The sequence below is a fragment of the Acanthopagrus latus genome, chromosome 9, assembly GCF_904848185.1.
Source record: "Acanthopagrus latus isolate v.2019 chromosome 9, fAcaLat1.1, whole genome shotgun sequence".
NCBI classification, from domain to species: Eukaryota; Metazoa; Chordata; class Actinopteri; order Spariformes; family Sparidae; genus Acanthopagrus; species Acanthopagrus latus.
This window is the reverse complement of record NC_051047.1, coordinates 1,522,225-1,644,120: the sequence shown is the minus strand read 5'-3', so window position 1 is coordinate 1,644,120 and position 121,896 is coordinate 1,522,225. Positions and strand designations below refer to the sequence as shown.

Here is a 121,896-nt window from a genome sequence, read left to right as displayed (position 1 = left end):
TTCTATTATAAAAAGCTATACTTAAATACTCTTCCAGCTCAAGTTTTGGATTAGGGAGTGTAACCTGGTCTGTGTGTTGGGGTGATTTTTTTATTCTGTCAATAAATGTTCCAGTGACTTTTTGCAGCTTGTCTTCACTCCTCACAACTTTTCATGGAGTCCATTAGCACATGGCTGCTCAAATATTCTTTTCCTGGGGTTCCCTACAAGGCTAATTTTGGCCCTTCTTGCAGTCCTCACAGCCCAGTGGCCAGGTGGCCTGGAGTTAGTGGAGCACTGATGGGTTAACTTTAGATGAGCGCTGGCTAGACGTGATGTCGTGGTGGAGCCACTTAGAAGTTGCTGTGCCAACAAGCTGTATCATATTGTGTGTTTTTGTGGTGTGGGGGCCGGGCACATGCCGACTCAAGGGGGGTCCAGACATCCTTCCTCCCTCATGGCTTCACTCCAGGATGACTTGGAGCCTCTTCATCACATGCCTTACAACAGACAGAGACAGACAGATCTCATTAGAACAAGACTCCCTGGCTTCCGGGTTGCTAGTTCTATTCACAGAGTGGCAAATGTTAACAGTTTTTCAGACTGGTCATTGTAAACACTGGTAGCGCTAATAAATGCCATTCTCCAAAGCTAACATGGGGCTGGCTGACTGCCTAACTGGCTGACTGAATGTCCAGATTTACACAAAGACTGGATGCCTCCGAGATGTGAAAGATGGACATTCAGTGGCTGAAACACAGAACAGAGGAGAGAAGCGGAAGGAAAAAAATATGGAAATGAGGGCAGCGTTTCAGCTCCCACTCCTGTCTCATTCCATTCCTGACATTTACAGTTGGAATTTCAGCCCAGGTTTGCACCAGCACACATTCCTTCCACTCTTACTCTGATGCAGGTTCCAACACTTACAAGCCCCGTAGTAAAGATGAAGACAAATAAGGCATGTATGTCTATTACCCATGATGCTCTGTAAGATTACAGTTTCATTCACGTACATACGCAGAGCTCTATGTCTCTGTTGTGCAATAAAGGAAACAGGGATGAGGGCAAAAAAAGGACGGGACAAAATAGAAAACCCAGAGTCCTCAGCACGGTGTGGTGTGTGTACACTGCTTTGTGTTTGCAGCAACACTCAAATCTACCCTGCCTTTCTCTCCAGTGTAACCCCAGATGCCTCCCGATCCACATAACATGCTCCAGCATCAGCTCCTTCATATACCTGACATATGATTGTTTCTTATAAACCTGAGGGGAGTGACTGCTGTGTCACTTGATGAGTGGTCATTAGCATAGCTGGGAACAAACGCTCCTGTTAATCCTGAGCAGCGGGCGGCGCCAGCACACAGTCTAATTCATCAGTGCTTCTGACAGCTAGGTTGCATTAGCACTTACTCTCTAATGTCTTGTCAAGGTCGGCGATGAAGTCCTCCAGTTCTTTAGTGTCGCCCAGTTTGGCTGCAAGGGAAAGGAGAGATTCACATTTCAGCCTAGTTATTATAAACATCTTCAAATCACACGTTATAGACGACAAATAAGACTGAGGTTCATGGTATGTAGAAACATTCAACCTTAATCGATCTGCTGTCTTACAAAATCTTCAATTATATGATTTATACTTATATATCACGTTGACCCAGGTATCCTAACAGTGATTTGATTCTGTCTGTAGCACGTCTTTACCAGAGTAAGTAAACCTGGATGTTTTTTGTTTTTTTTGTTAAGTGTGCAAAGTCATGAGTGTTTTAATTTGCTTTCATTTGTAAAATATGGCCAGAATCAGAAGGTAGTTCCAAAGCTATGGGGGCCAGCGTATCACCAGAGTAACCAACAACTGCATCGAATTTACCCAGATGGAGACCATGTTTGCCAAAAATATTCTGACCACACTTCCCAAATTTCTCCTTTAATCCTGAGGACTGTAACTCACGTTTTGGTGACATAAGAGCAGGTGAGCTGGTGGTGGGTGACAGCACCGTGGGGGAGTTGAGCCTCTCATCACTAAAGCTGAAGCTGTTTCTGTTGAGCGACTCTGCACCTGTTAGAAAAAGAGAGAGAAGACAGAATGCAAACAGATTAGATTAGAGGAGCGCTCACTTCTCTGTGTACTGTATTCCACAAAACACACTCAGATCTGATCTGTGTCAGTCGATCATCTTCAGGGTGTAATCACTGCATTCTCCTCTAATGACAGCCTTCCTCCATGGCCTGTCACATGCATGCACGTGCTTGTATACACACAAACACATACTTTGACAAAATAAAAGAGAACAAGCCTCTGGTGCGGAAAAATGTACTTCAAAAAGATTATCGCTGTATTGACATCTTCTGCTACACTGGACAACGCTGCACAAACACCGTTTACAACTACCTCTGTGACTGAATCTCCATTGTGGCTGTTGGTGACAGCAATATAACAGGTTGTCCAGTTTATTTAAATCTCTGATATGTTTAGATTCTGACACGAGAGAGCACATTCTTGCTCTGGCTGCCGTCTCTGTCTCCCCTGTACCACCCAAACTATAAACAAATGGTTACATAAATGATATAATGGCCACTTTGATTGTGCCAGATCATATTTCAAGCCACCACATAACACATCACATTATCATTGTTCATGTGTCTGTCTTTGTAAGAGGAAGAGAGAGAGAGAGAGAGAGAGAGAGAGAGAGAGAGAGAGAGAGGCTAGATTCCAGGACAGAAGCAACTTTTATGTCATCAAAATTTGGCAGTTGAAGCATAAAATCATGGTCGGTCCTCCTGATCATGTTGTCCATGTGAGTATGAAGTATGTGTGTGTGAAAAGAACAAGACTGGGCAGAATTTAAAACAGTCCTTGGCTGTCTCCCTCTTCTGTACTGAATTCTAACAAACCCTAACAGGGTCTCAGATGACCACTTACTTACTCCCCCCTCTCCGACCTGCATCACCCCCACTACTCAACACTGAACACACAGCGTGAGAGAAGGGACGCCACACACAACAGGGAGCACCCAGGCGCCAACACACACACACACACAGAGCCGTGGCCCTAACACCGACATTTGACTTGGATGACAAACCCTCTCATTTCTGTTTTCATTCCCGCTCTTATATTCACTTGTGTTGCTCGCGCTCTCCATCGTCCACCTTCTTTTAATCCCTGCCCCTCGCTCCAACATACTCTGAGACCCTGCACAGTTTGTGCCATTCATCCGCATGTCGAACAGTCCATCCATCCATCAGGCCACAACACAATAGGCCGTCCCTGCATGGGACAGGTCACTCTTCATTAGACTGCTATGGAGAGGACAGAACTCAAGCAGGAATCTGATCCCTTGAGCAAATCAACAACCTCATTAGCGCCACAGAGACAGGTCTAAACACCTTCCTGCTGCCTTCATCACTGATGCTGCTTCCTGAGAAGCTCTGTGGTTATGTGGTAATCACACATAAATTCTAGCTGGATTAGTAGACATTATGGGCATTGATGATACTTCATAAAACCACGGGTATCCCAACCATCATGCAGTTGCAAAATTGCTGTCCCAAAGGAAAAAAAAAAAACAGACTTAAAATATATTTTAGTCTCATAAGATTCTACTTTGCTTACTTTTGAATGCAAGTTGATCAAGTGTGCAGTGAACTGGGCAGCCTGCTAAATGGTTCCACAGACAGCTTTCTCCCAGACTGGAGGCTATAAAGTCCCAATCCAGCCACACGTGTTCGGGAAACTATCTTTGCTCACGATGACCTGAAGCATATTTTTCTCCGTATATCAGTAAATGAGGCTATATCCCATGTGGATTAGAGGCTGTAACATGTGACAGTAAAACTTTAGACAAGCAGTCACAATATAGGGGCAGGTGCGCTAAATATGCAACAGTAGCTGACAGTAATCTGATGCCAGAATCTCTGCACTATGACAGCCAGAACTCTCTGACACCTTCTTTCTGTATTCGTGTGTGTGAGTAAAACAGCAGGGGTGCATGTGCTACAGTATGCCTGCTGACATCTTGATGGAACATGATCAGGTACTGCACAACCTTAATGAGGCAACGTTGTAACAAAGACCAACTTCCTGGCGCTGTATCTTCAGACCATCAGTCCTAAGTGACAGATGAAGAGAGAAGCCTCCATGACTGTGTCATTTCTACAGTACCTGATCTCCATTCTGGAGTCTCGGTGTCTAACAGGGAACTTTTTTTTTACTGTACAATTTCAAGCTGCTGTCTGGAACCTTCCTTGCGTTACGACACACAAATGTATCCATACGACACAAATTGCAGTCTTTCATAGTTCCGTGGTGCGAAATAATAAGATATGCGTCACATGGTTCCTAATCCGAAGAATACGGCTGGTAATTCGTTACTAACTCACTCTCGGAGTCGCTGATGCCGCTGTCGCTGACGCTGGCGCTGCTCCTCCTCTTCACGGTCTTCAGGTGTTCGTCGTACCTGAAGTGTCGCTTCTCCACCGGCGACGTGAAGTCTTCGATCACCGCGTCGAACTCACACAGCACGTCGCTCAGGTCCTCCTCGTTGACGAACTTCGCTGTAACAGACGATGCCACGAAAAGAGAAAACATGAAGACAACCGTCTTTACATTATGAGCAACATTTTTTTTTTTTTTTTTTTGACCGGCCAAGGTTTGAATTGAATCAGGTATGGACAGAAAAAAAAAAAAACATCATCAAATATCACTGCTGTGTTAACAGAACATTATATTATGGCAGAAAAATGCTCGAGAATCTAAACACATGAAACATATTAAATGCAGCGTTATAGGCTAATAAAACACAGTATTTTTCACTCAAGTACTCCCTAGAAGAACGTGACTAGAACGTGTGTGTGTTAATTGATGGAGGTTGAGGAACAAAACAAGTTCATATTTACCTTGAGTTTTCAACTTTGGTGACTTCATTATTCCTGTAATAGGATTTGAGATGATCCAGTATATCAAAACGTGTGTGTACTGTATATATATATATATATAGATAGATACTGATGTCCCTCAGTGTTATGTCCGACCACTTCCCTCTGCTGCGACACCCCTGGCTGTCTCCTCCAGCCTGAGCACTGCCGCGCTTTAATGCGGCCTGCTCAGTGGGGCGGTGACTGAGGCACAGAGGGGAGGGGAGAGCAGTGTGTGTGTGTGTGTGTGTGTGTGTGTGCAGCGACCAATAAAAGTCTCCCGGCTGAAGTTACACTCTCCTGACGTCTCCCTCATAAAAGCATGTTTGTAAACAACTTGTGTGTCACTTGCCAGCAGAGGTGTCACACACAGATATTTATAATCGCTTTTCAGATTTTATCGTCAGGCAGACCATGACAGAACGAGGCCAAACTGAGATTAACACTCAGCCGGATCAATGGAAGGACAAGGATTTTTAGACCCTTGTCTTGATTGATTGCCTCACTTTTAAATGACACTGGACCTCATAATCAAGCTAACAGAATTATGCTTAGTAGTTATGGCAAGCAAACCACAGTGAAGTGAACACCTGATGGCTGATATCATAAATAATATTTGAGGTTTTTAGGTTCATTTGCGTGTCACTTTACAACACAGGGTTGTACAATGGAATGTAAGTTGTAGTCTCCTTAAACTGCACCAGAAAGAAAGGCATCATTTTCATCGTGGAGTGTTGAGGATGAGTATGAGAGGGGAGAGGCTGATGCTATGGCAGTGGGTACTTCTGTATCTGTTGTCAGATGGCAGCAGGGACAACAGACTGTGGCTGAGGTGGCTGTTGTCTCTCAGACATCTAACATGAATTTTACATACAAAGCGTTTGATCAGCTAATAAAATATGAGACATTGTTAGAGATGAACTACGAGTGGGTAAAAAGCATACATTTTGTTTCACCTTGGCCGAAGTACTTTTACCTTCCATTTATGAGCATATTTTGCTTCTGTTATTTCTCTCAAGTTAAGTTTTGACTGTAGGATACTGCATACATGAAGAGCTTCTGGGTCCCAACAGTCCTGGTGAAGTGAGACAATATTTCATTAGCATATTTGTACAGTAACATCATTTAAAATAGCACAGGAATGAGAATACTCTCCAGTTTCATTCCCGTAGGATTACTACCATGAGTTTGTCAGCTTTAAATGATGAGGATTTATCTGTTTATTCTTACACCCATAGTCATTACCCATGACCCTATTTATATATATATATGACCCTTTTTAGTTCATTTTAGTTTATGTCAATATATATATATGTAATTGACAATATAACAAAAAAATATATATATAAAAAAAAACCCATCACACTGACATAAAAATGAAAATAATTTGTCTGGGTCTGATCCTCAGCAAAGGTGAAGTTGGAGTGACATCTGGTGGTGAACTGTCACAGTTGCGTCCCATGATTTGACCCTTTGAATCTTGGATATATAACAAGGGCGTCACTTTGTGTTGAAAATTATTGGGGACATAAGGGTTTTGGACATTTGGGATAATATCAAGACAGTCTATATAGTTACAACAATGACTGCACCAAACTGCTTTATTGTTTCAATGCTGCAAACTTTTCTGTTTGAGAAGCAGAGTGATCATAAGCTCTCATGAGTCAAGTTCAACCGATGATGAATCATTCTTAGCATGAGGTTTATATATCTATATGTGAGAACATGGATTATGAAGTGTAAATTACAACTCTGGTCAAACAATTGCTTTTATGTGTGGTGCACTGACTGTATGTGAAGTGTAGTTGCCTACAATATAGCACACCAATACATAACAGAGCAAGTGAGTCCCCAGTCATTTGGTCTAAGTCTCAAGCAAGTCCATAGTTTGTGAGTCAGGTCACAGGTTGCGTCAAGGCAATCTTAGTCTTTAGTTAGGGTTAGGGTTAGGGTTAGGGTTAAGTCAGGTCTTCCCAAATCACTTTTTCTCCATCAATATTTTGCAGTCTTGCTTGCAGTATCCAGTCTTTATAAATAGGGATGGTAGGGAAGGTATCAGTAATTTTGTTATTGGTCAATTTACCTAACCTGATCAAAAGAATGACAATGAGTTGAGTTTGTATTCCATTCCATTTTCTTTCCGCTTATTTGCAAGGGTCGCGGGATGTTGCCGCTTTTATCCCCCCTGGGGCCAAATCCAGTTTTACTCAAAGGGCAAAGGCCAAGGAACACCCTGGATGATCGCCAGCTCATCGCAGGGCCCTTACCGATGGCAGTGGCTGCCACACAAGGTGCCAAATGCACATCGGGAGCAATTTTTGGGGTTCAATATCTTGCTCAAGTGTACTTCAACACGTAGCTCAGTCCCTCAAGTCATCAAAAAATACACAATGAGTTGGGCCCCACTTCTCTGAAAATAAGCTGACCTTATCAGTTTGAAACAGCAGGTGACAAAACCATCTTAGTTTATTTGCTTGTTTTTAAGCATTAAACATTAACCCACAGTCTTCATCAGCAAATGTGATACAGTGGAAACATCTGATGTAAGCAAGTAATCAGGTATACCTGCACTGGCTTGGTGTCACTTGTTTCTCAGGCATGGAGTGAAATCTTCCCAAGATTGAGTCTGAAGCCTGGATGAGCAGCCGGGTGGCCTTTGATCAGGACCCATTCAACCAGATAATCTCCTGTTAAAATGTCCATGAACACCTACCAGATGTGTCCTCTGCAAAAAGAGAATTCCTGAGCAATTCAGGTATTGTACAAATGTACTATTGTACTGTATTTTAAATACAGATTTGCAACAATCAAACTAAACAGAGACTAACAGGTGGAACTCATCAGAAGTCCCAAAGCCTGAGACAGCCAGTTGCCCAATAAAGTTATTTGTGAGTTAATTTGTCTTCACAGATCAGTAGCATGCAGCACAGCCATGCTGAGACGTTCACACCTCCAGTGCCCAGTTTAACATGATTAGCAAATGGATAAACATGCCATGTGTTTGCAGCTGCACGTGGCTGTTGATTCTGGAGGCCCCGAGGTGCTGCTTAACGACAGGCCTGGCATTCACGGAGGTGCTAAAAGTGACACCTTCAAGACACCATGAGAAGATATCAGTGTTCACGTACTCATACTTGGCATAACAAGACTCACTATTTGCAAACAGGATCCGTTCATTTATGACCTCATAAATCACTGGAGTGGACACTGAAAAATAAGAATGGTAATCATATTTATTGAAAAATAAATGACATGATCTCTACTTACATATTTACATTCATTTTTATTCATTTCAAGAGAAAAAATGGCATATATCAGCTTAAAAAAGCTTTTAGTATTTCAAAAATACCCTCCAAACTACTGACAATATGGTTAAGATTACTCATACTTAGTGTACTCCTATGAGTTTTGAAACTAATGTTAACTGGACATATATTTATATAATAAATCACTTTTCTCTGTATTCATTTGTAAAACACTAAATTCCTTTCTGCATCTGATTACCGAATTTGAAAAAGAACATTTCCTTCCATACATGACCCTATGTTTGGTAGCGAATGTGCATATATCTGGATTCAGATGACATATGTTTCAGTTTGCGTGCGTGTGTGCGTGTGTGTGTGTGTGTGTGTGTGTGTGTGTGTGTGTGTGTGTGTGTCATTCAAAGTCACAGCCTAGTAGTTCTACTCTCATGGTGATGGAAGTCATCCAACTTTTGGGGATGATTCTTATGAAGCGGGAGAAAATCGGAGGGTAGATGTAGTTCTTCACGTGGTCATTGTTATCCGTATTTCCTAAAAACGTCTGGATTTAATAAGAAAGAGACATTGTTTAGAATCATCATTTCTCTGCTGTTGTCAAATAAATCTACAGTTCCCACTGAACTGGTGAAAGCCAGGATTGATAAGTTATTCTAAATGCATTGTTTATTATCCTTAAAAAATAATAATAATAATTTGATATCCTGGCAGCAATCAAATACATCAAATGCTCAAACAAATAAAGGAAACCATCCAGTATCTGTAGCTGCTGTAGGGCCATCCAGTCGTCTCAGTCTGTCAGTGTAAAATGACTGTTTATCTAACTCTGTACCTGCCTGCCCACACTGCCCATAAATGCACTGGTAATGTCTGACTAGTGTTCACCAGGCAAGGCAGATGTACAGTAATGCTAAAGCTATTAGTGAGCAAGTCACACAAAAATAGAAGAGAAAATACAAAATACTTCCAATACTAACATACTAGATTTAGCGCAGTGAGTATTAACACTAGCCATATTTGTGTTTATATTCATTATGATTCATTTTTTTATTCATTTTCCTCCGTGTGAGTGAGACATGAGGTAGGTATGGTTAGTGATGCTACTGTGCTCACAGTACACACTCATTGAGCCTGCTGTTCAGCTTTAATGTCAATACAATTTCATGTGATTCTGCCAGAGCTCACCTTGAAAGTGAGGCCCTCGTCATCAGTGTAATGGTTCCAGTGTATCCCATTGTCGCTGTACTGCAGAGAGTAGGAGATGACATACATCTCCGTCCCCAGAGACTTGGCTCCTTGTGTTATGATACCTGTGATCTTCTTAATTTGGGGCAGCTCTACCTGCAGCCACTGGTTCATGTCATTATACTGTGGAAGAGACGGCACAGGGTTGTACTACAGGTTGGTCTGAGCACACATTTGTCAACTACAAAAACGTATTTGTGTGCTCTATAAATCAAAATAATTTAAAGTAAAAGTTCAACCCAAAATGATTGATGATTCTGTCATCATCACATACCCCCACACAGATGGAAAGCTGGAAAAAAAAGTTTAGTAATCCACAAAACATTTCTGGAGCTTCGCAGCAAAACAGTGTTGCAGCATTCTCCTAAACAACCGATGTAGGTGGGGGACAAACAACCAAACAGCTTAGTTGGTGTAATTAAAGTCACATCGTCTCTCATCGATTTTAAAACACTCTTTTAGAGCCTTGACATGCCGCCATTTCTTTTGCACCCACTTGAGACAGTATGCTTTTAGCTAAAGAGCTACAGTGGAGATTTGGCTTTAAAAAGGATGTAAATAATGTCTTTTCAAAGCAAGTTTCTTCCAGAAACTTAGGGTTTTCAGAGGCTGGGGTTGTCTGTTATCAGGTCACTCACAACCTGCGTTACAAAATCAGCAACATTCAACCTGATCAATACTATAAATTTGAATGCATTCATTGACTGGTCATATTAGTTCTAGGATGTGTACCTTAGCCTGCCAAGCATTGATGGTGCCTTGTCTGTTGAGGCGTGCAAGAGCAGGGTTCCAGGGTCCTGAGTACCAGCTGGAAGCTATGGAGCTGGCTGTGATGCGGTGGTCTTCTATCAGTCCGCTCTCCATCCCCAGAGGCACAGAGCAGCCTGAGTCAGGAGGTTAATATGGTCACATAAGGAGTACATACTTGACATACATACATGAATTTATCTTCCGTTTGGAGAAAGTATTTGGAAACCAGTGGGAAAAAAATAAATAAATCACAGTGCCACCTATGTTTAGATATTAAATTTAACTTCATTCTTTATATTTATTTCAAAGATATAGTACACCATTTTCACCAAATGTTAAAAAGTAAATCCAAGATTATAATGGATGTGCCGACTAAAACTCATGCACTTTGAAAATCTATTAGTGAGTGAGTTTTCCAAAAAATGACAGAGTAGAGAGAGAGAGAGAGAGCAAAGTTACATGGCTAGTAAACAATGTCCAAACTCAACAACAATAATAATTCAGTGAGGATGTGGTTTGATTTAAGTTTGCCCCCAATGCCTGTTGCGATCAAAATACTATGTTTTTCACAAGCTAAAACAGTATTTCCCTGGTAAAATCTTAAATACTGTAACATTGCGTGTAGTTGACGCAGTTATTCTGTTGTGTTCGGCCTGTAGTGAAAAGTAGACCAATGAACAGGATGTGAGATGATGACTTGATGACAGTGTCAGCTACTTCCTGTAGCTTGTGTGTTACAGGTACTGCATCCTGTGGTGTTCAGAGGATGACGGACTGAAGGACTACACTGTGTTGGAGAACTATTATAAAATATATTAAAATGAAATATAAAATACTATATAATATGAAAAATATTCAGATTTTTTTTCCCTGTGTGCAGACACCTGATACTAATGCCATTCATTCATTAGATATATGCTACAGCACATTAATTCAGAACAGTGAACAGAAAGTTTCACTGGATTCCATAGCTGTCCATATATCGCAAATAAAATCGCAGCTAATCAGAATCAAGTACAAACCAAAATGATGATATAACAGGAGAAGAAGCTTCAAGAATGAATGGATGAACGTGAAGTCCAAATTTTCAAGACTTGTGGTGTGGCTTGCCCACATCCACCCCCACACACACGCATACCACCATCTTACCATCAAGCTCACAGCCGTAGAACTCCATGCGGACTGTAGCCTTGCTGTACCAGTCGATTGGGTGGAGCCTAATAAACCGTCCAACCACAGGAGGAAAGAAAATGTTTTTCTTTGTTTCATAGGCCTCCTGGTTCCCAGGGAATACCTGGTGAAAGATGGAGACACACATAGAAAAGAAATGAGGTGATCACACACTTCTCTCTTAGTGTTGTAGCCATTTCTATGGAATTATGGATATTAATACTTCACCAGTGATGTTTGGAATGGCATTTGATTGGCTGTTTGACTTAGAAACTTCGCAAAACAGTCAGAAGCCACTGGACCTTGGAGCAACACAGTCTTTTGTCCTACACTTAGTTAAACTTTGTAGAAAGTCGAGATCTAAAGTTTTTTATTGTGTATGATTTAAGTTCATTTGTAAACAGATGAACAAAGACTTTTGGTTTCCATTTTATTTTCTGACTTTGGTGTTGAGTGCAAAGAACTGTGAGGTCCTAAGCTAGTGAGTCAGCGTTGCTGCACTCACACTTAGTTTGTGGCTGTTTGCATTGATAAAGGCGGGATCAGTCATTCCCCACCTTCCTGAGGTCCCTGCTGTCGCCCTTGTAGAAGATCCACTTCCTGCGATCTGTGCTGTAGGAGATAGCATACTTAGTCACAAACTGGGACTGGAACATCTGCCGGGCTCCCTGAGTGGCCACTTGGCTGATCACAACTGGTCTTTGGAAGTCCACCTGTATAATGGGTAGTCCATAGGTAGTTAATTGTAATCACATAGAAAGCAAATCCCATCAAACACACCCTTATTCCCCTACAGCACATACCTGAATCCAGCTGGAGCTCTGTTCTGTGCTCCACGCATTGTATTTACCCTGATTGTTCAATCTGGCAAGATGGGGCTCCCAATATCCTTTAAAGATGAAAATATAGTCATTACTCAAGTGACTTATTTCCTATTTCAATACTTAGTGTATTTGCAGTAGGACCACAGTGGTGGTTTGGCTACCTCTAGTGTTGACTGCTGTAATTTGGTTGTCTTTTACACTGTTTGACTGTAGACCCAGTGGACGGTAGCAATCTTGGAGGAGATAAGCAATATCTCAATATTAAAACACAACATAACAATATGGCAATGTATTTAGAAATCCATAATGCTACATAGTGTTTCATTGTTCGTACCGTTATCTAGAACCAAAAAGAGGGTCTGCATGCCCTTCTGTTGGTTGAAACCAATTTCTGTCTCCAGCTGCCATAGGCCAGGTTTGGATGGGTACATCTCCAGAGTATCAAAACTCCCTGCAAAGATAGTTGATGTAGTAATTAAGCTGAAACCTATTGTATATGCTGCGATATCAACATCAAATACACTTTAGACTTTGGACTTTTATTCATCCCACATCAGGGAAATTCACTTGTCACAGCAGCAGGTAGACAGACATATAGACACACAATAACTACAAGACTTAAAGTACTAAAAAATACTAAAAAAAAGATTTAGACAAAAGATAAAAATAAAATATAGAAAGGACTATACGTTATGTGCATTATGTATACAGGAGGCAAAAATGTGCATTATATACATTTAAATAAAGTGTCAGAGTATTACCTTGTTGAAGGTTGGATGCATACAGTGTTTAAATACAGTTTTTGAAAATAAACAGACTCAGTGTATGAATATAAATATGTAAAAGAAGAATAGTATTACTGCATGGATTGCACAAGATGGCGAAGGTAGAGGCGGTAAGTAGTGCAAGATAAGTAGGTGCTTATGCTACATTAAGGGTTATTGTTATTTTTGTAAATCTTACCTATGCTATTCTCTCTGTGTTGTGGTATCATCAATCCAAACATTAGAGGGAGACTTATTTTCTAAACTTAAAAGCACAAAAGATATTATTCTGAATTAACTTAACAAACATTGTGTTTCTCACCAGGCAGCAGGGGGTAGACTGCCTGTCTGTAGCTGGTGATCTTCTTGTGAAGGAACGTCTGTCCGTGGAAGTGGACACTCTGAAAGTCCTTGGGAGAGCCCATGTTGATCAGGTGCCAGCACGCAAGCTGGTTGGTGTACATCCTTAGGCCCTTCAAGTTGTAGATAATGCCATTGATGGCTGAGGAAAGAACAGGCAAGAGACATTTTTTATCCAGTTAGGTAACTTTGTTTCTGTTCTGTAACAGACAACTCTCACATGCATGGAGGAATATGTATTGCAACATAATGCATTACAATGGAACTTGAGGGTCTCCTTGAAGTTTGAGTCCATAACTCTCCTTCGGTTTTTCCTCTGCATGGTCTCAAGGTTCTTCTCATAGTACCAGCTCTGCGACTCATCAAAGGTCATGAAAAGTAGTGTGAACTCCCTCATGTCTACTAAGTCACTTTTCAGGGCGCCCTCTCGACACACCAGCAGAGGTCCGATCAAGCCGGAGTGCACGTCTCTTTCCTAGGAGATAAAGCATAAACTAGGTTTAATATTAGATTTAAAATGTTTAATATATTCCATTGTGGTCAATCTAAATGCATAGTTTTGTGTACCAAATTAAGTGAATTCTTCATTTAAAGCTCCTATGTGTAGAATTCTTCATTTAACGCTCCTCTGTGTATGTGACTTAGCATCTTTGTAAATAGTATTTATTCATCTCCTGCCAAACTAATATAACTTACAAGTAGTTCATAATAAGTTTCTAGCTTTTTTCAAGTTACTCACAGGATTAACACCCGAATAATAGGCCCAGGTCCGACACTGAGACTCCTCTGGCTTTGGCCCAACCATAGACTGGACCTTCCATATGTATGTGAAGTTGGTACCAGGTTGAACCTCATTGTCGTATTTATACCAGTACTTAGAGCCATCCTCATATTTGAGACCCTCTGTTTGCTTGGTATAGGAAACCCCATTAGGATGTAAGGAGTATGGACGGTTGGCATTGTTCTTGAACACCACCTATGAGACAAAAGGACACATTTTGTGATTGGTTGGTGATGACTTTAAAGGAATAGTAATACATTTTGGGAATACGCACATCAATCTATCAATACAACTGTCATGTCTGTATGGTAAATAATTACAACTTCGGTTCCTATTTTTTCTTACATATATATATATATATATATATATATATATATATATATATATATATATATATATATATATATATATATATATATATATATATATATATATATAGATAGATAGATAGATAGATAGATAGATAGAAAATTTGGGACAATTTTCATTCACAATCCCCAACATAATGTTAAATGTAAATTTATCATAAATAGCATACAGATAATTTTTCTCTAAGTCTCAAACTGACATTTTTAGTTAAGGCATGGATGCAATAATTGACACAGAAACTGATGACAGTCTTACCATGATGGTTTGTCCAACCTCCGCCTTGATGACAGGTCCCAGGATGCCAAGATGCTCATCTAGCTCTCCACGGATTTCAGGTGTGCTGAAGCCACTGTCCATGTAACTTCGGAAGACCACTTTGGTGAACTTGGTTTCTCGGCTGTTGTGTTGCAACTTATCTTGCCTCCTGTGGGATTACAGGACCCTATTTCAGCTCTGTGTGTGTACGATGTGTAACTGCTGTACAGTCAGAATAGTCATATTAGCTTTTGTTATGACTGTCTCTGAGCTTACCTCTGTCCGTAGCCAGCATAGTCCCATTCAACCTCCTCTGCAGCAATGAAATAAGTCTTGACATTTGTGCCGAAGATTTTTAAGTAGTATTTAGTGGTGTCGTCCAGGTTGAGATTCTTGATGTCTTCATGACTGCTGTAGGGGTCTTTGTACATCACATACTCATATTCATCTGCTCTCACGTCGTGCCCATCAAGCACTTGATGATCTGGTTCATCTCCAGGAACGTACAGCTCATAGTCACTGAAATCAGGCCGGGGTACACCAATAACAACAGGGATGTTAATGAGCTCCTCTTCATCAGAGACAGGTTTTGGCACATGGGGTCGTGACCCACGTGGGGTCATGCCTGGATTGAATCCACGAGGGGAGAATGGTAGGCCACTCCTGGCCTGAGGCTTGTATTCCTTCCTCTTCCTTGTTTTCATGCCTTGGCCCTTCTGGGGCCGCTGTCGAATGTTCACCTTCCTGATCTGTTTTGGGGTTGGAGTTGCTTTAGGGATTTCTCTCCCAAAATATTTTTTCAGGTCATCGGGAATGTCCTTGGGTACCATTTGATGAGTTCCATCGTAAGTCCAGTTGTGACCCTGGGTTTTGACTGAGGTGGTCTTGATCAAATTTGTACTGTTCTCTTTAAGGTAGATGAATACGTCTTCAGTGATATCTGAGGCACTTTGCTCATCTCTGGAGAGGGACAGGTTAATTGAAGTCTCATTGGAGAAACTTTCCACACCTGTGTGGTTCATCTCGCCACTAAGAGCTGTGACATTCTCTCGATTGTGCGAAATCATCTCTGATGATGAATCTGATATGGACGTGTTCACTGTGACATTCTGTAAGGGCCTGGTTTTGAGCAAAACATCAGTTACATTTTCAAGGCTGGAGTTGACTGGAATAGTCACAATTTCAGAGAAATTCTCTTTTCCATACCCAGGCTCTGCTGTGGTGATCCGAGAGTCATTGCCATTGGTTTTGTTGCACATGCTCATCAAGACGGTCATGTTGTATCTGCCTGTGCTGCTGACGTCACCCTCTCCAGCCGTTTGAATAGACATTGAATGGTTTAATCCATCTGCTGTCAGGTTAACTTGCTTTTTCAAAATGTGTGACAGAGAGGTGACGTTGCCTTCTTGTGCACTGTTGAGATTGTCGGTGCTTGAAGTGGGTGGAGGCACATCCCCACTAGTGAGTTTCTCCACCAAGATTTGTGGACAATTGATGGTTTCTTGTACTGTTACAGTAAGATTGGTAATCCCTGCAGATACATTTCTGACCACTGGTGATGATGTAACATTGTGAACTGTTGTGTTGTTTGTGTCAGAAACTGCTAAATTATCACAATTTGAGGCATTAGCAGAAGCACTGCTACTTCTTGTTAAACTGTCATTCTTTGATAACATATTTGGATTATAAACAGTTTTATTTAGTGGCTTACTCTCAAAAGTTGATGGCATACTGCTGTTTTGCATATGTGTTATATTCTCACTGATGCTTTGGGCTAGCAGATTAACTGCTGTGAGGTTTAGTCCATCCAACTCTTTCCAGTTTGGGAATAATGTGTCATTTAGTGCATTAGGCTTTAGAACAGAAGTCTCATTTTTTCTCTTTGTCTCTGTGAAATTAAGTGTGATATTTGTATCTCCATCAAACACATCATTATCATCGTAGTCGAGGAAAGAGAGGTCCAGCTGCTCAACATCTGTGCTACTAGATTGGATCCTCTGAGACCTGAGACCTAATTCAGCTGCATACATTGCTGTTCGATCATCTGGGTCCACCGGTTTCTCTTTTACAGGTTTTGGCTTCTCCTCTTCTTTCTTTATTTCATCCAAGCTCGGAGGCTTCCACACGTCAAATTCTTTTCCTGCTGCTTGATCATCAGTGTCACTGTAATCATACTGGTAGTCACGATAGCACTCAACATCCTGAAACTTTAAGCGCATTCCTTTTGTTGTCTCATGGGAATTCAGGGAGGCCAGGAGCCAGACACCTAGTTCAAGAAAGACATACAAAAATCCTTCAGGAAAGACCTTTAAAAAACTAAGCAGCTATCATTATTGACATACTGAAGTTCTTAATATAACTCATTCTCATATATAAAGAGCATATGGATGTTCTGTTGTCATAATAGTTAAAATTATCCCTACATTTGACATTAGAAAAATGCATTGTAAGCTCTGACTGACCAATGTTGTCCATGTTCATACTGATGGTCTCTCCAGTCATGGGGTAGAGGCTGAGAAAGTCCTCTGTCCGCTCATTCAGTGTAAATGTATGGCCATAGAAAGTAGCTGTCTGGATGTAGTCCTGTGCTCCAATACTGGACACATGCCACGTTGCAACCTCACCATTGCAGAAGCCTAAGAGTGGGCCGCTCTCAAATGCATAACCGTTAATTGCTGTGAGGAGACAAAAAATATTATGAACAAATGATGCAGTGATATCTAATTTCTTTTAGGATGATCTGGTATTAGCTTCAATCTGGTTATGACTAAATTTACTGTGCATAACGTTGGACTTATAAAAGTCTGGGTCTGCCTTGTTGACTCTGGATTGATCGCAGTATTGGCGAATGTTGTCATCCAGGTACCAGCTCTTGTTCTCATCGAACACAGTGAACACGGCATGCTGCTCCTTGTCGGCTTTCAGCTATAGAAACAAAAGAAAACAAATATGAATTTTGAAATATTGTACTTTAATAATAAAATATTGAATTTTGACTCTGACTTTTAAGCTAAAATCTTTTAACATACAGTGTCCAGTAGTAAGTTGTACATTTTTAGAGTAATATCAGTAGTCTGTATGTAAAATAATCTTAAAAAAGGACTATATAAAATTAGTGTTAAGTTATTTTCTATTATGTTGTCTTGCTAGAAATTTTGCTCCCATAACATAGAGTTGAAAAACAATCTGATCAATGATCAAAAATACAGTAAGACGTCTTTTACTCGGAAAGGATAAAAGCTGCATACACGGAATTTACTTAATCTTCATGCTGAAAAATCCTGAATCTTTCATGTATAACATAATGAAATAAGTGATTGCATAAGTATTGACCCACTTCCAGTCAGTATTAAGTGGATACACCTTTGACAGCACACCACTGAGCCTGTGTGGATTGGTCTCACAAAGGCTTTCAGGCTTAGACCATCTGGACACTTTAACTTTTTTACACCACTCTTCTTTGCAAACCTGCTCAAGTTCTTCCAGGTTGCATGGGGATCAGGCACGAACAGCCCTTTACAAGTCCAGACACAAATTCTCTATTGAACTGAAGTCTTGGCTGTGACTTGACCACTAGTTTTCGTTGGCTTGTAGTTATTGTTCTCTGTTGTTCTCTTGCAGATTGAATTGGTTGTCCTCCAGGATGTCCCTATACTTTTCTGCATTAAGTTTACTCTCTACCTTTACAAGACTTCCAGAGCCTGCTGCCAAGAATCATCCCCACAGCATGATGCTGCCACCACCATGCCTCACAGTGGGGATAGTGTGTTTGTAGTGATGTGCAGTGCTGTCCGCCAAATATAGTGCCTAATCTAATGGGCAAAAGGCTCAATTATGGCCTCATCAAATCAAAGAACCTTCTTTCAGTTGACCTTGGAGTCTCCCACATGCCTTTTGATAAACTCTAGTAAAGATTTAAAGCGCTTTCTTCAACAGTGTTTTTTTCCTTGCCACTCTCACACAAAGCTCACAAAACATATGTACGCAGAGTGTCTTTCCCATCTCAGCTAATGAAGCTTTTAACTCCTTCAGGGTAGTCATAGGTGTCTTGGTTGCCGCCCTGACTAGTCTCGTTCTTGCACAGTCACTCAGTTTATGAGGACGGCTGTGCCATATTCCCTCCATTTCTTAATGATGGATTCAACTGAACTCTGAGGATGTTCATTGAATTGCAAAAGTTTTTGTATCTTTTTGTAACTTTTCGGTAACCTTTTCACAGAGTTGCTTGGAGTGTTCTCTTGCCTCCATGATGTAATTGTATCCAGGAATACTGGTTAACCATTGACTGGGCCTTCCACACACAGATGTCTTTATACTAGGACCACATAAGACACATTCACTGCACTCAGGTGATCTCCATTTCACAAACTGTGAAACTAGCACCAATTGGCTGGACCTCATTAGGCTGTCACCAGTAACTTTAAAGGGGATGAAGTGTTGCAATCACTTATTTTAAATTATATATTTTTAATTATTTGACAAAAAGCTAATTATAATGACCGTGATTCCATATAAAAGCAATAAAAGGGGAAAACATCCAAGGGGATTAATACTTTTATGAGCACTGTAAATGTTATTGTGTTATTGTGTTATTGTTCATAGAAAATTCAGGTATCGGCAAGTCAGTATGGTTGCATTCTGTTGAGACCCTGAATGAAGTCCATGTAAAAGTTGTTGAGATATTTCAGTCTGGACCAATGAAATGGACCAACAAATTGACAGACAGACTGACATGACCATTGCTTATGCTATGCTGCCAGAGTGGCTCGGAATTAAAGTTGAATCTTTCTACCTGCACGTTCCTGACATTGAGGGACTGGCTCTTGCAGATCAGGATAGGTCCTATCAATCCTGAGGCAATGTCACGCGGCGTGTCCACTGCACTGTGGTACTGGCGTGTCAGACATCGAGAGTCGTCATCAAAAGGCTCATCCTCTTCAACCACTCTCCATACATAGGTGTGTGTCTCGCCTGGCTTAACACCATGAGACTGGTTACCTGGCAAAACCATTGTAATATATCGCATCAGTTTTATTTGACTAATTTTATATAATCAAGCAAGAATGGATAATCCACCAGACCCAAGTGTTCAAACATTTTGTTTTACAGTAAGGAGATAGTACCTCCTGCTGGGTAGTTGACTCCCTCCTCCGACTTCTCTATTGTAAGTCCATGTGGATAGATACTGTAGGGCCTGGATGCCATGTTCTTGAAAACTATCTGTAATAAGACAGAGGGATGTGTCAGGACATGCAGCCTGTAGACAATAACAGATGCTATGAAATAAAAATATTAGAATGACACATGATTCATGTATTGTGCTCACAGTCATTTATTTAAAATACCACAGACTGGGGTTAATTTTTCTGACACATTTCATTCCAATTTTAGGAGACAGTTATTGGTGTGAACCTGAAAAAAACTTAAATCTTAAATCTTTATTTTAAAGCCTTTGCAGTCAATAGCTGACCTCTATTAACAATAAGAATAATAAACTTTATTTCTATAGAGCCTTTCAAAACCAGACTTTCAAGGTTTTGAAATTCTTCACAAAAGGCAAAACCATAAAATACTGCAAATACAGCCGAGTCATAAGGAAATAAAACAAAATGCGGTAGAACCAGAAATTCACAAGCAAAAAAGTATAAAACTTAGAGAGATTAAAAAAAAAAAAAAAAAAAAAAAAGAAAGATTATAAATGAATAAAAGAGCAACAAAACCTTTTGAATAGACATTATCCAAATTCTTGGTCTTGTAGATGTTTTCTTAATGTTTTTTTTAAATTGAGGCACTGAATCAGCTGATAAAATATTTAATATTGTAAGACAATTGATACCTTTCCTGATAATACACCACCAGAGCACCTTTTAATTTTAATGTGCTGGAGCACAGAGCAAAAATAGTGCTTTCTGACTACACAGTATTTCAAAGGCACTAACCCTTACACAGTTTTCATCTATTTTAAGGTTTCTTCAACAGGTGCCTGTTTTAGAATATACTTTGTGTTTTGTATTAAATCGATACACTGTACGCTTGATTTGATTTCAAGTGAATGCGATCTCACCTTGATAACATCCCTGATTTGTGCTCTGATCACCGGGCCCAAGATCCCAAGTTCATTCCTCCTTTGCTTGGTCTCTGACCTTTCGGTGAATGATGCATTTTTGTACAGCGTGTAGACGGCCTTCTTGTATTTCGGACCTATGCTTGTTGGTGACCGTCTCAGGTACTGTAACTTGAAGTCCCTACACAAAAAGATTGAAAGATTGATATTGTTGCATTCATCAAATAAGACCATTTAGAACACTGATGCCTCACGGCCTCAACATGTCCTTCATGCTGTGTGGCACCAGTGTTTTCAGAGGTGTTGGTGTAACATAACTTATAGAATTGAGGGATTCTCTTAATGGATGCAGCAGAGTCAAAGAAGCAACATAACTTCTATGTTTAGCTTCATCGATGGAAAAGTGAAAAGATAAACAGGTTTATTGGGAAGAGACACACTAATCAGCAACAATATCGTAATCTCTTTTCACAGTAAAGAGAGAAATATATGTCAGGTCATGCTGATAATCATAAATGAAAATGCTACAGTAGCACCTTGAATTAAACATCAACACAAAGGTCATATGTTATTATTTCTGATTAGTTTGCATGCACACCTTAGAAATGCTATCAAACGTATATAATACATATATGTAAATGCTGCTCACTCATCAACATGTTCGTTCATGGTAGGTGCATAGTCCCAGACAACTTCCTCAGCAGCTATGTAGTATATCCACTCCTTGCTTTGTCGCTTTTGTTCAATCGTCATCCTTCGCCTGGGAGCTTGAAAGCCATCACACTTTGTCACATCCACAAAACCATGCATGCCAGCTGGAACAACAGAAGTGTAATTTTTCTTTTAAGGGTAGTAAGACTGGTAAAAAACACTTATCCATGATGGATGATAGATGCATTTGACACATAAGAAGAGAAACACCTACCTTCCATGTGCTTGATGGTATGTGAGGATAGCAGCCATCGACCTGTGTGGAGAGCCACCATGCTGGCAGTGGTAGAGGAGCCGCTGATCAGGCCCACTGATGACATTTTATGCCCGTTCTGCTTCAGCACCTGCCCATTCATATGTACAGAAAATACCTCAGGCTCTGAACTCATCCCCACTAGATGTAGGCTCACAGAGGCATGGGCACACAGACTGACATCTGGGAGGAAAGGAGGAAATTGTTAGTCAATTTGTGTATTTTATCTTTGCTTAGTTTAGTTTATACAGAATGGTGTATGTCTTTCCACCACCTGTAAACCAAAGAAACCACTGGGCACCATTCATTATACATCTGTACATGACAGCAATAGTGGAGGAAGTTTTCAGATATTTCCCCTGAGTAAAAATAGTGTACCACAACAGTAAAGCTCAGCTAAGCAAGTAATGTCATTAATCTGTGAGAATTAATTGTAAAATTCTGTCACAGAGAGACATAAAACGTTGTCTGACAAAGAAGTGGAGGGGAAAAAATATGCAGAGACTGCAGTAATACTACTACAGTGACAGACTAAAGGGGCTTTTCTTTTTCTTTTTCTGTTTCTCTTCTCTCACCGACTTGAGCCACGGACACTCTGACTGCCCTGACAGTGCCTGACAGTTGACTGCCTGGCGCATAGGGGCCTAAACTCAATGAGTGACAACATGACTGACCTGGTAGTGATCCCTCTGTGAATCCATTGATGGTGTATTTCACATGCTTGTCTGGGGCATAGCTGTTTGGCTTGTACTTGCTCTCTTTCTCATCGAAAACCCCAAAGAGGAACACATACTCCTGGTGGACGCCAACCTGTTTTCCAGACTCATCCAGACTGCCTGCAGAGAGAGAGAATAGGGGGAGAGAGCCAGAGTGATTGAAAACAACAAACAAATCATTGTTTGGAGCAGCAGCATATTTTGTGATTTTTCCATTAGCTATAAAATCAGTTTACTACCTACCAGGCTTGCAGATGAGTAAGGTACCAATGAGACCCGAGTTGTAGTCCTCCACAACATTTTGGTGGGAGACATAAGTGTAAGTGAGACAGGTTGGGTCATTTGGCTGTGGAGAAACATCTGGTGTCACTTCCCAGTAGTAAACGTGTTCTCTGTTGGGCCGCACAACATCATCCTCTTTCTCTCTCTGTGATGTGTTGTCAAAGTAGTTGGCTCCTGCAAAAAACAGAGGCATTCAGTTTGAAATGGAGGACCACCAAAATGACCTCATTAAATGAAATACCTTTTGCTACAGGGGTCTGAGAACATTATTGACTTTCCTAACACAATTTGATCCACTTAATTCCCCCCAAATAACAAAGATTAATGAATAATACACTGTGAGCTCCTTTAATTCTGAACCTCTGCAATGAATTAAGAAGTGCTTAATGTGCTTAATTTCCTGCATCTACAATAGCAAGAATGTATTGTTTTTTTCTCTTGATATGAACAGACACAGACAGTGATTTCCTAGGGCTTAGCAATTCTTCCTGTTGGACTTCAGTACAGTGTACTTTGATAATCTGCCTGTCCCTGGTTAATATTTTAGAAAAAGACAAACAACCTTGTTTGTTGTGTTGGCCAACATCATGAGTACCCACAGTGACCCCAACAGACAGGAAGACAGCATGGTAGAGTGTAACTGGTGTGTTCTGGTTTGTCACAGCTGTCAGACTCATCTGCAGCTGGGCTAGAAGGTACCCACCCTCTGACTGTTTCCCGTAGGCGACCCCATGTGCGTGGATGCTGTGTAGTCCAGTCGCCATGTTTCTGAAAGTGACGACAATCGTCTCCCCCTCCTCTGCCCTTAGTGTGGGTCCAAGCAGCCCTGCAGAGAAAGACAGGCTGAAGTTTATTTAGACTACACAACACTTGGCACACCATCATGAGTCACAAAGTGTCATACTGACTCATTACGGGATTTCTGTTATTATTCCTGATTCACTAACTGTTATTGAGCAGTAAATGTCATTTCAACATCACCCAAAAACTAGATAGCCTTTCTTCTGCTTGGTATTTTTCCGAGAAAGGAAGTAATTTGTAAAGGAAAAGGTACTTTACTGGTTTCATGAAAAATGGAGAAAGCAGTGTAACAGTAGCCTGGTTACTTTTTTAATGGTGCAAAATGTAAGGAAAAAACAATCATAAAGAGAATATGAAGAAATAAGACACAAATTTTGATGTTATGTCAAAGACATCTATGCATTTTGTTGCAGGGTTATCTATAGAAATTAGCATGCTAACCAGCTAGCCCCTAGCCTGTCCAACAGCACACCATACCAACACTCCCCTGCTGCTGAGAGCTCCCAGTCCAGGCAGACTTAGCAAATATGAGAACTGGCTGCATGGTTAACTGATCTTACTAGCTAACAGGAATAAGCAGCAGTTAAGGATTACTGATATGTTTGTTGTATGAATTTGACAGGTAGTCAATTCTTACATCTTTGTATAAACCTTTATGTTATTAACAATTCTACAATTCCTCAAGGAAGTTAATCTAAAATGAACAACTCACTGTATATTCTTCACTGACTTTACTGACTAGCTAACTTAAAGGCTGGTAATATCTCCTTGTGCCTGAAGAGCAAATCTGGTGCGTATAAAGAGCTCAGGCTCAGGCTAGAGTCACATTATGTTCATACTCAACACACTATTCAGTGAAACCTAGTTCCCTGTATGGGCATTAACAATTGTTTTGTTTCTACAGTCATCTATTCAGGTTTGTCCTTTAGATTCATACGTGTCTGTATAATATGTCTAGTGGATATGTTGTTATTTCTTTGCATAACTGAAATAAATCAGCAGGTACTCACTTAGCAATGTTTAATCACATCTTAATCTCCCTCTAATTAGTACCAGATTACATAGTACTTTTTAAAATCTGCAAAGAAATAACAACTATGCATATATCCATTCCTTCCTAGGACACTTTACAGAAGAAATGTGTGTCTTAGTGTCTAGTGTCCTAGAGCCAGACAGACTTTACTCATGTAAACCCAAAGTTTACCTAACCAGGAGGGATGAGTCTTAGCCTGTTTGAAATCTTTCTCATACTCCCGAAAGACCACTTTCTTATAGGTGGGGCCAAACCTAAGAAAGAGAAAACCACAACATATGAATCAACAAATGAGCAAAACTCATCCTACACCATCTCACTGTACATTAACAAGATACTGCCTTCCAGATATGAAGTTACACGTTTACTTATATGTGTGTTACCCACTGTGTGTGTGTGTGTGTGTGTGTGTGTGTGTGTGTGTGTATAGTCTTGTTTTTGTTTTTTGGGGGCCTAAAACCTGGAATATACTGCAACACCTTTATGTGGACCAAAATGCTGCACCCTATAATGCCATTTTTCAAATTTTAGGGTAAAGGCTAAGGTGAGGCAGATATTTGTTATGGTTAGGGATAGGTTAAGAAAGTCAGCGTAAGTCTATGTAATGTCCCCATAGCTGATGAAAACATACGTGTGTGTGTGTGTGTGTGTGAGTGTGTGTGCGTGTGCGTATGTGTGTGTGTCACACTAACACTGATACTATCATAGGATGAAGAACAGACTGCCAAGGGAATTAAACAAGGACAGACTGGACTGTTCAGTACAAACAACTTGAACTTCATAGATGAGGTTACACAGACAGAATTCAGATAAATAAATGAAACAGAACTACAACATAAAGGTATACAATTTTCGAAGATTGTCGGAAATAAAATGTTGTCTTAATCTTTTCATTTAATATCATGAATCCTCCAAACATTATCTTACCTCTGTGTGTCATTCCCAGAGTAGTTCCAGTCTATTTCAACAGCAGCTATATAATAGTGTCTCTCCCTGGCTGGATGCTGGTCTGCTTTGACATGAAGGACAGTCAGAAGAGTCAGGACTAGCAGGAGACACCAGGCTCCAGCCCATGAACAGAGCCTCATATTCTTGGATCAGTCCCACAGGTGAGACCGGTCTGCTCTGTGAGTGAAGAAGCTGTGATCTGACAGAGAGGTCCGCTCTGCGCTTTATCTGTCACTGACACACAAGCACACACACACACACACACATGCACGCACGCATGCACGCACACACGCACACACACACACACACACACACACACACACACACACACACACACACACACACACACACACACACACACACACACACGCGTGCTTAAACACCCAGGGCAATGAACTCTGTCTCTGCGTATTTTTTTCACTCTTGTAATTGACACCGTATGTGCGTTGCTGTGAGTCATCCCTGAGGGGTGTGTTTATTCCCAACATCTCTAGAAACGCACAGTGGGGATGAGTGTTGTAAAATTACCCTAACCTCAAAATGTCCCAGGAAAAGTCATCCCATAGAGAAATGACATAATTCAAGAGCAAAACATTATTGTATGTAATATAGATGCCATATGCCAGATGTGACCCATCACAAGCTTGGCTTAGTTATATTTGTTGAATAAAAAAAGTCATAATGCAAAGTAAACATTAATATTGTCCCAGCACACATCAATTGTGGCAACCTATCAAACCTAAGTAAGTTATATGATGCCCAAACAACAAAAAAACTCTGTGACGAATAACTTTTGTCATTTAGAACTATTACTACATTTAAACATACTTTTCCTTTAAGAATTTTGAGTAGGTTTTGTGGGAGCTGGTAAGCTTTATCTCCCCAGCAGTTCATCCAAAATGCAGCACAAAGACTTCTTATTCAAATATAGATACAGGGCTATCAAGTTTGATACTGGATTAGACTTGATTGAATTAAAGGGGACTGCTGGGCCTCATCTGGTATATGTGCCCTGCTGAGTGCCATTCTAGTGCTATTTGTTTTTAGATCACTACATGGATTGCACTATTGTCATGTATTGTTTTTTATATGATGAATTATTATTTCTAATGCATTAAAGTATAGATCACCCATTATTTTGAAATGAGTAAAAAACATGCCCTGAGCTGAAATAGTTGAAAGGTGTCTCTTGAACCTCTGACCACACCAGACATCATTGCTGGGTGTGGGCTCTAGTCATTTTGACCACACCCAACTGTGATGTAGCATGGTACTATTAGTTCAAGAGCTGCTTATCATAAGCAGTGTTTTAATGTTAAGGTTAATGTTAAGCCAATTAAACCACTTTTTAATGCTATTGGGTGGTAAATGACATTACATTTTTATAAGCTGATCATATGTTTTGGACATAAAATCTATCTGCAGTGTAACTATTAATAGCTTTTAAACTATCTTAGTGTATCGCACTACCCTGATTTCAAAAAAGATAAATGAGAGCAGAATGCAATCATTTGAAAATAAACTGTACTTACGAGAAACTGTTTATGAAGTGTTCATGAGCCCATGTAGTAATGTCCTTTATGCAATCATGTGTTTCACACAGTGGTGAACTTCACCCAATCCTTGCTTGTGATTGATTGAGCCTTCCTAGGTTGTCCCTTTCATACCCAATCACGGCACTATTTGGATGCATATTTAAACAAAGGGGACCTAAATGCAGGCACAAAATCAGGCAGGTAACTAAACGAAAGGCAAACTTTAAAGACATAAAGTCCAGGTAAAATACATCCAAAATCCAAATATGTAGCAAAAAAGTAAACAAAACACAAGAAAACCAAGAAACAAAAGCAAAGAAAGTACAGAACAGAAATAACACAAGGAATTAGGAACCAAAAGCAGGAAACACATGACAGGAAGATGGACAGGGACACTAGGGGACACAAGGGCATCACAGAACAAGAAAAGACACATGATAATGACAGCTGTCAAAGAGAGAGATGACTTAAATACACCATTTGTAGGAGTAATTAACTAATAGAACACAGCTGGAGAGTGAATAGGGCAGGTGAAAGGACAACAGGATGAAATGAAAAGCACATGAGAACAAAACTTCAAAAATAAAACAGGAAATAACTGAACCACTAACTCAAACAATTACACTATCACCTGTTACCAATAAACCCCTTTACCCACAGAAATTTTCAAACAAGTGTTTTGTTGCCTCTGTCCCGACTTGTCTGAAACATCGCTGCCATTAAATTCAGAACAAACACAAATTTACAAAAATCAATGAAGCTGATAAAACATAAACTATGTTATCTTTTTACCCTTTTCAACTGATTTATATATCAAACAGTTAGCAAATTATCACAGTCTGTTTTATGTTTAAGACAGGTGTCCAACTTTTTTAGAAATGGGGCTTCAGTACTTTACCAAATTTTGGTGAGGAGGAAATAGAAAGGTAGTGGTTTTTGTACTCATTCTGCAATCAAAAACAACAGAGAATGAACAAGACATTACAGAGACACTGTAAAGCCCCACAGTACTGACAACAACAACAGCCTTCAAGGGTAAACATGATATTAGCATTACTAAAAAACGCTACATGTGTTGTAATAATGGGCTATGAACAGCACCTCTTGTCTTTGTTTCAGGTGTTTCCACTTATCTCTTTCTTTCTTTCTTTCTTTCTTTCTTTCTTTCTTTCTTTCTTTCTTTCTTTCTTTCTTTCTTTCTGTCTTTCTTTCTTTCTGACAGTCGCTACACTAGTTTAAAATTGTGTTAAATATACCTCCGCCTGAACACAGAACATCTCTGTGTGTGTGTTCCTCAAATATCTCTGCAGATCAGGATCAGACTGACCTGAGAGTTTCAACATGGCTGCTGCTTGGTTCAAGGGTGTGCAACATAGACATATAAAGATATGTCTATGTGTTGTCTTATGTTTATGTCTATAGTGTGCAACGTTGCATTTGTTTGGACTGCAATGATACCGTTAATAAATGATTTCATAAATGCTTTACAAACACCACTAGCATTGTCAACCATAGCCACCATAGTCACGTGCACACCAGAGCCAATCACTGCAGAGCTCACTTCCACGACACACCTTAAGAAACAAACAGACTTATACCGAGCTGGACCGGGATTTTGCCGGTGGTTCGGTCCTGTTCTGTTCTGTGCACCTACACTGACTGTTGTGGATTAATGAGACTAAACGAGTCCGGACTGAATCTGTTCCGGTCTGAGGAGATCCGGAGACATAAGGACAACAAAGTGGAATCAAAATCTGTGGATGTTCGTGTGTAGCTAGCTGCTAACCCACCCCCACGGCCCACCTCCTGAGTCGACAGACGCACCTGCACATCCAAAACCGGACTTGGAGTAAATAATGTCCACAACGCTTTTTTGCGAGCATTGCCGTCACGTTTGCTTTGTGTCTGGTGCAGGACTAAATGGTAAAAACGGGCTTTTGTCACGAAAGTGTCCAAGCAGCAAGTTTGGTTGCTGAGGAACAGGAAGTTGTGTGAGGGACGCCGGCGGTGATACAGACAGTGACAGAGATGGCGAGTTTTGAGAGTTGAGAGATTTGTGACATATAGCGTGTTTGGAGTGTATAGTTAGTGTGTTATGTAGTGTTTAGTGTAGTGTTTTTTTTTTGTGTGTGTTGTGAGTCAAAAAAAGGAGGAGACTTCTGAATGTGGAACAGGCAGGAATGAGCTGAGGAGCCCTGAGCCTGAGGCATTGCCTGCATTTAAATGTAAATAGTTACATATAACTTTGTAAATTTCAAAAACTTATGCACAAATTTAGCAAACATCAATTTATATTTGCATTACAACTAATGCATTTGGTTCATTAAACACATTTGTGGTTTTCACAGTAAAAAATCTAACTTTTTCTTTTATATTTTATGTTATTTTGTGATTTTAGGTCCATAATGTTAATATAGTATGTCAAAATGAAAAAATAACTGTAAAGTCACACATGTGAGGTTGTGCTGAAAATAATGACACCAAACAAGGCAAGGTAAATAGCTTTTAAGGTGAAATATAATGGTAAAATCAAAAGTAGTCAAAAATAGCCAGTTATATCCCTGATGTCCCACCTTCAAACACAACCTCATTTGGCCATCCATGAAAAAGCTGCTTCACCTTCCACTTTTCTATAGGAATACATGCTTCCTACGGGCACTGCACTAGTAGCATTCATCATATTTTTCCTTCACATACAATTTGTGGACACGGACCTCAGTCTTCTCAGCTGGAGACGATCGTAAGTCCGTATAAAGGGCTGTCACGTGCATTTGCAGTGCGTGAAGGATGACGTCAACGCGTCGCTTGAGCCAGTTCGCCTGCGCAGATTAACCAGGAAGCGCAATGGCAGTTTGAAACAACAACACAAAACACTTAAGCTATGTATTGGAAGAAAGGAGAATAACAAGTAAGTCCGTTTAAATTTCACACATTGTTGGCGGTGACCTATTAAATATATACAAGGCCAATGAAAAGACGACGGGTGTTGCTTATTTTGGAAGTGTTTAGTGACATGACAGCTGTGGTGCAAACGATGCTAGCTCTGAGCTGACAGACTTCACTGCTCGGTTGGTTTAACTCGTGTGTGAACTGTATGTGTGAGCAGACTGACCCACGACCCTGACAACAGTGTAACTTTTGCGCTACTGTGGTGCGTACTGTAAGAATACTACACCATGATCAATACATGTTTGCCATTATGTTTGACTTGTATTTCTATAAGATACTGAGTCAGAGATCAGTGAGGCAGTGACCAGTCACCAACATGGTGACTGACTGGTCACCAGCAAGACCAGCATATGTTGTGTTTTGGTGCCGGTCTATGCTGTTTTTTCCAGCAGGGGAGGAAAGCCGAATTCTCTTCATGTTGTTCTTTTTGTCCTACCAACAGACCAAACCCGAAACCCAAACCCGAGGAAATTACAAATAGTTTTATTCTCTGCTACTTAGAAATTTAGCATAATGTTGCTGAGCCTTGACCATGACACCATGACATCTTAAACAGTTGATGATAATGAAAGCAGCCGTTTGCTGCATTCTAAGTTTTAGCTAGATGTACCTTATGAACTGGTACTGAATATAATTTAAATAGTCATGTATTATATATTTTCTAGCATTTGTTGTGCAAGGTAGAACTGTTAGTGCTTCTATGTAAAATGTTCTACTGATTTCAATAATTTGATCTTTTTTGATAGTCAAGTGTGATAAAGCTTTTTTTTTTTTGACATATTGAAAACTCCTGATTAGCTTTTCAACACATATGCAATCATGGGAAATATTCACCCCTAAGTAAAAACCAGTCATAACATTTCTACGTAGCTCAGTCTTGTTTTCAGTGTTTCAAATTTGTTTTACTAATATTTTCTTCATTGACAGTCACTTTGTCATCTCTATAACCTGCAGAGCTCTGACTGAAGATTGTTTACAGATCTTTTTTTATTGAAGGTGCTTGAGCAAAATGACTCTGTTGATCTGGTGGGATGGAGATACACCAATCTCACCATCTCATTTGCAGTATGGATTCTGTAACAGAAACTCAGTCTGACACCAGCACTGTGCGCTCATGTGCTTAATGTGCTCCAGCAGGTTTGATTGCCTCCAGTCCCAGTCCCAGCCATGGTGCGCTGCCAGTCCTGCCCCAAGCTGTGCTCCCGCTCGTCAGCTTACACACTGGCCCTTGGCCTGGGCTTTGTAACCTTGGGGACCAGTCGTGTAGTGCTGCTCAAATTCTCTGCCAATGCTGGTGACTGACAATGAGACACATTACACTTTTTGTTTCAAACAGATAACCTTCAAGTCAAAAGCACAGTTATAAAAGACATGCTATAAAATGGTTTTAATATTTCCTCTGTGTATACCACTGAAGTGCATCTTGTTGACATTGTGTCTGTTTGTGTTCTATTTGCAGAGAACAAATATGACTTCCTCCCTGCATCGGTCAACCTACTTGCTGAGGCACTCAAACTGCTCTTCTGTCTGGTTATGTCAGTCAGGGTCGTAGTCCGAGGTAATCATTGAAGCCTCAGATGTCTCGCTGTGTGTGTGTGTGTGTGTGTGTGTGTGTGTGTGTGTGTGTGTGTGTGTGTGTGTGTGTGTGTGTGTGTGTGATGGTAAGGTTTATTGATTGGCTCTTTTCGTCTGTTCCCTCAGAGGGACGATCATGCAGAGAACTTGGCTGTTCTTCCAGCGCTTCGTTCCTCAGTTCCCTGAAGTGGGCTGTGCCTGCTTTCCTCTACTTTCTCGACAACCTCATCATCTTCTATGTGATGGTTTACCTGCAACCTGTTAGTCAAGATATCAGTATTTAATTATATGATAAATATTTTTGTATGACAGTTTTACAATGGGGTTTCTGTATGACATACATTCCAGTTATTCAGATTGTGTATTTGTAATTCTTTGACATCCTGTTGGGAGTTTACTGAGAGAAAAAAAGAGTACGGTATATCAAAGTTTCACAGTATCTTTTCATATCACACAGGCTTTTACAGAATGTTCTGTGCAGAGTCTTCTGCTATCACACTACTGTATTATATTCAGACCAGCTGTTCCTCCTTTTGTTCCCAGGCCATGGCAGTGTTGTTCTCCAACTTTGTTATCCTGACCACTGCTGTACTCTTCAGGATTGTTCTGAAGTAAGAGGCTCGACTGACAACTCTGTAATGTTTAGTTCTTTTATAGGATAATGTGATTATCAGCTGATTCACTTTTCTCATTGCCCATTTCACGTTGTTGCTTTCCATACCTTTTACAGATTTGGGAGACTTGTTTGGAATTACTGTCTTCCATTAAACAGATTTATATGGTATCAGTCAAAAGTTTGGACACACCTTCTCATTCATTGGTTTTTCTTTATTTTCATCATTTTCTGCATCGCAGATCAATACTGAAAACATCGAAACTATGAGGGAACACGTATGGAATTATGCAGTAAACAAAAAAGAACAAAAAAAAAATCAACCTAGGATATGTTTTATATTTTATATTTTCTTCAAAGTTGCCACTTTTTGCTTTGATGACAGTGTTGCACACTTATAGCATTCTTTAAATCAGATTGATGAGGTAGTCATCTGGAATGGTTAATATATAATTCCACAAGTGCTCCTTTTAATTTTGGAAGTATTCAGTATTGAAAAACCACAAATGAGAGAAGGTGTGTCCAAACGTTTGACTGATACTGTATGATATTAACAAATATTATAAAAGTGTCTATGAAGTCAGATTTGACTTTACTACACAGTAGGGCAATATAACTGAATGTGCTGCACTGGTTACAATGTAAAAAGCAAAAAAATAGAAGACTTCTACAAGTCAACTCGTAGATATCTACAGTTGACTGTCACAAAGACAGCATTAGCAGCATGGCTAGTACTAACTGGTGGGCTACTGTCCAAAGCAAAAAACTGTTTTCCAGTGTGACATTGAAACCGTTATCTCAGCACTATAAAAAGGCAGAGCACCCAGTTGTATTAATAACTATGCATGTCTTGATTTAAAAAGCCTCAAGTCCTTGTGGTAAGAGGAAACACATATCAGCTGGGTAACAAACTTTGACATAACACTGGTGCTCTCAATTGAGTGAATGCCCATCCATTCATTCATTCTCCTCCACTTTCTATCACTCTTCCTCAATACCTTCTTTCTTGAGCTTCTATAGCTGTTCCAGTTATTCCACCATTACCTGAGTATAGTGACCATGGAAAACAATTTCTTTTCCTGGTTTTGTTGGGCTGTGGCAGATGCACTTCCTTAATTTGACTTTCATTTTTCAAGAAAAAATCCAGTTCAGTGGTAGACTGATTAGCATAGTGAAAGCAAGTCTTATAGGGAGACAATCTATCTGTGCACAGATGGTGCCATGTAGCCTTTACACTGTGCAATCAGTATTTACTTCTGAATCTTCAAGCAAAAAACATTGTCTGTGTCTAGTTTAAGTCACATTGAAGTTAAAAGAAATTCAGACTTCTAGTTTTTGTTGTTTCATCATTTCCTCCACCTTCATGTTGACTCCAGATGAAACTGAAATGTTTGTTTCTCATCTTTTCCCTCAGGAGGCGCCTGTCCTGGGTTCAGTGGGCAGCATTAGTTGTCCTCTTCCTGTCTATCGTTTCCTTGACGACAGGATCAGGGGGAAGCCAGAAAGCCCTAGCTGTACCAGGTCTCCACTCAAACCCCCTCTCTACCCCTTCCAACTCTTGCGTACTCTACACACAGCTGCTGGAGCAGATGAGGAACAGCAGGTAATATGAATGCATTATAGGTGATGAATGGACAACCTGAAACGAGAATGCAGCAGAACTAGTGATACTGACTTATTTATTCCATACATTCTCCTTCCTTGTCAAAACCTGCTGCCTACATTACTCACAATACAACTTGACCACCAACAGTTCATCTGGAGATATTGATGTTAGGTGAAAGTAGTGGCTAATGTACCTTTAAGGCAGCTAGCAACCACATATGAAGATTGGGCTACAGAGGTCACTTATCGAGCAAACTTATCATGCACCCCAAGAACTGAAATCTTACTTTGATGATCCTTTGAGTTCCCCTTCCACAACTTAATATAAAATCTAGTGAGGATAATTTTTGCCTCATAGGATATACTATTTACAGGCTATCTGGGTATTATACAGGTGTTAATCAAATCCGTATGAGTTTCCAGATTGCAGTGAGACTTTCACAGCCTATTGTATGCCTCATTTTGGAATCAATTGAAGTCAGTTTTGTTGTTTTAATTTGTCTTGTTTGTATTTTCTCTCCTACCACACTGCCAGCGAATCATGGGCATCGTCCCTGTCTAGACCGGCCTGGAGGGACAGGTTAGTGGGGAAGCTTCAGTCGCTGGGTGTTGGTCACATCCTGCTACTCCTTCAATGCTTCATCGCCGCCATGGCCAACATCTACAATGAGAAGATCCTCAAAGAAGGAGACCAGCTCACTGAGAGCATCTTCATCCAGAACAGTAAATTGTGAGAACAACCTAAGGAAAAAATTAGAAGCTACAGTCAGTTGTTCCATTCTAATCTTAGTGTGCATCATTTTGTAGGTATGCCTATGGAGTGGTGTTTAATGGTCTGACCCTTGGGCTCAGCAGTGAGGCCAGAGGGCTTGCCATGCACTGTGGCCTCCTCCATGGACATAACATCTACTCCCTGGGTCTGATGGTGGTGACTGGTGAGTTAACAGTGGAGAAGTTACAAGTCATCATTTTTCAGTCTCCACTGAAAACAAATGAGGGATCTGATGCCCAAGTGGTTAAGTTGAGGCGGCTTAAACTTCTCAATTAAAGGAAGAGTATGACATTTTGTGACAAAGGAGTATTTGCTTTCTTACTAAGAGGTAGCAAAGAAGCTTGACCCCTTTTTTCTGTCTGTTGAATATTAAGCTCCAGCCAGAAGAAAAGTATCTTAGCTTAGCAGAAAGGCCAGAAGCAAGGGAAAACAGCCCTGTATATGCCCTGATTTTGTCCAAAATTAAAACAAAAACATTTTTCAGTTCACTAAGTAACATGTAACATGAGAAAAAATGTGTTCATTCCACATCGACAAACTTAATATAATGTGTTAATGTGTGGCTGGTAGAGGGATTCCTTTTTTCTTTGGATGGAGCCAAGCTATCTGTTTTCCATGACTTCCAGTCTGTCTGCTATGCTAAGCTAACCAGCATAAAAGTAGTATTAGATTTCCAATAAAACTTCTCATAAAACCCAACCTTTATGGCCATGATCTTGAGTTTTCATGTCTAACACATTCCAACAACCAGTAACCTTATCCCCAGGACTGTTTGACGTGACATGACAAAATCATGCTTTATCCACCCTTTATATAAAGTAACTATAAACACAGGCTGTTTACACAGGAAAAAACAGGACCACACAGGCTTTTTGCTGTTGTTTATACTTCTTTGCTGTCCACAGAATGCGAACAATGTAAAAAGAAATATATGCAACAAAAATATACAAAATAAAGCAATTTCAAAAGGCAGCATGTGAAAAATAAATCAAAAAAAGTGACAGCAGTGATAAAAACCACCCAGCTGAGTGGATATCTCCGCCAAGGCCAACAAGCAAATTTCAACCAATAATGTCATGTAATCCACCCATCAATCAATATTCACAAGTGGGCAAGTGATTTCATGTCAGATAGACACTGCTGGAGCAGAGTGTTTCTTGGGGCTGGGGCACAAAAATACTAATTTATAACTTTATTTAGGGATTTTCATAAAACTGGATCATACTTTATGGAGACAGTATTTTCTGGTTTTACTTCTAATGTCCTCTGGCTGCTCTGCCTGGACCCTCTGTGATTCATGGAGCTTCCTGATGAACTGATGGTTTAACCTGTTGCTAAAGTAAACTCTAATTGTGGCTAACTGTACTGGGCTCCAAGTGACTGAGGTTGGAGTCAGGAACCAAACCCAAACTCTGAGACAAACTGCAGCCAGTTTGACAAAATGAATTCAGTACTGAGGTGGTTTACAACTTAGGAGTTACAGCTTGCTCACTTAGTCATGAAGTTAATGTTTGCAGACCTCATAACTGGCCAAAGTTAGGCCGCTGGTTGCCAGGAGCAGAATCCAGCAAGGAAACCACCTTGGACCCCTCATCACTTAACTGGGCACCCCCAGTGACCTGGTCAGACACAGTCCACTACTTTGACATAAAGCTTCATGGCAGGTGTCGTAATACACACTGAGCGCTAATCTTACAATAACTGCCAATCAGTATCCTCTAATACGTAGTCCCTCCCTCCCTGACAGTTTTGACATTAAGCCTCATAAGTAGTCTATGAGTGTCTGATTTGATAAACTAAGACTATTCTCTATCTTCTCCTCAGCGGCCCTGGGTTTATCTGTGGCCTTCATCTTGAAATTCAGAGACAACATGTTCCATGTGCTGACAGGCCAGATCACCACAGTTATGGTTACATCACTCTCCTTCTTCTTCTTTGACTTCCACCCTTCGCTGGACTTCTTCCTGCAGGCTCCCATGGTCCTACTGGCCATCTTTATCTACAATGCCAGTCGGCCAAAGGACCTGGAGTACAGCCTGCAGCAGGAAAAACTGCGGGTCATCAATGGAGAGGTTTTCGAGCGGTCCAGAGGGGTAGGGAGCAACCCACAAAAAACACATATCCCCACACAAAGTTCTCTGTTCGAAACTTGACTCTTTTTTTCTGTAATGTGATTTCTTCAGAGTAGGAGGAAACATGATTGTCTTCTCAACTAACAGAATTCAGACTCATGCTGGTGCTTTACCTCAGTTAATTTCATTAGGTCAGTGTAATCTTTAATTGGATTTGGAATAGGAAGTTATTAAGCAGAACAGATTTCTATGAGGGCCATATGAGGACACTGTCCTGGACATAGTAGGACTTGGAGGTTGTATCCATGACCCACACTCAACTTAGAAATAGTACGATGCTAAATGCTTTTGTGTCTGCAGGTTTGTCCACTGAATTCCATCACATCTCCACGCATTCTGATAAGATCTTTTTACATTTTCTTCTATAGGACGGCGAGGAGCTGGAGCTCCTAACAAAGACCAACACAGACAGTGAATCTGAGGAGGAGTCTTTGTAGCATTGACTTCCCCATTGGACAGAAGAGTTTTTCTTCACTGCCTTTATATTCCTATTAATCATAGACCTGTGGTCTTGGACATAGCATGGTTGCAGATTCTTTCAAACCATTTACTTGAATGATGTTCAGCAAGTGAGCTATGAATGACAGAGATGAGATTGTGTCCTGAACTCTGTCAGACTCTTGTGGTAACTAAGGCTATTGTGTATATTTTGAAATGTGCCTGTCCGTGTATAAGCGCTGACAAAAAACACCAGACAAACATAATTTGAAGGGAAATCATTTTTACCATATTTGCCCTTTTGGATCAATGAGGGATTATGTTGTTGATAGTTTACTCCCTTAAATGATTTCTGTTGTTTTTACTGCTATTTGACTACTTGCAGTTGATTTACTGTTTAAGTTGAATGACCAGCAGCCACATTTCAGACAGTTTTATGATTGTAAGGCTTTATGCTATTTGTATTTGTTGTTGAAACTGTGAAAGGAGTATTTATTAAACAATGGTCAAATTTAAAAGGTTGAAGACTTAAGCACAGTACAGCACAAATTCACCAGCCGTAGCTTAAAAGATTTCCAGAAATGTAAACACATCAGGACAGTTGTTTCAAATCCAGTACAGGGCTTTCTATTTTTTTTTGGATCAAACAGTGTATTACTTAAACATGAACCATAGTATGAGCTTTAACATAATAGACCAGTTAGTATGCGTGACTTTCTGAAAGCACAACAAACAGGGTCTTGGTTTTCTACTTGGCCCTGAACCTTTTTAGATTTTTGATTTTTGTTTACCTTTTTTAGTATTGATGTATTACACCTGTGAAATAATATTATTTTCTTTTTCTTATGATTTTTGCTTGTGCCGTGAATTTCTATCATGTCTGACTGTTGTTCTGAAATAAATGCAAATAAACTGCTTTAATTTTGTCTGAGTTTAAGTGACATCAGTGGCGTCTTAAAGTTGAAAAACCCCAGCCTTATAGGAGAGAAGATGAAAATGTGATGGAGGACACATTTTGTCATTACCTAGTCAATTTCAGACTTTGCATTATTTTGCTTACATAACATCTTCAGTCAGATCATTGGCAAGAAAATGTCCATACACATTTTTATGAGGTATCCTCATTGCATATTTTAAGTAGAATATTAATATTCATTCATATTCTTTCTATTCTGGACTTTACATATGCCAAGCTTTTCAGTGTCACTTCTATCTGAAGGAGTTTTCTGATAAATCTGACTGTGAATGAAATGACGGCACAAAATGACACACTATTCAGAAAAACATGGTGGTTTTGTCAAACTTTGACTCTTATGTCAACAAAATACAATAATTGTAAGCCTTGCTTATCCAATCTTTGTGCATATTTAACTAGATTATGCATAATTTGCACATTTAGAATATTTGTAAGAAAAAGAATGTCTATGTAAGCAATTCACTTTGAAGTTTAATTATAGTGTTTAGGTAATTAGTTACATTTTTCACTCTATTCACCATTTTTTGTCTGAAAATGTTTTGAATTTTATACCGATTAATACATAATACATACCTTTTAAGGTGGGTTTCTCAAAATGAGTCTTCTTTCAGGCTTTGAGGCAGCAATCTCCACCTCAGCAGCACCTAAATATGCCACACCCTCAAGTTTGTTCCCTGTGGTGTCTATATTAACTAGGGGTTGTTCAATATATCGTCCATCATTTCTCCATATGACTTATGGGGTAGTTAAAACAGATATCCAAAATTCCCTCAATAAGAACTTTGACTAATGCGTCAACAAAATGAAATGGAAATTTTGAACCTGATCATAAGTTCAGATTTCCAATCTGGAAATCAATTTCTATATTTGCATATTTAAACACATTTGAAGGTATCAGTTCAGGAAACTCATACAAATATCATCTGGGGAAGTTTTGTTATTTCTATTAGTTAAACTTTTTTGTGTGTGTTTTCTTTTTTAAATATTGGATCTACTGAAGAGACCATGGGGTTGACAGGGTTAATTGCCATTTTTGTATTTTACATTCCTTCTGAGGTACAGCAAGCATTTTTTTTAAATGTATATATCATATTGTTATTTTTATTAAATGGCCAATAAAATATACTGTCAAGTAATTTCCCTTTATCATCTTAATAAGCCACTAGGAGGAGATGTAGCTTAAAAGAAGAGTTTGAAGTGAAACTCAACAGTTGAGTACTGATATACTGTGCACGAAGCAATTCCAAGACCATAAGTGGAAGTAAACAAATGTTTAATCGCATTGAACAACTGAGTATAAATAAGAACATTATGTAGCAACAGAAATTTTACAAAAGAGAAATAATGTGACAGCTTCTTTTCATAAAATACTTGATAAATGCACCTCAAATGCAACAGATGTCCAATAAATACATATATGTCTTATTTTAGCCCATTATCTACAAAATAAAGTACTGTGCTGATAACATGAATAAGTACATTTGACCTGAGAGGCCAGTGAAGCAGACAGATAATATAATGCAAAACGTGCAAAACACTCTTTGTCTGAAGTCAGAATCGACTTGTTTGAATCCATAAATCAAGAACTAAGTAAACAACAGATCCCTGAACCTCCTGGCTCATCTACACAGCACACACTAACTGGCTCTGACTGAAGCCCCTTGCAAATTACCATCACTTGCAGCATACTATGCTACATGCTATATCAAAGAACTGGATAGGTGAAAGCAACAGTTTTAAGGCTTTCACTAAGTGCTACAAAACATTCAAGGACCTCATTTCATCTGAGCCACCTGCCTGCTGGAGGAAGGGGTAGGAAATATGTTAGCCATTAGTAACCATAGCCCTGGTGATAGCCATCCTGGTAACCATGTTCGTATCCATGTTGATGGTAGCCATAGCCACCATACTCATCCTCAGGGCAGCGCATACCCAGTGACTGTTGGATGGCCATTTCCTGTCTGCGCAGCTGCATAGAGTCCACCAGGTCATAGATGATAGCCATGGACCACATGGGTGAGGGGTACCAGGACTTAACATTGCCATCCTTCCCTACCAGAAGCATGGAGAAGTATTCCGGGCTGATCTGGAAGTAATTCCTCATGTCCTTCACCAGGGTGGCTGACAGCCCTTCACGTTCCACAGTAGCACTCCCTGGATGGAGCAGAGACTCGGGTTAGGAGTGGAATATTTGAGACAAATTTTTCTTTCTCTCTTTCCTTTTTACAGCAGAGAGAGTAAAGCCATATTCCTTTGCTGGTTTATTTGACATCAACTGTATGTCTACATGCTGAGCTCAATTTTTTAGCTGTAGTATGAGGAAACACAGCTGTTTTTAAATAAAACAAGTACAGTGAATGTGAAGTATTTTGTGTCTCATAATGTGTTTGCTACACATGCTTGACCCACAGTTACACTAATTCTTTTTTTATGAGAGAAAGCTCTTACCATTGATAGGATACAGTTCCAAGACTCCACCCATATCCAGCGGCTCTGTTCCGACCAACCTCAGAATGGCAATGTGCCTCAGACCTATGTAACCATGACAACAACAACCACAGTCACAACACACATCAGAAAGAAGCACATATCTTCCACTAAAAGTCAGACTGCAAACAAGGACATTGTGTCTGTAATATGCTGACCAAATGTTTTTTATCCTTTGCTTATCTCAGCTGATTTCACTGTGCTTGTTTATTATTTGAACCATCCTCAGCACAGGTTTCTAGGTAAAGGGAGGAGAACGTGGTGGTCCGGAGAGTCCTGCCAAAGAGCTGTTTCCTCTGAAGCGAGAAAGCCCACATTAAACGCAGGAGAACGCAGGCTTTACTTGGTGAGAGCCAAGTGCTGAATACCAGGATCAAACCTCTCAGGCCTTCAGCCCAGTCAGCAGGACAGGCCTTTGTCTGGGGCAGGGAGGGAGCAGCCGTGGGTGCCAACCCAGCCAAGAGCAACACATTAGGGGAAAAAGTGCTCAAAGGCCCTGGTGTGGGCCTGCTGATAAGCAAGACAAACTTTTTATTCAGTCATCTCATGGAAAAAGAGTGTACAGACATACTGATGTCACAAATGGGTTTTCTGATAGAGAGACACTTCTTTTGTGAGCTGTAAGTAATTGCTTATTTCAGTGGTTAAAGCTAGGGATGGTAAGTTATTCTGGAAGCATTTTTGTTATATTTGTAGAAAATCTCTTGATCATCACAACAGCAATCAATAAATCAAATGCTATGACAAATACGACAAAAGAAATCAGTATCTGTAGCCTCTAATAAGCTCATCCCAGCGTCACATTTGGGTCTTATGAAAAGATTGGAGGGCTACCTGTCGGTCAACCACCGTACGGGCTCGTGGCATGAAAATGGCAGAAACTGTGTGGCTTTTCAGAATCTAGCTCACTCTGTATCCAAGGAGTGGGTGAGCAGCAGCAGTGGCACTCATTCAGCAGCTAACTGAAGCACAAAGCACACAGCGCCTGAGCCTGCAGCAGCAGCACATCCCTTTTCTAGTTGGATTTCAAAATGTAGCTTGCTCTTATTGGTTTCATAATGAAATGTGCTGTGGTTCATTAACAAAGTATCAAAAAGACACCTGTTAAGGTTGCCAAGTTGCAAGAATACCTGCTGCTGTTTTATCTGTTTGACCACTTATCTGTGAGAAAAGAGCCACAGAGGAGCAAAATCCTTTCATTCATAACATTTACATTTCCAAATTTTAGGGTTAGGTCATTATTTTAGGAAAGAGGCCTTTAGATATTCTTAAAAAATCACTCAAGACCCCTGAAAATCTTGTTTTTGCTGACCTCCAGTGGGTGTGGTTACAGGTGCAACAATGCACACTGCTCACCACACCCAATTACTATTCGCTCATCATGATGCTGAGTGTGGCAGGAGGTGACACAGGTTTAACAGGGCAGTAGAAGACAGATTTTCAGCCTGGTGTGGTTAAAGACAGGAACTGGCCATAGTGTCACTGACTGCCCATTTCATTGTTTGCTATAAAGACACAAGAAAGATGAAGAATCACTTCAAATGGTCATGAGAAATCCATGAAATGAATGGCTTTCTCCCTGTCTAATAAATCATGAAGTATGCAGCTGCAAATAATAATAAATTGTTGCCCTGGTGAAATGCTCCACTAATAGTCTAAAGACAGAGCAAAAATCCATTAGTTACAACCTATAAACCTCTACAAAGCATGCCATATCAGAAAGCGGTACTGATATTAGATCAATGAAGGCAGTCGAGTAAGTTAAAATTCCTGTTGAAATTCTTGTTTAACATACTACAATATAGTAGTACCTTAGGGGCCTTACAAACCAGGCGGCTTTATCGAAACAAGAGTTTGTATATCCAGAGTCCTGAGTCTTCCACTTGGCAGCACTAGTTTTTTTGATGTTGGTTTCTTTTGCCTGGCACCCTTGTGGTAAGTGTCTTTGGCCCTAGTTGTTGTGGTGTTTCTTGCACGTTGGCACTAGTCAGCTCTAGACTGCAGCTTGTTGGAAGGATCGGTGGCCAAGACATTGCTGAAAGAAATCACTCCGACTGGCTGTTTAGTCTAAGTTTAGCTTGAGGTGCAGGTGGAGTGAAAGGGAGTCTGCCACTACAGTATCCATGATGTCACTCATCAAAGTGAAACTCTCACCAAAAAGCAACCAAGGCTTTATTTGTGATTGAATATGAGTCAAACCTTCGTGTAAAAGCATAATTACGACGAAAGAGGCACTTTTAAGATTTCCCGTAGTTTAGTTTTCGGGCAAGCTAATTTTCGATAGAGTGCAGGGACACTCTTACGCTAGGATCAAAATCTCTATTTTTAAAACAGTAAGAAGGCTCGACACAACATGAAACTTTGCTCGTAGTATCACCAGGGTCTCCACACATCAACACCAGCATTGAGAACATTGTTTGTGTACACAGAGTTTACTAAAAAGAGAGTTTTTGGACGACTCACATGAGTGGTAGCTTCTCTGGCGGGCTGCCGTTCATGGCAGACAAAAAGTGTCGAATCCCGAGCGCAACCTAACAGGAAGGAGATCCAGCAATACTCTCCTTCCTGTTAGCAATGCTAACATCAGAGTGCCCCTGCACTCCATTGAAAATTAGCTTGCTGGAAAAACAAAGCTACAGTCTGCCTCTAAAGTGCCTCTTTTGTCGTAATTATGCATTTTACACGAAGGTTTGACTCATAAACATTCACAAATAAAGTTTAGGTTGCTTTTTGGCGAGATTTTCACTTTAAGTGCGGTTTCTCCTTATTTTTCACCTCTGCCACTGTCGTACGCAACTGTCCATCTGACATGTTCTTGATTAGAGGTGGCTATAATGGCCAGAGTGGTGGAAAAAAAACTCTTCTTCATTTTAATAACTGTTTTTATATCCTCATGCCACTTCCGGTTTCCATTTTGGAATGACGAATACAGACTACTGCCACTTTATTACTGCCACTATGGAGAGGTATTTCATACAAGCTAGTTGGCTGCCGGCTGCAGTCTTTGCTGTGTGTTCAATTCCAGCTTTTTATTTTGCCAAGACACAGCCAGACATGAGGCTAAGCAACTGTCAGTTTTTTTCAATGCTAGTTCTTTGAGGTCTGGTGTTTATGGGGCTTAAGGCTCAAAGGTTTTAAAATCTAGTTGAATGTGGGCATCACTGGAATTAAATGGCAGAAGGTACAAGAGTCAAAGTCAGAAATGTGACAAAAACATATACGTCCCCAACCATCTTAAGCCTTTTGAGAGAGCACCAAAGAAAGAGGTAAGAGTGACGAGAATTGTAAGAAATTTTGAATTGATATGAACGAGACTGGAACACGAGTTTCAAATAAGGGAGAAACTCCAGATGACAGCATTTATTTGGTTTTACTGAGAGTTCACTGTGGGCTATATAAAGTTTACATCTATCTCAAGTAAATCTGTTAGACACATCAGCTTACTGAAATTTGCAAAGTTTAGATAAATCACTCTTTGAGATATACAACTAACTGCAAAAATTGACTGACATGCTAAAGAGGTCAGTGTCAGAGAGAAAAGAGCTCATCAGCCTCAGACAGAAAACGTCTGTCATCTCTCTGCGCACACATCTTACATTTTCTCCTGGTAGGTCTTTTCTAGGAGGTTAAGCATACTTTGTTTCTGGCTGCAGTAACAGGAAATTGTTTGGAGCACAAGAGTGGAGCCACTCTTACTGTCTCATAATTCTGGTTTTGAAATTCTGGTTTCCTGTTTTATTTTGCAATTTGTCTTGCTTTTCGTTTCCTCCAATTGTGTCATTTCCCCTCCTGTTTTCTTGCTGTCCACACCTGCTCTGCATCTCCCTCTTTAGCCTTTCCCCCCTTCCTTCCCAGCCCATCACCCCCTTCCCTGTTTTCTTTCTGTTTCTGCATTTTACAGTTATTTCCCTCACCTGTGTTGCTCCACTGTGTACATATAGTCTTTGTGCTCCCTTTTGTCTTTGTCAGTTCATTCTGTCACACTTCATGAAAAGATGAGGACCCAAACATAAAGATACACAGGAATCAGGTAGGATAAAGAAGCAAAAAGGCTACCTTTAATAACTAAAACTGAAATAATCTAAAATTTAAGACGTGCAAGATGGCTAAATACAAAGTAGCATGTAAAAAAGCAAAGCAAAAACCAGAAAACAGATTAGACACTAGAAGACACTGGAAATAACACAAGTGAGAAACACTGGATGCTAACATCCATTTTTAGAATCATTTTAGTCTATAGTTGAACAAAGGTGCCATACTCTTCTTAATACCTCTGGAAGAGACACTGTCAGCATGCCAAGATTTAATGTTGAAAAATGATTGTTTTTTGAGGGGAACTGAAAAATAGCATGAAGATTACAGGAAAGTGAGTTGACTGGCCAGTTACGGGTTAGTTTTGGAGTGACTCACCAAGATTGCAGGCCTGGCTGCTCAGGCCATACAGCTGCTGCTGATAGGCCCACTCCTCGTCGCTGGGGGAGGAGATGATGAACAGACGACGTCTCCAACGGAACCTACAATCACAGAAACTTTTAGCCTGGATTTAAATGGCACTTTGCAGCAGTGAAAGCTCTGTTTTAAAACAAGGAACTTGTGCTCATACAGTAACACATCCCTATACTATTACTGCCAGACGGTGACAACCCTGAATTATGGTCAAAAACCTGCCAGATCTCAGCACTGATCAAGAGCTGAAATTCAGCTCTCCATGGTAACAAAAGACAGCCTGTCCAGTTGAGACATCTAAGGGAAAAATGTGATTGCAATGATTCAGCCTTGAGCTACAGCAGTGTTTATGCTATTTTTAATATCTGTGGAGCACACACAGTCTGCTGAAACCTGCCAATGCTGCTTCTAAATGGTATAAATTGTGGTCCTGCTGATTATTGAGCAAAGCAACAGATGTTGGACGGGGATGGAAACAATCTGATGGGACCACCCAATAATTCTACCCACAATGGTTTTATTAAAGTCAATTCCACTGAAGCAGAGACATACATATACAGTATACCCTTTCAGGTGGTTGGGAGGTGTTGTTATGATGGGATCTTTGCCAATTTTCAGCCAGCTTTGTGTCACTACAGCGTTGGTCGTATATTCAAATGTACAATGGTAAACCCTGAGCACCCTACCCTTTGTCCGATGATGTGAATCATTGGCCAAAAGATTTTAAGGGGTGTTCAACTACATATCACAGCTCTGTATGGGTGCATCAACTCTCTAACCTTTATTGAGTGAGTGTTGTCTCACAAAATTCCAATCACTATCAGAACTAGGCAGTGCTAATAAACTATCAACCAAGATCCTGTTATTACACTGCCAGTTTCTTACCTAAAATGTTATCAGAGACAAATTATATTTTTGTTGAGTTCCAGTAGAGAAAGTTTGTGAACCTGGCACGGCCACCATATCATTCACATATTGTGAAAACGTAGGCCACACAAACTGTACAACAAGGCACCGTGATCCTCTTCATTGTCTATTTCGCTCTTAAAACATTCTCCCAAACAGACTCCAAGCCAAAAACCAGGCAGCACCCAACTGGCAGCATGTTACCCATCAGTTTTTGACTGTGGAGTGTTTATTGGTCCAGTGTGGTGCAGTGCATTCTAGTTATTGTAGGTTTTCAACCTTTTGAGTAAAAGGGAATACCACAACCTTTTTTCTCTGGCACCAATTTCAAAAATATTCAATCTTTCTACTGCATAGACAGCCCACTTTTATGCTGAGTAGCAAGATACTTTTAATCAACTAACACGGTCTACAAACATGGAGGGAGTCTAGAAGTAGGGCCTGAGCCAGCTTTACTCCAGAGAAGCTCAGGGGCTTTAATGTTTGCAACCAGATGCTCCAGATGTTCTACCAGACTCTTGTTCCGAGCGCCATCTTCTTGGCTGTGGTGTCCTCGGATGCAGCATCAAAACAAAGGACGCCAACGGACTGAACAAAGGTTGTGCCAGGATACTGGAAAAACTGCTGGCAATTATGGACAATGTCAATTACTACTTAAGCATTTTATTGTATAAAGTACATTATTTTTTTCTATTTTTGTATTTTGATTGTATTTGTACTTGAATGTACCTGCTGCCATGATATTTTAATGTCCTTTGGGGATAAAAAAAAGTTATCTTTCTTCTGCGATTTAAGCAAAACTTGCTGCATCAATATTTAAGACAACAGCGTGTATCTAACTGTATTGCAGCAGTTGCAGGAAATCATCAAACAGCAATGACAGTGAGCACAAATACAGGTCCATAAAGAGTGTTATAAGGAGGAACTCTAATCTCAAACAAATCCAATATCTTTAGGAAGAATTGGAACAGCAAGCCAGACCTGACCACCCAAAACTGGTGTTCGACCACAGTGTGCTCTTGTGGCTGGATGGAAGTTCCAAAATCTTGTGGAAAGTCTTCCCAGATAAGCAGGCCATTACAGATCCATATTGGTGCAATGTTTGGGTGTCCACATACGTTTAGTAATGCATTTAAAATAGTTTGAAACAATTGTACCTGGAGAGGAAGTTTTCCAAGGATCTGGGTTTATCCTCTTTCTTGCAGACAACCCCATCCCTCTTCTGCTGCTCCATCTCTCGGATACGGGAGGAGAAGGTGTCGATGTAGTCAAACACAGCCTTCATGGCGATGGGAACCTCATAGGATTGCTGAAAAAAGAGCAAGAACCAGTTAAACTCTCCCAGAGGTTGATTTGAAATATGGTGCAGTCACAGGATAAATAAACCAATATGCTCATGTAAAAATGACAGAAGATATGAATATAGCATTCTGTTGCTTCAAACAATGGTGAAGCTGTTTCCAATAAAGGGATGAAGTGAAGTTTGGGACAGGCTTAGCAGATGTGGAGTGGGCTTGGCTACATCACAAGCATTGTTCATAACTTCTGGGAAGAAAGCACACAGCATCCCATTTAATTTACAAAATTGCTGAGCATTCTCAGACACATGCAATAAATGGAACAGAGCCACACACTCTCACACCTTCCTCAGGATATGCTGAATGTGCTGCACAGCTCGTTCTCACTCTTTCACACCTCTCTCCACTCTGCTGCCTCTGCCACTTTATGTCTCATGCCCACACCCACATCCTTGCATGTTCACAGACTTCCCTGTCAGCGCCTCTGTCAGCAGAGAGCTGAACACTGGCCTCTTTGATGAATCTGTTCAAAAACAGCCTGCAGATTTACCCTGGCATGCACACACAGATACACACAGACGCGTTGGGCAAACGTCATGTTGTATGAATTAAAACAGTGTTTTAGCGAAGGCAATGTGTTTGCAGTGCAGGACAAGTCAGTCCACATTTAAAGAGAAAGAGGAGATGAAAGTTTTGGGCAGATGGTAGTGAAACTGTAAACAGACAGTGCAGACAAACAAACCAACAGTGGTGCTGTGAATAACGCAGAAAATCTTTATTTAAGGGAACTCAGAAGTACAACATTAAAAAGACTAACCATTCTAGGGACTAGCTATAGAGGGAGTTTCTTTTTGTAACTGATAATGGTGCCAGATTGGAAGGCCAGAAGTGAAACTTCCTGTAATAGGGGGCCATGGGCCAAAAGCAAAATCTTCTGTCTAATAAGCCTGCAAGTCCTTACCTTGACTCTAATGTCAGTGTCGGTGAGGACCATATAGAAGTCCTCATATGTCATACTAAACTCTTTCCTCAGCTCTGTGATCAGATCCTGGTTCACCAGGTCCTCCTGACGAAGACCCTTCATAGGCTTGTCATTTTCTGGAGAAGAAAGAGACAGTGGTAAGAAACAGTCAGACAGTTTGTATTTGTCAGTTCACACTACTCGTGTGGAGTGAGGTGGAGGTAAATGAACAGGGAAGTTTTTTTTTTTAATATTTCATGTAAAGAAAATGCTTCCCATCCCATGAAATATCATCATACAATAACTTGTGACATCTCAGCTCTTTCTCAGCGCTTTGATATTTTTACTCCCTGACAAAGTCTTTAGTCATGAGACAGTCAACTGTACCATCTGACAAAAATACATCTCTTACATAAGTACAGATGTTTTGATTTCCCATCAGCTGAACCATTTTAACACAAACACAACGTGAGTGTTCAGCACACATTGTATCCAAAGTAAAATGTGTTTTCCAGTGCTGAGCTCAAAACTCTGAAAAAAACTCCTCTGAAAAATGACTGTGACATGACAGTGAAGTCGACTCGGAGTGGAAACATGCAGAGTGAAACAGGGACACACTCCTCAGAGAGCAGCTTTTATAGACCGATATCTTACAGGGTTGAAATGTACTGCTGCTGCCATTTATACAGGCCAAAGCAAAAGCCTTTAATCACCACTCCCTCCATGCACGTTTGCATAGCACACAAACACACACACACACACACACACACACACACACACACACACACACACACACACCAATCTTTCGTGAAAACGGGTGCAGATCTGAGCGCAGAGTTGGTTGTGCGACAGAACACATGTGTGATTTATGAAACATTTAAATGACAAATTTAAAGTGAATTAAACTTGTTTATTGTTATTTGGCTGTAAATGAAATGCTTTATTAAGCTATTGTAAAGGTTTAAAAACATCAGATTGAGATTTTATAATGGCCATCCAAATAATGTTTTGATAGCCACACTTGGGAATCATTGTTACAAATAAAAATGTCTCTACTTCCTAATATTGATGTCCGCATCAGCCCCCAGAAATACAGTATCAGTCAGGTAAAAAAAACAAAAAAACAGACCCACATGTTCCACATAGAACCCACGCTGTTGACCAACCAAGCAACTGAAAACTCCAACACTATGAGGTCACCCTAAACTGAGGGAGGGGCAACACTGAAAGAACCAGTTGTATACAGTACATAGACACACATACTGATACACACACACACACACACTGAACTTCTAGCCGGTGGGTGGAACAAAACTGTAATCAAGTTCTATCATGGGTGGGGGTGAGTGACGTCAGCTCTGTACTTTTCTCAGCATTCCATCTGGGAAAAACCTTGTTGTCATGTGGAGTGACAGACTCACAAACTTTTACTAAGTGGGTTTGCATGTCCGGATGTTTACACACAGGCGGGTTTGAGATCATAAAATGTCTCAAAATATAACTGGCTGCCAAGCACAAATGACACAGCACAGCTCATAAAAACAGCAGTGTTCGTTCCATTTGAGCAAGTCCTGAGCAGTTTAAACAAAAACTGTGTGTGTGTGTGTGTGTGTGTGTGTGTGTGTGTGTGTGCGTATGTGTGTGTGTGTGTGTGTGTGTGTGTGTGACTGTTAGCTACACATCATCTCTACAGGAAAAAGTCTTGTTTGTAATAATAAACAGGGAGGGTATATATTCAATGGTCGCCCTTCTCCTCTGATACATGTGATACAGACAACTGCACTGCTGACCTCGCTTTTTAGCAAAAGATCCACAATCCACTCTCACCACTCAGTATACAGTAAAAGTGTAACATTTCAAAGTGATATAAAAAATACGCCACATGGTTACATTCACATTAACGTCACATTAACGAGTACAGAAGAAAAGGATTGCAGGAGTGAGAAGTGAGCTCTGTCCAGTATCACCTGCACAGAGGAGTACACAATACTGTGGCTTTGGCAGAGTCGGTGATCATTCTGAATGTTATACTTGGAGCAGAGTTCGCTTCTGAAAGCCTCTACTTTGAAATCATGCAAAGAAGGTAAAACAAGGACAGGACAGCAGACGTGGCAAGAGGCACCTCTCCTGGCCTCCCTTTCAGTATGGAGCACATTCACACAGTAAATTTTCCCTGAACTTCTGTAGCTTCAATTGACTGACAAAATATCAATGTTCTCAAGCCACTGACTGCTACTGAGTCTTAAGATTGTAGTTTTTTTTTTTATAATAAATCTTCATTGAATGTTGTTAAACATACAGTAACTGGAACAAACTCTATGTCTTTTCCAAATTAAAGAGCTCCTAGATGCTATCTGGTATAGTTGGGCAGTATGGCCTTTAAATAATAATGTAATATTTTTACACTTTATATTGACACACAATATACATCTCAATACTTTGAAATCTCCCAAAAGCAGTTCATACTGGGAGGCAAAATCCAATAATACAATACTGTAGGTATGACTATTGATACCGTCATACCGTCACAAAAATAAACATAACAAGATTTTATTGAATGATCATCAGTAATGTAGTTGTAATGACTAAGTGGGTAAAGGCAAGTATTAGAACTGTCTGGTATTTTTTAAAGTTACATCACTTTACTGAGATGCAGCCTTTACATATATTTTAATATATAGGAATTCTGAATTAAAATGTCTAAAAGTTGAGCAGACCTTTGTTGTATATGTTGATGATTTGTGTACTTAGCATTATCCCAAATGTTGCCGTAAAGTTTTCTTTGGGTGGCTGTCACTATTAATTCAAGGAGAGAGTCAGAGGAAGGAAGTCAGCGAACAAGACTAGATGTAATGTAAATAAAATCTAAGCTCATATGTGAACCTTTTTGAGTCTGAGTCACATCAGATGGTTGTTTACCAACAAAGAGAGAAACTCTTAGGTCTCCATACTGCTGAAGTCTCTCTGTTTGTTATGACTGAGAGACCCCTAGTGGCAGAAATGGCATACTGTATTTAAAACCAGGAAAAGAAAGCACTAATGGTATCATCAAACTCGAAGCTGATACATAGTCCCATTACACGATAACGCTATATATTGCATATGATGCCCAGCCCTAGCTCCCACCCCATTCATTAGCACAAAGACAGATGCCATTTGATGATAAAATGCCACATTTTGACTCAGTTTGGAATGACTTCTGCAGACTGAGAAGAGGAGAGCCAAGTGCAGTAGAGCGTATGACTCAGTGACTGCTAATCACACTGTCTAGTGAAGGATGCAGTTGCCTGACCAGATGGAAGGCTCTGATGGGTTAACGCTGATGTCTGAGAGAACTGACAATCATGTACTGCACTGAGACAAGCAGAACTGTGTGGGAGTTACATACCCAGCTGGTAGTGGTCAATTTTCATGGTGGAGTTGGTCAGGGAGCCAAAGATGGTGATGATGGAAACTTTCCTGATGGCCATTTCACACACAGACTCCAGGTACTCATCCCTCTGCTGAACATACATACTGTTCTCCTCACTGGGGGACGTAATCAGCTGGAGGGAGAGAGCGCAAGGGCGGTTCCAGTGTCATGTATATGCAATTAAATACACACACTTGTGCGCGGAAACATACACACACACGCACACACACACACATACAGATACACACAGTGGGCTGCAGAGGTGGTGTTTACATTAACCTGCAGGCGGAGGATGGGGCATATTTTCCCAGCCTGCCCACCGCACTGCTGTGATAAGAATCTGTGCTGGCTGCAAAACAGAGACACAAAGTCTGTTAGCACACAGCTGTGCAGCCTGCCAGATAGCTGGAGGATGGCTGCTCCACATAGTTTATGCCGGTTCACATTACATACCACTACGGCACATACAGCCATTGCATTAGAAAGAGCGTAAAGGAGTGAATCATTTGCTGCCCCAAAGCACAGTAGTGTTTACTGGCTTGTTGACTGGTACAAACCAATCAGCAATGTTTTACGTATCCAGATGTTGAGATTCTTTGGCTTTTATGCTGCTCTTTCATTCCAGTACTCTGTTTTGGGAAACAAAATCCTTCTTATTGGGGGTTTAACATCCTGTAGATCATCTCAACCTGCTCTACATTCCCACATGTTCAGTGATGGAGTCAAAGGCAGTGACCAGCAGCCTGTTAGAGAGTCAGCATAAAGACTAGAGGCAGTGGGAAACAATCAGTAACATTAAAGCTTACGGTTTAATTTCAAATAGTGCCATCCACTGGAACTTTTTATAGTCTCTACTGGCTGGCCATAGACTTATAATGAACACAATGATAAGAAAGTGCTGTCTGTCCACTCACTGAGCTCTCAGTAAGAAAGCAAATTAAAAACCCAATCAAAGTGTTGTTTTAGAACTGGTTTGCATATGTACTAGGAGTTGGTAGATAACACAGTTTGACAGTTCTACTGTATCTGAGCACTAATATTTCCCTCTGACTGAATCCTCAAACAGGAGATTTGCCAGGAGACAGTGGGTAGTAAGTCTCTGATGAACTGTGAGTTATGTCATGCTCTCACCAGCAGCCGCCTCCTGTTCTCAAAGTAATCCAGGAAGGAGGCCAGAGACCCCTTCGGAGGGGGAGTTGGCTTCTTAGTGGGCTTTGGGTAGTCATCTTTTTCAGTGTACTTTAACATCTTCTTTCCATTTTTCTTTCCACCGATCTTCCCCTCTTTCCCTGCTTTCCCTCCTCTCCTCTCTGCTTTCTTGGCAGCCTTGTCACCCTTTTTCTTCTTCTTATCAAGCTTATCGTGCCTGCCCTTGACCTTCTTGGTGGGACTGATGTCAGTAAAGGTTTCTGTCTCCTCAGGGTCACTGACTGTTGGCTTGCTGGGTTCATACTTGTCCTCATACTCATTAGTCAGCACCTGCACAGATAAATACATGTTGTTTATGAACATTTTTATATCACACAGTTAGTTTCCTCATTAGAGCAATACCCAGTTCACAAGAATATTAAAGGAATACATTACCAAAAATTAAAATTCAGTCATTATCGCTCCCCACACAAAAGCACCTTTCCAGAACCATATAAACTCTTTAACCAAATAGCTTGTTCTAAGATGATGAAGAAGAGTATAATCCTGACAGAATCTTCATCAACGCACAATCTGATAAGATAAACCATGTCTGGGAAAGGGCAAAGCATGATGACCCTTAAAGTGACATTTTAATAGCAAAAATGTCACAGATTCAAAAGGAATAGTCTTTATCCATATTCCTGTGCAAATACAGTGCATTGTGCAGTCAATCAACATAAATGCAGCTACATTTTATTGATTCACCTTCTCTCCCCCGTTCTTCTTCCTGGTAGGTTTGATCCTGGAGGGTTTATGTGTGGCAGGTACCAGCTTGCGGCTGTGTGGATCCCTGTTGTCTTTGTCAGTGCGGTTATCTCCAGCTGGAGTGGTTTTAGCAGGGTATCTCTCCCTATCTCTGCGGTTGTAGTAGTAAGGATCAACAGTTGTTCTGGGGGCTGGGAGCCACAGGGCTGTGGTGTGGGCTCTGGTTGGTCTCTGGGTGGTGGTGGTGGTGGTGGTGGGTGGGAGGGTTGTGGTGGTTCTTCTGGTGGTGGTAGTGGTAGGTTTGGTGGTTGTTGTAGTTGTTGCTCTGGTTGTAGTGGTGGGCCGGGTTGTAGTTGTTGTGGTGGTCACTGTAGTTGTTGTGGTTGGTCGTTTAGTTGTTGTGGTGGTGGTTGTGGCAAGTGTGGTTGTTGTCATGGGCTTTCTTAATATCTTCTTCCCTGGTTTTCTTTCGACTGGTGTATCTACTGCTCCATTAAACACAGATAATAGATACAAGATTTCCTTCACATACTATCTGTAATTCGATATTATCAAATTAGTCCAACAAAGTATGACTTCAATTATTTTGTCAAAATGCATTCTGGTGTGAAAATCTTTTGTTATTTCAAAATGACCATTTTCAGGTGTTGCCAGGTCTTATACACACAACAACACACCTAAAATATTTGAGGTAACACTTCACTTTACAGCTCCAGAAATGTAATGGTAAATAGATGGTTACTAAGCAACATGTTGGAAATATATTTCAAACACCAAAAATGATGACAATAATTACCTGAAGATTTATTGTAAATTTCCCCAGCATGATTTAGTAATACCATTCAGCTTTTTAAAAAAAACACAAAAAAAAAACTTAATAAACAGCTGGTACGTCCTTTAACAGACCTACTTTTCTGGAAAACATCCAGCTGGTTTCCACTGTCTGTGGCTCCACCCAGTGGCTGTTATTTGATTTGCAAGAATCCACCACTCCTGGTGCAGTACAACCAATCAGAGCCAAGGGGAGAGTCTGAGAAGTCAATCACTTTTGTGCATAAGCTGTTGGCAGACTGCCCTCACTCATACAGTGCATACTCAGCAGTGCCCCTCCTTCAGTGACCAGGTAGTTATGATAATGTTATTTTGTGTTCAGGACACTCTGAAGTGGTTAAATTGGTTTAGAGAAATAATGTTACTCATGCCTCAGAGACGTAGCATGGCGTTGCAGCGGGTAATGATTAGCTGGTAACTCCACTTACCGTGATGTGAGGAATATTGGTTGTTACTACAGTGATCTGCATGAGGAACTCGTCATTGTAATTTAGTTGTTTTGGTCAGAAAGAGAACAATCAGTGTTGTTGTTGTTGTAATTTTGAATGTGCCATCTTGGTTATCTGGTGTCCTCTGTTACCGTGGTTACTGCTCTGTGGGGAGGGGCTTTGAAGGCAGGGCTGCGGCCAGCAGAGAGGAAGAAGGAGGGACCTGGGAGCTGGATCATTCAAATATTCTGGCCACTTTTCCCCCAAACTCCAGATTACAGCTTTAAATCATGTTTTCAATACATTTTAATGTAAATATTGTCGAAATTTCAAGTATGTTGCTTGGTAATCACCAACTACTTACCATAAAATGTCGTAAAAATTTGAGAAAATGTATTTTTTTTTCTCCATCATTTGAACTGTCCCTTTAAATATATGGCAATGAAGAACTTCCCTTAAAAGGTGTGACCCATGGTTCCCCCTACTGTGATCACTGTAAAAAGTATAAATGATCAACATAATTACCTGTGAGTGTTCCCTCCTCCACTTGGCCCTCCACACCTGCTCCTTTACACTTCTGGACAAAGCCCTTCTGTCTGAGCTTCTCCAGCTTCCTCATGGGGGACTGGTCAATCACCTCATACATGGCCTCCAGCCTCACCGGGTAAGGGTACCTCTCCTCCACCTGCAGGGTCTTCTTCAGCAGCACCATCCCAAACTTACCTACAGGTCATCACATCACTGGTCAGATTTGGATACAAACAATGTCAGGTATTGTGGCGAGCTGAGTGTGAGGTGTTTGCTGCCTCTGCTAACATTCACACATGATTTCTGGTGAGGATCCCTTGAGAAGAGATATAACTAACCCACCTTCTCTTAACTTGATCTAAACCTGAGCTGCTTTCCAGAAAGTAAATGAAGTCATGACTCGAGAGGAAAAACTCAAAACATGCAAAAACTCCCTCAGGACCCCAAACACATTCTTGCCTTTCTCCAGTTTTAGGAAGCTCATGAGTCTGGGGATGAGTGCTGTGTCCAGCGGCTCCTCCATCACCTTCCCCTCAGTGGTGATCCTCCTCACCCTGCCCCCCATCTCCCCCTCCTGATGAAACATGACAATCTGGTGGACATGTCTCTCGGCGAGCTCGCAGTAAACATCTGGTTTCAGTAGAGACATCATCAGTCGGTAATAGCCATCTGAATCATGTGGCGCTGAGATCACCAGGACGCGGTTCTTCCCTGCGAAACTTGCCAGCAGGTTTGGTGACCCGGCGCTGCTGGGCATCCGGGTGACCCTGGCTCTCGCTCCTGGTGTGCCCTCATCTTGCAGCATGGCCAGCTGACGGGGCAAGCCGATCTGCCCGGTCCCCCTTCTCCTTGGCACGACACCCTGACCTTCTGCGCTCTTGCCCTGCACAGAACCTGCCCGGGCGGAAGCTGGCACACCCTCCTCGTCAGCCTGCACATCTGCCCCGTCCCTGGAGCCGTGCACCGCGATCGCCGAACCAAACCCAGGACGCACACGTCCGACGAGGGGCTCTTTGTCGGCTGCTCCCGACTGGACACGTCCGAGTCTTGCGCGTCTGTGCAGTGACCGCTTGAGGTGAGTCTGTTTGTCGGCTTCACCTGACCATGTTAGCAGACATATCAGAGCTACGCCGAGTGTAAAAGCCCTCCGCATTCTGGCGAGGTGTCGAAGAAAGTAACACTCACTGCGGGAAGGATACAGATCCAGTGGTGGAGCCGCGATCCAGGCGCGCCTTTACTGCATCTGTGGCTGGTAATCAGCTAATTAAAATTGAACCCAGACAGTGAGCAGGGTCAGCTGCCACTGATGCGTTTCAGAGCATGCCTTCTGCCGAGGAGATCCACTTCACTGTCTGCTCCTAGACAGACGAGGCGAACGATAAGAGAAAGACGAGATTGGTGGTGGGTGAACAGTTTACATCCACAACTTCATCGCGGCAGCACTTCCGTTGTCAAAGTATTATAATCCCTGATCAGGAGGGAAGAGCATCTCTTTTATACAGACACGTCAAACTCTCGATAAGTTCCTCAGCCCCCAGAGGAAATAACATGAAGTTCTGAACACTCACTTAACGTTTACATCCTAATAAGTTAACCTATCCACATGATCTTCAGGTGTGGCTTAGATCCATCGAAGTGTGAGGAATCTGAGACAAAACGTCAGGAATCTGCGCGGACTCCGCTTCTCCCCAGGTTCTCCTTGGCAAAACGGAGCTTTGGAGGCTTTCACAGAAATGTCCAGTCCAAACCTCAGCCTCCGGACTCTTGGCGACGCAACAGCAGGACCTGCCCCGGGACTGTTCGCTGCCAGTCCAGTACTGCAACACCCACCTCAGTACCCGAGCTTCTGTCCCTGCGCTGGGACAGTTTTAGGTTTCACTGAAGCGCAGCGCACTAAGAAGCTGACTCAAAGTCAATATGTCAGGAAAGTTAGACACGCTGCCCCCCTGCTGGACAGATTGCCGGGAAGAGAAATGACCATAATCAGACTCAGTGTCAAGTTCCTCCTTTACAGCCAAACAGAGAAACGCCCCCAAGTCTCACTCCCATCCTCCATGGTTCCCTCTCTCTCTTTCCCATCCGCCTCCAGAGAGCTGCTCGTTATTTTGGAGCGCTGTGTCCACAAAGACATGATTTAGAAGGAAATGCAGCGCTGGTGTATATTTAAACTTAGAGGCTGACCCTGCATTTACTTTTCTCCTAACTGAGAACAAAGAACAACTGAATGTTGTCTTTGCCTGTTTATTGCAAAAATAATGTAATTGCAGTGACCGTCTTTGCTCTCGCTGGCGGCTCTTTGGCCAAAATCAGACTCTTTCCATTTCCTCTAAGAACGTTTCCCAGTTTGGCTTGTAATTAAGGTCTGAGTAAAGGAAAGTAAACCACTCGGTCTGAGCCAAATCCACTCTCGCTGCAAATGCAAAACACTGTATGATATGAGCCACTGCTGCCTCACGCTGTGTAGCTGCTAGTTTATTTAAAACGTCTGTTTCCACCTGCACACAATCTTTCATTTTAATATAATAACCACAGCTTGTATTATTAGAGAAGTCCCATCACTTATCCTCTTGTTTTCTCCCACAGCGCTGCAGGTGACATTTGTCAGTGGTGAGATGCAACACTGGATCTGAGTCATCCCGAAACAATAGTTAGTCCTGAGTGATGCTGTAAATTATTAAAAAACAATTGAAAGCATCTGAACTGTGAACCAGCGACACACACTACTTCAGTCTAAATACATTACATTACACAAGACTCACCACTTGACCACATAGGCCCTGTTCACACTTGGGATCATCATACATTCTGATTGATCGCATCACAAATGGACAGCATTAAAGCAAAACTCTCGTCAAAATGCTTTTTGGGAATGTACCCGAGTCAAACTTTCATTTGAGACTCATTTTCAGTGGAGTGCTACAGGGAAAATACTATGTTAGCATCAAAATTAATATTAGCTATTTTTTGAACAGTAAGAAGGCTCGACACAACATGAAACTTTGCTGGTAGTATCACCAGGGTCTCTACACATCAACACCAGCACTGACAACATTGTGTACACAGAGTTTACTAAAGAAGAAGGTTTTTGAACTACTCACGTCAGCAGATGTTTCTTCCACTTGCAGCCGTCTTACCAGTCAAGAAGTGTCGACCTCCGAATGTGTTTTTTTTCCATGTCCCCAAAATCATCTGGAGGCAGCGACCCACCCCAGCAGCAAGGTTTAGGAGCTTTACTCTCCTCCCTGTTACATTGGGTACATTTGGAGATCGACACTTCTCGACGTGTTGAATTTTACAAATTAAGTCAACAGTAATCAATATAGGCTTCTTCTTTGTTGCCAGAGCATAAAGTCCCCAGACTCCTTTGAAAAAATAAATCACTTTCTTTTGTGAGTTGTTGAGTTAAGAGAAATTTCGTAAACTTTGTGCAACGTTTTCTGCAACACATTCTTAACTATCTTGGCCTTGTTGTAAATTTGACAAATGTAAGACATATTTATTTTTGTTTACAAGATATTTCTTTCCTTGTGAACAATGCCATGTCTGTTCGTCCCACTCTTTACATGTCATATTTGCATATAGAGCAGGGAAGTGAGATCCCTTCCATTTGAGAATCATGCTGAGATGCATGTTAATGCCAGGTGTGAACTGACACCTTTAAGCTGTTCGACTGATTGGATCACACCATCACACCAGGGAGTCAACACATAGTCAGCTGGCTACTGGGTTGTGTCTAGAAAACAAATGGAAGTTGTACAGTTTATATCAGAGGCACAAGAAGGTTTCCCAGACAGTGGAACTACCATTGAGTAGATGTGTTTTTGTATGATGGGAGCAGCAAAGGGGCCGCGAGCATCCTGTGCTCCTCCTGGTGTCAGCAGATATTAACAGTGTGTTACTGCTCATGTGATTTAAGCATTTTTGGATTCAAGTCAACTAAATGACAGAGGCAGTACTCCTGCTATGGTGGGGCCAAACTTGCCAAGATGGGCTTGGATATGCTTGATCTCTCTCTTTATAGTAGCTTGTTGTGCTGTAGCATTACACAGAGCACTGATTGCTGCATGCATTCTATTCTAAAGTCCAGAGAGTATCTATGGTGTACTCTGTAATTACATTCTCTGTGTGCAAAATCACTGCAGTCCTCTGCCCACTACACTTCGCTCTGAATGAGCCAGAGTGCAAATCATTCCCAGGACTGCCAGCTGAACCTTGTATTTTACTTCCATCAGATATTTATTACGTTGAGACAGACCAGTAAAGACACAGAAGTGGTGGTCCACATCCCATGCAAGTACAGACACATACATGAGGGAAGCAGATGTGTAGGCCATAGAGGAAGTTTAAGATGCAACTTAAATGTTCTGCATGTGGTGTTCACCTGTGCAACTGATACTGATCCATTGACCCTGACATCCAGCAGAGCTGATAAAGTGTTCATTCATGTTGTGAAATTTTACAACGTGATTTTTTTTACTAAGCAGGTCACAGGACATGATAGGTGTGGCACATACTGTGTATGAGATCTGTATCTCTAATGCAGCGTTCCTTTTGTGTCCACAATGTTTTTTTTGTCGCTGTAACGGGAACACATTAAAACTGGGTTTTGAGTACATTTTAACAATATGAAATGTAAAACTATTTTTAATGGACACTATTGTCCTACAAAGCACAAAGGAAATGGTGGAGATGCTCACAGATGGAAAATATTAAAAGAATCTGCAAAAGGTTGTGAGACCATGGAAAACCAACAGCACAGTATGAACTTGGGGCTTGGAAAATCAGCTTGTTGTTTCTGTAAAGATCAACTTCAGTCTGATTTACATCACTAGCATAAGTGTCAATTTCCTGTTTTGCTACTTTTGTAATTTAACTTTATGTATTTTATGGAAAATTCCTACACAGGATGCTGTGAAAAAGATCATACAGTAGATATTTTATGGTATCAGGATGCAATATGGATCTTTGCACAGTCCAGGACTGAGTTTTACTTCTGCTGTACCACCCTTTTTCTGTTAAAATCAAACTCTTTACTAAGTCTGGCGTTTTAAACCCATCTGTCTATTACATGTGCTGTTCAAAGGGTTTCTAATTGAGAATGACATGTCTGAAACCTCACTGACAATCTGTCTGAGATTTAGAGCGCAAAGGTCCACATAATACTCACATGCCTCACATAACAGTTAATGGGGTGTAGATGAATGGCAGCCTGCATCATCCATTATTCCAAGATGGTCTGGGTTCAGTGGATAGTTAACCCTATCTTAGACTCTGACCCAGTATATAAGAATGTCTCTGTATTTTTGAGGTGTCAGACGAAAACATCACCCATTCAAGGCATTTCAAGGACAGAAGAAATCCTGCTCTTTCCAGAGTTTGAGATTGAGAAATTTAGACATATCTTGTACATCAACTTTGCCACCGTCCAGCCTGCTTGAAACAGTGTCCCGCACTACAGTAACATCCTGTCCTTAATGAATTTTTGTTGATGCAGCACATCCAGTCTAGGCCTCATACATAAACACGATGACCTCTGACCCTGCCTCTTGAATTTTGAACTCTCCTTCTATTTTATCAGCCTGCTGACAGGTCAGTGAGAGAGTAACCTGTCTCTCAGTGAGATTGTAACCTGTAACCATGCTACACACAGACACATTAAGACACATAAGTGCACACAGACAAACCTGTCTAGATTTTGACTGGGAATTCCTTAAACTCAATAATGACTGAGTGGACTGGCCTATGAGGAACCAGTAACCATTAAGATATTTACATTTAGATTTGCTTTTGGGGCATTTAGCAGACGCTTTTGTGCAAAGCAACTTACAATAAGAAGTACATTTGTCACAAGAGAGAAACCACAACATATCACCGGAAAACAATTGTCAAGCCCTCATCTGAGGATCATAGCTGCTATTTATCAAAGATTCTTTAAGTGCATATTAAGTGCTATGACTGAAGTGCTAACGACACGAGCATACAAGTGCATACATTATTTATTTATTTATTTATTTTGGCGGGGAGTGGGAGGGAGTCATGCTAGGCAGGGTCAAGGTGAAGTCTGAACAAATGAGTCTTGAGTCTTTTGCAGGAGATGGAGAGTGTTTCTGCTGTCCTGACCAGAAGTCCATGTTCATATGGTGACCATTTTCCACTGACATCACGCTCTGGGAGGGAAGCGCAAATGTCCTAACATTGTGTTACCAGTTGTAAGTTGTATAAATATAGGGAATCTGACAAATGATTATCATTTCACAGCGTCTTGATGTCTTCATGCTACATAAACATAGAACACATATAGTTATTTATATACCTATATGCATAAACAGGTAGTGCAATTTTCTTCATTTGCGTCTGAGTTAGTGTAAACAGCAGTAAAAAGCGCTGAGTTTGAAAGTGAAACTGTGTGGCCTGAGTCTAGTCAGCTGTCTGAATGAGCTGCTGTTCTGAACTCCAAACCTGCACTTTATTCTGCTGTGCTGATGAATGTATTACCATTGTAGTGTAATACTTGTTTTCACAACAGCCAAAAAAGGGCTTCTGGCTGTTATGAGCGATCTATCATTTGCTGTAGGCCTTCCATTCTACTTAGAACAGTTCAGTATATATGTAAGGTACAACAGGGCACATTTAAAATACTAGGTAGAACATTTTATTGATACAACATTACTTACTGGCTAGAGACAGTAATACAAGAGATTGCATTTACGTAAAAATAATAACTGATTAAAGAGGTCAACAGTGTCCTTTAATTGGCATCTGCTATATTCCTCCCAGCGTACTTCAGAAGTAGACTCCTTGATCAACGCCACCAACACAGTTTTTAACATGGAACTTAATGAAAGAGAGGAGCTGGTTTAGATATAAAAGGGGAGTGCTTACACGTGACTGCAGTAACCTAATGAATCTCATATGTCATCAGTGTAGCTCTGCAGGAACATAAAAACTATTTGACTGAGCAACACACAGTGGTTGTTCCAAGTCTGACTGACTTGAGTGGGAAGATTGTTCTTTTTAACTCGCTTTATTTCTCACCCTCAGCCCATTGTTCATTTTGAGGTTGTGTCCTCTATGCAGTACTGTTGTTTTCCACCTCAGCAGACCATTTCACATGTGAAAACACAGAGCAGCTATGGAAGTATGTGAGTGTGCATATGTGTGTGTGTGTGTGTGTGTGTGTGTGTGTGTGTGTGTGTGTGTGTGTGTGTGTGCGTGCGTGCGTGCGTGTGTGCGTGTTGATGGCTCCTGGGTGAGGAGCTTAATCCCAACCACCAGTGTATTGCTGAGACCAGAGAGCCCATCCATTCCTGTTGTGCAAGCACTAACAGCATGGAATGGAAACCCAAAGGAGACTATAAGAAAGATTTACAATATTTTCTTTAACATTTTAACTGTTTATATTGTACCGTAGAGGGAGAGATAGAGAGATGAGGCCGTGGCCAGGAGAAGTACCTGAAAGTCTTCACAAGAAAAACAGCAAATGCTGCAGTTCAAGTTTTGTTTCTGTTTTTTTTCTTATGGCTATGTTATTATGATACTTAACATTCCACTTTGAAGATGAGCTAAACCAAAGTTAGACCAGTCATCAGACTGAATTTGGGTTTTACTGTGAATTTACTATTTGCATTACTGAAAAAATTACAGATGTGTATGATGTAAAGTTAATTATGAACAATTCATTCTGATCATATTTCATTCTTACAATCTTATTTGCTGACTCCACAGTGTTGTGTGTGTTTTATTAAAAACACACCAATTAAATTATATGTATGCATGGTCTCTTTTTCATCATATAAACTAAACAAATGTTCATATTTTCATCTTCATCAGTTCATTTTTTGATAGAAAAAGGCCAAAATGTAATTCATTTTTGGCCATCAGAGGACCTTTTAAGGGGTCCAATGTACAAGGATGAAACTATAAGAGATAAAGGAATTATAATATCGGCATAATTTGGTGGCATTTAAAAACTCTGCAGAGAAAAAGCAATAAAATGATTCTCAGTGCCAGCTCTCAGGTATTAGATCTTCACCATTCTGAAAAAAACCTGTAATTATATCAACCAACATGGCAGACAACCTGCCCATTGAGACATGTGAATAGATTCTTCAGGGAAGTTTGCCTAGCTAAGTAGCCTCTAAGTGTGTTAACCCACTGCTGTCTATATTAGCGTGATTATGTTCACATGTGAAGCAAGCTTGGTCCGTCGACCTCCTGGCTGTGACTCGTTTCCCCCGAGCTGGACCGCAAGCCTATTCATCATCTCAATACTGAGCCTTTCATGGGGTGAAACATCATGGAGGGCCTGTGGTGTAGGAGGACAGACTATGACTCAATCCCCATATGGGACTGCTCAGGCCATGGCTTCCCAGCTAATGACCTGAACATGTGGGACTTTCAAATCCTACTTGTTCTGTTTGCTTTGTGAAGCATAGCAGATACTATGTTGAGAGAAAAAACTTGTTTTAGGGCAGACTATAGGCTCTATTGAGGTCTTCTTACCAAATTAGCTAGCAGATGGTGGCAGCAGAACGCGTACTATTTAATTACCTGATCATATTTAGTGTTGGTCATCAGAGTGAGCACTTTGTGAACAGGTGTGGCGAGCAAACACTCATCTTCTCAACATATTCAGCCAACACCAAGCTAAACAAGCAAGCTAACCTTAGCTAGCTTATTACTGCTAGCTACTGCTATAACTGAGGTGGCTGAAATGGATGGCATGCCAAGCGAGCACAAAGCTGTGTCTCTGGGCTAGGCAGAGGGGACAGGCCTGGTGAACAACTGTGGACTGCCCCTCCACATGCGACAAGCTAGTGCAAAACAAATGTTACTTGGCTTTGGAATGGCAGGTTTTGCCACAATATTGTTGTGAGCAGTGTAATATAGGAGCTATTTGTTGTACATTAATGGTGTCACCCTCAGCTCAGTGGTAACATTCACTAGCAGTTAGCTAGGCTCTCATCCATCCGTAGTAGCTTACTTTACCAGTATCTGCTGGCAGGTGGACTTGGGTAAAATAGAAATAGTTCCCACATGAAGCTGCACACAACAAGGCCTGTTAATTAACCAAGTCATGGTTGCTGCTAAGAGACACTGCTGTTGAGTTTTGAGAATGTGTTTTCTGGCGCTTTGAACACCACAGACTGAGTGCCATCTAGGACCATTATAGTTCAGAGAAGGCAGACTTCGCTACAGCTGATATCCCCAAAACTCTGCAACTCACATTTCAACTATTTAGATGGACAAATAGCACCAACAGGTCATGGCTACACCACAGGTTGTAACCACACCACAAGAGTTCATCAAATGTATCTGTTTAAACGTTCACCTCCAAATCTGTATCTGACAGATTTAAGGGAAAACTGAATATACTGTAATTCAGTTAGGTGGTGTATAATGTGGGTGGAGTTGTGACCACTTCAGCAGAGCATATTGCAATGAGCCACATCCCCAGACTCAGCAGGACAAAGCACATTCCTGCATTGTATTAGTTTTGAACAAAAAGGGAGAATAGAATGTTGCCTGATTTATCTTGGGTATAGGATTGACTCACTGAGACCACACTGTATCCCATATCCATTCCATGTGCACTTTTGTAACTGATATGCTAATGGTTTTAGTGCAGTGAAAGCCTGGAAATGTATGAGGGAAGCTGTGGAACAATAACAAAATGATCTTTGAAGAAATAGGAAGCCATTAAACTGGCACTGTTGTGAATTGTTTTATGTGACAAATCACTTGCAACACAAAATGAAGATGTATCTTTTTATTCACCAGTGATTCACCAGGTAGTTGTTAGATGTATACAGACTGGCTCAAAAAATGGTAATTTTAAGAAATATTGAATGATTACCATGCGACCAGTACCAGCACACACCAAACAAACAAGAGAATAAACATGAATCTACAGAGGGAATGGAGCTCAAATAACCATGGGCACTGACTCAGAGGAGGTGTCTTTTTTGTGTATATGAAATATATGCCATGAATATGTGCTGTTTCTGTTCTCAGGAGAAATCTAGTTGTTAGTTAGTCTACAGCCCAGATTGGATAATGACTTGCAGACTTCCCTGTTGGGAGAGCATTGGGACTATTAACCTTGAATAAATGCCACATTGACACACACACACACACACACACACACACACACACACACACACACACACACACACACACACACACACTTCTAAATCCGAACGCATATCAAAATAGAAATCCCATGCCTTGCGGAAGGAAATTGCAGATATTTAATGGAGCACAGATGAGGATGATAATAAAATCTGGCTGCATTGCAGTTTCAAGGGATCCAGAGATGACAATCAAATCCAGGCTGGACAGCGGATGTTTTTGTTGGATTATAAGGTTGATGATACATGATCTTTAATAAACCTGTAAATGTGTTAGCCTTTTTAACTTGTTGAGTCCTTGGATAATTCTAATTGAGAAGAAAATCTCCCTCTCCCTAAAGTTGATTGAATAATTCCACACTCTTTGGAAAAAAATACTCTGCTTGTTTAAAAGGTAACACATATCTTCATAAATTTCCTCATCTTTTTTTCATTGCAAAAAGCTGTTTGGATTATGAACTGTTCAGCATCACCTTGTGCTCTAATTAAACATTTATAATACCTTAAGATTCCTGATTTACAGCAATGATTGTGCACAGCCTTTTTTGGGACAGTTCATGAAATAAATGAGTTTGAGGTAGCAGATGGATAAACTTGGAATCAACGTGTACAGGTATGCATTATTTGTAATTACACATTATAAATACAGGAGCTCTTGTACCCAGTGATAACGGTGTTAAAATAAACAGCGTTACTAACGGCCAATTTTTCAGTAACGGGTAATCTAACTAATTACTATTTCCATCATTACAGCACTGTTACCATTACCGACAATTAAATGTGGTGCTTTATAAACTGAAACTACTCATTGCAGCTGTTGTAATCCGATTTGGCTCTCAGCCACTGGAGGGAGGAGGGAGGGGCCAGACCAACACATAAGTGATGATGATTGGCTGAGGTAGAGTAAGAGTTTGTAAGCCAATCAGAGGCAATGTTCAGTTTACATACAAACCACACAGGCTCACAGCAGCCTCACACACACAAACTAGAGGTAAGCTGCAGCGGAGGGAAAGTTGGCGTTTTCAAAGTGGAAGTAAAGACACTACTTTAATCTCCTTGAGGTAAAAGGCAAGAATGTACATGTGAAGTGTTCGTTATGTCCCAGAGCGAAGTGTTTGTCCACGTCCGTTGTAAGCAACTCTAGTCTAATGAAGCATCTCTTAACGGCACACACTTCTACAAAACTAGTGGGCAAAAACCTTGTTGTTGACACTGTTGGTGATGATAGCAGGCCAGTGTGGCTAACATGAGCTCCGCTAACAAAGAAGGACACAGAGCCATCCAAGCAGCTAAAACTGGATTTTTCTGCTCCAGCTTCACAAAAACCTGTGACACAGATTGAAGGTTCTGTGTAGGTACCTGTCTGTGCAGTTCTGTTCTTTTTTTTTCTTTTTTCTTAATTTTTGGAAGAAGTAACTATAAGTAATTTTACTTACTTTATATTTAAAAGTAACATACCCAACACTGCTTGTACCATATTAGGGATGTAATGGTTACCGGTGTCACGGTAAACCATGGTAAATTTCCTGACGGTGAAGGTTACCATTTAAGTTTTAATTACCACGGTAACCTCAGTGTGGAAAACTTGCGAGATACTTTATCTAAGTCTCACTATGCAGGTGCAGCGCGCAACGTGCGCTTGTTATGTAGTGAAGAAGACATGACAGTAGCGGTGCTCAAGGCATTTTTCTGCCTTCAAGGAAACCAAATCTGAAGTCTGGGCATATTCTGGTTATTATAAGAATGCTCAGGGACAGCTGGTCGAGGATGGCAGCCCTATCTGCAGGAGCTGTGAGAAGAAAGTTGTTGTGAGGGGCGGCAACAAATTTTTTACGCGACCATCACCCTCAACTGTTCAGCGCATGCAAGATAAGCTAACCTTAAGCTTGGGTGCATGATGTATATATGTCAAGTTTGAAGCTTTTTTAATTTGCTGGTGTCACTAATGTAAACACACCAGATAGTGGTATAACTGAACAAAGCTGATCAGTGATTTGGCACATTATCTGAACCACTTATTGATTGCAGATTTCACTTTTTAAAGTCGACCGAATAATTCCCCAAATATTGATGCAGAGCTGCAGTGAGGAGGATCTGAGACAAACACATACTGGGTGGACTGAGTTAGTGGACACAAACTGACTGAGATGACTGACTTTCATCTCAGCTCCATTCACCGGAGCAGCGTCTACCTGTGGCTCAGCAGCCACCTGACCAATCAGATGGACCGAGTCCACTGACAACAGACTAGCAGGCAGACAGAGAGACAGACAGCCAATATATATAAGTATATATGTATATGTATATAAATCAGAAATATATAGTACTTGTTGATTATTTGTAGAATAGACTATACATAAAGAATAATATAAAATGGTGAATATAACACGTATCTAGATAGAGATAAGAGCCAAAATAGAGTATTCATAATTCATTCAACAATAATCCTTTTTGTTTTAGTCTAAAAAAAGTATCCAACCTCTTTCACAAAAATGATATCATCTAAATTGTGAGTTTTGTGATCTGTTGGTTGCACCCTTAGTATTAAGTAACAGTGACAGTAATAATTAATAATGACATTTTCTATTCATTATCTTCACAGAGAGGGTCTGCTGGCCAATCGAGTTCTGCTGCCACTACATATCAATCTACCTCTGTAACGCAGACATTAAAAAAGGACACGTTTCAAAAACAGGCTGCCTCATCTCAAAAAGCCAGTGATACAAAGAGTGATACATTCTTTTATACTTGTTTAATGTTGGTTTTGCAGCATTTTTTTATGGTTTTGGATTTGACCTATTTTAATATATAATAAATCTATTTGAATATAAATCTTGGTGACATTATTTTGATTTATCAGTGTATCAGTGTTTTTTCAACATTTTGAAGACTTTTTTAAAATACCACGGTATACCAATAACCATGATAATTTTGGACACTATTACCGTGGTGTGAAATTGCCTTTACATCTCTATACCATATAAGCATTTAAAGCCACTGAAAACATTGTTTAAAGAATGCAATGTTTCTATAGTATAAAATAATAATGACCAAATAACCAGCAAGCGATGTTAAAGTTAGGAAAAACACCCCTAGTCATAATTTAAGAGATCTCAAAATTCACTGAATCAGGATTGTGGGTTTTGTACCTTCATTAGTTCCTTCCTGTCCCTTCCTGAGTTCACTTGTTCCTTTCCCAGTTCCTTTGTACCTTCCTTTGTTCCTTAGATCTTTCCTGAATTCACTTGTTCCTTTCCTAGTTCCTTTGTACCTTCCTTTGTTCCTTAGTTCCTTCCTTCATACCTTTGTTACTTTCTTTGTTCCTTCTGCACTCTCTTCCTTAGTTAATTTGTTCCTCCCTTAGTTCCTTTCTTAGTTCCATTTCCATTAATTTCATTTTTTAATTTCATTTAACAGACACTTTTGTCAAAAGCAATTTAAAATAAGTACATTTATCACAAGAAAGAAACCAAAACACTAAACTAAAAAAGAAAAAAATAGACTGGAGGAATCCAGCCAAGAGTGAGTTGCAGAGGTCCAGGCGGGAGATGACCAGCGCTTGGACCGGGACTTTCATTGGGTCCATGAAGACCAGATCCTGCTAACATTGTAGAGGGCATTGAATTACTTGGACTTCCTTGATAGACTCCCACAGAGAGACTCCCTAAGTCTTTGTTCAGCTGTCCTGATGCTGTAGTGACTAGCCCATATGTGCTTGTTTTACCTCATGTAGGCTTAGCTCTGCCCTGCAATTAAGCTTATTTGCTACAACTTGCTTGGCTGAAACTGACCGATAACACTCAGCTTAAACAGTTTCCCAACAATTTACCCATAAGGATCTAGACACGTTTAAAACTAACCCTCCTCACAGAATGCCTTAACACTGGATCTACAATTTCTTCGTACTCACCAGCAGTGGTTTCACAGCTTCTATTCCCTGGACAGAATGTATCTTTGTTCCTTCCATTGTTCCTTAGTTTCTTCCTTTGTTCTTTGCTTTGTTCCCTTGTTCCTTAGATTCTTCCTTAGTTCCTTTATTCCTCTGTTCCTCAGCTCCTTAGTTCACTTCTTTGTTACTTTGTTCTGTAGCGGCACAGCAATGAGGAGTAGGCAGAGTGTAGTTTTGCTAGCTCTAGCCAGAGATTCACCATTTATTGAACATGCAAGAACAGCTTAACAGACGGGAAGTGTCTCCAGGCAAACACCCCTTCACTCACAGTGCCAACATTTTTATCATCTTTGTTAACTCAACACCATTTAACTGCAGAACAAAGGACATGAACTAACACACTCAGTACTTAGTCACATAGTCAGTACTCAATACTTAGTCACATTACAGCCATAGTTCGACTATGTTACTCAATCGGACAACTGCAACTGTCCGAGTATACATGCTGGTGAGAAAATCGAATTATTGGCAGAAGCATGTTATACCCCGGTACAATGGGTGGCACTGAACCCATTTCAACTAATAATAATACATTTTATATATATAAGCGCCTTTCAGGTCACTCAAGGACACTTTACAGAAACAAACAGTAGTCAAGCAGCAAAATGAAATATACAATTAAAGTATACATAAAACAAATAAAACATTACAAATCATCAGGGTAAGCGATTTTAAAAAGGTGAGTCTTCAGTTGTGATTTAAAAGTAGTAATAGATGTGCACTCCACAGTGTAGGGCCAGCGACACTGAAGGCCCTGTCACCCATAGAGCATAGTCTAAAGGGGGGGAATGGAGAGGAGATGTGCATGAAGACATTTAAAAACCACAAGAAATGTTTTAAAAGTCATTCAGTATTGGACTGGGAGCCAATGCAGGTGCTGAAGGGTGGGGGTGATGTGTTCCTAGGACCGGGTGTGAGTTAGGACTCCGGCAGCTGAGTTTTGGACATACTGAAGTTTTTATAGTCTTTGGTTGGGCAATCCGAGGAGAAGGCTATTGCAGTAATCCAGTCTGGATGTAACGAAGGCATGAATGAGTGTTTCTGTGACAGAGTGAGATAGAGAGGGGCAGAGTCTGGAGATGATCTTAAGATGGAAGAAGGCAGTTTTTTTTTTTTATGTTTTTGATATGTGATTCAAAGCAGAGGGTAGAGTCAAAGGTGATACCTAAGTTTCTAACTTCAGCAACAGAGGATGTGATAAAACCAGGAGAAGCTCAGGTGGGAGGTTTTGCTGAAAGTGGCTGGGGAAGCAATGAGGATGACTTCAGATTTTCCTGGTTGAGTTTGAGGTAGTTGCAGTTCATCCAGTTGTTGATCTCATGAAGGCAGTCAATCAGGTTGGATGGCGGTAGAGTATCAGACGGTTTCGAGTGAATGTATAGTTGTGTGTCATCAGCATAGCAGTGAAAGTTGAGTCCATGCCGGGGGACGATGTGACCAAGAGGGAGAATGTAAATGATGAAAAGTAATGGGCCAAGAACTGAGCCCTGTGGAACACCATGAGAAAGGGGAGATGTGAGCGACTTAAAGCTGCTACTTGACACAAACTGTTGTCTGGCTGTGAGGTACGACTTGAACCATGAAAGAGGGGTGCCATTGGTGCCAATCAATGTTTCTAGTTGGTTCAGCAGAAGGGTGTGACAGACAGTATCAAAGGCAGCAGTGAGATCCAGGAGGATGAGTATGTTCAGGTGACCAGAGTCAGCGGTTAAAAGCAGGTCATTAATGAGCTTAGTTAGTGCAGTTTCTGTACTATGTTTTTCCCTAGACCGGATTGAAACTCTTCCCATAGGTTGTTGCCTGACATATGGACCTGTAGCTGACAAACAACTGTGTGAGTTTGGTGAGAAAAGGGAGATTGGAAATTGGTCTGTAGTTGTTTAAGTTCCAGTTTTTTTTTCAGTATTGGGGTGACAGCGACAGTTTTTAGACAGGTGGGAACAGAACCAGACAGGAGAGTTGTATTAATGATTTTTGTCAGGAGGGAGCAGACCACAGGCAGACAGGATTTAGTCAGCGGAGTGGGCATGGGGTCCAGAAGGCACGTAGTGGGCAATTTGTGACGAGGTCAGACACAAACTGTTCATCTACAGCAGAGAAGGCTGAAAAACAACAGAAAGGAAAAGGGCAGGGGGTGGTGAAAGCATTAAATTGAGATGTTGCATGGTGTAGCAGCTGGTAGATGTTAGTAGTTTTACTGTCGAAGAAGTCCATGAAGTCACAGCACAGTTTAGTGGAGGCAGCCAGTGGGAATTGTTTAGCCGGTTGGAGTAGGTTATTGATGGTGCGAAAGAGGGTTCTGGGGTTACCTTGTCCTTTAGAAATTATAGAAGAGTAGTAGGTGTTCTTGGCATGATTCAGTGCTTCTTTGTAGGTGGAAACATAGTCTTTGTAGGCTAAGGCATGAACAGTTAGGCCAGTTTTTCTGCTGAGATGCTCTAGTTGGCGACAAGCGGCTTTCATTTTGCGTTGCTCAGCTGTGAACCATGGTGCAGAGTGGCAGAAAGACACATTTCATGATGTAAGTGGGGCAGGGTGATCCAGTGTTTCAGAGAGGAGGGTATTATATGTTGAGACCAGATCGTCTGTTGATGAGAGGATGTAATCACTGCTGAGCTGAGTGTCCAACATGTCCAGTACAGACGGTATACTTATGTTCTTGAGATTCCTGCAGGTTATAGTACGAGATGCATGTAGACGCTGAGGTGGGGCAGGGAGTTCGATATTAAAGAGGACGGCCTTGTGGTCCGAGACTGCAAGGTCCAAGCCATGAAGGTTGGAGGGAGATATGCCAGAAGAACAGACAAGGTCAAGTGTATGACCTTTTGTGTGAGTAGCAAAGTTAATAAACTGCGAGAAATCTAGTGCATGGAGCAGGTTTAAAAACTCAGCAGCAAATGGGCAATGTTTAGAGTCAACATGAATGTTCAGATCACCAACAAGTAAAACAGCAGGGTACAGAGGACAGACAGACATAATTAGCTCAGAGAGTTCACTAATAAAAACAGAAGATGAACTGGGAGGACGGTAGATAAGTAAGAGTAACAGAGGCTGGGGACCAGAAAATTTTAGGGCAAGACATTCAAAAGATGCAGCATTTTGTAAGGGCACGGTCACGACTTCATGCATCTGGCGATAGAGCATAACTAGTGGTAATAGAGCCGCCTCCGGCTGACCTCTTTACATCACCAGCAACAACAAACTCATCATTGGAGAAAGATGGCATACGAAGAGCAAGAAGAAGCTACAACTTTGTACATTTCATATATGGTGCACATGATAATTACACAAACTAGATGCACAGTATAGCACTCTTGCTTGCAGTGATTTTGGAGGAAAGAAGCTGCCACTGCCACTGTCCTTCTACTTTCAGCTCACGGCCCCGGGAAAAAAAATCTCGAGCCTGTGCAGAACACAAAATCCAAATCCAATCTGATAGAATGTATACATGCACGAGTAATGCGACTAGCAGTTGAGTAATCTAGGTGTTTTAATCCGACTATGAGAAATCCGATCTGGTCCGATTTTAGTCAGACTAAGACGTATACATGCATCTTAAAAATCCGATCATATTCAGTCTAACACAGTAATTTGGTTTTCTGGAGTGTCATGTAAACACATTAACTGTTGCAGCCATTTTACACATACTGTACTGCACAAACTGTAATTACGACACCAACAGAATACCCACAGGTCATTGTTAGCGTTACAGTTCTTTAGTCCCTTCCTTTGTTCTTTGCTTTCATTCCTTCTTCCTTCGATCCTTCCTTTGTTCCTTTCTTAGTTCCTTTATTTGTTCCTTTGTTCCTTCCTTTGTTCCATAGTTGGTTCCTTAGTTCCTTCCATTGTTCCTTTGCTCCTTCCTTTGTTCCATAGTTGGTTCCTTAGTTCCTTTGTTCCTTCCTTTGTTCCTTCCTTTGTTCCTTAGTTGGTTCCTTAGTTCCTACTATTATTATTGGCTATTATTATTATTATTATTATTATTATTATTATTCCTTTCTGTTCCTTCCTTCCTTCCTTCCAATGATTGGTAGATTTCATACTGTAAACCAACTTTCAAGCTCCAAACACACACCTACTGTATTACAGATTGTAGATGGGATGCTACACTTGCAGCTCTATTTATGGGCTAGAATTTCACTAACACAAATGAATAGCAGATTATGATAATTTTCCATATTTCCTATTATATATTGTGCCTCCCTAAAAATGTGAAAGAGGCATATCTTTTACAGATATGGTGAAGTAGAAGACTGTCATCCCGAGACAAAGGACAGCATCAGTTGTTTTCTCAAATGCCCCAAAACATCACATTTATCTTTGATTGGCAAAGGCCCTAGTGTTACATTTCCCCAGAAAACAGTACCTGAAAGACAGGGGTCACAGGACAGGAACTAACAGCGCACTGCACAAATCACAAAAGGTTAATAGCAAACTGGGAATACAACCCGCTGCCAGCCACTAATTCTATCAAACTGAGAAATGAACAAAAAACATTGGACCCAAAAACCAAAGGTGAAGTTTGAGTTACTGATCAGGGGGGAAACAAAATGTATATAAATTGTCCGCACTCTAATTCTATCAAAATGATAGATGAACAAAAAACATTGGACCCAAAAACCAAAGGTGAAGTTGGAGTAACTGATCAAAATGTATAGAAACTGTCCAAAAGAAAGAAAGCTCAAACACTCAATCCAGATTTTCACCCCAAACAGAAAACGCAGAGAGCCAGTTGATGGTGTTGACTCCCTGGAACACACAGCCAACTGAGCAGCGGAACTGCAACCCCATTATATAGTCTCCCAGCTGACTGACTGCAGCCAGTTGAGGGAGAACATCACGGGTGCACCCAGTAGCTTTTGTGTTTTGTGTTTGGTTCCTTTTAATCATGACTATGCTCTGCTATGTCAGCTTTCCTGATGTCTGGAGAGGTTCTTGACTGAGTGAACATTTCCAACACACCTGTTTCTCTACGTCCTTTCTTATCCAGCCTTTAGTCCAAGCTAACCAATGTGATCCTCTACACCTAAGCCACACAACCACAAACCTCCCTTATGTGGCAACACTCAGAGATTGATGGCTCAGAGTATGTAGATCTGTCTTTGACAGTTATATTATGGTACATTATTATGTATACACATGCATGTTTTTTGAAATACTAGTAGATAACACTCCCTGACATGTGAGCTGTTTTCATTTACTGTATAGACCAGTTCAATTCACACATATGAACAAACATGAATAAAATACTACAATTCATACTATTTAAGTGTTACCCTGATGTTTTCAATCAGCATTTGAAGGGAATGCAGTACAGAGTGTCAGTAGGACTATAGTGTTTGAACAGTGCATTCCACGGTCAGGCTTTAGAATAACATTCCCTTCATGCACAGCTGCTGGTACAAATAACTCTAAGTGCCCTGTCAGCCAATGATGCAGGCTTATAGATTCTCACACACATACTGTACCTGTGCAGACACATACAGTCTATCCATGAGTTCATTATACTCACTGAAACAATAGAAGAATCCATTCAGTGTGAAGTATAGGTCAGAACATGCACACACCGCAATACAAATCATCACACACAGGGTTTAGATGCTTTAATTATTCACTCAGTTTGATCCTGAGTATTAGCAGCAGTGAAAAGACATGGTCACCTTATGACTTACATGATACATGATCGAGAGTTATGTTTCATTATGTTTGTATCCCAGTTTGAATGAAAATAAACTATGATAGATGATTTATTTCTTCTTAGGCATGACAGTAATGTTTTGATATGTAATATTAAAACTCTATAATCCTGATTAGAATCACATTTGGAAATCAGATTGCAGAAACCTTATTATTATTACACTTATTATTAATTATCAATATTTTCTCATCTTTCTTGTTACCTTCTTACAATCTGAATCTGCTCTAACCAAGGGTTGCTGAATTATGATCTTGAACTTGAGTCATGTGGCCAATTGTTTGTAATCAGCATAGGTAATGCATGCTAAACACCATGTAAGGGCAGGTGTAGTTCAGTGTTCAAACAGCTGACACTAAAACAGCAATTGGAGAGATGCTGCCAAAAAACGATAGTGAGAAGATGAAGAATGTCATCAGCAATACAACTGAGTTCTTGTTAAATCAAATAAAACAGAGTAAAGGTGTGATCTTCCAAAGCGTTAGCAATGGTGTCACAGGAACATCAAAAATACTGTACAATGGCATGAATGATGTTGTTGCTTTCAGTACTCTTGTAAGTGCATGGCTGAAAGAGGACTGTGTGAAATGCCTGACGTCTCTCATATCTCTCACAGGATTTGACCGGCATATGTTTCGCCTAAACTGAGGCTCCAGGTTTTTGCACAAATCCATAAGCAGTGCTCGTGGCAATCCGAAGCAACTCAGCAGCCGTTCGTCTATCTCATCAAACACATCTGTGTGACCTCTACAAACGCCCTCTCTCACTGGGGCCTGGTTTGTCAAAGCATCTAGAAGCAGTGTTTTTTCATTTTGCTATAATTTAACAATGTTTCCTTGCATTAGACAAACAAATTGTGGATTGTGTAAACAAATGTTTTTGTCACCAAAAAAAGAGTAGAAATAAGAAAACATTGGTGAATCCCACAAATCAGTGGGTACTAACAAAATAGGAGAAAATCGCAGATAGAAACAAAAATAAGACAAGATTTGTTAACCTATAACCAGAACCTTATAAAGCCATTCCTGCATATTAGTTAGCTCACAAAACTGACTTTTACATGGAAACCCTGAAGATTGAGCAGAGACTGCTTTGAGCTGAGAGCTGAGAGGCTGATTAAAGCTGCAGAGACCACACCGACTGCCCTCGTGTTCATCACAGATCGAGAGACTGATGAACCTGCTTTTCTGTGCAGAGGTGACAGCACCTCAGTGTATATTGAGCGAGACGATGTAGGTACTTTACTATCAAACTACCTCAAACTATGACTTTCTTGTTCAAAATGATTGCGAAATGATGTCAGTGGTGAGAGACAAAAATGATCTGTCTCTCACCATTGACTGCTGTACAATTTCAGAAGGGGTAGGACTTCACCTCTCTATTAAAGATGTGACTAGTTTTTAGCTCCAACATAGTGTTGCATTTTTGTATGATGAAGTTAAATATGCCATGATATGTTGTTACACCCCTAAATGGACAGAGATCCAGAACCAGAGCTTTTTTTCTGTATGCCTGTCTCCAGTTTATGTGGTTCCATGTTGGCTGATTCTCTGCAGTGCAGCTCCCACTGCCAGCATGCTACACCAAGACCAGTGTTCAGGTCCTTGAAAATCTGGAACACCAGTTTTATGCAGTCTTCTCCCTGCATTCAAACCCACTTTACACCCCAGATGGTAAAATATACTGTATTGTTTAAACTCATATATTTTCTTTACGTGCACTGTAACTTCTACACATGGGGAAATAACTAATGAACAACCTTCCCCCTTAAAAAGCAGTCCAAATCTATTCGAGGTCTGTTTAAGTTGAAAAACATCCCAATTAGAAATTAGAGCACATTAACTTATCTGAGGAAGTAGGAGGAGGTATTAACGTCCTGTCTGGTGCACAGTATCCTTAGGCCAGGGCAAATCTGATAGTCAAGTTTACTTTGGGGAGGATTAAGGATAAGAATGTTCATTCTCTCACTGAGCATCGCTAGAGTTCCTCAGCGTCTCTACTCACCCCAGCCGACGTCTCCTGGTGCCAAGTGCCCCTGCGGCAAAAAGCTCTGACAAACACTGGGCACCAAAACATGTCTGATGTCTGGAGGAGAGTGGGTAGAGCCCTAATACCAGGTCAAAGATCTTATAAAAGATCAGGCTGAAACTGGCTTGTGTTCTATCAATGCCACACACATACACACATGCTCCTGTGCAAACACACACACACACAAACATGTTTGAGTACACAGAGACTTTAAGAGGTCAGCAGACAAAACGAGATGTCCAGCCAAGAACCACAGGGAAATTGTATCATGGATCCTGTTAGAAGGCCCTCTATTGTTTCACTCACTGGCAACAATGTACCCAGTAGGTTGATGCTTAAATATAAGCTATGCCACTCTTTCCTGAGAAGTAATTATAGTAAATGTATCAGAATTTTCCAAACATGGAATGAAATAATTTGCTTAAAATCAAAAGTAAATCATCAGGCTCTTAACAAATGTTCCAAGACACAAAAAGTAGTGTGTGTTCTTCGAAATACATAAACAAGACATATGTTGCTCTATTTAGGCGGCTGTGGCTCAGGGATAGAGCCAGCATCTTGTTATGGGAGGGTTGCTCATTCGATTCACCTGGGGGCTATTCCAGAAAGCGGGTTTTGTGAAAACTCTGAGTTTGTTAACCCTGAGATGAGAGAAACTCAGTTTTCAGTTCCAGAAAGACAGGTAACTTAAACTCTGGGTCTGTTACTGCAGTAACTTACTCTTTGAACCTAACCTGCTCTCTGGCAGGTTTACCTGAAGAAACCCTGAGTCTGACGGAGCTGCCTGACAGAGGCTGTCCTCTCCTTCTCAGTCCGATCATGTTGAAGCAGAAATAATTCACATAGTTTTACACCAGGAGGAGAATTTAGATTCATTTAGATGAGCTCTCACTCCCTGACGAGGACTGAACCGAACAGCAGTCCGTCATTTATATTCTCTGGTCGCACAGCGAATATCAGGCTACACGTCATCGTTGACATGCTCTCAGATCTGAACAATCCTCTTTGTTTTAAAAATAAATAAATAAATAAATGAATAAAAGATAAATCACTTTGCAGGTTATTCAATCACCTTCCAGCAGCCAGAAAAAGACAATTAACTCACATTTCATTTGGCTTTCTTTATTTCCCACAGAGGAACAAAAGTAACCATCAGTACAGCCTATTGTATTTTTTCCAATAATGTAATTTCAAAGTCCATGTTTCTAGTTTGCTGCCCAGCGAACTGACTCGGGATCAGCTCCTCTGGTCACCCAGCGACCTGACTCAGAACCAGCTCCTCCGGTCACCCAGCGACCTGACTCAGAACCAGCTCCTCTGGTCACCCAGCGAACTGACTCGGGATCAGCTCCTCTGGTCACCCAGCGACCTGACTCAGAACTGTTTTTATATTTCATTTTCAGCCGATTTCAATTAAATAAAACAAAACATTGAACAACATTCAACCACTTCCTTAAAGGCTAATATAAAAGAAAGTGATGTTAAATCCAAAATGAAAAGAAGACGTATCTAAAACTCTGTCAGTGATTTTTTTAACGGTCACAGCCGTGCTCCCCAGAAAATGTCTGCTTCCTGTTTTCTCCCCTGTTGCCATGGTGAATCACAGTATCGGAGCGCCATTGATGATGGCTTTTTACTAGTCGTCAGGCATGAGCTCAGCTCAGAGTTAACATACTCAGAGTCGACTTACATAACTCAGATCAGCTGTTCTGGAACTGAAATCTCAAGAGTTTCGCTACACAGGGTAAGTTAACTCAGAGTTCAGGGTTAGGCTCAGAGATGTTGAACCTCCTTTCTGGAACACGGCCCAGGTGGTACATATTTGGAATATTGGACAAGAAAATATTGGTTACATTCCTCTCCTAAGAGTACTTATAATTCACACATTAAAGGAGTAGTTCATCCAAGTCAGGTGAAGTTTCACAGTCCACCAAACATGTGTGATGCTTCACAGCAAAAATGCTTTGCAAAACCCGCCCTGTTTGTTTGATTTTAATCACAGTCCATCCATTATTCCTTGATAAATAAATGAAAATGTAAAGAAAAAAAATATATAAAAAAAAATAAACAGCCTATGTCACTATGTTTAAAAAGCTTGGAAACATTCCTGGATCCATCTCCTAACTCCTTCAGGGTAGACATAGGTGTCTCGGTGGCCTCCCTGACTAGTCTCCTTGCACGGCCACTCAGTTTGTGAGGACAGCCTGCTTCGGGCAGGTTTACACATATGCCATATTCCCTTCATTTCTTAATGATGGATTTAACTGAATTTGGGAGGAGATTCAGTGACTTGGAAATGTTTTTGTGTCCATCCCCTGATTTATACTTTTCAATAACCTTTTCATAGAGTTGCTTGGAGTGTTTTTTTTTGTCTTCATGATGTAATTGTATGGAATACAATACAGAAATACTGATTAACCAGTGACTGGACCTTCAGACACAAGTGTCTTTATACTGCAGTCACTTGACATACATCCACTGCTCTCGGGTTATCTCCTCTTCACTAACTGTGAGAATAACAGTACCAGTTGGATTGTTAAATTACATCAGTCATTTGGGGTGAATATTTGTGCAATCACTTATTTTACATGATATTTTTTCAATACATTTACAATACTTTGTAAAAATCTGTTTTCACTTTGACATTAAAGAGTTTTTTTGTAATTCTTTTTGTATATTGACCATGATTCCGCTAATAAAAGCAATACAAGGGAAAAACATCCAAGGGGGTGAATACTTATCCTAGACACTGTATATGTTACTTTTGTAACTTCAATTGACAGTTTACCTACATTAAGAAAATAGCGTACAATACATTATGTAAGTGAGCTTAACCCTAACTTAACTATGTTAGCAAATTAAAATAACTAATTGTTGACTTCTGGTTTCACACTGGACCTGAACAACAATCTCCTGGGTGAAAGTCAAGGGGCTTGTTTTGAAAAGCATGCTTAGCCAAATTAAGTGTGTATCCATAATCACATTTTTAATTTGTTGGGACAAACTTCCTTTGTTTTGTTTCTCCCAAAACAGCTCCTCTGCTGACTTTCAGTGGAAGGATAGATGTACTTAAAAAAGGGAATTTGGTCAAAAAAAAAAAGATTAACTCTGGAACAGGCTTATTTGCTAATGCTGAAGAAATGTATACATGCAAAGCTCTAACACAGGGATGGGATTGAACCTATCTAAAAGACATATGGAAAACATAACCCTAATCTGAAACATATGGTCTAACATTTTTAAGTTGCCATTGATCTTTTAATTCATATCTGTATAGTCTGGCAATGTCTGACGCAGCTGCTGCATGGATTCATTAACACACTGTCAAAGAAGTACTGTATCAGATCCTTCTGGAAGATGATGTGTGGGAGAATAAGAAGAGAGGGGACAGATTAAGAGAAGGGTGTGCAGAACTGAATAACCATTGGTGTTGCACATTTCCAGGCTGAGTGCTTGAAAATCATCTTTATTATTTGTCTGTCGTCTCTGATTTCAACATATATCACATTTCAGCCATAGTAGAGGGTTAGAGGGTAGAGAGGAGTGGGGAAACTGGGTAAAAAATGCCATGGTAAATAAATGTGTATATATTCCAAAGTGTCCCAGCTTTAAAGAGTTTGCCGTGTCTCTGATGCTGATACAACAGTCCCATTGTGGAGCGGAGAGGCAGACTGTCTGTGTTGTACTAATGTTGACATTTCACAGAGACAACAGCAGAGTTACTGGAACAGTGACAGTTCCAATGACCACAAAGTCTTTTCAACACAGACTTTCTCACACAATTACACAAATGACTGTGTGAAAAATACCACTTAGACATCAATTGAGATCAAAGAAGAGCAAGAAATCATTTATGTAACATGTGAATAAAAGAAAAAAACTCATATGATGTAAATAGTATGCTCAAGCTCAGAGATAATTTAGGCATATCATTTAAACTACCTGCATCAAGGAAAAAGTAGTCAGCACGGGTGCCCCTCTCAACAAATCAAGCACACCTCTGAAACAGAGAAAGACAAAATACTCAATGGGAAAATTAGTTTGTCTCATGCATGTTTTACAGCCTCGCTGTGAGCCAATAAAGTCATAGGTATGAGTAAGTGTCCCTCAGTCTGAGGTTGTTAAAGCCCCATACTAAGTTATTTGTAGTCAATCTAGTTCATCTATCCCTTCAAGGCCTTCTTTCCATACCACAGCAGCTCAAGCTTCAATGACAAGACTCCTGAGTGTGGTTTTCATGGAGGGGCACTACTGAGTGGGTTATTCCCATTCATAGTCATATCCTAGCCTTTCATCCCTCTCTCCAAGCCAGCTTTCTCTAGAGGAATGCAGACAGGAGCTGATGGCCTGATGAGATGAGGAAAAACTCTGTGTTTGTGGTACGTTCAGACAAATTAACCTAAGTCTATATCAGCATATGAAGCATTGATCATTAAATATTCTCCCCAAAATAACACATCTGTATCTAACTCAACTCTTTGTCAAGCAGTAAGCCACCTGCACAGTTGGTTTGGCAAATGACAGAAATTAAGGCTGTTCAATAATGGAGGGCAGGCGGAGAGGCTCTGGTTGAGTCTATCTTTTTCTGCTCCATAAATGGCACCGATTGCCATAAACCTGAAGCAAGAGAAAAAGATAAGTTTCAGTCTCTGAAAGAACATAGTAACTGATTGCCAGGATATCAATTACTAAATCTACTTTTCTTTGATCAAGGTTTAAAAATTGTGAAATAAAAATAGCTTGTTAACAGCTGGACTATATGAATAGGGGGAGCCATGCTTTTGAGTAAATTACTGCTGGACAGACTGCCATTAGTGTTGGTTTAAAGAATAACTATAGCTTTCTGTAAATCACTAACAAAATGTCTCTTCACACCCTTATATGCAGCCGCTTATAACATTTGCTTTGCTGTTTGAGCACTTGTTTTACAACACCCAAGTCTTTAGAGATCATGAGCTAAGTATATCCGACCAGAATCAAGAGAACCTGGACTCTTTTCGTTAAACCTACAAAAGCAAGCCTGGCAAAGCCACGCACCATATTCACTCATGTAGTGTATGTGTTTAAAACAAACTTGGAGTTTATTTCTCTCTATTCTGAAACAGGCCTTTGTCCAAGAAGCTATATGTGCTCCAAAAGCCCTCCTTGTTTGATGAGAGTGAGGAATTTGTGTGTTCTGTTTGTCTCATAAGAAGCTCCTGACCTGAAATACCAGCAACCTGTGCAGAATGTAGTGAGGATCTCTAGAGATAAACTTTTCTTATTGCTACAGTTTCTTTTCAAAAGCAAGTTTTGTATTGCAATACAATTGACAAAAATGTATCAAAGAAGCCATTCTTCTGAATCATTTCACTAACCAAACATCAATAGTCTTAACACATATTTTCTGCGGAGGTTTTCCTAAACCAGTGATGTCATCATTACCATGTATGGCTAATGTGAGTAACAGGTTTCCTGCTTACTATGTTAGAGCAGACAACCTGGAACCTGATCAATCCCAGACTCCTTCCCATGAGACAAGGCTTTGACCCCCTGTTGAGACAGAGCTGAGTCAGCTAACAGCCAGTGTTTCCACTGACGTCACTTACATTCATGACTCTCAGACAGACATGTGCAAGGGTGAAGCTAACAACTACAGCATCTAAGAGCTATGAAGTACTACTGCGCAATCATGACAGCTACTGTTTGTTGTCATGGAAACCTGCAGTGTGTTACTGTATGCATCAGGAATCACTGACCTGATGTTGTAACAACAGCTGTCCAAACAATTTCCTTTCTTTGGTGTTATCTCTTATACGCAATGCTGTTCAGGAAATAATAAATCATGATTGGTGATACCACTGACAATCCATTCCAAATATAAACCGACTACATAAAATGGAATTTGTAGCTTACAGGATATACAGATTTTCATCCATCTTGATAAGAAAATGAGACCTTAATCCAAACTAAGTTTCATGGCCTTGTCTCTGCTTTAGTGTCTGAGATTATCGATGCAATTCACACATGCAAACTGATATAATGCACCTTACATTCCTTGAAGAAAGGAACATTCCACTTTTTGTGATGTCATTTGCATTTGTTTATTCAAAACAAATCCTAGTTTCTCTTTCCAACAGGCTCTAGATCCAAAGAGCAAATATAACTTTTGTGGTGTCTTTTGCCTTTGTGCCAGTATTCTTGTGACAAAGTGGGTGAGTTTTTCCCCCATTTGTTCCAGATTCATCCATTATAAACTGATAAATTAACCATGCTTGTTGTCTTGTTAATCAATACTCCACATTTCCACAATTTAATTTGCAGACATAAAAATCTTTGTATTTTATTTTGGTAACTATCACATCATTTTGGCTTAAATAACACACACAAGTCTTGTCATGTTTAATTAAGTTTATTTGTGCGTCACATAATATAATTGAATCTTGTTTTGTACTTACCATATCTATCTTGTGTTCCAGGGGCTATAAGGGGGGAAAATAGCTCCTCTTCCTCCTTTTTCTACAGGCAGTGACATAATCAGTGATGTGAACTGGAGAAACTAAGTCAAGGGGGGTGGTTTGGTGTTAGTTCATTTAATTATTTCTGATATCCTGGGTTAGTTGCCGTTCTGTGGTAATGTCAGCTGAGTGGCAGTCGATATAAAAAGATGAAATATGTGGATTTAATGAATGTTGTAAATTATTTACCTGTTTGCAAGGAAGACCAGGGTACTTGTTCAGTGGGACAGCCTCCATGGACTCTGGCTAAGCACACTTTCTGAAGCTATTCTGGAGGAAGAATGTCACGTTTAGCCATTTAGACCTGTTTTTAGTTTTTCTGTAAATAGCTTGGATTTACACATGTAATATAGTAGCACTTATAAATAAAAAAAAAACTTTTGATGCTGAAACAACTTACCTGAGCCTACTTAAGCCACTCTGGTCCCACATCTTTACCATTCTGTTTTCTTGTGATCCTCACCAGCCTGAACCACACCTGTTTTGTATCTGATTAATTAATGCAGCTCTGTTATCTGAGTTCTTCCCCAGTCTGCTTTCCCTCCACAACTGCACTGCATCTACCTCATTAGTCCTTCCCTCTTTCCAGTGTTTTTCCAGCCCATCAACCCCTCACCTGAGATTCTCTGCCTCACTCTACCTGTCTGTGGGTTTCTATGGGGAACCCTCCGGGCATTGAAAAATGCTCCCACAAAAAAATTTGGCCTCCCACCATATCCAGACTCCCTGTCATTCAGCTCCCTGGTCTCATTTCTATTGCACATCATTCTAGAGCCCAATAGTCTCGAGCCAGTTGACTGGGTGGGTAACACTGAGCCACCCAGTTCTCTACCAGATCCTTCCCTGGAGCCACCATCAGATATGCCTTCCCAAAGAAAGTGTCACTCCCTCAGACGTCATGCCACTCGGCTGCCCAGCTCACCCAAGCCGTGTCTGCTTACCTGACCTGACCCAAGACTGCCCAGTGCCCCAGACTCATGTCCTGGGAATCCTGGCAGACTCTTCTCCAGTTTGGGCATCAGGGGTCCCGGCAGACACCTCTGCTGTCTCTGGGTTGGCTGCTGACTCTTCTGTCTCTGGGTTGGCAGACACATCATCTGACCTGAGCCTCTTCCTAGGTTGGCTGACGCCCCTCAAAGTCCTGGGTCGGCTGATGTCATATCAGACTCGACCAACAGGGCCGACCCCTCTTCCTCTGTCAGCAGCCCGGCTGACCCTTTTTCCATAGGTCCCTTTTTCCATAGCCCTCCTGTGTCTTGTTCTTCTCACCTGCTTGATTTCCTCTCAACACCTGTCTTGTACCAATACCTGTTATCTGAGTTCTTCCCCAGTCTGCTTTCAATTTCCACATGCATTTGGGTCCACCTTCCCTGCTTGACCTCTATATATTTTAACATTTTGTGGAATTTGAATTGTGTCTTTCTTAATGAGCTTTTGATGAGAATAACAATATAGTTTCAATGTATATGGTTTCAGTACAGAGATACCTCTTTATTACATTAACATAGTGGACTGTCCTTTCCTGAAAAACCCAACCAGTGTCAGGCAAGTGAGTGTAGTGTATAACATATTACCAGTTTCCTTCATTTGAAAGACATAAGATACTTTACATATCACCCTTCATGTAGAGTCTGTACCAGCATCACTGATATTATTTTTGTGTAACTCTCTTGAAATAATGGCAGAAGCATGATGTGGCAATATAAAATTGAAGAGAGTAAAATTGTTTCATAGCTGCTAATCAAAGCACAGAAGCTCACATTTATTCCAGTTCATTATACATCCAGTGGGCAGTTATATTGTATATTCCTCTGAAGTGCAGATGTGGCTCATTCATGCATTCACATGCAGTGGTTACCTCTATGTGTTCAGATAGCCTGCTGATGTTCTGATAGTGTGCTGATGATATACAACAGTTAGTCACTAACTAGAGAGCTATGGAAACAGGAATAGATCAAAAAGCTGTTTCTTTTGGTGGTGCACTGGAGGAAGTGGCATGGTGTGGACACATTCTTAAAAAACATGAATAAACAATAAACTGAATTTGAACATCAAGTTACTCTGTTATAACCAAAGGTAATATTTTACTATGACATGATAGTTTGGAAGTGTGTCACTTCTAAAACTGACCCCAACACTTAAACAGACCATTCTGGCTGTATGAATAATGATTTTAGTCTGTCTTGTGTGAGGTCTGTCATTGGAGTCTAGACCACACCTCAACCATAGAGCTGGCAAATCAGAAAACACCTTCATTCTTAATCATTTTAAAGATCACTGACAAATGACGTCCTGCTGCCAGGGACACCAGATCACAAAATACACTCATGGGTCGTTTGGTAGGCCATAACAAACTGTCAAAACAATCTGTTTTATCGTTTAGGTAGGAGGACTTGTTGGTAGACTCTTTGATTATATTGGTATTATATTGGTAGCTTGCTGGCTGACAACATGTAAATAAGATGGTTTTGGTTTTGATGGACACTTAAATTATCTTCTAGAATTTGCTAACGGTTTGTTTTTGTTTTCACTGTTCTAAGCTTAACATGTCACAGAGCTATATGTGTATTGAATGCACAGAAATGGAACCCTCAAAAGGTTTGGCAAATAATCAAAGTTCACCAATTGTTGAAGCACTCGCTCTTTTATCCATTTTATATTGTAGAATGAGACAGTGCATAATGAGGCCTTTCACGTCCTTCTGTATGAAATTATCTGCTCAGCTGTTTGTTTTCTAGAAATAGTTGAGCAAGCGCGACACCCACACACCTGAACTTTGGCCGAAATGTCAGAGTTTCAGCACCACCAGAGACAGGCAGCACCAGGTTTTTGAAGATTGTTTTCTTTTCACAGACACAGTCACCACAGGAATGCACTGCTGAGACGCAGAGGTCAGAATGTGTTTAAAAATAAAGCTGTGAAAAGCCACAGTGGAAGAAAAAAACTAGTTTGTGGTGCAGTATAGATAGGCAGAAAAATACATTTAAACAAAAAACACACAAGTAAAATGACTCAATATGTGATCAGCTATACACAACGTGACAAATACTCAGTTTGAGTTTGTACTGACTATACAATCTCAAACTGAGTTTAGTCTGATCAGATAACTGTACATGGGAGCACAACTGTGTTTGTATCTTTTTATACATGTGTACATGTTTTAAGGCAAATGTGTATTACAGTAAATAATACAACACCACCACCTACGGGCCACGATTAGCAAACACGGCCTTATATTACTGCCATGTTTCTACTTCAGCTTTCAGTTTGTCCCTGGCTGGAGGAAGTACTTGTGTATATTTGCTGCCTGTGAGTAGCCTGCCTCCTCTTGGTAATATATTGAATAAGACTCCTGTAATATGATAGACATTGTCTTTTATAACAAGCAGACACAAGAGGGAGCTAGTAGTCAAGTAATTTCTCCTTGACCTGAAGTGACCCATTAAGTAGCTGCAAGGCAGGAAGACCTCCCTGAATCCTGATAATAAAGAGTGTACCTGCTAAAAATCACTTCTAGGCTCTACTCTTCTGTATTAAATGTTCATTTGCTTAACTGTTCATTTGAGGCTTTGTTTTGTGGCTGTGAATGGGCGTTTTTTTTTAAACAACTGCAGATCGTTTCCCACAAATTGCCTGTTTCTTGTTGGTGCATGTCTGATTTAAACAGCAGCTGGGTTTTTGGTAAATAGTCACCTCTGCTCCTGAAGGTCTGTAAGCTTTGGTATAGTGAAAGAAAGAAATAAGTCACGCCTCAAAGATCTGTTATTCAGTGGACCATGGTTTATACATTTCTGCGTCTTTGAGAGAGCACTTCAGTCTTCTTAATGCGGAGAGAAAAATGCAACACAGAGGATCTGAGACTATAGTTCTCAACTATAACTGTTGTAAAATTGAGTCATGTTGAAGCATTAACAGAATTATTTCCTTTTGTTTACTTCATTTGATCAGAACAACTAAAATTGATGACAATATTTTACGAGGGTAATTTGAAGCTATTTGTGATAATCAATTTCCACAATATATTAGCATTTGTTTATCTAAGATAAATCTTTCTAACAACATCCTAAAATTATCTTGAGACCTTTTTTGGTTAGGGTTAGATTTCTTGGGTGGTCTTAACCCCTGGTCTGAGTGCTTCTGCTCTTTGAGAATCAATTACACAGTTCAGAAGCATTAAATGGAACTCGTCTTTTTCTTATCTATACCTCTTTTAAGTTGCTTCGACAGGATGAAACATGATAGATTACACTCCTGCCTTTTTAACTGATACCTCTTGGATGTGTTTTTGATGGCAGAATGGTGGCTCTTTCAACCAATGACTAATCAGTTTCAACCTTTAAAATGAAATCATGTCCATAAACACCAGTCCTTTACTCAGCTGGTATTTTAAAGATTAGGGTTAGGTATGATGGCAGTGAAGTAACCAAACAGTGAGGTTAGTGAAGGAAGGTAATGCTGGTAGAATCAATCTATCAATCTTGCCTGTTTAAGATTTATTTGTTTCAATCAGTGTTTCTGTTCCCCCTGTACCCCTGCATTCCCCAACTCTCCCCTTTGTTGCCTCTCCAGCCGCTCGCCCCTCCTCTTTCCTGAGGGGCCTGCAGTCAACTTTGACCTGCACAAAGAGCTTGTTAAATGCCTGTGTAATCCCTGTATCTGTGTTTGCGAGTGTGTTTTTATTCACTGCTTTTTTGCAAGTGTCTGTGTGTTAATGTGTTTAATCCACACGTTGGTCACTCAGGAGACATCTTGTCTTGGCCCATCAGATCAATCTGATTGATCGCACAGGACCAAAGGTTTAACTCACCAACAAGCTCTTCTTAAAGCCCGTGGGCAGCCTCCCTCAGCCAGATCCATACTCCCAACAAATCTCCCAACCTGACATTTTTCCCATTTGAAATACAGCCCCTTAGGGGGTTAGCCGGAAGATGAAAATTTAGGAAAATTCTCTACCCAGTCCAAGCTTCTAGCACTGCCAACTGTGGCGGTGTCTTTGAATAAAGACAGATGATCCAGAGTGGTCTGACAGTGAGTCATAGACATCCACAGACATGCCTGTCTCTTCCTCTCAACCCTGGTGTTCACCTCAGCATGGAATGCAAAGGAATGTTCTTCAGTTCTCATGGCTAACAACCCAGGATATGAATCAACTCGCCCTCCTTACGTTTACACATAAGGGGTTGGGGAAATTGTGTGCATGTGTGCACACTGGTAAACAGATATTGAAAATTGTTGGGGTGAGAGTCATGGTTTGAGTGAGGAAAGTGTTTGGTATGGTAGAAATATGTGGTGGAACAGTTAAAATAAGCTTGTTTGTGCAGGCAGTGCAAACAGAGGTGCATGCGCACTGAGCACATGCATAGGCAAATACATCAAGATAAGGGTTTAGGTTTGAGATGCAGTTGCAGATCTTAATAGTAAAGCTGTTGATGGTAGAAGCAGTTGTGAATCATAAAAGTCCTTTTATAAGGTCAACTCTAGTGATAAAATTTGGCTCAGGGAATGGCTGCAGGGTGGATGCCTACCAGCAAAAATTCAGTAGAATTTTATCTCAATTATCTGATGTCTGATGTCATCGTGCCATGTTTGAAAAAAAGAAATATGAAATAAAGAAATAAAAATTAAAATATATTTCAAAACTAACCACTGTTACCTTGTCAGTGGCTTCTGTGTCACTATCCGAACCATACCAGCTTCCTGATAGGTACTTTGCATATACACCCAACAGAGATGAGAGCGAAGTGAGATGTTTTATATCCTGCAGCAACTTACCTTTTCAGCTCCCCCCCCAAAAAAAAATGTCTAATGCGGAATGTTACTGATGAAGACTTTTTAAAATAAGTTTAACATCTTAGGGATGTATGCTGTAGAGGTATGTGATCTGCTGCTTTCTGATGTGCCACTGATGATGAAGAATGTGATTCACAAAAAAAAAAAAAAAGAAAAAAAAGAAAGGCAAACTAGTCTCCAGTCAATAGGACAGGAGTCAAATTTACATTAATACAAAAACCTTGCATTTACGCATCAGTTTAGATATCTAAGTGGTATTGAAGTAAAATTCCACAACTGTTCTCAAAGAACATATAACTATTTGAATTACAGCCCACAACTGTTGTTATTAGCCCTTTTTGTAGTCAGATGTAACTGTAAAAGGGAATTTGAATCAAGATGGTCTTCACTTTCAATAACTGCTTTGTAGCTGTCAACATCTTTATGTAAACTTCTGCGAACCCAAAGATTGGCTCTGTGTTGATGCGATGGGTGGTACATTTTGACAAGATTCTCATGGCTCCTGTAGGATTTAATGGCCTAACAGACAGAAATTGACAACAAGAGTTTACAAGAAGATCTGTGTGTTTTCCATTTACCTGAGGGCCGCATACCAAAGTGTGTGTGTGTGTGTGTGTGTGTGTGTGTGTGTGTGTGTGTGTGTGTGTGTGTGTGTCTGTGCTTGTGTGTGTGTGTGTGTGTGTGTGTGTGTGAGCCTGGGTGTTTGTGTGGGTATGTGAGCTGCGGGGGTATCTGCCAGACAAATGTTATCTAAACTACCCCAACAAGCATTTCATTTTGAATGGGCAGGGCCTAGATAAGATCACCTGAGTGAACACATTAGCACCCATCGGTACCCATTCCATCCGCATAGACATTGTATAAGGAAAGAATTTAGGGTGGTGCTGTGGGTCTCCTGTCTTTGACGCTTCCCCTAGCTGAGCCTTAGGGGATAATAACTCATTCCTCAGACAGTGGGCTACAGATCTATGCATGAATTTAAAACTGCTTTCACAGGACAGTATCAGGGCTGTTATTTTGACAGATGCTTGTTATGCACCAATGGGTTTTCTGCAGAATGGAATGCTCAGACTCAAAGCACAATAGCACTCATGACACAAATGTTTGTTCAAATATGCCACACACATAGGAGTGTAGGATGAAGCTTCATGAACTGCATCTAAGCACCCTAAGTCATAGGTCAAGCTGTTGATTTGGCCTCCTCTCCCCAACTGTCCACACAGGGAGTCCTCTCCACTCGCTTGGTTTCAGAGGGAGAGAGACGAACATTTCACAACCTGACATCTCCATTCACCACCACCAAGGTAGTGTGCAGAGATGACCCCACTGCAATATTTCTCCCTGGTGAATGTCTGCATAAAAGCCTTCCTTTCTCTGAATAAAATTGGAACAAATTGAACATATCTTTCCATCTTCACTGTCCTTTTTACCTCTTTTGCCCTAATCCTGCCTTTCTTTCCTTCCGTCTTCTCTCCCCTCTTTACCCCCTTGTTTGTCCTTTCCCCTCTCTGCCTGTAGCTGGTGGAATCCCAGCCCAATCCACCTAAGTGTCACTGAAGAATGTTCCATCATTTAAACGGGGAGAATGCTCCGCTAATATATAACCAATTACACTGGTCACATTTCCTGTGTCTCCTTTGAGTTCTCTGCAGGCTCAAAGTGCCAATCAGGCCTGGAATGCCAGAACATGGCTCTTATTTGCCAGGGGTCAGTGCACCAGTAACCTCACATTCTAAAGGACCATTGTTCCCATGGCCACACATACACATCCAGGGTGAAAGACACACACACAAATGCTGGCCCCTAGAGGCCCCACATCAAGGGCCCGCTCTGTTTAAACAGCATCCGCCTGCACAGTCACCCGCCATGAAAGGGATTAAACAAGGTGTGTGTGCTTATACATGTATGTACACTGCAAAAAATGTCAATGTTAAATCCAGTTTTGAGTCATTACACTGAAAACTGTAGCTCTAAGATGTCCTGACAAATCACCATTCAAGAATTTGTGGAATGCTGAGAATACCATACCATATCGTTGGCATATTAAGAAAATAAATCCTGTGCATTTGAAACTTGCAGAACATTTTTCATTACCGTGAAGTCAAATTTTAAGACAGTGCTCCACCCACAAGCAAGTATGTTTTTCATTGAGTGATGAGACAAAGCACAACAGAGAGTGTGTCTGGCTGATTGCAAGTACTCAAACTGTCCTTGCACAAAACATGGCAACGGAGCAAGAATACATCATCATACATGGTGCCTTTCAGGGCTTGACATTATGTCTGTTACATTTCCTCCCAGGAGCTGAAAACATAAACAAAAGATGACTGAGCACTTGTCACTGTAGTGTGTGTGTGTGTGTGTGTGTGTGTGTGTGTGTGTTCAAATGCACAGACTAAACACTCAAAGTATTTCTTTTTCTCTCACCCTTGCTTACACCGCACAGATAAACTCATCAAGGCTATTCCTCCACTTCGCCATGCCTCTCTGTATGCAGCCAAACCCGACCTAAATGCTAAATGGGATGCTTTCAACTACCAGTGGCTGCATTTGATATACAGTATGTAGCCAAATGTATATGGACACTAAAATAATACCGGCATATGCTGCTGTAACAGCGACCACTCTTCTGAGAATACTTTCACAGTATTTTGAGATGTGGTTCACAGTTGGCATAATGCTTTATTATTTATGAGAGGTGAGACCTCTGTGTGGGCCAGTCAAGTTCCTCTACAAGAAGCTGGGAAAACCCTTTCTTACGGAGTCTACTCAGAGTCATGTTGATACGAGATGGGACTTTCTCCAAAATGTTGCACTGTTGTATTGAGTATCACTATGTGCACTAAGACTTCACTTAACTGGAACTAAGCTACCCATCTCTAACAGGCCCAGACCAGAAGAACACAAAAGTACGTGGTCAGGTGTGTCCACACACATAGAGTGTATAACAATATATACAATGATGTCATATCTAGATAAGGTGCTTTGTTTCTTTCTTTTCTCAAGTATATATCTGATGATGAAAGGAAACTTGACACCATCTTGTGATAGAATCACATCAGCTATTATGCCCGGAAACGTGACCTATGATTACTCAGTAGTCATTACTACATTAGTACATGAGTACTCACTATTAATGGGCCAGACCACACCCCTCAGAAAATTGGCCTTCATTTATATCTAAACTACACACATGTGAAGTTTTACATACAGACGGATGTCTGTTATATTCAAGCCCTTGCCAACACACATTGTTGATTAGGCCTCCGCCAACAGATACATTTCTGTTTTTCGCAGTATACTAGTTTTTATGTCTTTTGGCAACTTTCCCTGCTCTGGATCAACTGTATTAACAGAGTAGGCTACAGCAAATAGGAGTGTGGGGGAACCTATGGCATCATAAGCAAGTTTACAGTGTTAGTGTAACTATTCTCACTGCCAGTAGGGGGAGACAAAAGTTCCATACTGTAGGTTTAACTTCACTTACCAGCTCTCTCAAGGGCTCATGGTCTCCAGCCATTAATGCAGATTGTGCAATGCAGTTGAAAGATCAGAAATTTCCTTGCAAAGCAGCTGGATTCACAAGATCACATGATCATCTTGCCAGACTTCAAGCTATGAGGTCGTGGCAAAATGTGCCAAACTAATGAGCGTCCTTTCAGAAAATACTGGTGGCTACTGGCATGACTTATATGTGCGCACCAGCTAAAGAAGGGACTGTTGATTTCAAAACAACAATAAAAGCACCACAAGAGGTTGGTGTACCTGCTATAGCATCAGTTACATCAGAAACTGAGATTATATTTAAGTGAAAAAAGAGCAAAAAACAGCACTGAAGATGTTTTGGCTCTTCTCCTGACTTGCCACTGTAGGAGTTTGATTTCCAATATAGCACTGTCCTACTGTTGATCTGATTGGTTGAAGTATGTGCTGACAGACATGTGGTTTATCCAATCACCTGCCAAGTATCTTTTGAAAGTGCCTGCACTTCTTGAAAAAGTTTCTAGCAGCTCCTTTCCAGATGGATTTGAGAAAAACAAACCATCTTGAGTAACAACCATCTGGCTTATCATGTTACTATTTCTATGATCAAAATAAACTTTCAAAAAGCTTTCTATGTGAAAATGTTCCCGAGAAAGGCTAGAGATGCTTCTGCTGATATCTCATATGTTAGCAATGTATTTGTTTCTATGACTATCTGCAGCCACCAAATAAAGTGAATCTGTGAACATGGTTCTGGAGTGAATCCAGAAAACTGGCTGTCTGTCTAGTTATGTTTGCTGTCTAGGTCTACCGTATCAAGAATGATCGGATTCTTCACCTCTTTTTATGTGTCTCAATACAAGCATGCAAATGCACACATGAACACACACACACACACACACACACACACACACACACACACACACACACACACACACAGTTTCACACAGGTATTCATTCATGTTAAGAGAAACCTGACCTACCTGACGGATCGAAACTACTCCTACGCTCCTCTGTTAACCCCTCAGTGCTCGGCGTGGGAAACAATGCTTTGGCATTACCAGCTAATTCCTGCTCAAATACCTAAGATGGACGGCTGGATGGATAATGGATGGATACACTGATAATGCTGACATGGCCTCGAAAGGAGGAGCATAGCAAGACAGAGGTTCCACATTTGGAGGAAAAGGTGAGGTGAAGTAAAAGCAGTGAGGAAAAGGTTGTCAATACAATTTTCTCAAATTTTTCGCTCTGCTTTCCTTCTGTTGCTTCCCTATAAGAGATATCTGAGGCCAAAGGGCAGACAGCCTTTTCAGAGAAACATGATTGCAGCCTTGTTGCAAAAGGCCTTTCCTTTAGAAATATGTGACTTTCTGTTAGAGGAAAAAGCTGAAGTATTCCCTCTCCCATCACTGCTTTTCTCTACAACACAAAACCATGGCAGAGGGAGACCTTGTGCCTCTGAAAAAGGCCTTTCAAGACACTCATGTTTTCAAGGTCCTGCCTTGGGTTTATAGACATAAAAATCACCATCCAGATAAAACTAGAGTTAAAAATTTTCTTTCATTTAAAGCTGTAACATATTGTAGTTCTTCTTTCATGTTATAATCAAATATAGATATTTTCACAGCTTGAATACAGCTGTATGCAGAGGATAAGTAAGAACACATCTTGTACTTTTTTTGTTGGCTCCCAAAAACATTTTCCTCCTTTAGTTTCACACTAAAATGCTGTGTCATACTTTGGCCTTAACCATACTCTGTTATTTTGGCCTCAAGTACTTGGAGGTTATGTAGCTTAGGTCAATACCATCTGTGTGTGACCAGTGTACTGCAGGGTGATGTCACAAGGCTTGTGAAAGTCTGCTTTGATGTCAGTAATTAGACTGTCGAGCTATTAGCTTGTTTCAAATCTCAGCCGGCTCATGGGTTGCTAAGTTACCTCGTGAAAACATTTGATGTCTTGATCCTTATCAGTGATAGGGTTCCACACAGAAAATCAAAACTGCTTGTGCCCTCAACATGATATTGTGGAAAAGTTTTGAAAAGTTTCTTACTGTCGGTGAATCGTGCGACTTAAAGTTAAAAGTATTAGTTTTCAATCTATTGATTAACAGTGAGTAAAGGTGCAACTGATATATTTTTTTAAGTGAAATAAAAGAAGAGCTTGGTGCTTTAAAATGCTGCTCAGCGTTTATTCATGCCCATTTTCCTTACAGTATGCAGTATTTGAAAGCACCATGCATGGGCTTGTCCACACAGTGCATGACCTGAAAGCTGTGTGATGTAGGCCACGCTGATAAGGGGAAGATGGGAAGACTGGGAGGGGAGGAACATTACTGTGCACTGCTTTATCACCTGCGTGTCCTTTGATATAGTTTCACTGGTGGCAGATCAAAGCCGCCTGCCGTGTCCAGCGATTACGCTGCCATTGAAGCAGGCTGGTGCTCAAGGTGGACTTCAGCCAGAAGCTCCTACTTCTGCCCTGTCACAGACTTGGAATGACTTGTAACAGTTGAGTAATGATGACTGTAAGTCACACACACAGGGCAAACTGCAGGCATGCTTTCTGGCACAGGTGTCTGATTTCCATATTAGGGATTTCCCTCATTTCTAGCCCTGTTTCAAAACCAGGTCGGAGTCTTTCCTCTGTCAGGTGAACTCCCCTAAACACAAGTGGGTTGAGTGTTGTTGGGATTGGGGTTAGAAATAGAATCCTATTCTTTTCTCATTCAGTGTCTATAAGAGCTGAATTGTTGGTTTCAGTGGGAACCCCCTCAAACAGAATGTAAAGACCTTTTCCAGGAAGTTATATAGCACTGTTTTCTATACCTGTGAGGCATTAGTTTCAATAACACAAGTTTTAGAAATAGTAAGGGGTTCAGTTAGAGGATAATGACTGTTTCCATTCCTCTGACAACCATGATAATCCACCCTAACCCTCAGTGTCATTGTATGCTTTGTGTGGGAGTAATGTCAACGTGCTTTACATAGCAGACTCTTAGAAACACTGTGTGAATATGCAAGTCTGCACACCTTTGTGCATGTTTAACAGCATCATGCAGGGTTTACTATGTGAGACACAGTGGCCAGCTCACCTCTAACAATTGAATACAGCACCTCATGATGAATCCCGGAAACAAGGGCTGATGAATTGAGTTTGCATTGAATGCTCCTAAACTTCACACCTGTGATTACAATAATGAGGGCCTGTCAAAGACTGGCAGAACTGTGTTATATAAAATGTTTGAAGGTTTTTAATTGGTTCTGCTGAACAATAATGTATCTGAACTGTCACTGTGCTGTACAGTTCTGACAGGCAGACCCACAGCATGGCGTCAGCTGCAGTGCCATTTGTTCGTTTTGGTTTTTTTTTCCCAAAGAACTAAAAACTGAGATTTTTCTTTCCGGTGAAATTAATGTTTTTTTTTTGCTAGGAAATCAGCCATAAAGTTTCACACAGTAATATTGCACTACAGAACTATTTGTTCTTCAGTTGACTATTTCAATGCTAGGCTACATTACTTTATACTTGTACATACAGTGAGAAATAATGTGCCTTTCACCCACTGCCTTTATCTGACTGCTACATTTACTTGTTACTATGCAGATTAATATTTGACAAACAAGCCCAGATTTGAAAATAGTGAAGTGCTGAGGGACTGGAATAACATTCTCTCCATCTGACCTGTGAAGGTCAGGATTTAAATGTGTTAAAACAATCCACTTCATGTATTTTTCTCCATTTTTATGCTTAGAGACACACATAACTAATGAATGGGCTAATTTTACCAGCAACAAAATGATCCAAGGACCAGAATTAGGTTCTTAAAGGGACGCATGCAGCCCACTGGCCACCCGTTGAATAGGTCTGGTTAAAACTCAGATATACTATATGAAAACACAATGCTCTGCATAGGATGGGAGCCATCAACCCAAAGGGTTAGTGTTGTGACGACCTGCAAATGTGATTCAACAATCAACAATTTTTTTCCACCATGGACCACTGTGGCATTGACGTATTTTTGTAGGCATACCTGAAGTTATAGTTAGCATCACCCTGGCTCCCTCGAAAAATTAGATTTTAAGTATCACCTACAGAATAAACTCTGTGAAAAACACAAGTTTATATACTTACATGTTTTGTACAGCAAGATGACCTTCACAGATGAACACCACTTTTGTAATTTTCTAAGCACAAATTAAATAGCAAGCAGGAAAAAGCTAATGTTATATATCTTAAGCCTGTGGTAACCACAGACTTTATTTCAGGCATTTAACCAAAAGCCACTGCAACACTCAATTACTCACTCCAAAAAACAGAATAATAAAAAATATAAAATAAATTGCAGGCAGAGGGCAGAGTCTCTATAGATACAGACAGCCACACACTTCTAGTTGGTTAGAGTCTACTACCTCTGTTTTTAAGAAAATTCCTTCATAATATATAACTTTAAACCAGTTATATATCTAGCTGATTCAGTGTTCAGTACTCAGAACAGCATTGCAGGTGGGTGATAAGTATACTTATCACCCACCTACAATGTGGTATTGAGTTCCCTCCCCAGACAGCTTAACAACCATTCACACCTGGGCTCACCTAGCTCTAGCAACCTACATGAAGGCTGGTTGGACCAATGACCCACAAGTGGCCCTAACCACTCTGAAACTCAGAGCTCACACATGTCCTCAAAGGAGAATTTTGGTCGATTTAAACATGCAGCTTCATTGCTCCAGCTACCCTTGGCTTGCCAGTACCGAAGACGCGAACGCATTTGGTCCAACCATTACAGGGCTCCATGAATGGAGAGTTAGCATTGACAGCAGTATGGTATGGGTCAGAACTTTACACTGTGTTTTAAGCTTCTTAACATGCTCCACATCTCACCCTAAAAGTTATGCAACATCAGCAGACACCTTACAACATAATACTGTAGCGTGTATGACTCAAAATGAATAAAAAAGTAGCTAAAACAGTGTGTTTGTGCAAGTAGCCACATACCGGTTTGTTGACATCCGTGTCTTCCGGTAGCTAGACAAAACTAGTCAATCCATCGAGCGTGCGCTTACTCCGTCACTGGCGGAGACAGAAATGTATTCCAGCATTTTCGTTTTTCTGTTCATAATGTACATGTCCATGTTACAGCCTGTTGAGCACACGCTCGACGGTTCACAGAGCCCTGTAATGGTTAAACCAAATGTGTTCGCGTCTTCAGTACTAGCAAGTCATGGGTAGCTTGAGCAATGAAGCTGCATGTTTAAATCGACGTAAGTTCTCATTTAACGACTCTATAAGGACACTCCCACACTGAGTTTAAAAGCCTGCAACTCCAGTGCAGTTAGTTAGATCTAAAAAAGCTTCTTGGATGGACTGAAACAAGTCCAGTTGCCAACGATACAGCACCTAGATTTACCATAACCTGAATGACCGAGAACCTTCAGTGTTTTTTTTCCTCTGAATTATGTAAGCCCAATAGTCACTCTATTTTAGCTCTGGTATTGGTCTCTACAAATTGCTGAGGGCATATCTGGCTCTTTAGCTGCTAAATTCCCCACTATATCCACCAGTATATTTTCTATCTGTGACTGCCTTCCATCTTGTTCCGAGCAGATAGTGTGAAATTTTAGAGCCTTTTTCTCTGAACACAGCTTCCTGCTGCCAGAAGCAATGCTGAGAACAGTGGCTAAACAATGAGCTGAAACTCACTATAAAGATCTCCCAAGCCAAGCCAAGCAGCAGATTCCGGTGGTAATTCTCTAGGTTGATCACGTTGAAAAGTCCCTTTCCTGTAATTTTTCTGTATAGTCTAGGTTTGTGGCAGTGCTGCCTGTCATTTGGACCAGGAGGGTCCTCACTAAATGCTGTCACTTACAAAGATAATCCCTTATATTTCTGTTTGCTGTTGTGGCAGTAGGCTGACCAGTGCTGGTCATAAAAGCGATCTGCAGCTTGTGAGAACACATCACCGCCAACACAGGACACCATCCTCGCTGACGGATCATCATGACACACTGCAGTGACTCACAACATGTGTCTCTGTTTTTGTTCATCAAGATGATGGAAAAAAAACACAAAAGGCATACTGACCACTTTTTTAAAAATAAAACACCAGCTGTCAAATGGGTATGGGGCACAGATTGTAAAGTTGCGCAAAATAAAAAGCAACTTTTACCCACATTAAGCAGCAAACCATGTTTAACAAAAACATATGTACATTTTTGATGTTATTTGACCAGATTAACAGTAATATTTGTGAACTTTTTGATGTTTAAATATTGAATCTAAGAGTTCATTGTTAAATCTAAATCTAAATGGTAAATCTAAATATTAAATTCAAATCTAAATGTTGAATTTAAATCTAAATGTAAATGTTAAATCTAACTGTTAAATGTTAAATCTAAATGTCTAAATATTTAGCTAATATGCAAATCTACACTGCCTGTCACTGGAAGTAGCAAAATAAAAGCTTGCTGTTTTTTTAGCTAACTAGTTAGTTCCGCTTCGGTCTGCTATACTATGGCATTTGAATCAAGTTCAATGTTAATAATATTATGAGGGAGCGTGGTTGTCACAGTAAAAAGTCTGGAAACGTGCAGACTGGAGACAGAGACGATGTGAACAGTGTCCAAGAGTTTGGAGACTTTGTTGGAGACAAACACAGCTCGCTGTTAGCCATTAGCTACATGGTAGTAACTGTAACAACACATAGAACAAACTAACATTATTCAGACACACTAACCATTAGGGCCCTGCGATGAGCTGGCGACTTGTCCAGGGAGTACCCTGCCCTCGCCCTGAGACGAGGCTGGGATTGGCTCCAGCAGCAACACCCAGTGACCCCATGGAAAGGGATAAGCGGTTACGGACATGACATGACATGACACTAACCATTCTGAAACGTCCTGCTGCAGCCGCAGAGTCTGTATTTCTTCAAGAGCCTCTCCTTCTGGGTCCCATTCTGAGTCAAACCGGTATGGCTGAACGAAAAAAATCTCTGATACATCCACCGTAAAACATTAGCGCATGCTACCATTAACGCAAGCAGCATTCATTCCCTGAGAGGAACGTGTTGCAGGCAAGGCAGGCGTTGACAGATGGAGCTCATTAGCATTTAAATGTGCAGGCACAGAAACAGCCTGCTCTCAGTAGAGCTCACTTGAGTGACTTTTAGACAGCTGAAATTCAGGACCATGGATGGGCTTGGAGCAATGCATTTCGAATACAGTGTTGTTGGACTTCTGACAGCTGTGTGAAATAGATGAAAAACAACATAATATGGGACCTTTAAAGTTTTTTGCCAGTGACAGACGCTGTTTTTAGGGCAGACATGTGAGAGTCAGTAGGACAGTATCCATATGATTATAAACAGTCAGCAGGTACATGTTTAGATTGACAGGTAGACACCTGGGGAAACACCATCATCATAATGTATACCACTGCAGTGACAATTCGGCGACTCTGTGAAAAAGTCTACTGTCGCTATTGTTGCAGACGCATTGCTGAAACTCTGTATTGATGCCAAAATGGCCCTACCAGTGTTTCCAGGTAAGTCGCTGGACATGTTGGCAGGCAACATGAGAGCACGGTGAGGTGACGTGACAGTGCAGCACAATCACCCTAACCCTAACTACCCGAAGAAGACCACGGCTAGCACTTATTTGCATCAACAAGCTTTTATTTTGGTACATCCAGTGACAGGTAGTGTAGTTTACCAAATTAGCTAAATATTTAGTTTCATCTGTGACATTTAGACTTAAGATTTAACATTGACATGATATTTTACAAGAAAGGTAAATAACACAAAGTTCACAAATATTGCTGTAAATCTGGCCAATGTATGTTTTTCAAACATGGTTTGTTACTAAATGTGGAGAAATGTCGCTGTTTATTTTAGCATGCACAACTTTACAATAGGCGGCCCATAAGTGGGGGCTGCATTTGAGAACATGCACAGATTTGTGCATGTGTGTGAGTTTATGTGAGTGTGTTGCCAGGAAACTGTCATCATCAAGACCCCAGTAAATTAAATAGTAGCTGTCAGTCAGAGAGGAGGTAGGACTTGAGGCAGGTCATGGTAAATACCAAATAACTCATGTGCAGTAAACCATGTAGATCCAAAAGATTTAAATCCTGATATCAACACGTAAAAAGACACAAAAAACACCTCAGAGATAGTTCTGACGTGTGATTGGTCAGATTGGAAGTGAAACTGAAAGCTCTTATGACTTGCTCCAGTGTTGCTGTAAAATACCTATTACAATTCTATCTTGCTTGCTTCTAGTTCTGCTTCATTCAAAGTAAATACTGTACAATGTGATGGCTATAAAATAATGAGCCTGTCTACTGGGGTGGATTTCTCGAAATACGGCACAAAGGAGGAAGCATGTCTAATCGAAATATGAATTGGGTTCATCTTCAAATGTTATTGTAAGGCAGTCAGAACAGAGTGGTTGGATGTAAAGGACTGCAATGATGCAGATTATAAAAAACACAGTTAATACTAAAATATTCAAATATGTGAAAATGTGGAAGGGCCAAGGAGTATATCTGGATTAGCCATAATCTGCTGAAGTTGATGTACATCAGTACTGCAATTGCACAAGGTTTTCCATCCACGCATGGCACCACTGAGCTCACTTCTGCTGAGCCACTCTTTATTCTGTGAGTGAGGACGAAATCTGCACTATCTTTGAATTAGTATTTGTTGTCACCCATACGCCTAGACATTAGTCACACGTTTGTTATGTTACACCTACTTGACATTGTTTTTGCTCCATCTTAAAGCTGCTGTAAGAGATATTTTTTCTTCCTGAGTAAGAGTTATAGCCCATGTCTCCCCTCCTCCTGCTCATGCAGGAACAAGAGAAAAGAAATGGTCTGATATCACTGCCCACTTTCTCCAATCAGGAGGACAGAGAGCACACAGAGAGCAGGATCCTCCTGTATGCTTCTTTGTGTGGCCATTACTGCCCCGCATCCATGTGGCGACATAGAGAAGAGGGAGAAGGTTGCTGAATTGCAAATGGACCAGAAGTTAGCTATGACTACAATGCTTATAGCAGCTATATTATATCAAGGTTCAAAGTTTGTTTATTTGTTATTCTACAAGACATGTAAGTTGTAGGCTCTGTAGGCATCACAAGACAAAAAAAGAAGCTGCTCTGGTGGTATGGCTGCACAAAGAAGCACCTGAAGTGTTCAGTTTTGTCACCTGGATAGGATGATGTGCTGCCCCCCTGCAACAGCTTGTCCTGGAGAGGGGGAGGGGGGTTATCTAGGATGGATTTGATTTTATCCATCATCTTTCTGTCAGCCACTGGTCCTGTTTAAATAGAAAAGGTGGCACATTTGCTCCAAGGTAAGGGCGGCAATGTGCCAGCCTGTCTTTCTAAAACTGAGGCGTAATATTCCTTCTTTTCCAAAAGCCGCCTCTGAGGTAGGTAAACATGTGACGTGACGTGAAGCTCGAAGTTGTGCTGTGAACAGTGACAACGAATTTGTCTTCAAAATAAGAGCTTTACATTGCACCCCATTGGAGTTTAGAACTGGGTTCTTAGCGGGGGGCTTTTAATTTGAAAGTAGTGACCATCCTTAGCTTGCTGACCCAACAACAAGCTAACACAACCAACCAGCTACAGAGACCGAGGAGACGCTGCATCTCCTGGATCTCTGCGGCTGTCCAGTTGCTCATCTTAATGTCCACGGATGAAGTGATGGACTGACTGCTGTGATCAGCTGTTTCTTGGTTTTAAAACTCCTCGGTTGTGGGTCGCACAGCAGTGCAGGTCATTGACACCTCTGCCCATCTCATGCAGAGGCCGGCACATTTCCGCCTCATTTTTAGATAGCAGGCGAGGCGGAAATAAGTGTATCCTCCGAAGCGGAAAATCGGCGGACCGAGCCGCCAAAAGGACGGGCAAATTAGCGGCTTGGTGCTCTGTCTAAAAACGGCTACTGTCTCAGGACTGTCCGGTTGTAGTCTAACCAGCTTGTTTAGCCTGTTGACCTCTCCAGTCTTGATGCCACTCCACAAACACACCACAGCAAAGAAGAGTCCCCTTGCTACCACAGACTGGTAAAAGGTCTTTAGGAGCCTGTAGAGTCTCTTCAGAAAGACCAGTCTTACTGAAGAGTAATCTAAGTGTTTTAATCCGACTATGAGAAATCATATCCAGTCTGATTTTAGTCAGACTAAGGTGTATACATGCATCTTAAAAATATGATCATAGTTGGACTAACCCAATAATTCTGTTTTTCTGTTTCTGTTTCTGTCATGTAAACGCACTGACTGATATTTACACATAAATGGAGAAGTCATCAGAAAACTTCTGGAGGTGGCAGGAACCAGAGTTGAAATGGAAGTCTGAGGTGAAGAGAGCGAAGAGGAATGGCGGGCAGACAGATCCTTTGGGTACTCTGGTGTTACTCTTCACCATCTCAGAGATACAAAAATCCACCTTGTATCTGTTTTCATCACTTTGACACTTTAGGAAGTCATCTTGTCCCGATCTCTTATGTGTACAGTCAACACAGGGCATGTGGAATTTATTGAGCTAAGATCCAAGTATGTATAATGAACCTGGATGGTTATCAGATGAATCAGTTGCTGGATGAGAGGTTCATGCACGCAACTGTGTACTTTCGATCAAAACGAAACGAAACAATTTCAGACATAGACCTCTGAACCTCCGTATCCCTACGCAATAGTGCAGCTGTGTAGGAATAACGAGGTTCTACAGTTGAGAAAATGTAGTGCCAAAAGAAAGGCAGGTCTGACGGCGATGTAAAGCGGTGTGAATTTTCCCTATACAACATACACTTGAACTGTTATAGATTTTTTAAGGTGAGCCTTGTTTTAGGTGGTTTATTCCACTTTTTCTCTGGATCCCGTTCACTGCAAAGCTGAGCGTCTGGGCTGGAGCAGCTCTCTGCTTCTCCAAACTGAGGCTGCGCTGATCGGTGATTACGGTAGGGAACAGATCGACTATAGATATGTACTTTATATGACCCCACTTCAAAAAACACATACTATCCCTTTAAGTGTCTGTTTATAATAGGAGATAAAGTGTGTAAGCCCCCCTGTGGATCACATGCAATTAAAAAGATTGGCAACATACAGAGCAATCTTACCTTTACTTGTTGCCAGTTACTTGATATGTAATTACTGTAAGTTGGAACCAACCTAGATAGGTATCTTTACATCAGGTACACCCACTGACTTAACTGAACCCATCCAAGGTGCTGCAGTTAAAGCTGGTGGTTTTGGTGATGGACAAGATCTACATCTGTCTGCTTTACCTTCTGTATCTCTACATCTATCCCTCTCATTCCCCTTCACCGTGTGTGGCTTAAATTACAAAGCTTCAGAAGTGACTCATGTCGGGAGAATGCACTTCTTTCTCTCCCTCAGTTTTTTTTTTTCTCAACTGTCGTTTTGCTTCTCAATCACACTCTTACTCCATGTTTTTTAAGATTGAATATAGTCACTCTCTTTCTCTCATCTCAAGTTATCAAATGGAATCATTTTTCTCAGTTACCACAGTCATGTCAGTATTGCTCTCCTGTACTCTACTCTTTGTGTTTTTGATGCGTGTTGAATATGAGTATATGAGTTTTGGAAGATTTGAGTATTGCACCTCGCCATTACTGTACTGTATGCAGCCACAGCACAGTCCTACAGTAAATCTTGACTGACTATAACACCAGAGATCCTCATCCTCCCTTTGCAAGACCATCACCCAAAACACAGCAATCCTCAGATCCAAGTCCAGAAGGGGACAGTGTTGAGAGACATGAGGGGGAAAAGACATGTATAGCAGTGATCCGGAGAAAATGGAACTGAGGGAGATAGACATGAGATGAGCATATGGAGATGGGAGAGAAAAAGGAGCACAATTAGTCATCGATTTCAAAGACAGCATATAATAAAACATTTCCCCCTTGGGTAAACCTGGTGAATGCAAACACGAATTAGCCGCCCACGCTTCACTCAGTGAATAAGGCTAAAAGAATGCATGGCAGCCCACTCATCAAACACCACAGAGCCACTCTCTCCCCCTCTCACTCATTCTCTCTCTCCTCTTTCCGCCGACACATCTTATAATGGGTTTCACCTCCACCACTCACGCTTGGGCTTCAGCACCAAAAAAAAGAAGAAGAAGAAAAAAAAAAAAAACCAACATATTCATTTGAAAGTAAAATTGAAACATTGTTTAAAAAAGGTCCACGCCTGAGAAGTGACTGTCAGTTTTCAAGATTTTTTTCATCGCTCAATCGTTATTCATCGTTAAATAGCAGCACAATGCTGAGGGCGTGACAACCTGGTGAAAGGGACTGTCGGTTTTGAATACGATGAAAAGCATCATGTTTTATGGAGATACAAGGATGTACTTAGGGAGGGGGGGACACAATCCAAAGACAGTCCCCCATCCATGAATACATAAAAGATGTGTTGACAGCAAAGGCCACTAATGCTATACTGCCATAGAAAATTATGATGAAAATAAAAGTTGTGCAGGAGTGATGTGCATTAGCAAGGGCAAACCACTATTAAACAAATGAAAGGAATGAAGCTGAGCTTATTCAAGTAGTGAAAGGATCAGCCGAATAATAAGCAGAAAGAAATGTAAGCGACTAATATCCTGCGTTGACCAACAAAGACAAGGATCAAGACCTGTTGCCTCTTGTACAAACACAAAAACAGAGCATGTGTCATCCGCAACCACATTTAAACACGCATACATAAATTGCACGCATAGTTTGTGTGCGCTCACTTTTTTACACTGATACTTACCTGAATCTGTCCTTGCCGTTACCAGAGCAACAAGTGAAATTTCAAGGGCTCTTGTGCTGCACTGCTAGTTGATTTCTTTATCAGACATGCATTTTTCTCTCGGTGTCTCTCTCTGACACACACACACACGCACACACTGTCTTAAATACACAATCACAGTCACTCATAAAGTCATTGTAGTCTTTGCACAAACTGACAATCAGCAAGTAGTGACTGTTCTTGGAGGGTGGTGGCGGTGGGGATAGCAGAACAAAAGAGCACAAAATTCAAAAGCAGAATTTCCCAAAACCACATGGGCGTTTTACAGTGTGTCAAAAACATCAAAACTCTGAGAGAGGTTAAATAAATTAGGGCTTTTGTTCTTTGCGTTATTTGGTGTGTGGGCGCAAGAAAAAAAGAAAAAAGAAAAAAAGAAATCTCAGAAGCAAAACGAAGGGAGAGACAGCGCTGTGATCTCTGTGATGTGGAGGGTGACCCAGTGTCCTAACATTTACCCTGCCATTTGTGACTGAGGAAGCAGTCCACAACACATCTGAGTCACATGGCACAACTGAAAAGTATCTTGATCTGGTAATTCTTTGGCTATCTCTATGTCTTTCTTTCTCCCTGTCACACACACACACACACACACACTCTTATATACACATAGCTATATCTGATAGAGATAGAGGGAAACCACAGTGAGTCAGACAAACCACAATCAGCAGTAAGGCCTTTCACTGTGGGGAAGCACGGTGACATCAGATGTGACCTTAAACATGCTGATGAGTTCTACAATCACACATGCACGCACGCACACACACACACACACACACACACACACACACACACACACACACACTGTTATTATTGTACTTGCAAATACACAGACTTGCAACTGAGAAAACCCCACATTAATTTACTGCATATTACTCTGCACCTTTTCGAATAAAGTCACTAGCAATCAGAGATCAACTGGAAATGTCTCAGCCTGTGAAACTGCCCACTCTTTCTCTGACTACAATATGACATGTGAGAATATTCCCCTTCTCCTTTAAAGTGAGACAGTTCATTTGAGTTTTCAGTGTACTCACTGAAGAAACTATAAACTCACTTTCCATTTCTCTCTAACTCTCAGACTGTGTTTTCAAGTAAGCTAATCAGCATCTCCTGCATTAGTCACCTCCTTACCCTCTGCATCCCTCTTCCTTCATCCACACCGTCTGCCTCCTGTTAGTGCTGGCACTGTTCGGCTGTGTAAGTGTCCTTTTGACTGTCTTCTTGTCTGGGGCCTCAATACACTTCTCCCTCCTCCGCATTCTCTGCCTTAATGTGCATGAGTCAGGGTCTTAAGCACAAATGGTTTACAGTGGTAAGTGTTGAGGAGAGTTTTTTTATGTGTGTGTTTGTGTGCTTGTATTTTGCATGTAACTGTGTGTGTATGTGCATGTCTGCTAATGCCAGTAGGTACCATTATCTCCCCAGTACTTCATTAGCATTAAATGTCAGAGCGATTACCTGTGTCTGTGACTCACCTCTCAGCCAGGTGCTTTCTCTCTGCTCCCACATGCAACCTGCACACCAGGAATCCACAGTATGCAGATACACACACACACACACGCACACACACACACACACACACACACACACACACACACACACACACACACACACACACACACACACACACACACACACATCTGACACATAGCAAAAGAATGGGACATACCCTATGGCCAAACTGCTCGCCCACAGATATACCTGGCATACCACAAATAAAGTTATCATCACCTCCTACCAAGCAACAACAAGTGCACAATGGCTTTGCTACCTCAAGTCCAGACTCATAACCTCATCTCTATCTTACCATTTTAACACTTTCCTCTTTGTCGGCTCCACAGAACTCCCCTGGTGTTAAGGAAAATGCATTGAAAATATACAGGGGCCTTTGAAATCAGACAGTCTGTTGATTGGAAGTCATGTGAACAAATGTGTCAGTGTCATCTGGCCATGTCCCAAGTGTCCTGGATAAACCCCACTGCCTCACCCACCCCTCCTCAAGAACTCTGCGTCTTTTGGATCTTAATGCAAATGAATAGTTTAAAGGAGCAATATGTAAGATATGGACAACATTTTAGTTTAAAAAACGTGTGAAGAAATGTGTAAAGAAATACCAGGGTACGTCAAAGACATCAATCGACTGTGCTGTAGCCCTGGGCTATCACATCGGTACCACTTTGTAATGCAACTAGTGAGTCTGATAGCCCCCATAGTTTCAGCTGGGGGATATAAAAGCAGCAAGTTTGCAACTGAGTCTATTAAGTAAAAAATAAAAAAAATAAAAAAATAAAAACTCACAAAATGTCAAGAAATTGTACACATATTATCCTTACTGAACAGAAAAATACAACTTCTTAAGTCAGGTTACACTCTTGATACTGAAATTGGTGTAATTTCCTTGTTAACTCATTTTAGAACAGACTTCATTCAGACTTGACAAAAACAAAATAAAAATGGCCAAAAACGCCTTGGTCTGTTCCACAGTCACCACTGGTTTGGACAACATAATCCTTACACACAGAACAATATGTGAAAATATTCGGGGTCTGGAACATGTTGTGTCCACTGCTTTCTCTCTCTGTCCTCACCTGCTGTCTCCTTTCGTAACTGGAGGAATATTCCTGGTCAAAGTCACTTTAAATAGACGCATACTGGATCTGCTCTCTTCAAACTGGCTTCTATTGGTCTCAGAGGCTGTGTTCAGTCCCAGTCTGGTGTCCAGCTGTGTTTACTGGGACGCTGCTGAGACCGGTAAGCTTATTGGGCTGCTTAACTCCACAGCTAACTGAGCCAGTTGCTAAAGGCACCGAGTGTCTACCAAGCCCCCACGATCAGCATACAGGCTGTAAAACAATTGATACTTTTTTGTGTCACAAACTCATTTCACTATCAGAATTTAAGCCATTCAGTCAGATAACATTAGACATAACAGACATTGGAGGGATAAACCGGATGTTAGCCGCATACATTTCTAGTGGGCACTCTCTATTTGGCACACAATGCAGAGGCCAGCAATCAACAGTAAGTCATTTTACATTACATGGGTACTTGAACATTTTTGGCTCATGCACCACGATGGTTTCATAGGAATGAACGCCAATGCTGTGTCCACATTTTCCCTTGTTAAATCGATGGTCACTAGAGTTAAAGATTGCTACGGCGAAGTGTCTAACAAGCAGGGCCTTTTAGAGCATTTAGTCCAAACCGACTAACATACATACATACATACACTGATGGTGGTGACAGTTTGGGGTTCAGTATCTTGCCCAAGGACACTTCGATATGCAGACCAGGGGAATCTATCCAGCGACCTAACAAGACGCTGGCTCTACCCCTGAGCAACAGCAGCTCCCTGAAATAGTAATGAAGATGCACACATTTGGACAATCTCCTTGGAAGATTTCATCATGGTAAGCTACCTGGATAAAGAAGACAGCAGAAAAGTTCATGTAAAGTTTAAATCCTGCCTTCTTTACCACTCTGCTCACATGGCCAACCACTGCATTTTGAATGATGTAAATCATAAGCAGAGCAAATTATTAAACATCTCAACAACTTGATGATGAATCAAACAACCATACACATGCACACAGCTGAAATATACACCTGAAGCCTTCGTCAAATAAAATCATATGTCTTAGTCCATTTTCCTTATTAACTGTGACATAATAGTTAATAGCATATCAAATTAAAATTGATAGATAAAAAAAAACTTTTTGTAACCCAAAGCTCATCAATTTGAAAAAAAAAAAAGAAGAAAACTCTCATGAATCACTGGTGTATTATCACACGAGTTTCATTTTCATTCTGTCTGCTTATAAAAACTCACTCTGTCTGCATTGCACTCAGCCCCAAACTTGACAAATCATCCAGCGTGTCCAATACTCACACCAGCTCTGCTTGAAAATATCAGCAGCTGACAGTATAATACACTAAATAACTGCTCCCAGCCCTGTGTGGCACACCCAGTCTGTGGTGTCCCACCATGTAGAGGATTATTAAGGGGTGTGTGGGGGTGGAGGGCTAGGTGACAGAGGTAGGTGAAATGAACTCAGAGGACTTTTGGCAAAGCGCTAGAGGAAAAACTGTCAGTGCAGAAGTCCTGGTAATTGACGATCGACAGCATTCCTGCTGTTAATATATCTCTCCCCTGCCTACTAACACAGTGCTGCTCAGCCCAGCCACCTACGCAGTCATAAGGCCGCTCTGTATCGAAGACCTTGAACGCACCAATCACAGTGTTCTCCGGCTTTAAAAGAGCATGTTTTCACAGCTTCTCTGAGGCTTCAATTTTTTTTTTTTTTTCGTATACATGATTTGTCAGGAGCCTCATGTTTCTTTGACCTCTTGAGCACTCTTCCCTTGTTCGATACCTTCCCTGGTAGATAGAACAGGCACAAGGCTGAATGTACACACACATATTTGCTTGTAAATTATTGTTTTTTGGTATTAGATCGTGTCAGTGCTGTGAGATGCTGTGCAGATCGGATGCATTACGTGTGGAAGCTGTGAGATCCTGGAGTTTTGGCAGCACAAATGAGGCAGAAATGCCTCCATTATTACACAACACATCATTGACTTCACATCTCTCTACATGGGGCAATGTATGTCGCTCTCAGTGTCTCTCTGATCTTGTTGGCACTCATAAACTGTTTTTTGCAGCATTCACTGCCACACACACAAACACAGATTTGTATGATTAATTGTGGCTCTATGTACTAAACCACTAAACCACAAAACAGAGACATAAAGCTGATGCAGTATTAACACATAAACAGGTAACTTCAATTACATTTAATGACAAACATGCACAATGCATGCTTTATGTTTTTGGAAACGTTTTTGAGAGCAGCTGACTGTTAGACTCTGCATTATTGCTGCAGTGGAGGCTCACCATTTCTCTGCCCTTGTTCACACTGAACCAAACAGATGCAAAAGAGGCGAACGGTTTACATCATGACGTTGACGTCCGCATGCTTTTTGTGTGTTCTTGGCATTAATTAAAGTCTGTGTTGTATCTCTGCCTTTTCTCCTTCCCGTAGGGCACTTTGACTGCCTCACTGCCAACAAAGTTATGTTTTTTGCTCCAGATTGCATAATTACATAGTCACCATCAGTAAACTGGATGCTGTCTGACTCTCATTCCTGGAAAGGATGCTGTTTTCTGGGGGAAAGTTCATTGAAGTCTTGGTCTGCATGGCTGACCATCGAGGTGATTTTTTTCTATACACGTTGCCAGACATAGTAGCTACAACAACACAATAGTGGAACAAGACAAAGACATGGAGGGCTAAAGTTTTTTGCTCTAATTCACATCACATAATCACGTTTTCATGTGGAGGGCGAATCAGCATACTTTCTGAAACGATGACGCCATCGCCCCACCCCTCAACCTCTAGCCTCTGACCTCTGAACCCCGCGACATCTCACAACAACAACAACAACAGCGGTGGACAACGTGCTTGTGCTCGTACTGCAGCAGATATTGAGCCTATTAGGGTTACTAGGGTAAAATATTATGCTCCTCTGCCTCGGTCTCCCTGTACACGCCATTGTTGTCTTCTTCTTGTTATGTTTGGTTTCTCCTCTACCGTCTGCATAGACATAATATGCGTAGACGCCTCATAGACTGACGCCGCATACTGGAACTGACGTATCAGCGCAGCTGCCATCTTGGATGGGTCTGCAATGCGACCCCCCCTGCATTTATTTCTACTGAGGAAGGTGTATCCCCAACTACAATAATCATAACCTCCCAAATTTTTACCAGATTTTCACATGGTTACAAACGGCAGAGATTTAGTTATGACACAGGGTGCTGTCACAAAAGTTATTTTAAAAAAAATAAAAAATAAAAAAATCTTGTGAAAGGTAATCCCCCAAGATCTGGTAACAACACTGCGCTGGTTATTGCAACCATAAACTGCACAAAATATGGTCATAGTTGCTCGCTCTCCGTTGATTCTGATTGACTCTGGTGCTAGCCTACAGTGAGGAGACCCAACCAAGATGGCGACGACGCGGGATTACATTCCAGCATGCCATGAGGCGTCTAAGTATATTATGTCTATGTACTGTCTGTTTGTATACAGAGCAAAAACTGTGCATGCTCTGTCTCTTCTTCTCCGTTTTTGGTGAATGTCAAGCGCCACCTATAGGCCTGGAATATGAACTACAGCGTTTTTGGTCACTTTCAGTGGAGCCGTGTGGACACAAATATTCTTAAAACGACGAGGAAGACAGAGAAAAAAAAGATTGTTTTCGCCCATGTGGACAGGGCCCAACTTGACCAGTCGGATGCTATGAGGAGGAGAGAAAGAGGGTCAGACAAGAGCCACCTTTAATATAAAGCTGCCTTTATAATCACCATCTTGCTGTCGCTGTTCCCAATAATTCAGACACAAATTTTAAAAATGCTTCACAGATTTATTTGCTGGATGTACACATGTTTATTTATGTTCATAAAAACTGTAGATGTTGTCAATGTTTGTGAAGCATGAAGGAGTTATGAACTTTAATTTCATTTTGCAATCATGCAACTTATATCAAATGAAAGACACGAAAACACCCATGTCTTGGGATGACGTTAAGTCATGTCTTTTATGCCTGAGAGCATACATACTATGCAAAACTATATATGCCATATAATGTACAGCTCTTAAATAATGCATATGACAGTATCTGTGTGCCAATATTCCTGCCAGTTTATAGATTACATTATTGGTTAAGGATCAGAATCTGCTCTGTCTCATTGTCACAGTTGTCAGCCTTTGTTGCACATTTGCTGTAGACCAGCCTCCTGAAGTTATGAAGTCAGCTGCTGATGTACACAGCTGAACATGAAGATTCTGAACAGTGTTTTACACAGCACTGGAGGAAGATACCCTGTTGCTGGCACACTGGATTAAAAATATCAAGTAATGACATTAAACGGCACATTGTTTTGATGTAAGTATGTTTGAACAAGGCAGTTCAAAGAAGCAACAGACTGATCCTTACTCTAATGTACAACTGAAAGGAACACCGCCTTGATGTTGTACTGACTGCTGTGCATTTGAAAATTGATGTGATCACTTTGTAAGTAAATAGATCAGTGACAAAGAATTGTGCATGCAAAGTTACTCAACCTCCCTGAGAGATACAAATCCTGTCCAACCAGCACTTGTGTAAACTTGGTTTCTCAGTCATTAAGGAATGATTATTTGTTGTGTTTTGTTTTTCATGAAAAATCCCTAGTATTGTAGGGGTTTTACTTATTTGGATGAAGTCTTTGGATGTGCTTTGGAAGTCTTTGCATTTAGGAGGCTCATGCAGCATATCCATCAAGCATTCAAGGGTCTCAGCATGGAGACCCATTTGGTGAACTAAATAAAATCCATCAGAAAGAAAGAAACCAGTTAAAGAAATGAAGCATTTGTGCTCTTTGTGGTGTATGGCTACAAGTTTAAGATGTGTTCAGTTTCAGTCATCTAACGTCTGACCCGTTCCGTTGAAAAGTTGCATTGAACACACCACTTTGTTGTGCTGCCAACTCCATAGTAGCGTGTACGTTCAATGCTTGTGCGAGATGCATGAAAAAAGGAAATGATAGAACGGAGTGCATAGAAAAACAAAGCACAGTATTCTGCGGTATAAAACACAGTATTCTGTCCCTTCCACACACCACGCTGATTCGCTAGCACACTGCCAATCAGAATGGTCATACAGCTAACACACAACCAATCACAGAATCCAATGGCTCCGACGGCCAACGGTCTCAGACTTCGGATGTTGAATCGAAGCAGGCGCTGTCCACGTGGTTACAAAAGCTTCCAACGCAGCACACACCAAACAGATTTGTTCCCGACCTCATCTGAGTCTCCCCAAATGCTTCAGACAGCCAACGGTTGGGCCGGTGTGTTTCAGGCTTTAAAATAATGATTGTATTTTTATCATGTTATATAGCACTGTCAGTGAAACACAGATTTCTTTTTGTTAACATTTTGTGCTAACTGGAAAGGATGCAAGACCTGGGAACATGGATGGGAATCAAGCTGTGACTTTAGAACATCAACCCCTACTTAGTTTCAATGTTGACAACATCATAAATAGACAATAAAAAGTGTATTTCTGTGGATAAGCTCCTACATTTCAGTTCCAATTTGGGACAGTAATGTCTAACACTTAGCAAATGCAACTTAATTTACATACTTTGTTGTACAAAATTAATCAAAGGGTTTGTTTGCTATAACCAGGTAGAGCTTACAAAGGAATCTGACTGAGTTTGCTTGCAAAATCCTATACTATAGAACCTGTAGGCAAGTGGAGCATTTGAAGGCTGGGGCTCTGTTACGCACCAAAGTTGAGTAGCTTTTTCGAAAGAAAATCAACAGGCCTCTCTTTGTGCTCAGGAAGTGAGCTCCAACTGGCATCTTAAATTGTTTGGCTTCATGTTGGAAGATGATGTTTTGAGCAGAAACATGGGAAGTCAGTCACAGTTGGGGGTGCTGAGCAATAAGTTTATATAATTAAAGATTCAGAATTCAAGATTCGAAGTGTTTAATGCCAGTTTTATGCCCAGTAAGGAAACATGTTTGCCTGTACAATGAAATTCTTCCTTTTGCTGTCCATAGGATGCCAACAATGTAAAAAAGAAACACATACAGGAAAAATATGCAAAATAACACAATTTGAAAGGCAGCATGTGAAAAATAAATAAAAAAAAAGAAAATACAGCTGCTATTGGGCCCTCTTAACCAGCTGTGTGGTGTTGAGTGACCAAGTGAGGTCATCACTGATGTGGACACCCAGGTATTTAAAGCTGTGCACCCTGTCTACTTCAAGCCCCTGGATGTACTGTGGCTCGATGAGGTCTCTTCCTCTTCCTCATGTCCACTATTATCTCTTTAGTCTTGCCTGTGTTGAGAGTGAAGTTGTTGTCCTCACACCATGGCACCAGACTGTTCACCTCCCTCCTTTAGGCGACTTCGTCCCGTTGAGATATGCATCATATCACTGTGTCCATCCGCAACATAAGCACAATGTTGTCCTTGTTGGAGGCGACACAGTCGCAGGTGATCAAAGCGTAGAGGATGGGGCTGAGGACACATAACGAAGTCATCAGAAATGGTGTGCAACATGTGTTTGTATTCATATGAATGACCAGTATAGCGTACATGTCATTGTAATTAAATCAACATCATGTAGAAATTGCCATTTTGTGTGATTCTGCACCCCCCACATTTTACTAGCAACACCATTCACTCTATTACAAGACACAGTATCATCAAAATGATTTTGATGCTGTTATTCTAAGGTAAAAAAAATAAAATAATAATACATAATGTTGCTTTAACAATAACTGCACTAAGGCAGATGGAACAATTGAACATAAACATATTACAGGTCGAAGCATGCACATCAACAGTCAGCAACAACAAGGACATGAGGAGGGAGAGATTCTGCAGATTCTTTAAAAAATCATAGCAGGTTGAGTTAGGAGAAACCGTCATTTGTTTTTGATAAAGCATCATTTAAGGGGGTGGTGCAGCACTCTCAGCACCTCTAGTTCCTCTATCCATGATTTTGAGACACTCTGGTTTCACTTCATTACCCACTGTTGTACTGATGAAGCCAAGGGTGAGATAGGCCTCGTCATATATTCTTGCTTTTGTTATAGTGGTTTTCATGTTTGGTGTTGATTCATCACCTGATTTATGTTAACCTGGAAGTTCTCATTTAGCAATGCCCTATTATAACTCCTAGCACCCCATAAGGGTCGTGTCCCCAGCTGTGCAAACCACAGCACTAACACTAGGTTGGACAATTTACCTGTTGTGCCACAGACTAAAACAAAATGACAGCTTGAGTTTACCCAAAACACACATTTAGTCTGAGATGTCACTGTTGGGAAGATACCAGAGATGCGAGCAAAGCAACACAGAACATGAAATAAAAACAGCAAAAATGTTGGACCATCATATTTAACTTTATATGTTAAACAGTATTGTAACGGCTGAAAATGACAGCTATACAGCTATAAATACATTACGCCAAAATGTCTGTGCAAGGCATATTAACTGCCAGTTGTCTACCCTGTTGTAACTGTAAAGATGTAACCCTTACTAAATAGATAATCATATTTATTATAGCATATTTCTAGGTAAAATTAATTACATTTATTTGAGCAAGTAGTAAGTAATAGACAACATCGCACAAAATGCTACTGAATGACAGTGAAACAGAGCTTCAGCATTGCATTACTGCATTGCTGATCACTCTGATCTGCTTTTTGCTTTTGAGTGTTCTTGGTGTTAATTATAGTCTGTGTTGCATCTCTGTCTCCTTCCTGTAGGGCACTTTGTAGGACTTTGACTGCCTCGTTCCCATTGTCATGTAGACCTGCTGATAGTCAAAACAAGGTATAATTTGGCCCTGAATGGATCAATCTGCCACCCACACCGCTTTCCTACTGAGCCAGAACATGAGCCGTGTCCAGGAAGTGCACCCACTGCTGCTGATATTAAAAAGATTTACATATTCGAAACAGATTTCACACACTCAGAGGTTCCTGTTTAGTATTTGCAATTGGTGATTGCTGAGCTGGTCTTGTTTGTTGCATTCATCAATGGTTGGAAAAACGTCAGTGGACTTCGTCCTGCTTATTATTATAGTGCAAATATTTTTTTAATGACCTGTGTTTTAAAACTGCTCATCATTGCTGTCAGCATTCAGCTTTGATGACCAGTGAAAATTAGTCTTTAAAGAGCCCTTTTTGTTTCTCTTTATTCAAGGTCAGCAGCACTTGAGCGGCACTCCTAGGTGTGATTACTGTGGAGCTGAATAGGAGATGGAGAATAAAACAAAAGATTCACGAATACATGCTACTGGAGGCTCTGTCAAAAAGCTACAGCACACTCCTACACAGTGCCGCCCACACGCGCACACACAACTACACATTAATGTGAATGCACAAATTCAGATGGTGGCACACAAAGAGAGATAGTTAGATACACATATACACAAACAAGCAGACACACACGTACTTGGAACGTACAAACCAGTACATGCACATTTACAAATACAATGGCCCAGAAGGCTTCTTTTGAAAATCTCAGATTTTTTTCCTCCCCTTCCTTTCCTTCAGTAGAACCATATGGGGAATGGGAAGAGAAAAAGTGCAGCAGAGGTGCAGGTTATCTTCATATTTATTCATCAGGGTTCATCTCTCTCCCTGCAGACAGCACTGCTCAAGAACATCAGATGGTGGGTAGGTTCTGCCTGCTATTCTCAGCTACAGGCTTCTCACAGCCTGAGGTACTGAGGTCCCAAAGGCTGCCTCAGGTCTATGGTGAAATAACCCTTACCCGAAGACTGGAAAAATAAATCTGAAGGGATGTGGGATCTACGGGATTTGTAGAATGAGCAGGAGTCGATCATATCATGTATGTCACAAAGCAAAAACATTTAGCGCTGTTGGTTTACATCCTCTAACGTTTGGGAGGACATGGGTGACTTATCTGATTTTAGGTCTGGCTCTCCTCTGTGCTTCCTCTCCATCATTCAGCCCCTGCCTCATATTCTCCTGCCCAAACCTAATATTCCACATCATAAACACTTCACTTTATTTGTTGTTGATTTTGTATACACTTGTCGGAATAAACATATGCAGACTGTATTTGTCTATGGGAATTTTTTTACCTAACTACTCATATGCCTGCCAAGTACGTATGCATGTGTGTGTCTGTGCCTACTGTTGTGTATGTGGTGTGTTTGTGTGGGACCGAGGAGCAGAGGCTAAGGAGAAGTCTGTGTTAGCCAGGCTGAGTGGATGGATGGAGAACATCCGCATTAGTCGTGACTGCTCAGGCATCTGTAGGAGGATCTGACTAGCACTCGCTGCTCCCTTATATAACACACTGGAACACAGTGAGCACTGATTATAAGGCCACAGGTCAACTCTCTCAACACCTCTGCAATAATGTGTCTGTATGCGTGTGTGATTTTGCAAGATTTAAGATTATACAATTTTAGTGTGGGAGTGGTTAGTTTATAAGAGCACACAACTATTTCATATATGGACTGTATTTAGATGTACATATTGACTTTAAAAATAACGGTAATGAAAATGATTAAAAAGCTGACGTGTCATTTTCTCATTTCTCTATATCTTTACAGGTTTTACAAATGTTTGTTCACTTTTGCTTTGGCTTATCCATTGGTGATGCACTGACCAGATGCAACTGATGTCCTCTGTAAAACAACAAGTCAGAAAGTTAGAATCGCAATATCCTCAGAGTCCCTGAAAATATGTCTCAAATAAGGTATGTCAAATTATAAATCGTTTATATCCTCTTGTCAATTTAGCATTTAGTGTAATACAATAAGTTTTTTTCTATCCTTGGAAAAAGTTTGATATAAGTTAGACATGGCTGTCTAAACCTGCCAACATGTAGCCGGTTTGAACATACTGTATTAAGCTTAACTTTACAATTTACACAAGATTTATGAAAGAAGGCAACATTACAGGTATGTATCAACTGGTATGTATCACGGCCATGGTCAAGATTTAATAAATGATTTAGCATAATTTAGTGTGAAAGTGTCTCAGTGAAAACAGACACAAAAACAGTAGCAAATACTAGAGACCATCCTGATACCACTCTTAAACATCCTTAGGATCCAGTCTTTCCTTACAAAGGACACGACGCAGCCCTTGGTCCAAGTGCTAGTCATTTCCCGCCTGACTGCTCTTGGCTGGACTCCAAGCCTCTGTGACTAAACCATTGCAGCAGTATGAGTATGGTCTGAGTATGCAGTAACTTTGAGGTTATTCTATAAAATTTTCGTCACTGTTTTGGACTTTTGCAATAATAATAAACAGGCATATTTTATGACTACTAAAGGTCTGTTGGTCCGTATGCATAGATAATGCTGAACATAAATGAAAATTAAGTTTGCTGTCTCTTGTCTAAACAATCTCTGGTTTGAGGGATTGCTCTAATTGAAATGCTTATTTCTTTCTTTGAAACACACACACTACTGTCCAAACACATGCTCCTGACTACATCAGTGGAGTTGGGGTGGAAGCAGTTGAACAGATTTAAGTTGCTGGAAAACAGCATCAGAATCAGAATCTTTTATGGACATCACACATCTCACACCTGGCAAAGACAGCTCAGAAATGACTGTATTTCTTAAGGAAATTCTTGTTTACCTTTACAGGAGTGATAGACATCATCCTGACATTACAGAATGACGTGGTATGTGCCCATGACATGAAGGCTCTGCAGCCGTCACTTTCAGTTGCACAGATCAACACGGTACCCAACTTCTGAGCATCAGTGACATTGGTGATGGGCCTGTGCAGAGCCCAGAGCTGTAGTGAGCCATAAACAACAGTGTTTACTCACCTATTTCACCTTGCTTGTCATTGCAAGGTTTTTTTTCAAGTATTCATATTCATCTCTGTTGTTAACTGACCACTGTATGGCAGTTTAGAACTTGAACACATGCACTTTTCTCCAAAGTGTGTTTTCTGTCTCCCTCCTCTCCACCTTTGCACTCTACTTAGCAGACAGTATGGTTGCAGGCTGAGTGTTAAGTGCTGTGGTATGCCACCGATATGGCCAGCATCTGTCAGTTTTTCATCCATTCATCTATTTGTCCATTCCCCCCAGAAACACAGTTTGTGTTGCAAATGGTAAAAAAAAAAATGTGATTGTTCAATTTGTGAGATTATCACATACATAAGCCCAATATTAGAACTAACTGTGACAGTGTCTGCTGCTAATGTTTTCACCTGGTGACTTAGACTTAGGTCATCATAGTGGCAGGTACATTTAGTACAAGGAAAATAAAAATATAAGGGCAAATATAGAAGCATTAAGAAACAATAATGTACTATATACAATATGCAACAAAAACAATAGAATAGAATATTCCTAACAACAGAATACAATTTATAATAAAATGCTTGAGTAGATATGAAATAAAATACAAATAATAATACTGAGGTAAATAAAATTACATGTTGAGGTAAGTGGAACATAAGGTGCAAGAGAAAAAGCAGCAGGTTTATGTACAGATGCAGGTTTATGTACAGAAATAATTTAATGCACAATAGTTATGTGTGTGCTTTGTGTTTTGTTATGTGTGTTGTAAAGACTGATGGCACCAGGTAGTAATGATTTCCTGTGCCGTTCATTAAGGCAGCAGGGTTGAATCAGTCTGTTGCTGAAGCTGCTCTTTAGCTGGTCCAGAGTTTTGTGGAAGGGGTGAGAGGCATCGTCCATGATTGCCATCAGTTTTGCCAGCATCCGGTCCTACACCCCTTCCTCCAGGGTGACAAGATCAGAGCTTTGATTCCTGCACCCCAGGACACCACAGCAAAGAAGATGGTGCCTACAACAACAGACTGATAGGACATCTGGAGCATCCGGTTGCAGACATTAAAGGACCTGAGCCTCCTCAGGAAGTAAAGCCAGCTCAGGCCCTTCTTGTAGACTGCCTCCATGTTTGTAGTCCACTCCAGTTTATTGTACAGCACCACACCTAGGTATTTCTCGTTGTTCTCCCCACACCACTTTACAAAATTGCCAACCAGGTCCCTATTCAGTCACTATACTGATACCAATGCCTGGGCTTTGTGTATCTGTCGAAAAATACACGTGTGATGGAAGAGGGTACCTTGGCTCCAAGTATTCCAGTCGATGGAAGCCCTCGTCTTCAACAACTGATATTGGTTGAGCATCTAAAACAGTGAATTCTAAAACTCTCTGTGTTATTGCCAATGCTTTCAAGCTTTCCATTGGAAACTTTTCGCGTCGTTGAAGTGCATCTCACAAAGTTAGTTGCTGGGCTGTACAGTCTCCTGCTCCTTTGGTTTTGTTGAGCTGCAGGAATGCGGCATGCTCCATAGCATGGTGCTTTTGGATGTGCTTGACTAAATTGGTAGTACTGTACTTTGCAGTACTACTACCACCCCTAAAAACATTTACTTTGCAGACATTGCAAACAGCCGTCGAACTAGTTGGCGTGGCATGCTCTTCCAGCATGCGACACACACGTGCTGCTGACAAATGACATAGCAACAGAGGGGGAAAAAAAACTGGATTGGCCCTTGGCTCTGTTAATTTTTCCAATCCCTGATCCAACTATTTTGTCAGTATTGGGGCCGAAATCCGATTTTAATATCGTATCATTGCACTCCTAGTTTTGCCAATCAGATAGTCAGACACACAGTTCTGTAATCTCACATACTGTGGTCTGCCTGTCAGATAGTCATCGACCCATGTGACAAGGGGAGAATCCACCTGCATGTTCTCCAGTTTGGCCTTCAGCAGCCTGGGCTGGATGGTGTTAAAGGTGCTGGAGAAGTCGAAGAACATGACAGGGAACGTGGTGTTGGGTCTATCCAGGAAGGAGTAGGCTTCCTGCAGCAGGTAGATGATTGCATCATCAACCAACCCCAACAAAGGGCTGACATGCAAACTGTAGGGGGTCCTGTGATGGACACACTAGGGGTCTGAGGTGTGCTAGAACCAGCCTCTCCATTACCTTCATGATGTGAGAGGTCAGTGCAATCGGCCTGTACTCATCTAGGATGTCCTTTTTTGAGCACTGGAAGGATGCAGGATGTTTTCCAGCTCTCTCTGAAAGTGAAAGCTCAGGTTAAAGAGGTGCTAGAGAAATCTACAGAGCTGGCTGGCACACGAGGGCTGATGCGGTCTGGTCCAGCAGTTTTTCTCAGATTGAGGCTCTCCAGGTCTCTCCACTCCTGGCTGGCTGTGATGTTAAATCCAGCTCATGTTTGAATTTAAAATGATGTGCAATCAGTGCCTGCTTAAAAGCTCTGGTCTTCACACTGCCTGCAGCCAGATGATTTCCCTACATCGACTTGGTATATAGCTACTGCCAAGTCAATTCACAAAGCCCCTTATCAATATACTCATGTTTAATCTCTCGTATCGTCAGCCTTCAGTGATCAATTGCGTTCCCAACTATCAGAGGCTCTGCACCCCCAAAACCCAGCCTCCAACCTCTGCAGCTGGCACCCTCGCCTCAAGCTCAATCCGAGCTTCCACATGCCACCTGGTCCACCAGTGACACAGTGAGCAACCTCCCCCCCAACACCTCTCCCCTCTCCGACAGACTCTGCCTGTACTCTACTCCTGCCTTGCTTTCCACTTTTGGTCCTTTTTGCCCCTCACCACACAGCGTGACAGAATCATCTGGCCCAAATATGGACCCA

General features: G+C 40.9%; 4 protein-coding genes and 2 long non-coding RNA genes across 12 annotated transcripts; 2 read left to right on the top strand and 4 right to left on the bottom strand.

Moving 5' to 3' along the window:
• Positions 1-311: 311 nt before the first annotated feature.
• rgcc (regulator of cell cycle) lies at positions 312-14,484 on the bottom strand. Of its 2 annotated transcripts, XM_037110274.1 has the most exons (6): positions 14,467-14,484; positions 4,870-4,966; positions 4,354-4,527; positions 1,925-2,032; positions 1,390-1,452; positions 312-479 (listed from the first exon to the last, which is right to left on the bottom strand). In XM_037110274.1, the coding sequence occupies exons 2-6, from the start codon at positions 4,895-4,897 to the stop codon at positions 472-474; spliced, it is 381 nt and encodes a 126-aa protein (XP_036966169.1). In that variant the 5' UTR covers positions 4,898-4,966; positions 14,467-14,484; the 3' UTR covers positions 312-471. The 2 variants fall into 2 exon arrangements, with proteins under 2 accessions (XP_036966169.1, XP_036966167.1); XM_037110272.1 differs by lacking the exon at positions 14,467-14,484 and having other exon boundaries at positions 4,870-5,427.
• Positions 8,101-25,707, bottom strand: f5 (coagulation factor V). Its single transcript, XM_037110235.1, has 25 exons — positions 25,453-25,707; positions 24,697-24,779; positions 23,395-23,517; positions 22,653-22,865; positions 22,368-22,529; positions 21,655-21,876; positions 21,379-21,544; positions 20,730-20,910; positions 19,789-19,885; positions 19,458-19,663; positions 17,443-17,590; positions 17,128-17,340; positions 14,942-16,931; positions 14,666-14,834; positions 14,000-14,236; positions 13,519-13,735; positions 13,223-13,402; positions 12,471-12,587; positions 12,298-12,369; positions 12,116-12,201; positions 11,870-12,025; positions 11,292-11,436; positions 10,125-10,276; positions 9,333-9,515; positions 8,101-8,691 (listed from the first exon to the last, which is right to left on the bottom strand). Exons 1-25 carry the CDS (start codon positions 25,611-25,613, stop codon positions 8,545-8,547), a joined length of 5,826 nt encoding a protein of 1,941 aa, XP_036966130.1. The 5' UTR covers positions 25,614-25,707; the 3' UTR covers positions 8,101-8,544.
• A 4,086-nt stretch (positions 25,708-29,793) lies between these two features.
• On the top strand, positions 29,794-38,020 carry slc35a5 (solute carrier family 35 member A5). 2 transcript variants are annotated; one of them, XM_037110266.1, is made up of 10 exons: positions 29,794-29,916; positions 31,095-31,251; positions 31,417-31,515; positions 31,659-31,792; positions 32,076-32,143; positions 33,560-33,748; positions 34,286-34,480; positions 34,558-34,685; positions 36,347-36,615; positions 37,023-38,020. In XM_037110266.1, exons 2-10 carry the CDS (start codon positions 31,125-31,127, stop codon positions 37,089-37,091), a joined length of 1,278 nt encoding a protein of 425 aa, XP_036966161.1. In that variant the 5' UTR covers positions 29,794-29,916; positions 31,095-31,124; the 3' UTR covers positions 37,092-38,020. The 2 variants fall into 2 exon arrangements, with proteins under 2 accessions (XP_036966161.1, XP_036966159.1); XM_037110264.1 differs by having other exon boundaries at positions 31,092-31,251.
• A 1,304-nt stretch (positions 38,021-39,324) lies between these two features.
• Positions 39,325-57,252, bottom strand: ccdc80 (coiled-coil domain containing 80). Its single transcript, XM_037110260.1, has 10 exons — positions 55,721-57,252; positions 55,259-55,456; positions 53,475-53,959; positions 52,710-53,057; positions 51,555-51,711; positions 48,167-48,303; positions 47,065-47,216; positions 44,966-45,069; positions 40,517-40,600; positions 39,325-40,222 (listed from the first exon to the last, which is right to left on the bottom strand). Exons 1-10 carry the CDS (start codon positions 56,412-56,414, stop codon positions 39,900-39,902), a joined length of 2,682 nt encoding a protein of 893 aa, XP_036966155.1. The 5' UTR covers positions 56,415-57,252; the 3' UTR covers positions 39,325-39,899.
• Positions 57,253-68,551: 11,299 nt separating this feature from the next.
• LOC119026132 lies at positions 68,552-76,699 on the top strand. Its single transcript, XR_005077049.1, has 3 exons — positions 68,552-74,426; positions 75,652-76,267; positions 76,558-76,699. It is a non-coding gene; the product is annotated as an uncharacterized LOC119026132 (long non-coding RNA).
• Positions 76,700-80,509: 3,810 nt separating this feature from the next.
• Positions 80,510-84,799, bottom strand: LOC119026130. Of its 5 annotated transcripts, none has more exons than XR_005077047.1 (5): positions 84,502-84,799; positions 83,750-83,830; positions 83,501-83,561; positions 82,526-82,595; positions 80,510-81,680 (listed from the first exon to the last, which is right to left on the bottom strand). It is a non-coding gene; the product is annotated as an uncharacterized LOC119026130 (long non-coding RNA). The 5 variants fall into 5 exon arrangements; XR_005077048.1 differs by lacking the exon at positions 84,502-84,799 and adding an exon at positions 83,961-84,490 and having other exon boundaries at positions 83,501-83,601; XR_005077045.1 differs by lacking the exon at positions 84,502-84,799 and adding an exon at positions 83,961-84,490 and having other exon boundaries at positions 82,526-82,618.
• Positions 84,800-121,896: the final 37,097 nt, after the last annotated feature.

Bases quoted from the DNA above. Each gene is read 5' to 3' on its own strand.
- ccdc80 (XM_037110260.1), bottom strand. From the start codon at position 56,414: ATGCGGAGGGCTTTTACACTCGGCGTAGCTCTGATATGTCTGCTAACA. The intron at 51,712-52,709 runs GTGAGAGCATGA...CTCTCCCTCCAG, and splicing joins AGAACAGGAGGCGGCTGCTG to CTGATTACGTCCCCCAGTGA. The intron at 48,304-51,554 runs GTATGTAACTCC...TTTCTTCTCCAG, and splicing joins AATTGACCACTACCAGCTGG to AAAATGACAAGCCTATGAAG.
- f5 (XM_037110235.1), bottom strand. From the start codon at position 25,613: ATGAGGCTCTGTTCATGGGCTGGAGCCTGGTGTCTCCTGCTAGTCCTG. The intron at 17,591-19,457 runs GTAGAAAGATTC...TTGTTTCTATAG, and splicing joins TCAATGTCAGGAACGTGCAG to CTGAAAGCCGACAAGGAGCA. The intron at 16,932-17,127 runs GTCAGTCAGAGC...TTCTTGAACTAG, and splicing joins TATGAACATGGACAACATTG to GTGTCTGGCTCCTGGCCTCC.
- rgcc (XM_037110274.1), bottom strand. From the start codon at position 4,897: ATGAAGTCACCAAAGTTGAAAACTCAAG. The intron at 4,528-4,869 runs GTAAATATGAAC...CGTCTGTTACAG, and splicing joins ACCAAAGTTGAAAACTCAAG to CGAAGTTCGTCAACGAGGAG. The intron at 1,453-1,924 runs GTGAGTTACAGT...TTTCCCTTGCAG, and splicing joins TGCTCTTATGTCACCAAAAC to CCAAACTGGGCGACACTAAA.
- slc35a5 (XM_037110266.1), top strand. From the start codon at position 31,125: ATGGTGCGCTGCCAGTCCTGCCCCAAGCTGTGCTCCCGCTCGTCAGCT. The intron at 31,516-31,658 runs GTAATCATTGAA...CTGTTCCCTCAG, and splicing joins AGTCAGGGTCGTAGTCCGAG to AGGGACGATCATGCAGAGAA. The intron at 34,481-34,557 runs GTGAGAACAACC...ATCATTTTGTAG, and splicing joins TTCATCCAGAACAGTAAATT to GTATGCCTATGGAGTGGTGT.